The following is a 142,334-nucleotide window of genomic DNA, read 5'->3' as shown; positions in this document are numbered from 1 at the left end:
TAGGTTGCAGAGGTGCCTGGAGAATTTTTAAAGCCATGTTTTGGTTTCGTTCTGGTTTTTAAATTATTTTGCGGAGGTTTGGTCTATATAAATATTCAAAATGCAAAAAAAAAAAAAAAGACGTACATGCATAGCCGATCTCCTAATGTTCCCAGTTTACCCAGTTGATTGCCAGCTGATTGGTCCCTGTACAAGTCACATCTACTGATTTTATTTATGTATTAGATTTGTATTCCGCCTTTCTCCCTGAAGGGCACCCAAGGCGGCTACTGATGAGATTTCTCCCATTCTTTACCTCTATTATTCTTTTTGTTTGTTATGCCCCAAGACAGTGGCATCGCTAGAGGGGTGCGGGGGGCACAGGCCACACTGGGTGACACATACAGGCAGGTGACACCACTAGTGGCCAAATCGCAATTTGTAGGAATAATACCATCATGTTATATATCATTTGATGCATAATTTACAGCAGAGTGCAGTGAAACAAACTGCATTGGAATATCTATGTTCTATCAAAAGATACAGCCCAAAACCCAGAGGGCAGGACAATAGTACATCACCATGCCCGCCAACTGGAGCGCTGCCTGCCCACAGCATGGGAGGAGGTCCATAATACGGGTGACGCGTTGGCCTCCCGCACTGGGTGATGCAAAACCTGGTGACACTACTGCCCCAAGAGGCCCCAAGAGGAATAGCAGCTGGGTTGGCCTATCCAAGAGGCCAACTGAGGCAGCTGCCTTGGGCAACAGTTTGACCGTCTACCCACTGATTTTTACTGTTTCTGCTTCTCCTCCTCCCATGCTCTGATAAGAGCGGGGGAAGCATATGGTACACCACCCCACGCATCAGGAGGTATTGGACCAGCCCTGGGAAGATTTTCTGTAACACTTCCACGTGCGCTCTCTTCTTGTAACAGCCCTGTAAGATAGGTGCGTATATTAAACCATGTCTTCTCATGGCACACTGACCTCTATGGTTTGCATCTCTTGTGAGGTCACTTTCGCCTGCCAGGAGGCTCCTCTGGGTTCTGTGACTCTGTTTCTAGGGCAATTGTCTGTTGGAACCAGCAGTGGAAGAGAGACAGAAAATTTGTTGCTCTAGAAATAGTTGCTCTAGACTATTTAACTCTAGACTATTTGTAACTCTACTACAAATAGTTGCTCTAGAAAGAAAGCCACAGAACTGAGTTTTTCAGCAATTTTCAACCACCACGCTCCACAGCTCCACCGCACAGCTGTGGACGTTTTGAGGCAGTGCCAAAAGGCCACGGCACGCTGGTGCCTCTCTGCGAAAGGCTAAAGGGACTCAAATCTGACATCAGAAACCGCAACATCGACAAACAGCGGGAGAACTTCTTCAAAGCTGCCAGAACACTCTGCCGCAGACCTTCAAGTCACCATTTGCCAAGATCAAATATTTCAAAGGGAGAGAAGAGAACCAGGTGAATTGGAATTTATGATGAGGCTTGACACCATCGCCACAGGACCCAATCTAGATAAGGGATTTTTAGCAAATCACAGGGTTAATTAAAGCCCTACTGGGGTGTTCATCTCCCCAAGTGTTTCTGAAGAATGCACCTGATGATTAGGAATTGCCAGTACCCTCCCCCTGATCAGTGTTTTGTCTGCAGCTTCTCCCCAAGGCTGCCACACTGGAACGCCATGAGGACATGGGTGGGGTTGGTGTACATGCAACACGGATGGGGGTGCAGCAAAACATAGGATGCAGTCCTAACCCCTTATGTCAGTGCTTTCCAGCACTGGCATAGCGGTGCCAACGGGGCATGTGCTGCATCCTGCAGTTGGGTGTCACTCACAGAGGCCTCCTTAAAGTAAGGGATTGCTTGTTCTCTTACCTTGGAGCTTCATTGCCCTTATGTCAGTGCTGGAAAGCACAGACATAAGGGGTTAGGATTGTGCCCTCACTGTGCTCTGGAGAAGCCCCGATGTGTTCATTCTGATGGGAAGGCAAATGCTTGAATAGGGCGAGCTTAGTGTTGCTAAGAGGCCATTGCCACCAATGGTGAATTGTCACCATGGTTCTCTTGTATACCTGTCAGCTTGTTGGGAGATTAGGACTGCAATCCTATATGCACTTTCTAGTGAGTAGATCTCATTGACATTAATGGGCCTTACTTCTGGGTGGACCTGCCTAGGACTGCATGTGTGCGTTCTTACTGAGGATTTCAACATGCGTTCAAGGGGCTGCTGTCCATCGAAACCGACACGACAATAAATACATTGCGTCTTTAAGGAGTTGTGAGGCTCTTGGTTGTTTTCCAGAACCATTACATGACTCCGTATGGGAAATCTCATCACAACTTGAGTACTCATAGTCATGTATAATGTAGGGAGCCCAGACTGGATCAGGATTCCATGACAAATATCTGTCATTAGAAGATGCAGGTTTGTGTCCCACATTTTGGGTGTTCTCACCAGTGTCTCCATAGCAGTCGTGTCTATTAAATCACCTCCTAGTTCTGTTTCCCTGTTTCCAATGAAGCTTGAGAATGTGGACATGAAATAATGTTCCTCCACCATGTACCCTGGCACCACACTCCTCCTCTTCAGTGGTCATCTCCTTGGCACCTGTATCTAGATTGTGAATGCCTTGGGCAGAGATCTGCCTTGTGTTGTAAAGCAACATGCGCGAGGTTGTCGCAGTCTTAACAAGATGGGTCCCATGATGAAATGTTACCATGTGCAGATCTTCCTGTAGGTTCCACTGGATTCAATAGGAACTTACTTTAGAGCAGTGGTTCCCAACCTGCGGTCCGTGGACCACAGGTGGTTTGTGAAACCCTAAGAAGTGATCTATGAGGTCTTAGGAAAAAAAAAGATGATGTCTTTCGAGCACTTGCAGCACCTTGCCAAGCAAGCACGTCCCCACGGACCACTGAAATTTTGGCCATGACAGTGGGCGGTCCTCTGCCCTCTCTGGTAGTCCATGGGGAGTGCTTGCTCAGAAGATGCTTCTCCACAGACCATCAGAGAGGGTGGAGAACAGACCGCCCATAACTGCACCTGGCACTTCCAGTGCTCCTCCATGGACTACCAAATTTAGAGCACAATCCTAACCAGTTCTACTCAGAAGTAAATCCTATTTTGTTCAATGGGGTTTACTCTCAGGAAAGTGTGATTAGGATTACAGCCTTAGTTGTATTTTTAATGTGCAGCAGGTGGGGTTGGGGTTGCATATGGTCCACAATGATTCCAGTTTTTGCCTCAGTGGTCTGTGAGCTCCAACAGGTTGGGAACACTGCTTTAGAGAAAGAATAGTTAGGTTGTTGGGGGTTGATTTGAGTCTTCAGTATAGAGCAGGAAGACATTCTTTCTATTTCATATATTCTTCCCATTTCCTTCCCCCCCCCCCGCCCAGTCTACACCCTGCTTCCATCCTGCTTTACAAAATTAGTCCTAAAACAGCTGAGATCCAGGGTGGTGCAGTGGTTCTAGTGTTGGACTTAGATGTGGAAGATACAGGTTCAAATCCCAGCACAGCCATGAAGCTTGCTGGGTGACCTTGGGCCAGACCCCATCACATGATCTACCTCATAGGGTTGTTGTAAGGACAAAAGAACAATGTACACCATCCTTGCTTCTTGGAGGAAGGGAAGAATTCCTTTCTCTTAGAACTAAGAATGTCTGCCTCTTTGGAGACCTTTCGGAGGGGCTTCAAGACATTTCTACTGAGGATGGCTTTCAATGATTGACAGGCATCTCAATTATGTATTTTTTTATTTATTAATGATTTGCTGTGATTTACTAATGATTTGCTGGGTTTCTCTGTTATTATTGTGCTTTATTGTTTTAAATGTTTAATTGATTTATTTAAATGTTGGAAGCCACCTTGAGTGCCCTCACTGGGAGAATGGTGGGAGAAAAATTGAATAAACCGTAAAAAAAATGTGAAAAATATAGTACATTCCTAATTTGGGTAAAGGCTTAAAAACGAAACTGTCCTCCCCACCCAGGAGAACAATGCTGCCCCTCTAGGAATCCAAATACTCCCTCATATTAACCCTTAGCCTCCCCTGGAAGCAAAGCATTTCAGGGCATTCTTGGCTCCTTCTGGCTGTCTTTAAAAAAATAAATAAATTCTTTTTTTGTAAGTTTTGAACCTCTGGAGTTCAGTGCATCCCCAGAGATGTTCTTCTTTGTGGGTGGCCCGTTTCTGTTGGTGCTGGGGTGGGAACTCAAAAATACCCAGAGAGATCATCAAGTAGGAATTTGCCCTAGATGAGAAGAGAATAAGATGATATTAAGCAAGAGCCCTGTTGCACCATTCCCATATCTATAGCCAGTCAAATGAGCCCAACATCGATGCCTTGTCTTTGTGGCTCTGGAAAAAAAAAGAAAACAGTTCACTGCCCCTCTGACCTTTCCTAGATAAAAGGTTGACTGATGCATGGGGAACGAAACCCAGTGAGGAAGGCCGAGGTACTAAGCTTACAAAGCCCAAAGCAGCACGAGCCTTTTCTCCATCACTAACCCTCTCCCCGTTAATGATTGCCAGCCTTGGCAGCCAGTTCCGGGCTGCTGCCCCTCAAGAAAAAGCAATTAATTCAAGACTAACAGCATTTCAGATTCACAGCAGCCTGGGGAGACTCTTTCAGAGAGGCAGGGGGTAGTCAAATCTTTATTTGGGGGGGGGGGTGAGATTTGAAATTCCAGGTGGCTTACACAACAACAAGGAGGCAGGGAGTCAGTGTCACGCCACCCAACAGCTATGCCAGCCTGCCTTCTCACACTTCCATCCGTGGTGCCAACAAAGAGAGCTCTGTGGAGTTGCTGAGCAAGCCTTTGCTTTGAACGGAAAAGAAAAAAAAAATCATGATGCCCCTTACTCAAAAAGGGGGGAAAAAATTATTCACATAGGCCAAAATTAACCTGTGGAACTCACCGCCACAAGATGTGGGGGTGGCCACTAGCTTTGAGGGCTTTAAAAGGGCATTTGACAAATGCATGGAGAACAAGCCTCTAGAAGCTTCAGGTTCAGAAACCACAGCACATCGAAACCATATACGAAGGGGTGGCCAAACTGGTTCATGAGCCACAAGTAGCTCTTCGACATATATTGTGCAGCTCACAAATAATATATGTTGGCTAAGCTCCATTTTGCATCACAATGACTACAAAAAGTTAATAAGAAATTTTCAAGCTTTATAATTATTTACCAGGTATAAACTGAGAGTCCACTGAGTCAAAATGTAAGTTTGTTGTTCAAGGTGAGTAAATATACATAAGTGTCAAAATGCTTCTGAAATACTGTGGCTCTCAAACATCTGAAGTTTATCGCATGTGGCTCTTATTTTAGGCAAGTTTAGCCACACTTGCCACACAGTAGTGTAGCCAGAGGGGGGGCGACACGGTAACTTACTGTGCCATGCAAATGACCCCTCCCACTCAACATTGAAGCCATTCCAGGCGTAGACGGCAACACATAGGTGCACCTGCACATTGCTCTCTATCCCCGGAATGGCTTTGTCTGCAAGTCTGGGGGGGGGGCAGCTTATATGACGCTGTGTCCTCAGTACTTACCGTGCTGCCCCCTCTGGCAACGCTACTGCTGCCATATACAATCAAAATATTTCAAAACCAGTTTCCTTGGCACTGATTCCTTGAAATGAGGTCTGAGAAATATAGTCTTGGCAGGACAGTGGAATCATTAGGGGTGTGCAGAGGGTGCGGGTCACACCAGGTGATGCGCCCACGGGGGAGGGGGTGACACTACTACCGGCCAAAATTTTAAATCTCTTGCTACTTTTGAATAATACCATCATGCTATATATCATTTGATGTGTAATTTCATGTAGAATGCAATGAAAGAAACCATATTGAAATACCTCTAGTCTATCAAACATTATAGCCAAAAAACCATCAGGGTAGGGTAATGGTGCATCTCCACACCCACCACTCAGGGCACTGCTCTGCCCACTGCATGGTAGTAGGTCCATCACGTGCTGGCCTCCCATACCAGGTGATGCAGAGCCTAGTGAGGCCACTGAGGCAGGGTCTTGATGAAATATCCTGCTGCTAACAGCTCCTGGGCTGTTGAGTTGAGGGAAGAGTGGAGGTCATCTTTATTCAACAGGCTCAAGGCCCCATTGCCAGAGAAGGCAACATGGCCATCAGCAGGAGGCAGGCATCAGGAGGAGACATGATGCAGTGGGCCCTCAGTATCCACAAGGGATCAGTTCCAAGGACCCACCACAAATACCAAAATCCATGTGTGCTTGAATTCATGGGGTCCAGGAATACTGTGCCACTATGACCTACCTAAAGATCATGCCGGACCCTCCAGAGCTTGAACCTGCCTCCATGCTTCCTCAGAAGGTCTCCTGGATGCCTCAGATGGGGCCTCCCCACACTTCAGAATACCTTCCAGATGCGACGAGAAGTTGTGGATGTGAACCAGAAGTCACTTACTGGTCATGTCTGGGAGGACTTTGGAGATGTGGGGAGGCCCTATTGGCCTCCCTGCACCTCAGAACACCTCCCAGATACAACTGGAAGCAACTTCTAGTCACATCCCGGAAGACCTCTGGAGCGCAAGCTCAGCATCCAAGATGGCTTAAGAGTCCACAGATAAGGATGGCCCTCTGTACTTTCTTAACTTTTAAATGATTTCTTTTTAAAAGAAAAAAAAAGTGTTGGATAAGGTAGTGAGAGAACACCTTGCCCATCACAAAAATGTAAGCCACCATGTCAATTCATATCAGCACGGCATCCTTCCAAGGCTACTGGAGCCTCCCCTGTGAGCCCTTTGGGGAGAGGGAGTCCCATTCTACCTGCCCTTCCTTACAAGCCTTCCCTGTGTGAAAAGTCTACATGCAGCCCAGTTTGCATCCTGGTTCGCTTACCGCCTCCCAAGACCCATCCATCAAGCCTCATAGGCCTTCCCTCCCCTCCCCCAGTTCTGAATGGGAGCCCTCCATTCATCCATAAACCTCTCACTCTTCTTCGGTGCCCTTGGCAAAGGACGGGGAGAGCCGTTCCTCCACCCTGGCACCCTGCCGTCTCAAAGGACTTCTTGAATTGCCCAGACACTCCATCATTTTCCCAACTCAGCTGAAGGGGTCTCTGCTCTTTTGTGTGCCCCTGGCTTGGCCATTCTTCACGGCAGGTCTAAGACGCCTCGTGGGAGATTGTTTGTGTGAAGGATCCTTTCCAAGACAAAGCAAGATATTGTCTTGGGTCTGAAATCATCCGAGGGTGTTTTTCTTTCCTTGTTGTTCCGTGGCTTTCAGAAAGAAAGAATGAATGATAAGAGTCCCCCAGCAGGGAGAGAGGGCTGATTTTGCAGTGTCCCGCTGAAGCTATTGATGTTTCATGGAGGTTGCTAAACAAGGGGATAGAAGATGAAGGGGAGGCCAGCGGGGCAATGATGTCACATAACACAATCCTCTCCAAGCTTGTGTTTCTAAAACTCAGCACGCTCTCCCTTGCCACCCTCCAGCCTCCCCTGCATATTGTGCCATCAATGCGCGCAGCATTTTGACATAACCTAAAAATTCAAGTCCCTGCCCTCACAGGCTTCCAATCTCGATACTGAGATGAGCAAGCAGGGAAAAAAGGAAAGGGGGGATAGAGGAAAGAGTAAATGTTGGAAGTAGATGTAGTGGTTTCAGTTACACATATTTAAGCTTAGTTACAGTAGGGAATGGGGACTAAGGCATGGCGACAAAGGCATGGGGGGGAGTGGGTTTTCAGAAGGGATATGAAGAAAGTCAGCAAGGAAGCATCTTCAGAGCATTCCAGGAGACAGTTTCATGGTTAAGAGGCAGCGAGGGGGATCCTGATGTGGTGTGCAAGATACACCCCCAAACCTGAGTGCCTCTTAGAAGTTCACTACTTAAACGCATAACTCTCCGCCAGGGCAAGAACCAGGGGTCATTCAATGAGAGGAGAGACTAAGGACCAAATCACAAGTTATCCTAACTGTGTAACATGGCTGGTTGCGAGTGATTCTCAATTACAGTTTTGACTTTTTTCTCTTTGTTTAAAACATCATATAGTAGGGGGCTCAACTTGGAATGGAACTGTGGGGGACAGAAAACTCTGAAACCCTACCCATCCACTCCCAGTATGATTCTTCTTCCTGTGCCTGTCCCCATTACTATTTTTTGGGAGGGAAAAAAACACTGGGTTGTGTTATATTAAGCTTAAAAATGTGATACGGTCCCTTGGACAGATAAAAAAAAAGAGGTGCATAATTTATCTGTGGAATTCACTGCCACAAGGTGCAGGAAGGGTCACTAGCATAAACCGGTGTTTCACAACCAGTCATACAGACACCACCAGTGGTACTTGAGATGGTGTCTGGTGGTACTCGGTGGATCCCTGAACCTCTGCCACCTGGCAGCGAGACCGAGAACGCAACACAATGAACAGCAGTTGGAGACTTCACTTGGCAAGCAGAGCTCCAAGCTTTTCTGCTCTCAAAAAAGCTATCCACCCTGTGCCTTTTACTGGTGTTTGTTGCATTGCATCCGGCCTCCCAATCTAGAAATAACTTGCGATGGCACCATCATCATTATGGTGGTACTTCAAATAGGTGGACCATGTGAGGCGAAACACTGGCATAGACAACTTTAAAAGGGGATTAGAAAATGTCTTTTTCCAAAGGTGGAGCCGGAGCGAAGGGTGAGGAGACAGGGAAGCAGTTGAGGCTGTAGGGTCAGGCCAAGGGGGCAGAGAGGACCTGTGGAGATTCAAGGAGGTGGCTGTTGGAGGCAGCAGAGTAGCAGAAGTCATGTCCTATGGCTATTTGCCACCAGCTCACTACGTGAAACAGCCACTTCACGGAGCCTCATCTGTGAACCAGCCCTGTGTAGGCACTGCAACAAATCCAGCACCTTGTGTGAGGAAAATGTGTTTCACAAAAGAGACACAGGCCTGGTGCATGTGCTCTGATCAACCAGGGTTGGTTGGATGGTGAAAACCACTCCAAAGAGTTCCAAGCTTGCCTGTTCCCTTCCGCCCTTTCCCTCTTCTCCTTGCACGCCCGACTGCAAGGAAGGAATCTGTGTCGGTTACATCTCAGCGTGCCACACTATCCGCACCTGGGAGCTGTTGTTTAACTGGGATCAGGTCCCAGTTTCATATCCTGGTTTCTGAACCATAGTTAAACTACAGCTCCCAGTCTGGGAGACATGGGAACTGTGATGTCACTAATCCAAATTCCTCAGTTCCATTCCTGCACTAAAGATGAGGAGAAAGTGCATTTGTCTGGAGCTCCTCGGACCAGCAAAGTTTGATCTGAATCAGGCCACAGGGTCCACTCCATTGAAGGTGCATATGGATGCATTTCATCTCTTTGATGGTGCAAGTCAATGATGCTGATTGGTTGACAGGATGCTCTAGCAGCCAATGACAATCACCACCCACCCATGTGGTCTTGCCACAGAAATAGCAGGAAGACAGAAAGTTGTCTTCTGCTGAGTTGATTGGCTCAGTCCTGCTGAGTTGGTCTATTGAGTTGGGCTCCCATTGGTCCAGCTAGCTTTCAGTCACAACACGGACAGGCAATGGCTCTCTTTGAGGTTTCAGGCAGAGGTCTTTCTCACCCCTACCTGGAGATGCTACAAAAGTTTGAACCTGGGACACCCAGTAGCTTCTAATGGGCCTCACTGCAACCATGGATCCTTGCTGGTCCATTAGGAGTGCAGCCCATGGTGTGGTGATGTAGAAGACATCGCCATTGCCATGGTGCTGCCCCTACCATGCTCCTATTCCTGCCTTCCTCCTCCCGGGGAGGCTGCCATTTGAAATAGCAGAGCAGGTGGGGAACGGAGGGAAGAATTGAGAAGAGGCCGTTCTAAGCCTCCACACTCCTCTTACTTCTTCACTTCCTCTCTCTTTTCCCCGCCCTTTGCAAATAGCAGAAAGTGGCATGGAGAAGGACAGCAGTTTGAAGCAGAATTGGTAAGTGGGGCAATTCAAAGGCTGGCAAGGGCTGGGGGTGCCATCCATGGGCAGAAGGTGCAGGGCAACCCAAGGGCTGGTGGGGCAGGAGTGAAATGGTGCCATGCCAGGAACCAGAGAGACTCGGGACAAAAAAGCTCACAGAGCAGCCTCAAGAGAAGTGTTCGGTCACCAGCCAGCTAAAGGAGGATGCACAACTCTAACAGTGATACCTCTTGGAGTTCTCTGTCGAGTGGCCCGAGGCCAACCGACTGCCAGTTTGCTCTTTCACTGTAACAGGAAACATTTTTCCTCCGTCCTATTTATACAGCTTACCTCAGGAATAAACCAATTACTGGAGTGAAAAAAGAGCCCTTTTCCCCCATAAGGTCCAGCACACATCTGCAACCTCTGGAAAGGACATCCTCGCATTGCCCGCCAGCTGTGCTACTCCATTCGGATGGCCCAAACCCAAGTCGCTTTTCTGCTGGCCACGGCTGGGCTGAGTGAGCCTCGGCTGGATCAACTGTTTACCATGTCCATAAACAAACTGAGCGATACGAGTCTCCTTAAATAGGCTGGGTGAACACTGGGGAACCGGAGAAGAGGATAACCACCCGCTTTGCGGGCTCTACAGAGAAGGCCTGATCACGTGGCAATGCCGTTTGTGTGCTGAAGTGTTGTCAGGTCTTGGGATTTCAACAGTGGTGGCTGGGACAGGGCATCAAATGCACCTTATCTAGTGGCTTGTGCGCCACTGCTTCTGCCGCTTCTCCTCCCACACTCTCAATTCAAAAGTGAGATGCCCAGCATTCTCTTCTCCTCTACACTTCCTCTTCTGCTTGGTTCTCCACCTTCTTTGTGAATTCAGGGAGCAGGAGGAGGAGGAATGGGGAAGGAGGGGGGAAGATGAGTGCCCCCTGCCAATCTGCCATCTCAGTTGGCCCCACGGACAGGACAGTTTGAGGGTTTAACAACCCAATCCTGTGCAGGTCTATCCAGAAATCCCATTGTGCAACTGTTACCCTGCAGATGCCTGATCTCATCTGATCTCAGAAGCTAAGCAGGGTCAGGCCTGGTTAGTACTTGGATGGGAGACTGCCTGGGAATACCGGGGGCTGTAGGCTTATACCATAGTCTTTTGAGACTGAAGGTTGCCAACCATTTGATGAGGCCTGCTCCCTGGAAAGTAGGCTGCCTCCTACTTACCTCTTTCTCCTAGTAGGAAAGTAGAAATATAGGATTTCAACCTAAGTTTCAGGTCTCAGGGTCTCCAAGGAAAGGGTTAAAATCTCACTATGAGCAGCCCAGGACCAATGAGGGACAGGCAATGTTTTGGCTTGGCAAGGAAGTTTTTTTTTTTCTTATTCAGCCTGACCCCACATTAATCAGAATGCACCTGGGGAGAAAAGTCATCCATGAAGTGGAGAAGAGAGAGGTGAAAACACAATCAGAATAGTACTTTCCCACAATCCAAAAGGTCAGCCAAGAATCCAAAAAAGTTGAGAGAACTGTGAAGTTGGGAGACCCATCGTAAGAGCAATTGCATCGAGTCCTCCCAACAGAATGAATGGTCAGAAGGCAAGACACACACCAAATAAGAACTTCACCCAGGTGGCCATGTCTGGCCCAAGGCAAATCCGTGACTAAAATGGTGCCCATGTTGCTTGCCATCTTATTTCTAGGGAAGGGGGTGGTGGTGGTGTGTGCATCAGTGTGAGTTTGCCCTCCACACACAAACACACAAAACCATTGCTGCCTCTGCTTTTACCACCATCACCTCCTTGGCAGCCCATTGCTTTTTTTCAAAGCAGGCTGGGCAAGAGGATCCTAGAATCATAAAAACCTAGAATATTCAACTTGAAAAGATCTAGGAGCAGCATTCCCTGTGAGAATCCCCACTGCTTCTGCGGCTGCGTGGTGGTGGGGCAGGGCCTCCAGACGTTCGATGATGATGTCCTACATCATTGCTGAACTTCTGCGTAGCTGAAATCCAGGCTGTGTGGAGCTCGGCTGTGAGGTGAAGAGCTACATGGCTGCACACCTTAGAGTCCTGAGAGGTCATCTAGTCCAACCCCCTGCTCATACACTCCTTTCTTCAAGAGCTACAGAGAGTAAGTTTCCCCTCTTTTGTGCAATAGCTTGCAGATAGTTGAAAAAGGCTATCACATCTTCTCTTCTTCAGGCTTAATATACCTATAACAGGATCTTCTGAAGACCCTCAGACACCTCCTGCTCAGCTGTTCTGAAAAAGTATTGGACAGAGGAGGAGGCCCCAAAAAGTGTTGGAAATGGAGGAAATAGATCCCTGCTGCTCCTATCTTCTTCTCACTCACTCTCCTTAGAGTAGAACAAGTGAGAGGAGAATGGAGGGGCAGAAGGGCGAAGGGGCCAAGGCATGCCAGCCACTGAAGGGGGTAGGCAGGCATGGGGTTGACTCTGCCTTGTGGATGGGCTGGCCCTGCAAATCACTGATAGTGGGAGAAGCAAGGAGGAAGGAGAATGAGGATTTTGAACAGCAAACATCATTGGAATGCCAGGGAGATTAAAAAAAAAAAAAAAAGATGGTAGGAAATGTGATCCGTTCCACGGTGCCCATGCTCAGATTGTGTTGTGACATCCAAGGTGAGATTATCTTGACAGGCAGTTAATAATACTGGCAAGAAACAAAGATAGCATCAGAACAAAACCAAGAAGAAAAGCAACGGGGGGGGGGAAGACTATCGCTAGCACAAATGCAGCCATTCAGCCTCCGTTTATGTATTTATTTTGAGGCACACATTGAAATGCATCTATGCACAGTCTGTGGAACTCCTTGCCACAGGATGTGGTCATGGCATCTGGCGTAGATGCCTTTAAAAGAGGATTGGACTAATTTCTGGAGGAAAAAATTCATCACGGGTTACAAGCCATGACGTGTATGTGCAACCTCCTGATTTTAGAAATGGGCTACGTCAGATGCAAGGGAGGGCACCAGGATGCAGGTCTCTTGTTATCTGGTGTGCTCCCTGGGGCATTTGGTGGGCCACTGCGAGATGCAGGAAGCTGGACTAGATGGGCCTATGGCCTGATCCAGCGGGGTTCTTCTTATGTTCACAGATCTCACCTGATCTTGGAGCCTGTGCCATGCACAGAACCTAGGGCCAAAAGATGGCTTGGGCAGTCTCTTTGTTTGGAGAGAGAGTTAATTAGTCCTCTCTGCAGCTTGAATCTACCCCAAGCCAAATGGGCAAAGTGAATCTTCAGTTTGTGGAAGAACTGCAGAAGAGGGCAGGTGCATCTGCAACTCAGTGAAGACACTAAGGGTGCAATCCTAACCCCTTATGTCAGTGCTTTCCAGCACTGACATAAGGGCAATGAAACTCCGAGGTAAAGAAACAAACATTCTCTTACTTTGAGGAGGCCTCTGTGAGTGACACTCAACTGCAAGATGCAGCACATGTCCCATTGGTGCAAAACACTGACATAAGGGATTCGGATTGCGCCCTAACTGAGTTAATGCTGTTCATCGATTTTGATTGTTTTAATTGCTTTTGTAAAAGTTTTAATGGCGAATTGCCTGCTTTGGTTAGATAAAATAAATGAATAAACAGTGGCATGCAAATTCTCTTGTCAAAGCACTTCAGATTATCTACAGTCATGTTGCACTAACCCTAGCTGATTGGCTCAACCTTACCCAAAAGGTATTGTTCCTATTGGCTACAATGGCTGTCACTCAATGTGGGTGACAAGTGTCAGAACCAAACAGCGCTCAAGGAGGAAGTTTGAGAAGAGGTATTTCTAGCTTGTGTTGGTCGGGAAAATGGTTGTTTCAGTGAGGGGGTCTCTTAGTTCCTTACTTGTTTTGAACTCCTCTCCAAAGGGAACAAAAGATAGCATGGGATTCCAGCTGTATCAAGCTCATTCTCATCTGAAGGACGCTCCAGGACTTGGGGCCACGTGGATTGAAGCAGATTGACTCAAGATTTGAACACAGTTTGCTTTCAGGTGGAAGGAAAGTCCAGGCAGATTTCCTGGTCTCTCCAGACTTGGGGCCAGCATTCATGATCAAACATGGGATGGAGCATTCACCAGGGGTACAGCTCTGGCTATGCCAAAGAGACACATCAGGACTGTAGTTTGGAGCCAACCACATCTGGAAGCCTTCAACTTCTCAAGACCAGTGTTGGTCCATGCTCTGAATGCCAGGTGGACAGTCTATTGGGCTGGGCAGTAGGTGCCTCTCCAACATTCATTGATTGAGAAATTCAGCTCATTCTAGAAATGATGGTCTGGAGACTTTGACCTCCAGTGGCCCAGGGTCCAGATTCCAGACCAGATCTCCCCCACCCCCCACCCCCTTGATGGCATTCATCTTAAATTCTGTGTGGTCATGTCTCCCTCTAGTGGCTGCACCAAGAACAGCTGGAAGGCTCTCAAAGCCACAACCTACAATGACTGGTAGCGTCTCTCCTGGGTTTTACGCAAGAATTTTCACGTACCCTAAGTGAAGAGGCCGGGTATCATAATTGGGGCTTTCTGTGTATAAAGCAATTTCTCTCCCCATCTTCTTGCTTCGCCATGAAACTCACTGGAGAGCTTTGGACATCAAGATCTCTCAGTCTAACCAACTTCCTGGGGTTTTTGTAAGGATAAAATGTGATAACCCCAAATAAAAATAAATGTTTTTATTCATTTATCTGGGGATTTTTACCCACCTTCAAGGCAATTTAAAAATATTGATTATTTGATTAATTAAAAAAATTAATCAAAACAATGAAATAAACAGCAGTAAATAATAATAATAATAATAATAAAACTTTATTTTTATCCCGCCCTTCTCCCAAAAAGGGACCCAGGGCGGCTAACAACATATAAAACAAATTAAAAACATAATTTCACAGATAAAAACATATTAAAAACACATTAGCAGAACCCATAAAAACAGTAGTCAGAACAGTCAGAATAAAAGAGCATAAAACAGCAGTTCTTAGAGGAATCGGGCCTGTAGAAAAGCAACTAAAAGATATATAAAAGATGTTAAAAAGGCCAGAACATCAGAAGGCTTGGTTAAACAACAAGGTCTTCAGGCCTCGCCGAAAGGACTCAAGGACTAAATATAAAATAATAAAACCAGAACAATTCAAGCAATATTTAAATTGTAATCCAACTGAGGTTAAAATTCTGTTGAGAACCCAGAATACCATCACGTACAGGGGCATCAATTTTACTGAACTGCCTACCTAAACTAAAATGTTTTGGCTAGCTAATGACAGGCTGACAATGAGGGAGCCAGGTGGGCCTCAAGAGGGAGGGCATTCCTCTAACTAGGGCCTGTTGTGTGTGTAATGAGCAAAGAGATTCATGTGAGAAGAGACAGTCCCCCGGATATGCATTAAGGGCTTTGAAGATCACAACCAATATTTGGACCTGAAAACATACTGGTGAGTGGTTAGATTATTCACAGTGGGAGTTATATGCAGGGCTAGCCCAAGGTCTCTTGGCACCTGAGGTGGTGGGCCAAATGCTGCCCCTCCTAATCTGATGATGTGCCCGCCTCTCCTTGGCCCACTCCTTGAATTTGAAAGAGGAAGATGGAATGGAAGAGGAAGTGAGAAGGAGAGTGGTGGGCTAGAGTGTCTCCTAGAGCATTCTAGTCTCCTTTTGTCCATGCTTCTTCTTTGGCTTCATTCCCTTCTTCCTTTACCAATCTAGGCAAGGGAAAGAAGCACTGGAAGTACATGAGCAGATGGAGATGGGTGCCCTCCCCCACCAATCTGTGCTTATGTTTTTGACTTGGGGCCCAATCCTATTCAACTTTCCAGCTCTGGTGTAGTCACAGTGCAATCCCGTGGTAAGGGAATCCATGTTCCCATGCCTTGAGAAGGCCCCAGGGACTGCCCCTCCACCATAAAATGCAGTGCACACCTCACTGGCAAAACTGCACCAGCACTGGAAAATTGGATAGGATTGGGCCCCTAGCTACCTCTCAGCTCTACCGGGTTGCGGGACCCAATGCAAAATGTTTTTTATGGGCTCCCCACCCCTGTGGGTCCCTCTACTCACCAGGATGAGCAGTAGCGACAAGGCACCCAGCATCAGCATCACTGCCAACTGCTTGTGGGGGTGGGGAGGGGAGAAGGTTATTTCAAGCCAATAGAGCAGGGGGCAGGAGGGAGGGAGGGCTATCCAGTGGCAATACTCCACTCACTGTGCTCTCCTCGAAGTGCATCAGCTTGGAAGAAGCTGGAGCATCAGCTATAGAGCAAGGTGCCAGCTGCACTCACCGCTCCAGTGTGGGGCCCCTCTAGGTGTGGAGTCCAACTTAGCCAAATTGGATAAATTGCCCTAAGGCCAGCCCTGAGCTCTACTATTCAGTCTAACTGGGGCCACTCCCTTTTGACTACCAGACAACCTGAGAAAATTCAAGTTGAGGGAAAGGAAAATGACAGAGATGGGGGGGGGGGAGAGAGCAGGAAATTTCATTCATTCATTCATTCATTCATTCATTTATTTATTTATTGCCTTTTTATACTGCCCTTCCTCCAAGGAACTCAGGGTGGTGTACGTGGTTCTTCCCCTCCTTTTGTCCTCAAAACAATCCTGAGAGGTAGATTAACATGTTTATTATCATTATTATAGTTCACAAAGCAGCTTATTTTGAGAAGGGAAGATTAAGGGCCCAATCCTGAACAGTGCGTGCTGGCTCCCAGACGGTGCACACTGTCGCAAGCATGCCATAAGGCACGCTTGTGAGCCCTGGCTTGTGAGCCAGCACAAACGTGCTCTGGGCTAGCTCTGGCACTGGGCCCGCGTTCCACCACCCAGGGGTCACCTGGACCACCTGGCGGTGAAGAGGTGAGTGGGCGTGTGGAGGAAGGTGGGGAGGAGGTGGGAGAGGGTGGGGAGAGGGCAGGAGGGAGGCGTGGCAGAGAGAGGGAGCTGGGCGGGAGGAGGGCAGGACTGGTGGAGCTTGGCTCCACAGGATCCTGAGCCCCTTGTCAGGCCATGCGGCCCGACACGGGACTCCCCAATTCTGCGCCGGCTCAACAACTGCCGCAGAATCAAGTAACCCCATTGCAGGGCTAGTCCCCTTACTCATGGGAAGGGGGCAAAAGTCCTCTTCCCCCAAGGAACAGCCACGGGTTGCCCAGTTGCACGTTGCTGCAGTAACCATTTTGGCGCCGTGGCAGCTCTGCACTCCAGGCATCTCAGGATTGGGCTGTAAGATGTGCTATGATATTTATTTATTTATTATTTATTTATTACATTTTTATACCGCCCTTCCTCCAAAGAGCTCAGGGCGGTGTACACGACTGCTCCCCTCCTTTTGTCCTCACAACAACCCTGTGAGGTAGGTGAGGCTGAGAGAAAGTGACTGGCCCAAGGTCACCCAGGAAGCTTTGTGGCTGAGGGGGGATTTGAACCTGGATCTTCCAGGCCCGAGTCCGCCTCCCAAACCACTTCACATACGCACAAGCTGATTATTTTGTTTGGGACACTGATTTTTTTAAACAGTCCTTAATTTTATTCAGGACCTGAGGGGCACTTTCCTCTCTCTGAGCAAGGCCAGGTGGGGTGGAACGTAGGCACATGAGGTGGAACACAGCGATTCCTCCCCTGGATTTAAGCTGTATGCAAAAGTCAGGGATCCACAAGGGAGAGAAGACAGGTCAAGACCTGCCTGCTCTTCACTCCACACCAGTTCCTTGTTCTACTATACCTTGATGAGTGGCATTCTGCTTCTTTTGCATAATTTTATGATTCTGGGAAGGGCAAAGAGGTGACAGATGACAATGAGGGCCTGTTGGATATGCTGCTCAATTCCATCTTGCATTCAAGCCTCTGCCTCCATAAGAACTAGAAACTTGTTTCAAAGACTTTGGTTTGCTTGCTTGCTTAAGTATTCAATGAGGGTGCCGCACCCCTCACACCATGCGACACTCCCTTTCTCATGGGAAGCAGTGTACAGTGCATAGCCCCCAGAAGTGGTTTGGTGGTGATGCTATGGGCCCTCCCACCACCAAATGTGGCACAGGACTCTGCTTGGTTAGGGCTGAGGTGGCCACCTGTCATCCTGGGCAGACCACCTCCACCGCTCTAGATCTCTACCGCTCTAGCCCACTATTCTACTCCTCTATGCTTCCTCTTCCCCTCTCTGTTCCCCTCTTCCTTTGTGAATTTCAAGGAAAGGAAACCTGGAAGCTGCCCTACATCAACACATAAGGGTCACAATGGAGCAATTGGTGCCCCAGCTTCAGGTGCCAGATGTCCTGCACTTGGGTCAGTATCAGGGATCAGAACCCAAAACACGGGATGTAAATAAGTATACCAGCTGAAAATAAAATGCTGCTACATTTAGGATTGGAAAGGCTGCCTTTCTTAGTGGCAAGTAACCCTGTTTAGGAATGATCCAGAATGCCAATATTTTAGGCGTACTTACTCTCAAGTAAGCCCAGCTGAGTGCTGTACAGTGCCTGTTCATCCAAGTGTGAGTTGGGGGGGGGTTCCCTCTGGTGCTTACTCTCAAGGTTCAGAGGAGCAAGTTTACAGTGTGATCCTGCACTACAAGAACCTGTTTCTTTGTTCAGTCAATGGACACAGAGAGAAAGAAGCCTGCAGGGGTGTTCAGCGCAGCCAGATGTACAGCGCCACTGAACCAACCTAGGCTTACTTCTGAGTAAACATGCCCAGGAGGGCACTGTTAGAGCCCCAGCCCAAACTTGGGAGAAATGTTCAATCCTATGCATGCTTTACCTGGGAGGAAGTCCCACTGGATTCAATGAGACTTACTTCCGAGTAGACTTGCATAGGATTGGGCTGAAAGTCCGCTGTGTGCCCAGGAGACTCGGGAGAAACGGTCCGATCCAATGCATGCTTTACTTGGGATCAAGTCCATTGGCTTCAATGAGCCTTACTTCCGAGTAGACATGGACAGGATTGGGCTGACCGCTGGTGCCCAGTGGTGCCCAGGAGACTCGGGACAAAGGGCCCGATCCTCCTACGCATGCTTTACCTGGGAGCAAGTCCATTGGCTTCAATGCGGCTTACTTCCGAGTAGACATGCACCGCATTGGGCTGACAGTCCGCTCGTGCCCAGGAGACTCGGGAGAAAGGGTCCAATCCTATGCATGCTTTACTTGGGAGCAAGTCCATTGGATTCAATGAGAGTTACTTCCGAGTAGACATGCATAGGATTGGGCTGGCAGTCCGCTCGTGCCCAGGAGACTCGGGAGAAAGGGTCCGATCCTGTGCATGCTCTACTTGGGAGCCAGTCCCGCTGGACTCAGTGAGCCTTACTCCCGAGAAGACATGCCTCGGACGGGGCTGCGAGCCGTGCCCGGGATCGGGGCTGGCCAGGCTCCAGGCAGGCAGGCAGGCAGGCGCAGCCGGGGGGGAGCACCGGGCGAGGCGGCTCCAGGGCGCCGGGCGCTCCGCCTCGGGGGTGTCCCCGTCCCGCCCCGAGAGCCGCCTCCTGGGGCCGCGCCCCGCCCGCCCGCCGCTCCATCCCGGGAGCGCCCGGGCGAGCTGACAGTCCGGCTGAGCAGCTGCCGCCGGCGCATCGCCTGGGCTGCGCCCGCTGCTTGCCGTCGGAGGAGCGCCCACCCCGCGCGGCGGCGGCGGCGGCGGCACCTGAGCCGGGCGGGCGGCCCGGGCTGGGCTGGGACCGGAGCCCGTCCGCGCCCCCCGGAGGCTCCGTCCCTGCCCGGCCGGCCGCGCCGTCCAGGATGAGCCCGCGCTACTTCCTGCGCTCGCTGCTGCTGCTCATCCTCGCCGCCTTCTCGGCCAACGCCAGCAACTGGCTGTGAGTGTGCGGGGGGCGCGGGGGGCGGCAGCCGGGGGGAGTGGGGGCGGCCCAGCCCCAGCAGGTGCCGCCAGCAGCAGCCCCTCGCAGGCGCAGGAGCCGGCCAGGTCCTCTGCCCAGCGGGCTACCTGGCCAGGGAGGGGGGGGGGGCAGGCTCTGCCGCCCCCCACCAGGACCCAGCTCTTCCAGGGGGGTGGGGCTCTCGGGCAGCCTCTCCAACAGCCCAATCTCTTGCCTGTCTACTCAGAAGTAGGCCCCATAATAAATGGGCTTGTAAGTGGCTAGGATTGCAGCCTTACAGCCCAGTCCCATGCCTGTCTACTCAGAAGTAAGCCCCATTACAGTCAATGGGGCTTACTCCCTGGTAAGTGCGAATAGGGTTGCAGCCTTACAGCCCAAACTACTGAGAAGTCCCATTATAGTCAACGGGGCTTACTCCCTCTAAGTGTGGATAGGATTGCAGCCCAAGGCAGCAGAGGCCAAGTCTTCCCTGGAAAGGCCCCCCCCCCTTCCCTCTCTTCAAGGTCCTGTGGTTGAAGTCTGGGGAGGGGGGAAGGTTCCCCTGGGTTTCAATCAGCCTGGAGGGAGACACTGCACTTTCCAAGCCTGACTGTAGGGGATGCGGTGCTCTTTCAGAACTCTGCATATGCCTAGTGGTAGTGTCATAGCTAGAGGGGGTGCAAAGCACTAAGTTTTGCAGGGATCCCTACTGTTGCTTACAAGGGGCCGTCCCCCTGGGATCCATTTTGCTCCCCCCAGCCTGGAATGGCTCTGAAGGGGAGGGACTGCAGTGAGGTTTCCTGCAAAACTCGCTGCTTTGCACCCCTCTGGCTATGCCACTGCCTAGAGGTGCTTGTTGTCTTTGTGCTGCTATGGTTCCCTGGTACAGTCTGTGTCTGGGTTCTCTTGAGGGTATGCCCTGGAACCTGTTATCACCAATGGGGCTTGGAACACGCATGATGAAGTAGAATGTTGGCTCTTTGGGCCTGACCTACCTTATGGGGCTGTTGTGAGGTTTTGACAAAATAGCTTCGTGTGTGCTCTCTTGAATTCCTACAAAGAAGGGCTGGGTACAAATATGTGTGGTTTTGTCTTTGTTTTTTTTATATGGCAGTGCACTTTGTTTGTTGCTGAGTGCCAAACATATACAAGACAGTCTTGCAAGAAGTGAGAACACAGGGTCTCTGCCCCAAAGGCTTTGCAGTCTGAAAGCCTGTCTATAGAATCGGACTCGTTCCTAAATTAAGCCCTCCCGAGGCTAACGCTAGTATTGCTTCTTAAGAGTATGCACTGCCCTGTAGCGAGTGTTCTTTGAGCAGTTAATAAGATAAAATTATATTTTAGATCTCCATGAAGAAGGCGATGAAATCCATTGGTGGATACGGCAGGGGTTGAAAACCAGTCTTCCAGTTTGAATAGAAGTTTTCGAAAATGAGCATGCAAAGGGCCGGAATGGAGAAGGCCTGAGGAAGCCTCCCCTTTTCGGGAATGGCCCATAACCAAGAAGGCTCTAGATTGTATGGTTTGTCTCCAGCTTGTGTGGATAGCCCCCAAATGCAATTCCGACTTCATAACCTCTGTGCGACTTGCAACTGTGGACATGCTTCCCCCATTTTGTTTGATTTTTGCAAAGGTGAGGGGATCTCTGTGTGTTTCACATTTGTGGAAATCAGTAATGAGAGGGGTAGATAGTATCTTCTAGGTATGCTGGCTGCTTGTTGAACTGTGAGCCCAAAACGACATGACTAGCACAGAGCTGTAGCATCTGCGCGCTTAACTACTTTTACCTGGTATTTGTGTTTTGTGCAAGCGCAATGCCCATTTGCCACTGTCGCTTGGTCCAGTAGAGGGCAATAAATTCTACTGCAATTGGTGTTGGTGTGGCACACAGGTGTAGAGAGTCCAAAGAGGGCCCAGTAGGGCACCCCTCTCAATTGCACTGTTTCTCAATGTTTTTTGAAGGTATGACGCGCAAGAATGTGTAGGGAGAGGGAACTGGTAACCATAGAGGGCACTAGATGAGAATTCTACAGCTGAGGTCCAATCGATTCTTACTTGAGCATGGTGGGGTTGCTTCTGAGCAGCCGTGCCTAGGATTGGGCTATAAGGGCATTTATCAAGGGTCTTAGGGTCTTGTTTGCATGCTTGAACTTCATTCAAGTTGTTTTGATTCACTGGATGTAACTTTTTTTGCTGGGGGAGAAAGTCCTGCACCCAAACTTCAGAGCTTTTGCACTGTCAAGAAGCTGGACACAGCACCTGTGACTTGATCCAACTGTAATATAACAAATCTGGAAGGGGGCTGAGGCTCTCCCACCCAACCCCCTTTACTAACCTTCCTGTAGTGTTTGCCAGAAGATACTTAGAAATGAGATTCACTTTCTAGGAATGGGAGGGTTGCCCCTTGCGACCCATCTCTGGTGTTACCCAGAGGCCTCTCAGCAGAAATCTCCTTTCCTAGTTAGCTCTCTGCAACCCTCTCCTCTAGTGTGTGTGTTTGTGTTTCTGTGTTTCCAACGATCAGGTTTAAAAGCAGGCACTGGATGTTTTGTGGCTGCTTTTGGAAAGGGCCTTGCCCATTATGGTGATTATATTTTTAAGACCTTGTGCATATGCCATGATAGAGTCAGTGGGTGTATAATTCACTCTCCAGAAGAATCAACTTTGGTTTTTAAAAAAGAAGCAACCACCCCCTCTAAGTTTGTAGTCCTCATGAAGGCCTGTGTTGTTTGTAGAGGTAGGCTTCAGTGTCAGCAGTCCGTGGTGATGTCTCCGAAACTTCAACGGGTGCTGAATGTGATTTCCAGTCCTTAGCAGGCACTTGGAAAGCAGGTTGTCCTCTCAGCCAATATGCTGCTGTGGATGCCGCTGGGATCCGTGTGTCATTCGTGACATGCTTCCACTCTTGGCCATGGTTGGCAAATACGATTGTAGAGAAAGGGGATCAGTGCACATGTGCAGCTCCTGGATTCTCCCCAGTACTGGAAGAAGCAGATTAAATTATGCCAAGAAAGGCAGAGCGTGTGTAATCTACACATTTGATACAGGTTGCAAAATTCAGCTTTCCCAGGGTAAAGGTTTGAATGTTTTTCGTCTCAGAAGAGGCGCTTGGCTATGCTATGTAGTCCATACATACATGGCTTGCTCCAGTTGCAGACCTGCGACCAGTTTAGGCTGGAAGTTGACATTGCACGTGACATCAACAGTGATGAGGCTAAGGCAGTGGTTCCCAAAACACTGGGCTCCACTTTTTAAAATGACACTCTTTTGGGATCTACTTAGGTTTACCAGACTGTTAGATCTAGAAAGAAGTAACGTTTTATTTATAATTAATAATAACCAGAAAAAAGTCCCTCAAACATTTATCTCCCTATATTTACACATGCTTGCAGACTGCATGAGCTGAGTTCTTTGCCGGATAATTAGCAGCTACAGTCTCTGATTTTTGAGTAGCCTCAGGGCTTGAGGCTATTAGTTACCTAATCACCCTTTGGTGACCCACCAAAAATCAGGTTGCGACCCACTAGTGGGTCCCACCCATAGTTTGGGAACCACTGGTCTAGGGTGTTCAAGAAGAGACCTTAAACTCAGCAAAGTGTGTGGCTTAACCCTTTCCCCGCCTGCTTTGCCCTTCTAACTACTTTTCTCCCACCCCAATTCCAAACACATGACCCTTTCTAGACGCACACTTGAAACTGCAGGGGAAAGTTTCATGATTGGGGGTGTTTATTCTGTGCTTTTTTAGTCCACCCTCCCTTTATGAACACGGCTCCTTCCCCTTGTCTTATCCTCACAACAGCCCTGTGAAGTAGGTGAGTCTGGGAGAGAGCGCCTAGCCTAAGGTCACCCAGGAAGCTTTATAGCTGACTGGCAATTTGAACCTGGGTCTGTCTGAGATCCAACTCCAGAATTCTTCACACTATATTGGAAGGCTCTGGATTCAAAGGGAAATCTTAATCTCTAGATCTAGGGCCAAGAAGCAGCGGGCATGGCAGGGTTAAGCAGGCCTCACTGCAGAAGTGGCTTTTCCCTTAGGAAACATGTTCTGTATAATTGTTGTTTCAGTATTTTGTTCCTTTATATTTTTTTGCCTGCTTGTTGCATTATTCATTTGGTTGTACTGTTGTGTGTTTTGCTGTTCATTTGCTAGTCTCTTCTTGTTTGCACAACTCACATCCTCTCTCATTTGGAGCACATGCCTCTGTGTTGGCACAAGCAGATCCTATCTACAGGCACAGGTTGCCAGCTGCCATTTTTATGTCCCCAAATGCTCCAATGCAGCACCTTGGGGGAGGGGTTGGCAGCTGCCACAAACCCCATCCTCTACTATTGGCCGACAACTTTTCCCCCTGCAATGTCCCAGAATAAAGTTTACATCCAGGGCATTGCAGGCAGTGGCGTAGCTAGAGGGGGGTGCAAAGCACTAAGTTTTGCAGGGAGCCTCACCGCAGCGTGCAAGCGGCCCCTCCCCTTTGGAGCCATTGCAGGTGCGGGGGAGCAAAATGGAGGTGAATACCTCCTGGGAGCATTCCTGGGAGGCCTTCTGGGCATTTGCTTCTGTTTTATTCCCCAAAATGGCTCCAAAGGGGAGGGTTAGGGGCTGCAGTGAGGCTCCCTGCAAAACTTAGTGCTTTGCACCCCCTCTAGCTACACCACTGATTGCAGGACATACAGGTGCCCACAATGACCAGTGCCTGGATAGGAGAAAGTTTGTACCATCTTCTGCTTGCATTGAAATGGAGCACAATTGAACCAAATTAGCTCCATTCTGTGTATTAATTTTTTCTGAGAGACATTCCCCTAGTATCCGCAGCAAGAAAGTCAGTCTTACAACCCCTGGGGACTTTCTATGCCCAGAGCCGGCCCATTCATTAGGCAAACTGAAGCAGTTGCCTCAGGCAGCAGATGGGGGGGAGCGTCTATCTCTGTCCACCAAATTGCCTCTTTCCTTACCTTTCTGTCTCTTTCTTCCTTTTCAAATCCAGAGTGGAAATGGAAATGAGGAGGGGAGGAGAGTGCCAAGTAAGAATATTAGAGGGTGGGAGGAGCAGAGGCTGGCATAACTTCAGATAAGGGGGCACACCATCTGGCATGCCATGTCAGGAGGTCTTGGGCCAGCCCTGTTTGTGCTCTCATTAGGTTATCTTGCAGATCCTTCATGCATGCCAAGACCTGGGCATGGTGACTGGGCCTCCGTCCCTGCAGCAATGTTTCTGCCAATACCAGTGAAACCACTTAAGGAACTAATTAAATGGTAGGTTTCTCCCCGTGTGCATGTCTGTACATGGGAACATAATACTTAAGAGTTAGTATATGACTAAGCATGAGACGTGCTTTACTGATGATGCAGCCTTTGCAAGAAGTCTGTAAGGCAAGTCATGATCATGCCCCGTGCAGCAGATGGGGGAAGACTGAGGCTGTGAACAGAGTGGTTTGCCTAAGGCTACTGAGTGAGTTTGTGGCAGTGCAAGGCTTGAACCAGGGAAATCCTCATTTGTTGCTCAGGCCTTCAGCCACTGTGTTGCATTGCTTATCTGTGTGGTTCATGCTACACGTGACAGTGCTGAAGTGTGTTGTGGGCAAGGTAGATAGTGGCTTGAGCACTCTCTGATTTAAAGATTCAGAGGTAGCTCCAAAGACCTGGAAGCTGGATGTTCCGAATTAAACAGCTCCTGCCATTCACCACAACATCACCGTGGGCAAGCTTCCATGTGTGTGTTCATCGTTGAAGTGCCAAGTGATGACTTGCAGAGCTAAGTGTGAGAACGGACTGTTGCAGGGTAAAGAGAGCTGTTGTGACCATCTCAGGGAGTAATCCTAACCCACTTTCCAGCATTGACATAAGGGCAATGCAGCTCCGAGGTAAGGGAACAAACATTCCCTTACTCTGAGGTGGTCTCCGTGAGTGCCACCCCCCTGCAGGATGCAGCACATGTCCCATTGGTACCGCTATGCCTGTGCTGGAAAATTGGTTAGGATTTGGGCCTCAGTTGGGGTCCTTCACATGATCAGCTGGAACAAGGCGGTTCGGGCACGCGTGATCTCTCAGTGTCATTGATTACTCAGCACTTGGAGATGGGGTGTGTGAAAAGACTGCTGAAAGCATTGTTTGTAGTTTGATGTTGCAGCATGTCTGTTGTTAATTAGTGAGGGGCATGGACAGATGGACAGACCAAATGAGATCTTAATGTATTCACTTTCTTCAAACCCCTACTCAAGGTGCACCTTTTCCATGAAGCATTTGGTACTGTGTCTCATTCACGTTTCCTACTGTAATGAAGCAGAAGAATGTGTCCTTGTAACTGTCGTGCAGTCAGCATTTCTCAGTCTGTGGGCTGGGACCCACTTGGTGGGCTGCGAGCTAATTTCAGGTGGGTCACACAGCACCTAGCTCATCCACCATTGAAAATACAGAGCTGGAAATACAGGGTACTGAGCAGCTGGGCAGGGTGGTCTCCCGGTGGGAGAGAGGCCTGGTGCTTTGCCCTGAGTAGGTGGGAAAATGGGATGCTGGAAAGGGGGGAGAGCTGTGTGGTTGGAGAAGGATCCAAGCACATTAGATAGCTCTGTATAAATAGTCCAAATGCTTTGTGTTTCTGTCGAAGTTGCTGAAAGGCGGTATATAAGTATTCTTAAGATCTTGTTGGCATCCTTCAGTCTCGGAAGACTATGGTGTCACGCTCTGAATGGTGGTTCTGGAACAGAGTGTCCTCTCCAGTGCACGAAGCCTGGGTAAAGTAGATATGGAGGATAGACTGTTTCCCATGCAGCAAATCCCCCCTCTCCACGTCGCTGAAATGGTCCAATGGAAAGGCAGAGGCCAATATGGTTGGTTCCAGCGGCGTCGCAGGAGTTGCCAGAACGTGACTGTGTTGAGCCATGAGTTGCCTCAGGGACTCCGGCTCCGGATTTTGCCTCGAGGTTGACTCCTGAAGCCTCTTCCATAACTAGATGTAGCCACAAGGCAGTGGAGGTTTGGGATCAGAGTTTTCCTTCTCTCAGATGAGCTGCCTTCCCAGGCTGACGAGTCCCATCTGCCCGGTGGCTGTTTAGTCGCCTCTTACGACAAGTACAGCCAAACTGAGGGCCTATTCTTATCCCCCAGCCCCCAGGGGATTCTTAAGATAGTGAATGAATATTTGATCCATGATGGCTCTTTCATCACTTTCATAAGATAGTGAATGAATATTTGATCCATGATGGTTCTTTCATGGGTGTATTTTTGGTCATGGCAGCCACTGAATGATGAGCAGACCTGTGCGTTGCGTGTGGCAGGAAAGTGGGATTTTTTTTTTAATGTTCCTTTGTTGATGAAAGATTTGTATGAATGGACATTTGGAAACATACATCTAGATTTGGATGAGGCATTTAATTTTTAAAAACGCTGGTAGGACTTTAAAACATGAACAACATCTACCCCGCCATTCTCCTAAGATTCAGGGTGGCTTGCAATATAGACAATTGAAACATGAAAATCAAAATACCAAAAATCATAAACGGCGGCAATTTTTTTTAAAAGCTAAGAGATAGTAACATATAAAACAGTGCATCAAAACCTGGCAGCATCAGAGCACGTCAGCAAAGGATATAGTAGGCCCGGCTAGGCTCTCTTTTTACCCAAGTGGTCAAACTGTGTCTGGGCTGTGCCCTTCAGACTACAGAAACCTGATTGAATGCTCCTTTCTGCAAAAATATCCCATGTAGAAAACAATGATGTTGGAGAAGGAGCTAGGCTAGACCCTGTCTCCCTGCCACCAAGTTTTCTACAAGCAGGGAAAGTGTGAATAGACTTTCAGCAAGAACTAGGCCTGCAAAGTGACATCCTCCTAAGAATGTAAGAAAAGCCCTGCTGGATTGGTCTAATATCCACTTAACACTTGAGAGTTTCAAAGACAGAATATTTTGGAGTGGGGCTGCAAATGGCTTAAACCAAAGTGTTGGGTTGGTGTCGGGAGGGGGGGGGGGAGAGGAGGATAGGTCCCAATCTTTCTTTAGTTAAATGACGTCACCTTCTCTCTTCATCATCCGATGCTTTCACAATCATAGAAAACAGCACAGTCCTATGCATATTTACTCAGAAGTAAGCCCTCACTGTGATCAATGGGGTGTATTCCCCAGGAAAGTGTGCATAGGTTTGCAGCTGAAGAGTTGGAAGGGATCTTAGGGGTCATCTAGACCAGCCCCCTCCCCATCCAGTGCAGTTCCAATCAGTGCCACCTTTTCGGCTCACACTTGTGAGTGAAATGGGTGTTCTCTGTGGTGGTGGATAAAGAAACCAGGAATATGTGCTTCATTCCAGATTGGCTAGAGCAGGGGTGTCAAACATAAGGCCTGGTGGCCAGATACGGCCCACAGAAGCTTTTTATCTGGCCCTCGGGCTCTCAGCTGCTAAGCAATGCTGAGGTGACACTGCTGAAAGGGTGGCTGGCGTGATAATTGGGCTCTCTCATATCTTGAAACAGAATCAAGATTTCTGTATTTTCTCTCCTGTCATTTAGCAGCTAATGAGTTCCTACAGGAGAACAGAGTGTTTATTTCTGGTTTTGACCCATTTAATGACATCACTTCCTGTGTAATGACATCACCTCCGGCCCTCAGCAGGCATCATGAATGCTATTCGGCCCTCTGTATGAAATGAGTTTGACATCCCTGGGCTAGAATGTAAACGAAGGAGCTGGGGCAGCATGGTATTTAAAAGAGCAAGCTTGGATAGGGGAAGCCCAGTTTGAGTTGGCCATGAGTTCATTAAGTGTCCTCAAGCAACACCCTCTCATCCTTGGCTTGCCCATCTGCAACATGGGAATAATATTGATCTATCTTAGTATATGAACCACCTTAAGGCAGCTCAGACCATGGGTTTGTTCTTTCCTAACCCAACATCAGGGTTCAAGGTTTCAGTTTTTCCAAGTCCTTCATGGAGGCACTTCAGAATTCAAACTGAGCACCTTCAGCATGCAAAGCAAGGAGTCTGCCACTGAGCTCCCTTCCACAGCACAGGGAATGCTTTGGACGATCTAACACTGGCTATAAACTGTATGATTGTAATTAGGTTTGTCGCTAATGAAACCTTAGTGCCAGTTTTAATGTATCTGATTGAAGAGGTCTGCATTATCTCTTCAGAAGAGGGAACAAAAATGTTCAGTTGGTTGGTTGGTTGGCAACCTTCAGTCTCAAAAGACTATGGTATAAGCCAGGGGTGTCCAAACATTTTGACAGGAGGGCCACATCATCTCTCTGACACTATGTCGGGGGCCGGGAAATAAATAAATAATTTACATTTAAAATTTGAATAAATTTACATAAATGAATATATTAGAGATGGAACTTATACAACTGAATGAAGGTCTTGCAGTAGCTCAAGGCCTATAAAAGGCCTTGCACAAAGCAAGGCCAACCTTTCCTTCATTGCCACTGCTGCATCACAGACGTGAAACAGCAAGTAGTGGAGGGAGCCCTCGTCCCACAGCTCAGGTGAGAGGCTGAACAGTCATCCTTACGCTGAGAGTAGTTGCATCAGGCCAGCATGGGCTCTAGGAAATCTCTGGAGGGCCAGAGGCTCATTGGAGACTGGGGGCTCCCCATGGGCCAGATTGGGAGCCTCCGAGGGCCGCAAGTGGCCCCCGGGCCGGGGTTTGGGCACCCCTGGATAAGCCTACAGCACCTGGTATTCCCAAGCAGTCTCCCATCCAAGTACTAACAAGGCCTGACCCTGCTTAGCTTCTGAGATCAGACATGTTCTGAAGAAGAAAAGAAAGTATATTTCCTTTGTTTTATAGTGTTGGCAATGTATATGTCCTAGAAGACACATTAAGTAGAGGCATTCTGACCTGTGTGAAAGGAGAGGAAGGCCTCTTCTAAAAAGGTATGGAGGAATGCCTCTTTGTGATGGTGCCTCCCTCCACAAGGCCGTCAATCAGGGAGTCGAACCATTAAGGTCCATTAGTGTGTTCACCCTCTCTGATTCCGACATGCTTAAAAAACAGTTTGGTAAGCCTGAGATGTTTCAAGCTGGTTTAAATCCGTTTTAGGCAGCTCAGACTATCATGCTTACAATATCACTTTAAAAAACTGATTCAATGGGGAAAGTCAGCTACAGCTTATTTTTGAGAGTTTGGGGTGGGGGGAGTTTCCCTTTTCCAAACAAACTGCACACAGCAAGCTCAACACTGAGAGAAACAAGTTTAACATTTGCAAGCAGAGTGTTTGGTTAGTGGGTGGTTTATTTTGTCACCACTTGGGGGGGAGGTTAAGGATTTGGGTCCGATTTAGTTTGACTCCCTGTTGTCAACAGAGCTATCCTAATGACATACTATAGGGAATTGAACCGATTATCAGACTAAGGGCCCAATTCTATCCAACTTTCCAGCACCGGTTCAGCCGCAACGCAGCCCCGAGGTAAGGGGACAAATGTTCTCATACTTTGAGGAGGCCTCCACGACTGCTTCCCACTGCAGGATGCAGTGCATGCCCATTGGCATGGCTGCACTGGCACTGGAAAATTGGGTAGAATTTCGCCCTAAGGCTACGAACCTATGCACACTTTCTTGGGAGTAAGCGCCATTGAATCCAGTGAGACTTGCTTCTTAGTAAAGATGCATAGGATTGCACTGTAAACGATGTTGCCTTAAGTATTACAGTATTACTCATACAATCAACCTCTGGCAGCAGTGCTGAGCTTTGGTGTGCTGTCCCCACACATTTTGCGGCCATGGGCTTTCCAGCCCAGTTGTCCTTTGATGTCCTTCCGACAATGACCCCAAGTCGGGATTCCCTGAAGTGTGTGTGAGCTCACCAGGGCCAGGGCTTTGAGTTTGTCCTTCAGAGGGGCTGGGAATGGGGTGGAGAAGATGCTTATTTACCAGCATGGAGAAATTCCTGCTGAGCAAGAGAGTTCAGCCTATTCTTTTTATCCAGCCGGGAGTATGAGGCTACAGCTGTGTATGGAGGGAGGCTGGGGGGGGGGGGGAATCTTGTTTGCTGGAAAAGGGCTGGTGGTGGGGAAGAGACTTGAATGGGGGGGAAGTAGTGGTGGGGGAAGTAATTGAATGTAATGAATGAAAAGTGTATTAAGATGAGGCTCTTTTAAAGCGAAGCTAGGCCAAGTGGGTGGGATCCTATTAACTGAGTTGAATTTACATGGCAGTTAGACTGACAGTGCCTAACCTAGATCAATGCCAGCCCTGGGGCGGGGTGGAATGGGGGGGCACTGCATACCACATGCACTACTGGAGCCAAGTGTGTAACTGTTGCAACTTGTTCTCCAGTCCAAGCTGGAGGAAAAAGTGTTGAAGGCACCCCTGCCTTGGCTTTCTGTGTCTCGCCCCGATTCCTACAGGTCTGTGTGATGCTTCTTGGGAGTGCGGGTTTGCCTGTGTGCCCATTTGCATGTGTGCACTTGGGGGGGGGGGGGTAGAGTGGACTGCAAAATTCCTTTTTGCCGTCTAAGGGAGGACAAGTTACAGAGGTATCTGCTTCCTACTGACCCTTGGTCCATCCAGCTCAGCACTGTCAGCTTCGACTGGCAGCAGCTTCGGACAGTTCCCAGCCCTATTTGGTGATGCTACCAGGGAATGGACACCTGCATGCAAAAAGGATCCTCTAGCACTGAGCAAGGATACCATCCGTTGGGGGGGGGGGGAGATGAACTCTGATTTCCATGAAGTTCAACACTCTGACCACAATACTGCAGCAGCCCTGCTCAGTTTTAGTCTGCACATGACAACCACCATACTTGTGCAAACCGTACCTTCCCCAAAGAGCAGAAGCTGGGTATAAAAACCTAAATGGTTTAATACAAGATGGAGCAAGGATACGGCTCCTTGGTAGAGCCCTTTTCAACACAGGGTTCCAGACTGAATTTCCAACGGTTCCAGGTAGAAAGACCCTTGACAGGCAGCAGGGTGTGAGTCGGGGTTGGCATCGCTGAGACTGACGGAACAATAATCTGACTTGCTACAAGGCAGCTTCCTGCATTCCGCAAAGGGGCTCCCTGCTGCATCCACTGTGAGCAGCGCCTCAGAATCGTTTCAAGCTCCTAGTCCCTGTGGTGCTTTCTGCCCCTGAGTTTGAAGCTACGACGACCGTTGCGTGGGAAAGAGGTGCTGGATGCAAAATGGTGCATGGGATGGACAGAACGCGTAGAGAGGGAAGTTCTCTTTCCTCTCACACAACACCAGAAGCAGGCAACATCCACCCAAATTGACTGGCAGGAGGGTCTGAATAGACAAAAGGAGATATTTCTTTACCCAAAGAGTAATTAATCTGTGGAACTCCTTGCTGTGCGTCTGGCCTAGATACCTGGAAAAGGGGATGGGACAGATTAATGGAGGAAAAGTTCATCATAGGTGACAAGCCATGTTGACCACATGCAACCTCCAGGTTTGAAAGGTAGCCTTTCTCTGAATGCCATGTGCAAGGGGTGGCAAAAGAATACAGGTCTTGTGTGCTTCCTGAAGCATCTGATGAGCCACTGTAAGATACAAGAATCTGGAGCAGATGGGCCCTTGGCCTGATGCAGCAGAGCTCTTCTTATGTTCTTATATTCAAAAACTGCAGTGATGGAACTCCTGAAAAGCTGGAAGTCTTGCCCCAAAGTATTGTACCTGGAACAGGCTGTGAGTATTCACAGGCCATTCTGCACATGCTCCAGGATGCTCTTGTAATGTTCAGTCCTCTGTTCCTGACCACATGCATTTTGTAACTGTACAGCTGTTACAGCCAGATTGCAGCCAAGAGCCTGATAGTTCATATTGGGGGGGAGGCCAGATCAGAAAGAAAACACTTTAAGCTTGGATATGACTGTCTGGATAATAGACGTGGTCCTGGAGTTTTTAAAAGATGGCTGTCCACTTGCAAGGATAGGCCTGGTGACTGGAGCAGAGAAGAGACTGCCAGAGGGCAGTGAGCTTGATGACTTTTTTCAGGTGCAATCAAATTCTTGGGAGGCTTCGGCAAAGGAATGCGCCTTGTCCTCTCCTTCATTGCAAGGCTGGTTCTGCTCTGCCTCTCAATAGACCTGTGCACGTCACAAGGGTGACTGCAGCAGCAGTCTCTCTCTCTCTCTCTCTCTCTCTCTCTCTCTACATGCATGTGCATGCACACACCACACTTGGCCTTGCTCCTGCTTGCTGTGTGCCCAGGTGTGTGTGGCGTCCGTTGTTGCTTTAGGCCGGAGGGTAGGTGTTCATTTCTTGGTGGAGCTTTGCTTTTTCAGAAACCTGCCGGATTAGTGATTAAGCTCAGGGAGCGTTTCACAAGACAAGAGGGTGTTTTATGCTGGCTTTTTTTTTTTTCTTTCCCCCTTCTGAAAAAGCAATTTCTCAGCCTGTTGGAACTCGCATTCCCCAGCACTTCGGAGAAAGAGAACATGGAAGGGAACGTTCTGTCAAAACTCTGGGGCCAAACTACACGTTACACTTATTATCCCTGTGCTAACGTCTCCAATAATTTCCCCTCCTTTTCTAGACCAAACAGCTGAGCGCTCCAGATGAGGAAGGGTTATGGGGAGGGAGAGAGGGGTTACTTAACCCTTTCCCTACCAGCCATGTGTTTCTCTGAAAACTGTGCTCTCCCCTCTCTGAGTCCCTTTGGAACAGGGCACTCATTCCTTTTTTGATGTAAACCGCCTTTGCTTGCCCCTCCCCACACTCCACCTTTGCTTCAGTCTGATCCACATGACCCTTGAGCTTGTACACAGCTTCTTGGAGATTGCTTACTTTGCAAATTGCTGACTGCAATTTTGAGGTGAGCCCGCCATGCGACATCAAATGCGGTTGTGATATTTGTGTTTAAAAATCTGGGTTTTTTTTAGTTTCTCCCTCTCGCTGCATTAAAACTAAGGGTTATCTCAGGGCCCAAGACTTCTTGAGATGATGTGGCAAATGCTGTTCCCCTTACCAAATGATGTACCAGCTTCTGTTCCTCCCTCTCTCTAGTGTCCTAATTCAGCACTTCCCTCCCTCTGTGCTCCTCTTCCTTTTCCAATCCGAGAAGGAAGAGGGACAGTGGAGGCAAGAAGGTGGATGCTCCTCACCAAACTGCTGCCTGATGCAGTGCCTTCAGTTGGCCTCACGGATGGGCCGGCCCTGAGCTGTCCAATGAAATTGACGTGTGGGGAATTCAGGACAGACAGAAAGAAGAACTTCACACCAAGTGTAACTAAACTGTGGAGTTCACAGCCACAAGATGGCTTTTTAAAAGGAATGAGACACACTTGCAGAGGCCAAGTCTATTCTGTGGCCACTAATCATGATGGCTATGTCCTCCTTGCAGGCTCAGAGACTCTGGGTGCCAGTTTCTGGGGATCAACTGTGAGGAAGGGAGATGCCTTCATTCCTGCTTGGGTGTTCTTCAGTGGGTCTGGCTGGCCAGTGAAAAACAGAATGCTGGACAAGATGAGCCTTTGACCTGATCCAGCAAGACAGGTCTTATGCACTTGTAGGGTTTCTAATGGGTATGACCCAGGAGCAAGCTATGAAATGCATTCGCCTTGTGCTCAGGGATGCCCTTATTTATTGCTGTTTTGCACATTATGGGGCAGATGCTCTGCCAATTAAGCCTGGCTGTTCACACTTTTCATTCTCCTTAATTGTTTGTGCTTCGGGCCCTTTTTCACTTTGTTCTTTGCTTGAAAAACACACACACGCACAAATAAATCTCCTGGCAGACGAAATTTTAATTATGATGAGTTGCAGTTAATTATGCAAAGTATGGAACCCGTCAAGCACCTATGGCTATTTTTACTTTTATGGAGGTGAAATACTGAAAATATTTGTTATGAAAAACAGCAAGAATGAAAAAAAGAAAGTGCCTAAAACAGATGGAACAGCTCTTTAACTCCTGGTGCACTGCAGTAAAGGGAATTGGCTGTAAGCTGGGAAGATGCTAATTCAAATCTTATTATCAGTAGTATTTAGGACCACTAAATATTTCCCAGCCGCAGCCTGTTCCCCCATTTCCATAAGATGCTAACAATACTGCCTAAGAATATTGTGATATGTGTGAAACCTGAATAGGGGGTTGGACTAGATGACCTCCAAGATGCCTTCCAACCATACCATTCTGTGACATATTTCTGAGCACTGTGAGAAGGAAAGTTATAAAAAATACTAATTAACTTTTTTTTCCCAAAGTCATACAACTCAGAGCTGTAAGGGGGGAAAATTGCACATATTAGTATATTCTATGGATAATTTGCCAAAAATTAAAAAAGAAAATGACCATCTCGTTCATATTCTAAATCGGTTTGTCAAATCTCAATATCTGATCTACACTAACCTTTAATTCTTACTCACGTTCACCTTTAGTTCATACTACCTTCCCAGGTTGTTTGCAGTCCGGTGTGATCGCTCAAAATATTTCTAAGAAGTCTCTTTGAATGCTTAAAAAAATAAGTTTGTTACCTTGTGAGAGTTAGAACAGCAATCTTGGAAGGTAGACTAAGCATTCAGCAGCCAAAACTCTCCCCATTCTCTCTCCCCACAAGCCCTTTTGTGGGGAGGAGAAGAGAGAACAGCTGGAGCCTGTGCTTAGATTTGCAGCCAAGCCTGACATCTCCCCCCCACCCCCGCTAGTATAAATGTCATTTGCCAGGTTTGCTGGTGGTCTGTTATGGGGGGGGTGACTGGGGGTGGAGGGGAAAACCAGATGGCAGCCGATGGTCCTTTTTGCAAGCGTCTTTGGTTAGAGGAGCAGCTAGTTTGTGGTGGTGTTTCAGTTGCATGTTGTGTGGATCTGTGTAGCTCATTATTGTCAACTCTCTGACTGGCAGTATCCTCCTGGGTTTCGGGCAAGGTCTTTCCCAGCCTTACCAGGAGACGCTTCCAAGGATTTAAGATGGGACCTTCTGCAGATGCTCTACTGCTAATTGACACCCCTTCTCCTATTTGTTGTGAGTCTGCTTGGACACCCCTACAGGTTGTGTGATGGGATATACTTTTTTTAAAAAAAAAACTATATTTTGCCTATTTTGCGGATGTGGGGTGCAAGTTGTGACTTTCTTATGGCCATCAAATGACTTCGGGGTCATTAGAACTCTTTGATTTTTAGTTCAGCCTCTTAGCTGTTGCTCTGGTTTAAAGGATAATGCTGACCCAAAAATCCACACAGCCTTGAAGGTGATGTGGCAGCAAAACTCACTGGGATCAAACTGGAGGTTATTTCAAGGGGGGACAGCAAGAGAAATTCAGGCAGGCAGCTGTCCTCTTTGACTTTCTGTTGTCGTCGTCCCCCCCGTCCCGTCCCCCCCACTCCCTCTTTGCCAGTAGCAACAATGATGTCTTTGGCCACTGCCATGAATTTCATTCCCCTGTGATCAGGGCTGGCCCATCCATGAGGCCAACTGAGGTAGTTGCCTCAGGTAGCAGATTGGTGGGAGGTTAGGGAGGAGCCCACCTCTGTCTGCCTACTTGCCTCCACTGCTGCTCCTCCTCCCCCACCCCCCACTCCCTGTTCTGGAAAAGAGATGGAAAGAGGAGAAGAGGAACTGTGGAGGGCAGGAGAAGGCTGAGCTAGAAAACTGGAGAGTAGGAGCACAGGCTGGCACATTGTCGGGTAAGGGGGGCAGCATTTGGTATGGCACCTCAGGCATCAGGAGGTCTTGGGCCAGCCCTGCCTGTGATTGAGGCTGCATCATAGTGCCATAGGAGGAGGTTTTTTTTGGGGGGGGGGTGGAGTTGCCAATGGGCTGAAAAAAAATTTCAGTTTCTCAACGGTCTCAGAAAACAGCCCAACTTGCCACCCCCCTTTTTCTGCCTGAGTAGTGGAGAATATGGAGGGGACAGCTTGGAGGAGCCCTGAACAGACTTTGGTCACAGAAGAGCACAGTCAAAGACCTTGGTCTGAGTCCTGCCTCTCCAGAAGCCTGGAGTGGGTCTGTTTCGTTCACAGTTCAGCAGGTTTCTAGTCTCCGGGGGCACTGCAGGACGCTGTTCGTACGCTGACTGGTTCCCGCTGCTTCAGGCGGGATCAGGGTGTGTCACCAGCCACTCGTTTGCCTCTTATGTGCAAGGGTTGGGAGACCTGTGGTGCTGCCCTGAGGGTGAGGACAAAGAGGCAGGCTGCGCATGATCTTTGTTGCTAGGTGTATTGCATGTTTGCATGAATTGTTTTGGTGTTTTTTTTCTCCCCCACCCCAGCCTGAAGAGTTGGCTACCACATCTGAACATTTTTGGCCTGAAACAATTTCGTGTCTCCTCCAAAGACGGCTTTCTCTGACCTGGGTATCGGCCTCCTCTTGCTTGGCTAGAGGATAAAATTTGTTTCTTTGGTGGAATTGATTCAGGATGCAGAATTCAGCCTTTCTGGTTGCAGAATTCTTGGGTCTTTGTATTTAAACAAGGCGGTGCATGCTAGGGAACCCAAATGGGGTTGCAAAGTACTTTTGGACACTCCATGGCACATTTATCCTTCTAGCACCCATGCCCAAGCAAGTGGTGTTTTTTTTTCTTCTTCTCTACACCGGGGTCTCCAAATCCCGGCCCGGGGGCCAGATGCGGCCCACAGCAAGCCTCTGTCCAGCCTGCGGCCAGCCTCTTGTCCCTGAAAGCCTCTGACCCACTCAACTGAACATGACCATAGCTGTGCTCTGATTGCATCTGGAGGGTGTTTTGAGGGCCAGAGAGGCTGAGTGAATGAACCCACTCACTCATTTATTCATTCATCTTTCAACTCTAATTTATTTATTTAAATTTTATATTTAAATTTTTTCCAGCCCTCAGCACTGTGCCAGATGTGGCTCTCTGGCCAAAAAGTTTGGAGACCCTTGCTCTACACCAGTGGTTCTCACACATTTGGCACCAGGAGCCACTTTTTAGAATGAACCTGTCAGGATCCACCAGAAGTGACGTCATCAAGCAGGAACATTTTTAACAATCCTAGGCTGCAATCCTACCCACACTTACCCAGGAGTAAGTCCCATTGACTATCATTGTTAAAAGAATATACATAGCTTGTTAAAAGTACAGGTCTGTATCATTTCCCCAAATGCAGTCACATACCGGGATAGCATCAAGTCTAATATATTACAAATAATATATTGAAATGAATGGGGACCCACCTGAATTGGCTCGCGACCCACCTAGTGGATCCCGACCCACAGTTTGAGAAACACTGCTCTACACAAATAGCATATAATCAGTGTTATATGCTGAGGGGAAATGATCAGCAATGGGGAGAGGAAGATCTGCCTGCAGGGTGGGGGGGTAGTGGTGAAAGAAGAACATGCTCAAAGCTGCCACTTACTCTGCAGGAATTCTCCCCCCCCCCCCAATGATTCTTGCAAGCAGCTAATTTTAGTTTTGCAAGAAAAACAAGAGAGGCTTTAAGGGATCTTTTTTTCCTGCTAGCAGAAGCTCTGGGGCTTAGCTGCAGTGGGCAGGGCTGCTCTCTGTAGTTGGCAGAACGCTCGCTGGCCTGGCTCACAGCACCTCCAGGGGAGGGATCTTTATTGGTGATGGAAGGTGAGCTGGCGGACAGCAGTGCCGGTAAACAGCAGATCCACAGCCCGGACATCAGCGGCAGTCCAGGGACACTCATCGTTGAGTGTGCCTGACAGGTGTGGTGATGAAAGAGGTGGCCTTTTGTCTGGTTTTGCATTGAGTTTTAATATTTGTTATGGCTAAGGGCATTTTATATCTGCTTCTCAACTACTACCATCTTCCCCCCCCCCCCAAAAAAAAATAGTTCACTAGGCAGTTTACATAGTGAAAGAAATGAGAACTTGGTTCCCTGTTCCATGATCTAAAACAGGGGTGCTCAAACCCCGGCCCGGGGGCCACTTGAGGCCCTTGAAGACTTCCAATCAGGCCCTCAGGGAGCCCCGAGTCTCCAAAGAGCCTCTGGCCCTCCACAGACTTGCTGCAGCCCATGCTGGCCTGACGCAACTGCTCTCAGTGTGAGGGCAACTGTTCAACCTCTCGCCTGAGCTGTGGGACGAGGGCTCCCTCCACTGCTTGCTGTTTCACATCTGTGATGCAGCAGCGGCAGCAAAGGAAAGGCTGACCTTGCTTTGTGCAGGGCCTTTTGTAGTCCTCGAGCTATTGCAAGGCCTTCATTCATTCAAATAAGTTCAATCTCTAATATATTCATTTATGTAAATTTATTCAAATTTGAAATGTAAATTAATTCTTTTTCCCCCAGCCCCTGACACAGTGTCAGAGAGATGATGTGGCCCTCCTGCCAAAAAGTTTGGACACCCCTGATCTAAAAAGAAAAGTGAGGTGCTGATAGCCACTGGGCTTCATTGGGACCACCCTGCTAAGATAAAAGAGCCACAACTTTTAGAAAGTGCCCCTCTGCCCAGTGAGCAGGAGAACTTATGAATAGCCCCGTAGGATGAGAAAATACTGTTCCTAAATTATACCATTCCTAAAACTGCCTTTGGACAGGTCGCCCTCTTCACTTAGCCTATCTTACAGGGTTGTTGGGCTAAAACAAGGGGTGGGGGCGGGAGAACTGTGTAGGTCACCCTGAGTCGCTTGGAGAAAGGGTGAGATAAAAATGTTAAGAAGAAGAATGACTGTGAACATTGTGACTGTATTAATTTTAATTGTTGGCTTGGAGTTATTGTCTCCTCCCTTTTCCCCCATCCTTTTTTCCAGGAAAGTTAATTTCAGGGGGGTTTAGCATAACCATGTAAAATGCTACTGCTGTCTCCCAAGCGTTTTTTTGTTCAGCTAAATGAGACTGTGGATCTCTGAGGAGGTGGCAGCTCTCAGGGAGCTGCTCGGTAAGTCTGGTCGGATAATGGCTAACCCAAGCGTGTCAGGGTCTCTGTTCGAAAGAGTGGGGATTGAACAGTATCTCGGGATGGGTTTGCTTGAATAAATCTTCCACAGTGTACAAGGGCCCCAAGCTGTACCTGCTGCAGTGCAAAGGTATGACATGGTGTGGAGTAATGCCACACACTGCCAATCGATGCAGTGAGGCTTTGTACAGCTGTGCACCAAGTTAGCCAGCGCATGGTTGAATGCGAACATAAAAAGCTTTTCTGCTACCGACGTCCATCTAGCTTGGTATGGTCTGTACTGAGAGGCAGTGGCTTTCAGGCACAGGTCCTTCTCAGCCCTACTTGCCAGGGAACTTGGAATCATATGTGCAGTGGCAATCCTGGCCCCTGTGCCACCTGAGATCAGGACCACAAAATGCCCCTCCTAGGAAAATGCGCCCCTCCATCACTTGCATCTGAGGGCTTTCTGAGGTTTCCAGAAGGCCTTCTAATGAAATTTCCAGTTTTGTGATGCAAACCCTCTGGAGGCCTTAGAAGGCCTTCTGAGGGCTGAGGAGGTCATGCACAGTCTCCCTGGCCCCCTGAAGGCCTCCAAACAGGGAGACCAGTGGGCGCAGAAGGAGGGGGTGGCCCTGAATGGTGAAAGGGGGTCATGGATGGTGGCAGCGCCCCCACAGGCATGGGGCATTTGTCTTCCTTGACCTCCCCCCAGGTATGTCTGTACATGTGCATGCCGCTCAGGGATTCCACCACTGAGCTATGACTGTGACAGAATAACCAGGATCAGAATAACACAGATAACTCTGTCACAGATAACTCTGTGACAGAATAACCAGAGAACAGCCAACGAGGCCAGTGGCAGGGACTGAGTGAGCATGAAGGAAACCTGTTTGCGCTGAGTGACACCCGCTCTCTGTCGCCTACGCACCGAGATGGGCGCATGAGTGGCTCTTTTCTCAAGAGGGGAAAAATGATGCTTGCGTTCTTGGCATCCATGCCTGAAAAGCCAAAGAATTTTTTTTTTCTCATTCCTAAAGAATGGGAGGAGGATCTGTCAAGGCTGTCAGAAAAGGAAGGCTCAAGCTACATGTCCCTACTAGCCGTCTCTCCAAATTGCCTTGAACGAATTCAGCCTCGAGGGAAGCTAACAGACTTGGCTCTCAAAACAATGTTCAGCTGCAATTCATGTTATGTGTGTGTGCAACTTATTTATTTTTTGCTTTCCCCCTGCTATTACCTGCTTCTATCTGCACCATCACTAGTTCTAAACTAACTGGCAGAGGCCATGTTCCGTCTTCCCTGTAACTTTTGCTGCATAGCTCAAGGCCAATGACACATGCAAGTGTGTTCAACAGAGCCCCAGTGCTCTCCCTAACCCCCCCACATGCTTTGGGAGATGATTGAGATGTATAAAATTACACAGGGGATGGAAAGAGTGGATAAAGGGATGCTCTTTTCCCTTTCGCACAACACCAGAACCAGGGGACATCCACTAAAATTGAGTGTCAGGAGAGTTAGAACAGACAACAGAAAATATTTCTTTACCCAGTGGGTAAGTAACCTGTGGAATAGGATGTTGCCACAGGTACCTGGCCTGGATGCCTTTAAAAGGGGATTGGACATATTTCTAGAGGAGAAGTCCATCACAGTTTACAAGCCTTGATAGGCATCTCAACCTCCTGGTTTTAGAAGTAGCTTCTCTGATAGGGAAGATGCAAGGGAAGAAGCAATGGGATGCAGGTATCTTGTCTTGTGAGCTCTCTGAGGCACCTGGTGGGCCACTGTGGGATATAGGAAGCTGAACTAGATTGACCCTTGGCCTGATCCAGTGGGGCTATTCTTATGTTCTTCAGTAACAGGAAAAGAGTGCTTAACTCTCTGTCCACCTGACCCTCCTGATTCCATCTAGCTCCAGAACCAAATTGCACCTCTCCACAGGATTTCAAATGCATGTTTTATCAGAGCACAAACATCATTAATTGGGAGAGCGAGAAGTGGCTGGGAGAGATCCGGAGCAGAGCAGTAGTGGGTGGGGAAAGGGAGAAACATGTCCGCCATCTGCCCCCACTTCTGCATGCCAAACTGGCCCCTCCTAAAAGCTGCTGTTCATTTTTTAAGAAAATTCCTTTGGGACTCTCTTGTATGTATTTGAGTGTAACATATAGTTAGTCCCTTGCTCCACTGTGACGTTTTCTTGCTGTTGGGTTGAGAGGCCCCACAAGAGAAGTGGCTGTATCTCTGTGGTAGAGTCCCTGCTTTTTTCAGCCCCTGGCAGCATCTCCAGGTAGGGTTAGGAAAGAGCCCTGCCTAAAACCCTGGAGAACTGCTGCCAGTCAGCGCTGACAATACTGAGCTAGGTTGACCAATGGTCTGACTCACCAGGAGGTAGTTTCTTTCATTCCTAAATGCATAAACCTCACTTTCTCCCTGGCCTCCCAGCCTGCATCTGTTCTGGCAGCTGCAGCCGCAGTGGGCTCCGTTTCCTCCAACGAGGAAATATCGCAGGCTGTGCACTTGCTCACACACACAATAATAAATAATAATAATACAGGTATTTCTATCCCGCCTTTCTTGGTCCTCAGATTTCTCCTTTATTCAAGGCGGTTTACATAGGCAGGCAATTTAAATCCCTGTAGGGATTTGTACAATTTGAAAGAAGGTTTCTATCTTTCAAGAAACCACAACATTAAGATGTTTCTTTCTGATCTGGTCACACATTCTGGCCTCCATCCTCCCACGCTCAGAGCAGATGGAATAGCTGGGCTCAGCTTGTCAGCTGCTTCAAGGTCGCACGGTGCCGGTGGCCTCAAACTGGCGACCTTCGGATGTTATCTTCAGGCAAATGGAGGCTCAACCCTCTAGACCAGACCTCCTGCCCAATCACACACAATCAACATGCGTGCACATGGCAGTTAAATTAAAATATTTTTCACATTTTTAGACCATCCTTCTTCCAAGGAGCTCAGGGCAATGTATATAGTTCCTCCCATCCTCTTGTTCTCACAACAACCCTGTGAAGTAGGTAATGCTCAGAGAGAATGACTAGCCCCAGGTCACCCAGGAAGCTTCATACCTGAGCAGGAATTTGAACCCAGATCTTCCAGGTCTAAGTCCAACTCCTGAACCACAACACCACCCTGGCTCTTCTTGTGGCTCATGCCAGTTCTACGGAACAGACTGATCCTTTCCTTCAGGACACCCCACCTTGCAAACTCTCTAAATAGCTACACCGTGCAGTTATTCTTCCAGAGCTGTGTATCCTCTGCACCCCAATAGATCTGGGTTCAAAACCTTGCTCAGCCATGAAGCTTCCTGGGTGACCTTGGGCCAGTCGCTATCACTCAGCCTACTTACCTCACAGGGTTGTTGTGAAGACAAAAGGAGGCGAGGAACTGTGTGTGCCACCCTGAGCTCCTTGGAGGAAGGCTGGCATAAAAATGAGAAGATAATGAGGGACATCTGGCTGCTGTGATCCAGGACAGCCCTGCTCAATCATTGAAATAACACGTTTATCTTCATCCTGTCCTCTCAAACAGCAATGCGAATTTGTTTGGAAAGACACTTATCAGGAGCATCTGCTTGGGAATGGTTGAGAGAGTCCTGTTGGCCTCTTCATGTCATCCTTTGAGCTTCAGCTCAGCCACTGCCTGGAAAAAAATCTGGCAATATCTTTAGGTCTCTGAGCAACTGGCTTCCCCCATTGCCAGCTGGCCCTCCCCTGTGCTCTGAGGAGTGCTGGTCCCCTGGCACTGCCTTGGTAGGAGGTCTGCAGAGGCCATAGGAAGTATCTGCTGTTCCAAGGGCAGAAGGAGGAAGTTGTCGGGGCTCCGTGGCAGCACCCCTGCATTGCATTTAGAAGTACCTGGGTTCAAACTCTGACAGCCTCTCCAGGTCGGGCTGGCAAAAATTCTTGTCTGAAACTCTGCAGGGATGTTGCCAGTCAGTGTAGATCATTCTGGGCTACAGTGACTGAACAGCCTGACAGTTCAATCCTAAGCTTGCTCCTGCCTGTGAAAGGAGCAAGCCCTAAAGCACAGTGCAACCACAGTGCCAGTGCCATTGGCAGAGAGGTCTCCACTGGTGCTGGAGCTACGCCCACTGACTGGGATAAATGAACTGCTGGGGGGTGGGTGGAGGAAGGGTAGAATGGGGGTGGAGTATAACTGGGTGGGAAAAGGACGGTCCTTTCTGCTGGAGTGTAGTGGGGGGCCCCCTGCACCTGACCTTAGGGGATGGGCCAGTTCACCTGCAAGAAAGAAGTGGTTCCTCAAATATCTTGGTCTGAAGTTGTACAAGGTTGAAAAAAGGTCTTTAAAGGTTGAAACCGGTGCCTTGAATTGGGTCCAGAACAAAGCAGCAACCATTGTCCCTGCAGGAGTAGCGGTTTAGTTGGCTGTGATTAAATCTTGTTTTCAAGTCACTAAACTTTGGATAGAACCCACAAATGGGCTGGCTGTTCAGTGGTCTAAGCTGGGACAATCCTATGATACGAATGAACTTCTTTTCGAACAGGGAAGGGGTACACTTGGCTTGTAGGCACTTTTACCTAGCAGAGAAACTGCTGCATTGTAGTCCTGGAATCGAAGGAGCCCATGCATATTTAACTGCAGGAGAAGGCCGGTGGTTTTGGTACGTACAACTTCTTGAAGAGTTGGCGAAGGTAGCTTGGGGAGGAAGGCAGAGACGAGCTGGAGGAGAAAGGTGAAGATGGAAGCCAGGCCTGGTTCCCCTTGCAACAATTCTTGCCCTGGATTCTTGTCTGTCAACAAGAGGCTCGCAGCCCGGTCCAATAGCAGTGGCTTCTTGCAGCTGCAAGTGAAAGCGGTTCTTTGCTTGGCTGCTTCTGTTGGCTCGGCTTGGGAGAGAAGGGAGGGCGAGGCCTCGGGGACCCCAGAGGATATGTGCCGCTCTCATGTGGGCCTGTCTGCAAGAAGCTTCTGTCTCGGAGCCCCGCTGCAGTTCCAAGTGGTTGAAAGGCCTGACTCCGTGGAGCGAAGGAAGCCAGGAAAGCTCAGCTGTGGCCTTCAGGAGGGAAGTGGTTTTGAGGGAGCCTCTGGCGAGCAGAACACTGCCCGTGCTGAGGGAGCCTTGTGGCAGCCAGAGCTGGCAGCCGGTGCCCTTGTTCTGCTGACTTTGGCTGCCTCCAGACCACTCTGGCTTCTCCTAATAGCCTTTGAATACACTGGGACGCCTCAGGCCCAACAGGGCAAGTCCTATCCCCTTGCCGGGCTGGGGAAACAACAGACAGCTGTTGAGTTGGGAGAGTAACAGAGGCTCCCCGGCAGAGCTTTGGGGGGGGGGGCTCTCCTCCCAAACTGTACATCCGACCGTGCTCTTAAGCGGTACTGCTCAGGCTTGGAATATACAGTGTAAAGGAGTGAGATTATGCACTGCAAATAAATCATGCAAATGTGTGTATCTTGCACAATCCATTCCATTCTGCATATGGAAAGGCTACCTCCTGGAAAGGCTGGAAAGGTTACCTCCTGACTCCTGGAAGTCTTGCTTCAGGAGTCTTCTGGGTCCATGTCAGCTGAGACCAGGGACCTGCATGATATGAGGCTGGAATCCAGGTACAAGGCCGGGGCAAGAAGAAAGTGGACCAGGGATCTCTTAGAACTAAAATCTTCAATCTGCAGAAGAGCTGGGATGCATCTCACACCCTATGGGCCTGCCGTCAAGATTTAATGTACCCCTCAGCAAGACCCAGTGGTAAAGGGATGGCATCTGGCAGCGAAGGGGTAGAGCACCCAGAAAAAGTTAGTTTTGCCATCCATTTCATGTGCTTGCAAGTCTCTTGCCACCAACCATTGCATCGATATACATCACCAGGCCTCTTCCTTTTCCTTCCCACTGGCAGCCTATGTGGATATGTCCCTTTTTTTCCTTCCTGGGTCTAGAACTGGAAAAGGAGGGGCAGAAAATGGCAGGCCAAGAGGGCAGAAGAAGAGAGGCAGCAGGGCAAGGCAAAGCATTGCAGGAGGTGGGCAGTGGGAACCTGAGGAAGTCTGCTGACATTTGGGAGGCTTGGCCGAAGCACCTTTTCCCAAGCCAGAGTTCCTAGCAGGTTTTATCTTATTTTGGACCCCAACTCCTGACTACTGCTGAAAGTGTGCAGGGCTGAGGTGCATGATAAAATGGCGGTGGCAGCAACAGCATTGTTGCAGCTGTCCAAGATCTCACTTGGAATAGATCCTTCCTAAGCTCTAGGCTAGCCACTCCCTATCGGTCTTCCCCATCTCTAATATAAGAATGGTAATTAGTTATCTTTGCAGGGCTGTAAGGATTCCATCATGCAACGAGACATGCTCAAAATGCTGTTCAGATGCTTATGATGACATACTGTTGGGCACCTTGGGGTACCTTTGAGCCAAATATGGGTTATAAATTAAGTATAACCACTATGGAAATAAGAGCCCTGTTGAATCAGGCCGAGGGCTCACCTGGTCCAGCTTCCTTTATCCAGTGGCCCACTAGATACCTCTAGAAGCACACAAGACAATGATTGACCTGTATCCTGTTGCCACTCCTTTGCACCTGGAATTCAGAGATAAGCTACCTCTAAAACCCAGAGGCTGCATATAATCTTCATGGCTTGTAACCTGTGATGGACTTTTTCCTCCTCTTTCAAAGTCGTTTGGGCCAGGTGCCATTACCAGGTCCTGTGGCAAGGGGTTCCACAGATTGATTTGCACACCGAGTGTGTCTCCTTGCAATAAATGGAGGAGCTGCTGACTGGAAGTGAAGGTGAAGGACTTGCTACCTTCAAACTGACAAAAGTTTGTGCGTTTGTTGTGATTTGTTGTGTTTGTGTGATTCTTCCTAACAGGTATTTGGCAAAGCTGTCGTCGGTGGGGAGCATATCTGAGGAGGAGACCTGTGAGAAGCTGAAGGGTCTGATCCAGCGCCAAGTTCAGATGTGCAAGAGGAACCTGGAAGTCATGGACTCGGTGCGCCGGGGGGCGCAGCTGGCTATTGAGGAGTGCCAGTTTCAGTTCCGTAACAGACGCTGGAACTGCTCCACGCTGGACAGCCTCCCCGTTTTTGGCAAGGTGGTGACGCAAGGTGAGCGCTCGGGGGTGTTGTTGGTTCCTTTGGCTTAAGGAAAGATGCAGGCTTCTCATTCTGGTCTAGAGGATGGCAGAATTTGGGGAAAGGCATTGCGCTCTTCTGAATTCTTCAGCGCATGCCTCAGTTACAATAGGAACCTCAAATCACCTTCCCAAACATGGTGTGAATCTAGACTTGGATGAACAACTGAACATATCAAAATCCAGCCAAACAGGTAAATTTTTCCTGTTTCCCTGGCCTATAAAATGGCAATTTTATTTCTAGCCAGACTTTCTTGTGCTTATGGAGCACAAGGTGATGCATATGATGTTCCCAGGCAGTCGTTCAGCCAGGCACTGACCAGAGCCGGCCCTGCTTAAATTCAGCAAGGTGGCTGCATCTCGTGCTGTAGAGGGGTGGGTGGGTGAGCTGAACTATAGATCTGGACCATCAGGGAAGGCAAGAGCATGTGTGTATCCTCTTACTTGGGAACAAACATGCTACATGGATAGGGATATAAACCTCCCTTCTGGCTGCCACACTGCTTGGAAAGCCCAGAAATGGGATTTCCAGTCACTTCAGGCAGTGATGGGATGTTTGCTTGCTCAGCAAAGAGCAATATTAGCAAAAGTTGGATCTGGTGGCTACGGTTGCATGGGACTCCCATGATACGTGTCAAAAGTGTTATAGGCTGGTCATTTTATGGCAGCCGCCATGAGTGGAAGTGGTTATTTATTGGCTGTTTATGTAGCTTTGTTGGTGTGTGTGATGCTTTGCAGAATAAAGAAAGCAAATATAGGAAGATTCCTGTCCTGAGTTGCTTCTAGACTGAATTTCAGTGGTGGTGAAGCTAGAGAAGAGGGTAGAAAGAAGTAGTATGGGTGATAGGGGACAAGTCTGCACATGCAAAGGTTCCATGTGACCAAGGAACCTTTCCTTGATTATTGCAGCCTCCTCCTTGCCCATCTGCCATGGGCTCATCTAAGTCCTTTCACCTCCACTCAACACTCTGCTGCTGCTAAGATCACTGATTTCATTGCACCGGCCATGTCATCAGTTCTTAAATCAGTTCTCTGGCTGTTTCTGGTCCAGGATTCAGCACCAGGTCCTTGCCCTTACCTTCCAAGCCTGTGATGGCCTCACCTCTCCCTTCCTCTTGGCTCTCCTATCCCACTGCACTCCTGCCTGTAAACAGGAGGTCTGGTCTAGAGGGTAGAGCCTCCATTTGCCTGAAGATTAACATCCACAAGGTCGCCAGTTCGAGGCCACCAGCACCGTGCGACCTTGAAGCAGCTGGCAAGCTGCAGCTGAGCTGTTCCATCTGCTCGGAGCGTGGGAGGATGGAGGCCAGAATGTTAAACCAGATCGGAGTGTAACACCTTGAATGTAGTGGTTCTTGAAAGAAAGAACCTTCTTTCAATTTGTAAAAATCCCTGCGTGGATTTAATAAGCCTGCCTATGTAAACCGCCTTGAATAAAGTCTTGAATAAAGACCAAGAAAGGCGGTATATAAATACTGTATATTATTATATTATATTAAACTCCCAGCTCCCCAACCCTTAACCATCCAAAGGCCTCTTGCTCTCTCAAACAGCTCTGTCTTTTTGCCCTTGCTACCCTGTATACTTGGAACTGCCTCCAATGGGGTGTTTCTAGATTGTAAGCCCTTTGGGGCAGGGACCTGTCTTTTTTAACTCTGTGTAAAGCACCGTGTTCATTGATTACACTGTGTAAATCATCGTCATAACAATATATGTACTCAGGCTTTGTTTCGGCAGGACACATTACTGAAGGGTTACATTACAACCTGAATCAGGCCAAAGGCCCATCTAGTCCAGCTTCCTGAATCTCATAGTGGCCCACCAGATGCCTCAGGGAGCACACCAGACCACAAGAGACCAGTATCCTGTTCCTCCCCCCCCCCGCCCCCATATCTGGCATTCAGAGACAGGCAACCTTTAAAACCTGGAGGCTGCATCTGGTTCTCATGACTAGTAACCTGTGATGGACTATCCAATCCCCTTTTAAAGGCATCCAGGCCAGGTACCATAACAATATCCTGTGGCAGAGTACCACAGGTTCATTACATGCTGGGTAATGAATGATTTCCTTTAGTCTGTTCTGATTCTCCCACCAGTCAATCAGTTTGAGTGCATGTCCCCTGTTGTTCAAGAAGGTAAAGAACATCCCTCTAGCCATCCCATGCATAATGTTATATGTCTCAATCATGCCCCCCGCAGGCACCTTCTTTCTACGCAGTTAAGCCAAAGGCTTCACTGAAGATGTACATTTGAGCTGGTTTGAAGGGGACGAGATTGCTGACATCTTGCAGTCATCCTGGGAGTTCCAGGCAGAAGGGGCAGAAGGAGCAAAGGGGGCAGGAGGCTTGCAATTGTATATCCCTCCACCTGGCATTTTCTTCTATGTGCCTAACCCGCCAAGGGCTGCCTCTTTAGAGTCATTTTTGGAGGGCAAGATGCCTTTTACCAGACACTTTTTCCGCTTAAAAGATGTCCTTGCAACATTATGGTCCCTTAGGCTAGTGCCTAAGAAACTAAGCTAAGATCAGAAAGGAGAGTAGTACAGATTTCAAATTTGTTGCGAACTTGGTGACCTTGGGCAAGTCACTCTACCTCCGCTTCTCGCCTTTGTGAAGTATAGTGGTGACACCACTGGCCCACCTTACAAGGTTGTTGTAAGGATTTCACTTCAAGCACCAGGAAGGGCTTCATTAGTATGGTTTGTAGCCCAGTCCAATGGTGTCGCAAAGTACTCTAGGAACCTGTTGCCGCTCCCCAGCCTGCAAGCAAGGCTTTCTGCTGCCACACAGAACTAAAGCATGAGTGGATGATGCCCATGGAGAAGAAAGGAGTGGAAAGTTTGGAATTGGCTCTTACATCCCAAGCGGCTGAACAAGAGAGTGGACTGTGCCACTTCAGATTGCAGGTGTGAGGTTTATTTTGAACGTTCATTTGTTTAAAAGATTTGTATCCCGCCTTTCCTTTGCCAGAGCAAATGCCCAAGGCGGTTCAGAATTCAAGATTAAAAAGTACAGTATATTAATCATTTTTTTAATCATACTGTGCAGGGAAAGCGCCCTACGGGTAGACCACAGCTGCGCTACAAGGATTTCTGCAAGAGGGATCTGAAAGCCTTAGGAATGAACCTGAACAGATGGGAAACCTTGGCCTCTGAGCGGCCCGCTTGGAGGCAGGCTGTGCAGCATGGCCTTTCCCAGTTTGAAGAGACACTTTGCCAACAGACTGAGGCAAAGAAGGAAGGCCCATAGCCAGGGAGACAGACCAGGGACAGACTGCACTTGCTCCCAGTGTGGAAGGGATTGTCACTCCCGAATCGGCCTTTTCAGCCACACTAGATGCTGTGCCAGAACCACCATTCAGAGCGGGATACCATAGTCTTTCGAGACTGAAGGTTGCCAACAATGATACTGTGATTAAAAAAAAACAACAACCCTCAAAACACCCTGAAAGCAGAAAACTAGTGCATCAGGGGAGAGGTTCTCAGCCAATCTTCTTCTTGAGTGAGTTTTCAACTTTTCTAGTTTTGTTTCTCCATTTTGCTGTTCTTTGAATCCATTTGGCTGCTGGCTAGATTTTGCCTTTTGTTTTTTGGAATTATTTCAGTTGCTCTATCTTTTTTTTTTTAAATTCTGATTGATGTTGGTAAGCACCTGATATACTTGTAAGAATGGAAAAGGTGGAATATACTCTATCAAAATAAATAAATGAAACACTTGCAGGAAGTGTGTTGAGGTCTGAAGATAAGACTAAAGAGCAAACGTGAGAGCCATTTTCAAATATCTAAAGGGTAGTCATACAAGAAAAGGGGTGGACTTGCTCTCTGGCTCCTGAGACTAGAATCAAGGGGATTAAACAATAGGGAAACAGATTTAGGCTAGACTTGAGGAAGAATGTCCTTAACCTGCCTCATAATTGTGGGCTCTCCCTCCTTTGAGGTTTCCAAGCAGAGGCTGGACAGTCACCTGTCAGGGATGCCAGAGCAGTTGCTTGCTCTGAGCAAGAGGTTAGCCTAGATGACTTCCGTGGTATCTTCCAGAATCAGTCTCTGTGATGGTATGCCAGAGACGTTGACCTTGTGCATGCCAAGTAGTAGGGCCTCTGCCACTGAGCTATAGTCCTGCTTATGGCTTGCTATAACAAGCACCCACCCTCCTGGGAACAAGTGGTTAATTTGCCTTCTGTACAAGAAGCTATTGCAGCAGAAATGGCTGCTCAGACATGGCTGTACACAGCTAGCAGGGTTGTGGAGGGTGTCAGTTAGGAAGCTAAGTTGATGGTGGGGCAAGGCACCCCCTATTTTTACTTCCCAGAAGCTTGTGGTGGAAGGAAAAGAATTCAGACCCAAGGTCGTGGATCAGATACTTATATTGAGCTCAGTGTGGCCCGCACTGATAGGTAGCGTCTCTCCAGGGTCTCAGGCAGCCTTTACCAGGCCTACCTGAAGATGCTGCCAAGGACTGAACCCAGAGCTTCCTGCATGCACAGCAGGTTTCTCTACCACCAAGGTAGCCTACAGCCCCTTCCCTCCATCTAGTCCAGCATTCTGACCAGCCAGATGCAGGGCATGAAAGCAAGAGCCCTCTGCTGTCGCCAGCAGCAAGAAATAAGGTGTGGCATTTCTGTACATTAAGGTTTGCCACTGTGGCAAATAGAGAATGTGCTGTATTTCTGGGTCTCTGATCTGAAATAAGAAAGGGCCATGTGGCCTCTGGAAGACAGGCAGCCTTATGGCAGCAGAAGTACCTGCCTGAGCGTACTCGAGGTCCAAGGAGCCCATGCAACAAGAAGCAGGTTAGCTTTTAAGGTCCCGACACAGCCTTTGTTGTTTTTACAACATGCACCCCGTTTTACTTCCGTCATTTACTCCTACCTGCCTCCATCCCCTTTTTTTGTCTCCCTTTGTGTCAATATCTAGGTTGTAAAGCCCCCCATGCAGGGGGGGGCAGGGATCAGTCCTTTCACTCTGTGTCTGGTGCCGTGTACGTTGACAGTACTATAAAAATAAAAAAGAAGGCAGCCCTTCTAGTCGTTGTCATGTCAGAAGTGAAGAGTCTAGTACGAAGACCACTGGACTGGCTCTGCTGGTTTCTTTAGATCCTAGGTGCTACCCCTGCCTCCACAGCTGGAGGCATTTGCTGCCCGCTATGGGGCATCCCCATCTTGCTCCCCATCGGGTATCGGGCCTCGGTTTTCTCTGCCCCTGCGTGCCACAGCTGTGCCTCAGCTTCTTATTTAACTTTCCTCTGCTTGTCTTCAGGGGGGTGAAAATTTGTGCTTATGAAGGTTTAGGGCTGGAAATACCAGAAATACCAGAAACTGAGACAGTTTCTCTCTTTGGCGGCCACAGAGCAAACCAGCCAATGTTAGCCTGCTATTAACCTCGATTAACTCGGAGGTCATTCAGTTGCTTCCCTGGCCCGGCCGTGCACTGCTCTGACCACCACGGCAGTTTCTCTCTCTCCTTTCTCTGCTCCCTGAGCAGACCCTTGATCTATGACGGGGGCTCCGGGGTCAAGGGCATCTTGTGTTCCTCCCTGGCTGGCTCTCGGGTGCTGTGGGAACAGAGTGAACGGCCTCGCTCGGGCCTGTGCCAGGATCCTTCTAGACAGAAGAGTCTGTTACACTCTAACCACCCTTGGCAGGCGGGGAGCTTTGCCAGACTTAATTGATAACCACGAAACCAATATTCCTCTTTCGGTCTGTCCCTGCCAGCACTTGCACCCACCCACCCACGTGAGGAAACAGGGAAACAGACACAGCTACCTCTATCTTCACTTCTTCCCTAGAGAAGGGAAAACAGAGTAGCAATTCCCAATGCAGACTTGTAAGGAAAAGGTAAATTGGACGCTGAACCGTGGTAGCCGTTCTGAGTTTCTTCTGAAAAACAAAGCTCAAACTGCTGCAGTAGTAGCTATGTGGCTTGGCTGGGGGGGGGGGGGGGAAGAGGAAGCAAGTGACCAGAAAGTGCACTGAGGGCTATTCAGACTCTGCTGAATGAGGTTCTGAACAAAGACCTTCTCCTTGGATTTGAAAACAGGGAGGATGGAGCAGAAGAGGAAGGGTGCTGGAGAGGACAGTGACACTCTTGCCAACTGTTCTTCTCTCCTGCACACTTCTTTGTCAAAGCCAGGGGCTGGGCGGAGCAGTCAAGGTATGCAGGCACTCCCCATCCATCTGCTGCCTGAGGTGACTGCCTCAGTTGACCATAGGGTGGGGCCAGAGGCGTGGAACCAGGGTAGTGAAGGGAGGTTTGCTATGTGTCTTGTGATATATTTTAAGGTCTGGAAGGCACAGGTAAAAATATTTATATCACTTTTTTATACTGCCCAGATGAGAACCATTACAAATAAAACATCCACACAGTCTTTAAATTTAAAGAAAAATGTAAAGAATATAACACCTAATGACAGATACTTAATTATGATGTAAAATAAAAATGAGTGCATTTACACACAAACTGTATTCATTGACATTCACAAATTTGTTGTAGAACTTACATATTTGACAACACAGAAGCTGCTTCCTGCCGAGTCCAACCCTTGATCCATCTAGCTCAGTATTGTCAACACTGACTGGCAGCAGCTCTCCAGGGTTTCGGTCAAGGGCTTTTTCCAGCCCTACCTGGAGATGCTCCCAGGTAGCATACCTGGGACCTTCTACATGCAGAGCAAGTGCCTGGCCCTTGAGTTGTAGACCCAGGATTCAGACCAGGCAGCACAGTCTGATTCATACTGTTTCATCTGGAAACAAGAGGCCAGTCACTCCTTCAGCACAGACTGTTCCCAAAAAAACAGGTCAAGGGCTTCCAGCCTCTTTCTCCCTCCTATCGTCCTCTTTTTTTTTTGTTGGGAGAAGTTGGGAGCCCTTGTCAACCAGCTGGTTGCCTAAGCTAGCCCACTTTGGATCTGATTCCCATGGTCAGACAGGTAATGAAATTGAATTTCCTGCGGAGCTGAAACTCAATTAAGATTTGGGGAAGTGGTGTCTCCAAAGTTCCCAAAGGGCTTCTCTTCCATGTGCGTGACTAGATCTCAGCAGGATTTCTTGGAAAGCACTTCAAAGCTGTGGATGGGCCAGCCAGATAAGGAAGGGTGGAGTCTTCCCCAATTTGAAGGCTCTTCGCACTGGATACTCATACCTCAATGTCTCCAAACAAACACAAGGTGGGGTAAGGAATTCAAATCCACGTACCCAAGATCCAGTTAGAAAATCCAAGGGGTGGGAAGAGTAGAGACCACCACTTCACCGGGCAAGGAGGCAGGCAGGCCCTTGGCAGAGAACATGTTTTTGCATGCAGAAATTTCTAGGTTCAATTAATGGCATCTCCAGGTGGGGCTGCGAAAGATCTCTGTTTTCAAAACCCTCAAGAGTTGCTACCCAGTCAGTACACACAATACTGAGCTAACAGACCAAGGGTTTAACTCAGCAGAAAGCCACCTCCAACGTGTGGAACTCCTTGCATAGGAAGTAGTGATGGCATCTTGCCTAGATGCCTTGAAGAGGGGATTGGACAAATTTCTGGAGGAAAAGTTCATTATGGGCTACAAGCCATGGTAGGTATGTTCAAGTTCCTGGTTATAGAGGTAGGCTATCTCAGATTGCCAGGTGCAGGGGAGGGCACCAGGACGCAGGTTGTGTCTGTTGTCTTGTGTGTTCCCTGAAGCATTTGGTGGGCCAGTGTGAGACACAGGAAGCTGGACTAGATGGGCCTTTGGTCTGATCCACCGGGGCTCTTCTTATGTTCCTATGTGTTAGGCTGCTGCCTGTGTTTCTTTGCTTGTATTGTATTTTGTCCCATAATTAGGGCTTTTAACACTTGGTTAGCCGCTCTAAGTTTTTCATTTGATTACACAGGCCAACACACATTTTGCTTCCTTAAACGTTACACCAATTCCTGGGTATATTTGGGGTGCCGATTCCAAAAACGGCATCCGTTTTGCCCTATCACATCTAGTTTTGGAGCATCTTTAGTGAATGGTTCAAGCAGCTTCCTCATGAGGAAGCCTACTTACACAATGGCTGCCTCATGAGGAAGGTGCTTGAACCATTCACTAATGAGGCTATACTATATCTCCAAATCTAGACGTGATAGGGCAAAACGGATGCCATTTTTTAAATCAGCACCTCAAATTCATATCAAGCCACCATAAAGTTTGGGGAAAAACTTTTCTGACCCTCAATTCTGTAGGCCTGTGTTATCAATGATTTAATTATATTAGTCTTCTAATATTTAAAGACTATGGAGCCTCTCTCCATGTGGCTGTGGCGGCACTGGGATTGACCAGATCAAGTACTGACTGAAGGCCCATACTTTTTGGAGGGCCCACCAGGTCAAGACTTTTGTCATCACCGGAGGCAGTGATGGTGTCTCATGAGCCATCAGGGCTTGGGGGGGGGAGGCACCATGGGGATCTTGAAAGCACCAAACTGAAGATGAAAAACCCAAGCATGCATGTTCTGTTGAGAACCATATATGCATGTTGGAGGAATTTCTTCGTCTCCCTCTGAGCATCCCCAATGCATGCGGTCGGACACACTTGCTCAGATTCTGCTTTCCCCTGCCAGGTACGCGAGAGGCTGCCTTTGTGTACGCCATTTCCTCCGCTGGTGTTGCCTTCGCAGTGACAAGGGCTTGCAGTAGTGGGGAGCTCGACAAGTGTGGCTGTGACCGCACGGTGCACGGAGTCAGCCCCCAGGGTAAGTATGCCTGGGCAGGGGAGGGAGGATGAAATACCCTGCGGCCTAGATGTTGGTGGAGGAGTGTCCCTCTGACAGCCCAATCCTATGCATATCTGCTCAGAAGTAAGTCCCATTGTGTTCAGTGGGGCCTACTCCCAGGAAAGTATGGATAGAATTATAGCCTGAATTTGCTATGAACCAGCAGTAGGGGAGAAAAAGGAATCGATGGGAAGGAATAGATGGGATCTGGTTTGTCCCGTTGGCTTTGCTATGTCATCTTGGTTCGACTCAGAATTTGTGTCCCTCTTCCTTTCTCTGTGTGTGTGTGTGGGGGGGGAAGGGGTAGCTGACATTATCACCAGCCTCATGCATCATATATTGCTAGGCTTCACCACTTCAGCCTACATGTAAGAGACTGTTTGAATACGATGTAGTAAAACAAACAAACAGAGGGCATAGGAAGAACCTGTCTGCTGGATCGGACCACAAGCCCATCTAGTCCAGCACTCTGTTTCCCTCGGTGACTAACTCAATGCCTCTGGGAATCCCACAAGCAGCTGCCTCCCTGGTATGCTGCCCCTAAACGTGGAGGCTCCCTGTTAATTCTCATGGCGAATAGCTGTTCATAGAATGTGTTGAGGGAATTTATTCAGCCCTGTTCTTAGGCTTAGGTTCAAGCAGTTGGCCTGCTAACTGCATCTGGTGGTGGCAAATTCCATAAGTTAGTTGCGCTTTGCACAAAGAAGTAATTGTGCTAGCTGAAAGCCAAACCTAGACCACGAGACTAGCAATGTTGCCCAATGCTTCTGCTTGCCTCTGCTGCAACATCCCAACAAAGTTGCTTGCGTGCGTAAGAAGATCCCAGCCAGGCTCCATTGCTGGGCACCGGCAGTGCCAGCTTAAGTCATATTTCCTGCTAGGCCTCCCACAAACAAAGAGGCTGCGGCTTTTCTGGTTCTCCACTGAGATGCAGCCCCAAACCATTCTTCTTATCCTGCATTAGCATTGCCACTCTGTTGTGTTGTAGGTTTCCAGTGGTCTGGCTGTTCTGACAACATCGCCTACGGGGTGGCTTTCTCACAATCTTTCGTGGATGTAAGGGAGAGGAGCAAAGGTGCCTCCTCCAGCAGGGCGCTCATGAACCTTCACAACAATGAAGCCGGAAGGAAGGTAATGGCATGTGTAGTTTGTTTTTTTTCTTGCATGTCTGTGGGGTTGAAATATTCATGTCCTGTGTGTATTGGTTGTCTTCTTATTTGAAAGCAAATTTCTCACCCGTAACACTACAGAGAGAGGCTTGAAAACATGCAGACAATATCTGGTTGGCAACATTCAGTCTGGAAAGACTATGGTCTAAGCCTACAGCACCTGGTATTCCCAGGCGGTCTCCCATCCAAGTACTAACCAGGCCTGACCCTGCTTAGCTCCTGAGATCAGACAAGATCAGGCATGTGCAGGGTAACAGTTGCTGCCAATATCTGGTGAAAGGGCAAAAGCTGTTTGGGGACTGGGTTTTAATGCCCTCTGTACAATTCTTTGCCTCTCCGCTGCGATGCCCAGGGTCACCCGTGACCTTTTGTCTCGTGGAGCAGCATGCCAGCTCCCCCTTGTGCTGGTGACTCCTTCTATGGGTTTGAAAATTCCTTGGGTGCTGCCATTCAACAAAGAAGATAGCTGGACCAAGGGCCTCACTTGGTAGAAGATGGCTTTGTGAAACACAGGGACCCTTTTGTCTTTCCTATGAAAAGTTTGGGTTGGGGTGCATTTTGTAGACTATTTTTAGATCCTCTGCTGTGACTGGTTTGGGGAGGAGCTGAAGCTCAGTGGTATAGCCCCTATTTCGCATGAAGGCCCAACCTCAGACACCTCCAGAGCAGACAGGTTTCTGTCTGGAACCCTGGAGGGCTGCCGCCAGTCAGGGTTTAGCAATAGTGAGCTGGATGGTGCAATGGTTGGACTCAATACAAGGCAGCTTCTTGGGTTGCTATGATAGTAATGAACTGATTAAAGTGAAAAATGGGAGTCACCCCTGAGACTTAGGAGAATTCAACAGCTCTGCCACTTTCCTTCCAGGCCATCCTGAACAACATGCGTGTGGAGTGCAAGTGTCACGGGGTTTCAGGCTCGTGCGAGGTGAAGACCTGCTGGAAAGCCATGCCCCCCTTCCGCAAAGTGGGCAACGTGTTGAAGGAGAAGTTTGACGGGGCCACCGAGGTTGAGCAGAGGAAGATCGGCTCCACCAAGGTGCTAGTCCCCAAGAATTCTCAGTTTAAGCCACACACAGACGAGGACCTGGTCTACCTAGACTCCAGCCCCGATTTCTGCGACCATGACTTAAAGAACGGTGTCCTGGGCACCAGCGGCAGGCACTGCAACAAGACCTCCAAGGCCATTGATGGCTGTGAGCTCATGTGCTGTGGTCGTGGCTTCCACACGGACGAGGTGGAGGTGGTGGAGCGGTGCAGCTGCAAGTTTCACTGGTGCTGTTTTGTCAAATGTAAACAGTGCCATCGAGTGGTGGAGATGCACACCTGCCGGTGACATGGCAGAGGAGAGCCTCCATTTGGCCCCCAGAACTGAAGGAGGTGGGCCCAGAGACCGCGTGGAGGGGACCTTGGGTTACCCAGAGGAGAGATGCTGCAAGAGGAACCAGATTTCTTTTTTTTAAAGGAAAAAAAATATTTAAAGTTTCAATAGTGATTGTATGTGTATATATATATATATATATGTATATTTTTGTTTTTGTTCCTGGTCTTCTTTATTTATTGACAAAATCAGAGTCTCTGCTTCTGTGGGTATTTTTTACTCCACAGTGCCTCTGATGCTGCTGGAGAGTGGCTGGTCACAAGAGCCAGCTGCAGACCTGCTGTGGATGGGGAAAGGCCACTCCTGGCAGGAAATGATATTCCTGTTGGCAGATCTTTGAAATTAGGGCTGAACCAGGGGATTTTTTTTAAAGAAGTGTCTGTTGTATTCTATAGAGTCCTTTTGGGAAGGGATGGCTTTTCATCGCCAAGGCCGTGGGGGAACTGAGGTGCTTAAGCCAAAGGGTGGGTTTCTTTGCAAGAGACATGTGGGGGGCAGCCTAGCTGGGAACGCTCGTGGACAAGCCTTTTTGAAATGAATGAAGGTTGCAGTTCACTTCTAGGGGGTTTGTGCAAGAGAACATGCCCTGCACATTGGATTCGGCTCTACTCTGCTCCCTACAACGATCACTTTGCCCTTCCTCAAAATTCATGGTTTGGGCAAGACCCTGCTATTCCCAGGACTTAGTAAGGCCTCCCAGAAGCTATGGGGAAGGGGCTGCACTGCAGCACTTTGGCATAATATTTCATTCTGAAGGTCCTAGATTCACCCTGACAACTCTAGCGAGGGGTGGGAAAGACTCCTGCTTAAAATATTAGGGAGCTGCTGCTGGTTGGACCAATGGCTTGACGTAGGGTGGCAGCTCTCATGCGTTCAAGGCTTAACGAGTCAGGACACAAAGCCTGTGTTCAATACTATATGAAACTATAGAAATGATTGATAAGGGAAATGCAGTCTGCATGATCTCAGAGACATCGATGGTCACTATCACACAGCTTCCACCTACGTGTGCGTAAAGGCCCAAGGACCCTTGCTGCCAGGTGAAGTGCGTGTGCATCTCAAGAACTGAGCAGTTGCACCACCAAGGAGCAGAGAAATTGCCTGTTTACATTCATGTCTGCTTTAGAGTCAGATACACCAATTCTGACAATTGTGGAAATGGTTTAGTATCGTTGTGTTTGACTCCTGAAAAGGTCTGCTGCGTAAGTCCTTTCCTGCTGTAGTGTTTTTCACCATGGGAATGCCGCAAGACAGCACTTATGGCTTGCAATTATGCTTCTGTGAACTTTATTTGCAGACTGGCTTCTGCAAGCCATCAGGCAGAGCTGTGAAAGTGAAAGGAACTGCAGCATGAAGGGTGGGTGGGGGAAAGGAAGACCTGCCCTAGGCTGGAAGTGCTGGAACTGGGACAGCTCACCAGCACCCCCTGCATCCCTGATGCGGAATAGCAGCACACAACACCCAGTGGGAGAGTTCAGTGGGAGAGTCTTGCAGTCCCAACAAAGGACCAATATGCTATGACCAAATGCTGAAAAAAGATGGAGTGCAAATATATTAAGGGGTGGGGAGATGCCTATAGCTGTGTAGAACATGCACCAAAACAGCATATGACTACACTGCACATACACAGCAAGCTTCTAGCCTTAAGCGTGGAAGGCCAGCTTGGAGAAGTTGGAGCGAAATCCCAACAGGGCAGAAAGAGAGAGAGCCTAATCAGGCCTTCCTGTGGGCAAAGGTTAGGGGCTAGGAGAGGAGGAGAAGGGAAACTGGGCTAGAGAAAATGTGGTGAGGAGATGCTGGCTGGTGATCAGAGGAAAGGGGACCCAACAGCAGCAGGCTTCTAGCCTCTTTTCCATGTAGCTGGCCCTCTCCTCCTGCCAGCCGTATTCAGTTCGGACTGCACATTGTATTGAGGTCACCCTACTCCATCCACTTATAAGGGTGGCTGCCAGTTCACATTTCAGCAGATCAGTAAAGGGTGTTTCAGACAACAAAATGAGAGGGGCCACTGGGTTGTGCCTTTTGGCTCCCTTTCCACTACCTTCCATGACATGGTGTGGGGAAGGGGCCCTCTGGGAGTTTTACGGTCAAGGCAACCTCTGGCACAGACTTCAACATGCATGCAGTGGACAGTGCATTGCAATTCGCAGTTGCAACAGAAGACCATGTTTCCAGACTTCTGAATCCACAAACTGTAACACTCTTTCTGCTCCAGGCCCACAACAAATCTTTGGATGGCCTTTAGAGTGTCTTCTGTCCTCAGAACTTGCAGCTTCCTCCTCCAGCTACCGCCTGCCTTTGCTGAGTAAGCCTCCCCCTCTCATCTGGGGAGAAATCGGACAGCACACTCTGCCCTCTCAACCTTTCTTAGGTAGTGTATGCAGATAACGTCTCCCCTTAGCAGCTGCTCTTCCTCACACGAGGATTCAGCTCCAGACCCCGTTGTCCTTTTTGTATTCAGTTGGACCCAATTCCGGAATGTATTGAAAAAGGCTGCTACTGCTGCTGCTATCCTTGCAGTGACTGTTGGGAAGTAGCATAGCTGGAGGGGATTCAGGGCACCAGGTTTCAGGCTTTCAGGTCATATGAAGGGGTGCCAGTTATCCAGTGGTTCTCCGGTGTCTGGGTCTGAAAACTGGAAGTGCCTTGCTAAGGTCTCCAGGAGCCAATTTAATTTAAATCAAATTTAACACCCCCTGGCATCTGGGAGGTGTTAAACACACTGGTGTGTGTGTGTGTTAAATTTGATTTAACAAATGGGGGGTGTTAAAAAATTTTATGCCCCCAGGTCAGGGATGTATGGTGGATAGGGAGGCAGGTAAGGCAGGGCCTCTCCACCAAAGTCCTTCAAAAAGCACTGCCACTGTGAGGTGCCAACAAGGTGGGCTATGGGTGCTTGGACCATGAGGTGCCACGTGAGGTCCTGTGTGTGGAGTCAACAAGATGGGCTGTGGGTGCTTGGGCACCTCACATGGCAGCAGCGCTTTTGAAGGACTCCGGTGGAGAGGCCCTGCCTCCCCACCCACCGCACATCCCTGCCCCAGGTGCCAGAGGTCTTAACTACGCCACTGGGTTCTTTCAGTACAGGTAGAAGCTGTGGATGGGATCAACCAACTGCAGTTGCTTGTGTGCTGTCTCTGTTTTAGTATCTTTGCCCTTTTGTTCTAAAAGTCTTCTTGCCAAAAGTGGTTGGTGCAATCACCAGCCAATTTTACAGTCATTGCTTTCTTTCTGTGAGGCTCTTGTCCCAAACAGAAATCCTGATGACGATGACGAAGGGAGAACAGAAGGTGAGGACAGGAACTCTCTCACCAGGTTGGTGACCCATGCATAGAGGAATAAATTAGGGTCCACCTTGAGTGAGCAATTGTTCGAAAGCAGGAAATCTGCTCTTGCAGAGTCAACCAAGTCTTTGGGGCAGCCTGTGGTAAAAGGCCATGATGCCTCCCAGCTGTCTCAACTGATGTCAAATGGGGGGTCTGGCGTACTGTGTAGGAGAGGTTCTTGAGACTTGTTTGCCTGCCAGCCAAAGTCTATTCTGGATCATAAAGACTTGAACTCCTGCTGCTTGTTCCGGGATGCCTTTGGGGACCAGCTGAAGAGTTGAGCGCATCGGAGCTCTGACGGCCTCATGTTCTTGCTAACAGAGCAAGAGGGGAAAGGTTAGGGAGGGGGGATGCAGACATGCATTTGCGGCTGTCTCTGCTGTGGCAGTGATGGGACGGGGGAGGGCTGTGGTCACTGGAACAGGCTTCAGATGAGGTCCGGCTGGAACTTTTTGGCCGCTTGGTGACACGGCAGCAATATCTGCTGTGGGAACTGAGCCGTTTGCCCAGAATGGGCCCCTTTGTGCAGTCTGCCAGGAAGGAGCATGATTGAACCCAACATCCCACCCCATCTCCAGTCTTCCCTGCAACCTCTTGTCTTGCGACAACAGACTGCTCTCATTACTTCAGCATTGTTCTGTTTTTATTCTTAAACTTATCTTCCAAGCATAGGTTCCTTCAGATGATGTTTGTGCAGGACACACAGATTGCAGGAGCGTTTGAACCCAGTTTTGCCCAGCCCACAGGTGTACACATTTGATTCTTGTTGCGTATATGCAACATTGGGCAGAAATGGTTTAATTTTCAATTTGATGTGGCCAGTGGTGGCGGTGGACACATTTAATCCCCATGTCTATTCCTGTTTGGCTATACTGGATCCTGAAGTCTCTTAATTCTCTGCCATCCTGGGTTGGAGGGGAGGTTGACTGAAGGACCTGTGCAGACTGGTCGAACTTGCCTAGTTTGAGTCACATTGTCAATACAGGAGAGAAAGCTGAACTCGAAAGTTCGGGTGTGAAAGCAGGAGCCGGGCAAGATGGAGACTAGGGTGCTTTCTAAGAGTTAGATAAGTGGTCCATTTAGTCAGGGCCTAACCCATCTGTGAGGCTGACAAGTGGTTGTCTTAGACAGGAGACTGGCAGGGGGTAGCAGTTTGTTTTGAAAAAAGAAGTGGGAAAGGGTAGCAAAGACACTCTAGCCCATCATTCTCCTGTCTTCCAGACCTCTTCTTCCAGTCTGTTTCTCTGACACTTCAGCCCTCCTCATGTCCACACTTTTTCTCTTACTTTTCCTCCTTGAATCCAGGACTTGGGGTGGGTGACACTGATATACCAACTCAGGCACAGTGTTGTCTGCACAGACTGGCATGGGCTCTCCAAGGTTTCAGAGAGGGTTGTCTCTCAGCCCTACGGGGAGATGAGAGTGATTTCAAACAGAAGGTCCTAAGGCCAACACAGGGGCTCTAAGCACTGAGCTGTGGGGTCTCTCTACAGGCTACACCCTTGCCAGTATGCTGAGAAAGAAAGTCAGAACTGCCCACCCTCCAATCACCCTGCTGAAAAGTTTCCTGTCCCCTCTTGGTGTGATGACTCTTTTGGGCTGCTGACACTTCAAAATACCAGCTTCCTGCTTGAAGCCCTTGCTACCAGCCTCTGGCATGAGACGGCACCTCCTCAAACTAATGCCTTTCCAAAGCACTTTCTCCAGCTTTCAGGGTTGGACAGATGGAAGCCCCTGCCAGCAGGACACTAGTTATGCTTTCTGCTCATGTCCATCTAGGAATAGGGCCAAGACGACAACTGAGATCAGCGTGAAAGATAGAATTCCTGGACCCGTCACTTGAAAGCTGACCCTTGTAAATGTCAGCCTGATCCAGGATTGCTTCTCCCTCCCTTCAATTTATGTTGACTGTTTAAAGTTCCAAGCTAAATTAGCTTTGGGCTTTGTTTACCTGACATGAAACAGAATAAACGCTGTGCCTTCTGCTGATCATCCTTGCTTTCAGCCGCGTGTCAGATCAATGGCCCAGCAAGCTCAAGGGTGAATGGCAGGGGTTTGTAGTCATCTCAAGAGCACTTGATACAGTGATCTTCTATGGGCTTTCTTCTCCGCCAGTCTGAAAACTCATTACTCCAAAGGCATTTGTTTAACACAGATGTCACAGTAGCCTCTGAACTAGAAATCTGCACGGCGAATGGGATCTGTAGATTGCCACTACAGATTGTCCAGCTGGTTGTAATCTTTTATGTGCAGATGCAGTAGGTGCAATCCAAAGGACAAGACGCACGATATCGCAATGCCATTAAAGAAGGATGTTTAGGTTTCCATAGGGCAGAGGCCTTCTGAATTTCTAGCTTGTAGCTAAGATATGTGTAAGGGTCAGAGGCTAGATTAGAAAGAAAGTATCACAACCATAGCCTATTTGCAGATCTTCATGGCTGGCCATCATGATCCAGAGCTAGCCCAATGTATTGTGACTCCCAATGAAGGTGTTCTGAGGACTCTCACAGCCAGACTAGTGATGATGGACCTAGGAACTGCCTTATACAAAGTTGGATAATTGGCCCATCTAAGTTACTAGTATTTCCACGGCCTGACAGCAGTTTTTCAGGGTTGCAGGCAGTGAAAGGACGTCTCCTAACCCTACCCGGAGATAGTGCAAGGGACTGAAATGAGGACCTTCAGCATGCAAAGTTGGTTCCTCTACCAGTGAGCCATGGCCCCTTCCCAAACAGGACACCAGTCACTGGGAGGTTCCTGGGCCTACACTGGTAAATGAAACAACAGCTCTTATACAACAACTATTCACTCAGTGGGGCTCTGGCAGCAGGCTGTGTTAGTAGATTACACCCCCACTGGATCACATCTAGGTGATGCCCTTAATAGTGTTCATCTTCTGGCACTTGAGGTGGGTGACTCACCTTGGCTCATGGGTCTGAAGCAAAATAGCCAGTCTTGGGTTTTGCAATTGGATTTGAGGAAAAACCCAAGCAAGTATGTTGGAATCAGTTTTGACTCACTCCTTATCCTCAATCTATCACAATTAGAAGATTCACAATGAAAATTCAAGGTTCTCACATGGTTGAATTTGGTACTGGCCAGATTGGCATATTTGTGCAGCAGACTCACGGGCCAGAATCCCAGAAGTTAATTTGTGGATGTAATTATACATTATAAAACATTATAACATTATAAAAGGGCTGAAGGAATCAGTCTTCAGCCATCTACGGATTCTTTTCCCCCTTTGGTGCTTGGCAATAGAAAGCAGGATAGCAGACCAATTTATTGACCATAAGCCATTGAAGAAAGTAGACCTTAAAGGATAGATTTCATGCCCAACTATTGGTCCTGTTCTGTAAGGAGGAAGATAACCCCTCTTCCCTCCTCAGAGGGAACACCCCCCAAAAGAGCAAAACTGTAGCATCAGCACCATGATACAATAGAAAACAACTAGGCAGCACATACCCCTGTAGGCTCTGGCTAACAGAAAGGGATGCAAGGACAGGGCTGGCCCATCCATGAGGCCAACTGAAGCAGTTGCCTCAGGCAGCAGATTGGTGGGGGGGGGGGTGCTCATTACTCTCCAGGTATTTGTCTCCCCTCCCTGAACTACAAAAGGGGACAGGGAAGAAGAAGAAACATGGAGGGGAGGGGAGTAGAGTACTGAGCTAGGTCAATGGAGAGTGGGAAGAGCAGAGGCTTGGTGCATCATCAAGAAAGGCGGGGGGGGAGGGTTCAGCATGTGGCAGGCAGTCTTAGGGGCCAGCCTTATGCAAGGATATTGTATGGAACAAGGAGTGACAAGTTGGACTGGAATTTTTAAACTTCTGCTTCAGAGCAGGGCTGCCTGACTTGCCTGTTATGACATCGGTCACTAGATTCATCCTTTGTGGTGGCAGGACCTGCCCACCTTCATTGAAGCAATCATTGGCACTGGTCACAGGAGTTGCTATGCCACCCAGAGAAGAACTGTAATTCCTGGACTTCAGTGAAAACAAAGTCTTGTTTGCCGTTTCCATGGAGCATAGAAACGGTCAGGGATGGGTGAGGGACACACTCTGCGTTCGGACCAAAACACGGTCTGTTTTCTCCTACGCTGGGCACAGCAAGGATTCCAGATCAACAGAGCAAATACAGGAATCAAGCCAGCATTAACTAGTTATAGATTCATAAAGGTAACCAAGGTACCAACCAAGATTTCAGCAATGCATCAAGCTCAGTTTCGAGAGCCTTTTTCCAAAGGAGCTCCAATGTTTCTATAACACAATGCTACTGGCCACTCTGTACGTACTGCCTGCCGCTGTGGGTTCACTCTATAAGTCAATTCGGCACCAGTTGCACTCATTTAAAGCCAATTCGGCACCAGCTGCATTTGTTTGGGAAGACAAGCCCAAGCCCAGCCCCACCCACTCCTTCCCTCTCTCTTTTGCAGAATACCCCCACCCCAAAATAACCAACAATCTCGCAGAGATGCAGAAGTGGTGCACACTAAGTAGTTTCATGTATTCGCCTACAGATACGTCACTGCTTCCTTCAGAGTCAGACCACTGGTCCACCTAGTTGAGCACTGCTGGCTCTGACCTGCTGCACTTCTCTAGGTTTCCAGCCAGCAACTCTTTCCCTTGTCTGCAGATGCTGCCAGGGATTCAGCAGAAAGCCTTCTGCATGCAAAATTAGTGCTCGGCCACCCCCCAACATGCTCCTCCAGCACATGGATGCACACCCAACTACTAGTAATTTATATCTTACTGCTCTGCCTAGAAACTTCTCCAAAAGGGACTTGTTCACATGCTCAGCTTCCTCCTCAGTCTTTACTATTCATATGAGACTCATGCCTGCAGCTTCTGAGAGGCTCATTTGAAGCTTATCTTTATCAGAGGCTCATCTCTGAATGGAAACAGGCAACGGAGAGGCAACTGTTTGCCCTTCTGGTCCTTGCCTAAGGAGTTCCACTGAATGGAAGAAGCAACACTGAACTATTGCCACTACATAATTTTGGGCCTCTCTCTCACTGAATCCACTTTTGGCTGTCACAGCATTTAGCTCTCTACTGGCAGTTCAGGAGAGTAGCAGGCCAAGTTTGACCACTTCCCTCGTACAGTCCCCTGTGGCACAAGATTTTTGACTTGGAAACTGGATTGGTGCAGAAGTCTGGATGCTGCTATTTCAAACCACATGGTACTTTTGACTCTTGTTTTTGAACCTGGGTCCACTGTTTTCATACTGTACAACTGGCTGCAATGTTTCCATCATGTAGTCTGACTCACAGTTTTAGCGGCGTTTCCTATTAAGACAGAGATTATTTTCTGTAATTCTGGTAATTATGTGTTCCGCTCATTTAAGCCCGTCTTCTTTGCTAAATGTATAACTCATCTGCTCCTGGGCCAAGAAGGGAGAGGACAGGGGAGGTAATGCTCAGGAACGTTCCAGAATAGGCTTATGTAAGAAGAGTCTTGCTATATCAAGCCAGAGCCCCATTTAAGTCCAGTATCTTGTTTCCCCGCAGAGCTCTCACCAGTTGCCCCAGATGGCTCTGGCTAATAGAAAGGGCTGGAAGGACAGGGCCGGCCCATCCATGAGGCCAACTGATGCAGTTGACTCAGGCAGCAGATTGGTGTGGAGAGGGTGCTCATCGCCATCCACCTATTTGCCTCCACTCTGCTCCTCTACTCCCTGGACTGCATCGCCACAAGCAGGAGATGAAGGCATGCCTCTATGCCACCACTGCTCTTCTGAAACCGCTGTCTGCTGAGCTTGGAGGAAGTATAAAGCTCTTAAGATATATACAATATAAGACTTATAAGCATGAGCCTCAAGCCTGTCTAGAAAAAAAGAGAGAAAAGAGGAAACCCAGCTGGTGGAGGTGCAGCATATACACTGATGGCCAAAGGCAGACCTCCCATCTGTGCACTCTGAAGGGTTGTGAGACTGCATTGGCACAGCAGAAGAGCACACACACACCCGTGTCCAAATGCCATCAGCTTCTATTGATTAAGCTTGGATGGTTTCCCTGCAGCTGAGTAAGCAAAAGCGGTCTAGCCAGAGGCACAGGAAGCTTACTGACCGGTGCCATTGGATTCATCTCTACCAGCACAATAAATGGGGAGGTGCTGCAAAAAGGGCAAATGGGCAAAACTCCCTGCACCAGGACAGCAAAGGGCAGTGAAGGGTTGGAAGTGATGCTTGTGTACAAAGGCTTTGGTGTGTGGATTGCCCTTACTAAGGTTTTCATTACAGAAAAAGTCACAGCACAATCAGGCTTCCAGGAGAGAATCTGGCAGGACAAGCAAAGAGGACAGTAATAGTACAAGATAAAGCTGCTTGAGTGCTGAAGGGAAGGACAGGCAGCCTTCTCTCGGCCTCCACACTCTTCTCCTCAGCCTAGGACCAAGCAGATTTCTCTCTATGAAGTACCAAAGCCACATGGATCTCCAGCATGCTGTAAGAACCCAGGGAAAATAAGCCAAGAATGGCTGAACAAAAACATGCTGGGGTGGACGCAAAAGATTTCTCCCCAAGATAGACAAATCAAGACACGGGGCAAGGTGCATGACAAGCTCTTAGCCCAATTCAGGTAGAGATTTGTCAAATGCGGTGGTATCTCCCCCAGGTAGTCCAGTCTTTAAAGGCCCCAGTGGTTCCAGAGACCTGTGGCCAGCACTTGTTGGAATGTGGGACAACACAGATCTTTGGCCTGATGCAGCAAGGCAATAAGGTGTGTGCCTGCAACAGACATGCAAAGAAAAATATGCCGCTGCCCCCTGGTGGCTTGGCAAGGAGCATGTTCAACATCTCTTCATTGGACATCCCAACCATGTTTTGCAGCCTTCCAAGCATTTCTTCAATCCGCCTGGGGACAGCTTGGTGGAGGATCTTGGACACTCAGAAGAAAAATGTGAGTAGATGGCTTAGCCTCAGGCCATGCCATTTCTCAACTTGGTGGTTATTCCGGCAGCACATGAATTCAGGACTTTGGACAAGACAGAGAATGGAAAGTGGTAAAGGGGGGGAAGCATTTGTCTCCAATGCTTCCCCACCTCATAGAGACTTGCCTTATACTGAATCAAATTATTGGTCCATCCAGCTAGGTCGCTGACTGGCAGTGATTCTCCAGAGTTTCAGGCAGAAGTCTGCCCCCCCACCTCTCTATTTCGATATGCCAGGACCATTCACATGTAAACCAACTACTGATAGTTACTTCAATACCCACCCTTTGAACAGATTTGCTTCAAGAAGCAAGTGGCCAGTTCTAAGGAATCAAGTCTGCATGCACTTTTTGATTAAAAAAAAAATTAACAGTTAAGTGCTCAAGGTGTCCATGAACATTGGCCAAAGGACAAGACAGCCAGGTCTTTTTATAAGGGTACCCAATTGCAAGAAAATTATTTCTCCCAGAGAGGGGTTCAGACTGGCTGCTGGCTCACTTTCCCAGTGAATGTCGATTTTGTGAATGTTGATTAGGATGGGATGACTGCATTCCCAAGTAAACCCTACTCAGGACCAGCTCAGCACCAAACAGCTCTAGGACAGCTTTGCAGCAAGATACAGTACTCACATCAATGCTTCCTACTCTTTTCATCCAACTACTAACACAACAAAAGGCTTCTGCCTCATTTTGTGTTAATTAGTAGCAGGTCCCCCAAAAGCTAACCTGCTTCCTCCACACCATGTGCCTTGCCTCTATCATTTCTCTCCCTCCCTTCCCCATATTACCTTCCAATTCCATCTCTGATTCTTGGATAATTCTAACATATTGCATTGCTTCAAGAATGGCATTTTACCCCTTTCACCTGCCACTCTGCTTTTAGATAAACATGTCTCCAACTCCCTCTCTGGCATTTTAACCCTTTGTTTTTCAGACTGGTGAAGCATGGAAAGCCTTCTCTCCCCCCTCCCCTTGCTGGTGGCCTCAGATCATTTTACTTGAGGGCTGAGCTTAATAATTTCTCCATGCTAGGAGTATTATAATCACTCCAGCACTGGCTACGTACTGTGTGTAAAGTTATCTTAATCAGCAGAGCCTTGACAAGTGTGTATTGTTTCTCTAAGTCTTCCTTATTTCCTGCTTCGACTCCCTACCCCCCATCCCACTGCAACGATTATCCTCTTGTTCCTGCTAGGCCCCACAACCTAGTTGTGATTTGGGTAATATCAATGCATAGACATAGACACCTCCTTCAAAACATACAGGCCTGACTGGTTATGGATGGTCCATCAGTAAGAACAACTGAGGCAGCAGATGGGGGGCAACCACCATCAGCCTCCACTAGTCTGATCCTGCTGCTCCTCTTCCTCCTCCTAAGTTCACTGAATTGGACGAGGGGAAGGGGGCAGAAGAAGAGTGGAGGAGATAACGGTGGTGGGCTAGAGTCTCTCTGATCATGAGCCAGCAGCATGCTGAGGTTGCAAAAAACTAAACAAGCCAAGCTGGACTGTGTAAGCTAAGGCAACAGTGCACATGCCTGATCTCGTCTGATCTCGGAAGCTAAGCAGGGTCAGACCTGGTTAGTACTTGGATGGGAGACCGCCTGGGAATACTGGGTGCTATAGACTTATACCGCAGTCTTTCGAGACTGAAGGTTGTCAACCAACCAGATCATGTGAAGTAACAATTCCACTCTATTTTGCAATGGTCAAACCCCATGTAGAATACTATGTCCAGTTCGGGGCACCATGTTTTAAGGATACCAATAAGCTGGAATGAGTTCAGAGGAGAGCATCTAAGAATGGTTAGGAGTCTGGAAACCAAGTCCTATAAGAAATGGTTAAAAGGGCTTGGAGTGTTTAGTCTGGAGAAAATTATAGGGGGGCTAGGATATCTGCAGGACTGTCACATGGGAAAAGGAGCAGATTCACTGTAATCTCTGTAGCTCCCAAGGACAGGGTTAGAACCAATGGGTCGAAACTACAGGGAAGTGAACTTAGGCCTAGACACATGGCAGAATTTCCTCACTGGAAGAGCTGTCCAGCACTAGAACAGTTTGCCTTGTGCAGTTGCAGACTCTCTCTCCATTGGATAGTTACCTGTCAGGGGTGCTGTATCAGCTGCCTGCAATGAGCAGGGGGTTGGACTAGATGACCCCCAAGGTCCCTGAAACTCCAGTAAACTATAAAATTCACAAAAAAACTAAAGACTGCACCAGGAACAACTGAACTCAAAACATGGTTAGCTCATAAGATGCCAGGCCAGCTATGCTTTCAAACCTGTTGAGAGTATACAAGCAGGATTAAAGTTCAGGTCAGGCTGTAATGATTCCCCAGGAAGAAAACAGGATGGAGAGGGTCTGGAGTTCAGTGCCAATGCTCATACTTTGAGAAAAAGTCCTATGTTCAGCCCCAACATCTCTAAGAAGGACTGAAAAAGAGGCCTACATAAGACCCTGGAGACCTGCTATCAGGCAGTTGTCAATAATGAGCTAGATTAGGGGTGCCCAAACCCCGGCCCGGGGGCCACTTGCGGCCCTCGGGGACTCCCAATCCGGCCCTCAGGGAGCCCCCAGTCTCCAATGAGCTTCTGGCCCTCAAGAGACTTGCTGGAGCCCCCACTGACCCAACACAACTGCTCCCCACAGTGAACACACTGACCCAACACAAATTACCCCACAGTGTGAGGGTGATTGTTTAACCTCTCGTGTGAGCTGTGGGACGAGAGCTCCCTCCACTACTTGCTGTTTCATGTCTGTGATGCAGCAGTGGCAGCAAAGGAAAAGACCAGCCTTGTTTTGTGCAAGGCCTTTTAGAGGCCTTGAGCTACTGCAAGACCTTCATTCATTCATACAAGTTCCATCTCTAATATATTCATTTATGTAAATTTATTCAAATTTAAAATGTAAATTAATTCTTTTTTTCCCCAGCCCCCGACAGTGTCAGAGCGATGATGTGGCCCTCCTGCCAAGATGTTTAGACACCCCTGAGCTAGATAAACTTTGAATATTTATATAGTGCTTTTCAGCAAAATAGCTCTCAAAGCAATGGACACAGTTAAGCCCATGTGTAGAAGCGAGAGGGGCACCGCTTTGTGGCAGTTCAGTTCATACAATCTCCAGGTGAGACTGGCGAATGCCCCTACCTTGGAGAGCCACCGTCAGCCAGAAGTAGACAACACTGAGCTAGATAGGCCAATGGGCTGGATCCACATAAGTCAATATATTCATGAGGACACCAAACGCAATACAACACAGCAAGCAAGGGATTGGGCAAAGCTCCTTGGCTCAGGATTCAGCCCCGGAGGGGAAACACCAGCCACTGCACTCAAGCTTACTATTACTGAAGTGGCTCTCTCATCTTCTGTGGCTATTACCTGTTCACACAGTGCTTTGAAAGTGTTTGTGCTTCAGTTAGTATTAACCAGGATCCAGTTTTAGGGCCTGCTGCTTGAGACCACTGGGCATAGTCTTGACCTCAGAAGGGAAGCATCCTTGACTCTCCAGCCAGAACTGAGCTCTGCAACACCCACAAGAGCAAGATGGGTTTCCAGGCAGGCCTGATGTCTTTCTCCTCCACCCTCCAGGTACAGGGCAGTAAGAAGCCACCACAGTTGCTCGCTGGGAAAGAGGGCGACTCAGAGCCATCCTTTTAACCAGCAAGTCATTGGGCACATTTCACAGAGCCCTGCACTTCAGGAGCAATTAGCAGTGGAGTTGAACTAATTCCCTCTTCAGCAGCTCCAACACAAACAGCACGCACTGGCTCCTACTCTCCGTACACACTCACCTCTTAAGTCTGAAAAGGGCCAGGCCGACCCTGCCAAGAACAACACACATAACCCAGGGCTTCTTCAGGTTAAGAGGCAGCCTTGGAGGCTCAGAGCACCCTGGCCAGCAGTCGCACACTGGAGTCCACTCAGCAGCTGGCAGAAAGACCACTGTGTTCAAGGCCCTGGGGTCAAGAAAGAAGGGGGGAAGAGAAGCAGGCAACAAGGCCCTGTGTATACAGTGCCCCCCCTCCCCAAGCTGCAGCATGACTTAAGGTGGAAGGGAAGGACGGGCGCTGAAGTTCCAGGCTGCAGTTTCCAAACAGCTCCAGCTTTCGAAGAGCTCTGCCCGAGAGGATATAAATACTTAGCAAACAGCACCTGTGTGGCAAGAGACCCAAGCATGCCGGCCAACACCGTTTCGACTCCTACAGCTGAAACAACAACTAAGGGGAGGGAGCAAGCAAGTGCCGGGGTACTTGCAACCTCCAGACCTGGACAAAGCAGCAGAACATGGGGCCGTGGGGACCCAATGTCAGGAAGTGCTTTGGGAGTGAGAAACCACCAGCTTGCCCAGGCCAGTAAAAGATGTCCTGTGGCCAAAGGAGGGAGCAGCCAAGCAAAGGAGCATATCCTAAGCAGACACAGGGGTTGCTGAAACTAGTTTTGATGTGAAGAACCACCCTCTATCCCCTTTTTTGCATGACATTTGCAAGCTAGTAACATCTCTGAACTCATCTGCAAGGCCGACTTAATTGGAGCCCATGTGTCAGGATGTTCTTTTTTTAATTATCCAATTGTTGTTCAGGGAAGCCTCAAGTTGGGGGGAGGCCTTACAGGCCTTCTAATCCAACCCCTTGCCCAATTCAGGAAACCCAGAGCTAGACTATTCCCAACAGATGCCTGCCTGGACTCAGCTTGTTGACCTGTAGGAAGAGAGGACCTCTCTTCCTCTTCAAGTCCCACCATCAAACGTATCCTATTGAGCACTTTTTCCTAATGTTTAACGAGAATCTTCTGTCCTCCGACTGAAGCCCATCAGATCTAGTCCTGCTCTCTGGGGCGGTGGGAAACCAGTGTTGCCCTCATCTACACAAAAGCCATTCAGAGATTTGAAGGGTGGTCTCATGTCCCTATGCTGGAGGGGGGGGGAGGCAGGGAAAACCTGGTATCAAATCCCCACTCGGTCACCAAATCAGGTGGGTGAGCTTGGTCCAATCACCAGCTCTCAGTCTAATCTATGTGCTAGAGCTGCCGCAGAAAGAGGGTGGGGGGAAAGAGGGAAAGAACCAGGTGTGCTGGCCTGATCTCCTTAGAGAAAGACGGGGACAAAAATGCAATTAAAACTAGAAATATGGGAGATTGAGTTTACCCTGGAAGCCAGGAAGACCCTCCACTTTCTCCAGAACCCACAGACAAAAGTGATTCTTCACCATAAGGTACAATATTGCACAAGACACGGATGAGAGCCTGGGTTGGATGCATCAAGTGAAGGAATGACTTTTAAGAGATAAAAGAAATAGGATGGTGGGCAATAGATATCAGTTGCTAATAATCTTGCTAAGATTTAAGTCAATCGCTGTGGTCTCCAGGTATCTGATGGGGCCCATTCAGCTTCAAATGTTCAACCAAATGCTCTGGAAGGAAAAGTTACAAAACAGAGGCGTTAGATAATTGGTTTTCCAACCTCCTTTCCTCGCAGGCAGGGTGACCAGATGCAATGGAGGACAGTGTCTATGCCTTTAACCATTGTAGAGAAGAGAGGATTTGGGCAGGTACAGCTCAACATGGAAGCGTTTAAAAAGCTGCACCTACCAAAATCCCTTCTTCTCTACAATGGTTAAAGGTATAGGCACTTTGTTCTAAATTGCATCTAGATACCCTGCTCGCAGGTGACCATGGAGCAAGATAGTTTGAGCCCGAATTCACCACAGTCAAATTTGCAGTATGAACCATGTGACCAAGCATGACAAGTTCTAGGCAGAGATACAATGAACAGAAGGTAGACAATCCCAACAGATGAGGAAGTACCAACTGAGCAGGACAAGGAGTCTTGGAATTAATTTTAATTGCTTCCCTTACTCATTCCTAAACCTGAAGTTATGCTTGGCACAGAATCATAGTTTCTCCCTGATAGAAGAGCAGCCTTGATGGATCAGGCCATGAACCCATTTAGTCTGGTTGCCTGTACCTCACAATGACCCTGGGAGCACACAAGACACCTGCATCCTGTTACTGCTTCTTTGCACCAGGCAATCAGATATAGGCCACCTCCAAACATGGAGGCTGCATATGGTCATCATGACTTGTAACTCATGGTTTCAGGACAAGTTCGGAACTCTATGTCTCCGCATTGCTTCAATTTCATTCCCACATTCTACTCTTTGTCAGGACCTGGAAAATAAGCCCTGTGTGGAACGGTTGAAGGACCTGGGTGTGTTTAGCTTACAGAAGAGAGAACTGAGGGTGGAGAACATAATAGCACTTTCCGAAAAGCTGTCATGTAGAAAAGGGCAGAAACTGACTCACTGATACCCCTTAAGCCACAGGAGGAGAAACCAAAACGTTAAGAAGAAACTCCTTAATGGAAAAGATAGTTCAACAATGGAACTAATTACCAAGGGAGATGAGTAGGTTCACTCTTCCAGGAGCTCTTCAAGCAGAAGCAAGAGAGCCAGCTTCAGAGATCTAGTTCCAGATTTTCTGCATGGAACAAAAGGTTGGATAACCTACTCCAATTCTAGGATTCTACGAAATGTATCATTAGCGCACACCCCGTCCCCAGTTGTGTCAGCTTTGTACCAGAGTTCAGTGACGTTACTAGCTTGCAGAGTTTTTTGTCTTGGGCTTTTACTAGCCAACGTGCCCTTACAACCCAGGAGCAATTCTCTCACCACAGGCAGCCAGGAAAGTGATTCTTCCCAAACCTAGAATACACAAAAAAACTCAATTCCCTTTGAAAGCCAGGCTTACTTTTCCTCATTGCAAAACGTGAATTAGAGGAAGGGTGGATGAGAAGGAGTTTGTGTTATGCTAAGTCCAGCAACAGGAAGGATGAGGTGAAACTTGGAATGCTGGAAGTGCAGGAGGGCAGCTGTCCAGGGCACCTCTCCAGATACTCTCATTCTGACATAGGAGAGGGCACACAGACAACATCTTTGCAAGACAAGAGTCCCTGCCAGTCCCAGCAAGCACGGCTCTCCTTAAGGGTCTACAAAAACAGTAGGGCACTGCCAGGAGCTATGCCAAGCAAACTTCCCGGAGCAGAGAGTCCCCACGCACCTGGGTCCAGCTGCTGTGCTCCTCTAGTGCGTCTGTTGATCTCTTTGCCAAGCTGTTTACAAAATGTGCTCCAATTTGTTCACTCTACCCGGTATAGTGGTTACACAAAGATGCTGGAAATGTAAATGACTGCAAGCAAACTTCCAACTCCAGCCAGAGACTGCTGGACAAGCCACACCTCCCCTTCGCATCATACAATAGAAGCCTTCTCTCCGACAAACAAGAAAAACCAATGAACCACAGCTGGCAAAACTGTGACAGCCTCGCCATCTAGCAGCCTCTCTCAGAAGTGCAGATCAACTCCCAGCCCCACACAAAGAGAGAATGCCTTCTCAACCGCAGGTGTCCTTACCTCTGGTGTCACACAATACCAAGGTGTCACAGCAGGGGTGGCCAACTTATATCTACTAAGGGTGGCAAGGGGAAGCACAGGCTTCTCCAGAAACTGGTCCATGGCTTGAAAAACATCTCACAAGTCCTTCATCCAGTGGTGGGACTCAAAAATAAAATCAACACCTCTTAGCAATATGCACCAATAAGGCACCATGCACCAGGCTTGGGGCAGGGATATAGCTCTCCCTCACAACTTTTGAAAGGAATTCTCTTTTTGTCATAAATGAACCTGTGGGGCAGACACATTTGCTGCGCCTTTGCTCCAACATGGCAGGGCCACTTGGGAGTCACAGACTACTACAGTATTACTTCTTGAGTTATGAACTAACAACCATCTGCTAGTGAAGCCCATGCTTTTGACAGTGCTGATTTAGATAATGGCCACAAACCAAGGCATACCACAAACATACAAGTGTAACTTGCTTTCAGATGCTTCGCTCACATGGCACTTTTCAATTATATTCAGGTTTATTATCAAGGTGCTTGCCTTGAGGGTTTTTTTGACAGTGGCATGCACTTCAGCCGACTCTGAGCTGAATCTAGCGAGTCAACCAGTAATCCCCAGGAGATGCTAAGGGAGACATAGGGGCTGGCATGCACATACCACCCCCAGGAGGCTGCTGCAGGAACTGGTAAGTGCATGTCAACCCCTGAGCCCACCTTAACAACACGATCCTGGGGATCGCATCTCTGCCTTCCCCACTCCTCCACCCATACTTACAGTGAAGCTAGTTTTTCCCCTGTATTGCAAGACCGAAGTTGAGAGAACAACTTGCCTAAGGACCCCAAACAAGCACATGGCAGAGGAAAGGCCCAATTCACAGCCCACGCTCCAAACCACCATTGCCCTCCTCACCAAAGGCCATTGATTTTGTTGGGGTTCAGAAGGCACTTAAAGATACATTGAGTTGTGGCCTCTGCTTTAAGTGCTTCATCATGTGGTGCTTTCTGCATGTGTCTACATGGACACATGTTTCTTTCTGCTTTCTGCATGTGTCTTCTTCCTGTTCCCCTGCTGAGAGAAGAATCAATTCAGCAAAAAAAAGTTCAAAGCGTCATGCAGTCTTCTGCTCTCCTAACACGCACATATAGCTCAGGCTAACACCTATATACACACTATGGACAGAGGTTTTCTAGCAACACAGAGTTGCTTGGGCCTCTAGGTCCATACTAGAATTCTGGTTCCAGGGTTCCATGTGCCCCTTTTTACTAAGAAGCTGCTTCCCATTCACCTCAAGCTTGGTCACAGTATAGAAAGCAGACTATTCAGCTCCCCAGCAGAGACCGCCTTCTGACATGAGAGGACCTCCAACCACCATGATTACAACATTGGACTGCTTTCATCCATCATCCCAACAGGTACTGGGAGAAGGATGTTCTAGAAAACAGCACATCTGCCACACTAGGGAGTCCTATGTAGGTGTCTGGGGGTTGGACATTTTTCATACTTACAGCACCAATACGCAAGCTCAAAACACAGAAGAGTCTGTGTAAGATATCTAGACAAAGATCCAGTACTACTCCCAATCTGTTATGCCTAACCCCCCCCCTTTCACACACCATATGCACACCTATCACATGCTTTAAATTCCAGAAAAAGTATGGCTCTTGGAAAGTCATCTATGCCATCTACAATACAAAGGTTGTATTGTACAGAGTGCGTATTCCTCAGTGCAGGTTACAGTCTTGCTACATATGGAACAGAGCATCCACTAGAGGTTCCTGCAAGTGGAAAGGGGACTATGTGATACAAGGTTAGCTCATAGGCTGTTGCATGTTAGGCATCAGTGCCTGGTCAGACTGCAACACACACTGGTGTACAGACAGCCTTTTGCCAGGGCTCAAAGTAAAGTAGAGATAGAAACCAAGAACAAAAAAATCACACTATTTGAGACTCTTTCCTGAGGCACTTTTGTTCTATGAGTTTTATAAACATTTTAGTTAGGCTTGAAAAAGTACATTTAAATAGTTTAAGTACAAGTCTAGAGTGAAAGACGTTGTTAGTGGGAATTCCAAAAGGATGGATGTGTGTATCTCCTGAAATCTAAACCACAAGCACAAATTAATGATTTTTTTCCCTTAGGAGAAGGTATTCTGGAATGCACAAAATCCCTAAAGTTATCCTTCTGAGGCAAAAAAACAAAAAACAGGTATCTAGTGACTTGGAATACTGAATTAAGAGATTTGGGTACTGTGGTGACTTTCTTAAGCACAAAATAAAGAGGCCAAGAAGGCTTCAAGCAGCAAGAAAAGGAGCACCCCCCCCCCCAAAAAAAAATGGTGGTTAGAAGAAGACCATTTTTTATACATGAAGATGCAAGTTCGAAGAGGACAAAATGTGCATATTCTTAAAAGACATGAAAATTTAAGGGACAAGTCAGTCAGGTAAAATAAATTATTCTCAGCCAGGCTTGTGAAGATACTTTATGTTTAATACATCTGAAAAAAATGCATATACAAAGAACTTAGACATGGAAAAAGCATCAGTTCAACACTAATGAATCTACAAGAATTAGAGTCTGGGAAGAATTGAGAAGTATTAAGCCGGAGTATAGTTCTGTTAAGATCCCCATTAACACTGGAGTCAAAGACCCTCACATGATCTGTTATACTGAGCAACAACCTGGGAGTCCAGAGCCGCTGACACACAATGCACATTAAGGGCACTTCCTCTACTTGTCCCCAAGGTGCCATATTGAACATCTTTCCCCTCCATTTTTTCCCCTGATGAGGCATGTCTCATCCCCCTCTCTTCCAAGGTAATGGCGAACCGTTTTGTGGCACAGTCAGCTGGTTAGCTTCAAGCCTCCATTACGCCATGCAAAGGCCCTGTGGGTGGGCTTCAAGATATCGCTCCTGTTGCTGGTAATCAGAAGTCTGTGCTTGCCAAGAGAGGGGCTGATTAAGTCAATTCTGTCCACTGGGTTTGCTTAAAAAGATGCAGATCTCCCCTTTTCAATTAATGCCTAATGATGTCAAGTTTGGAAAACTAAAGTACAAAAAAGAATTAGGAATTGGCAAAGTTGGATGTTTGCGCGTGTGTTTTTTGTTGTTAAAACAAGGAAAAGAGCTTTTGGCTGAATCCACAAACAAAGGGTTCATTTACATTTCATCTCTTAAAGGGCAAGATAGAAACTTCTGACCCACTCGGAGGAAAGAAAGGGAAACAGATCCAAGGCAACTTCAGAGATGCAGTTTAGAAGAAGGTGCTACACCCCTCTTTTCAAAGGAGCACCAGTTTGGGACACTGTTTCTAGAACCAGTTTCTAGACCAAAACCTGTTCACTCCCAGGCTGCCAGCTTGCCACAGAAGAACAAAATACCTAAGTTGTGGCAGCCTAGCATCAAGGGAGAAGGCCAGAGCCTAAAATTAGTCCGTTACAGAGAAAAATCACCACAAGCATGCCTGAATTTTTAAAAACCAAAAATTTAAACAGTAAACAAAAACAAAAAAGTCTAGTACTGATCCGTGTTTGTTGAAATACAACACTATTTTTAAAAAAAATTAGTCTAACTGAAGGGCACTGGAGAAAAGCACTAACATTTGCATCTCACACAGGAGCGTACGGGAAGAGGGCGCACGGCATTTGTCATTATTGCAAAAAACAAAATTGGAAAATCTGAATCTTTAGTTTGATTTCAACATTGCTTTTAGTATGACATCAACACCAGCTTTGCAGAAGGGGCCGTGAAGGGACGTTCATAGCAGCACACACCTGCGACTCTTCTTCGGCTCCGGTGGTTCCAGGGCGGCCAATATCGCCTCGTCAAATACATTCTTTAGGCCTTTCTGAAAAGGGGCAAAGAGAAAGGGGCGGTCTCATTTTCTGGGTTATTCAAAGCAATCTGTGTTTTTAAAAAATCCACACAGGTAGAACTAAAACCTAGAAGTGTTGAATAGGATTCTGTAGTGAAGTCACATTCCCTTTGAGAGCTCTGGGTGTTTAGATTGCCTGAACCATGTTGTTGCGTTTTATCAGTTTAAAAAAGTGCTGAGCACCTGATATATAAAGCTTTAAAACAACCTCCCAGAAGGCTTTCTGGCAGGCCCGTATATTTCAAGAGAACGTGTGTGCTGAAACAGTTCCAACACTCACTGAACACATGTGCACATTTGCGTGTTAGTCTGAGGTTAAATTTCACATGCTAATGGCAACACAGGATATCCCGTGTTCAGAAAGAAAGAAGAAATTATTTCAGGACAGGGGACATGTGACACCCAAGTGAGATCAGCAAGCAAGCACGGACGGAGAACCCTCTGCCACAGTTCAAGCTCGGACCACATGTTACTGAAGCAGCAAAAGTAGGACTCAAAAGCAGAGGATTGTACTAAAGTCCAATAATGAGAAAATGCACAAGTCAAGTACTATAAGGTGTATAGAAACGTTAAATTGAAGCAAAATGAATGCAAACAGGAATAATGCTTCATCAGGCATTTATACAAACAACTAATTTTAATTCTGAAATGCAAGAAATACAATTGTATGTCTTTCTCTTCCTTCAGACAACAGAAGTCAAAAGATATGACTTTTTAAAAAAGAAAGTTTTACATTGTACAATTGCAAGCTCTGAGAATGAATAAAAATGAGTGCTACTATGTCACTGAGAACAGAAGTTTGACACCTGTCTAGCAGGTACACCAAGTTTCCTTTCCCCCCAGAGGACCAACAAATACTCCACTACAGCACAAACAGCCAAAGCAACAGCAAGCCCCACTGCACAGAGGAAAACCAGAGAATCCTTCACCATTTCGGCATCACTTGCAGGTTACCATGTTAGGTACAATCATCATGCAGATACAGTTCACAGAGCCACAGGAGGAAAAGAGAAAATTGCACATTACTTTTCATTTGGATATCGAAAAATCTTACCAGGTCTTCACTTATTCCTTTCCAAGTTTAATTGTCTCAATGACCATCCTCTTAACCCCTTAACTAAATAACCTAAACCATAAAGCAACCCAAGAATCAAAAAGGTTTAAGCGAGTCCAGTTCATATTCCATAGCCATAAAGAATTCTATAAGCAGTTTCCAATCCAAAAAGCTAATACAGAGTTTGCTCTAAGACATTAAGTAACGACACAGCTTCTTTCAATCAGGATGGTTTTATTTGTTTTTCAACCAAGTTTCTACAGCAGCAGGACAGAGGAAGCAGCAACAAGAAAGGAAAAAGAGGAAACTGTTTAGAATATACAGCATTTCCGTTTGGGTTGAGTTTCCGGAGGCTCGAGTGCAGCTAGGATAGCCTCATCAAATACATTCTTCAGACCTCTCTATGAGACATAGGGGAGGAGAAAAAAATAGTAGCCAGGTTAGAGGATTAGACAGTGAGAGAAAGAGGAAAAAAAGAGACACAAGCACATACAAAAAAGAACATTCAGGATAAAGGTGGTCAGCAAAGCAGATTTACTTTGTTAAAAGTAGATCATGGGAGGAAAAGAGGAAACAGACAAGCACAGCAGAAAGTTAGCAAAAAGACTACCTGAATAAAGCCTCTTGAGCCCCATGAGTCTATAGTTAGGGATGAGCTGAGATGGAATTTGCCCTTTCATTTTAGTAAGTAGCCTCAAAACTATTATGCCCTACTCTAAAACAGTGTTCTTTAACCTGTGCATTGTGACCCCAATGGGGTTGTGAAGCCACACTGGCAAGGTAGGGGTGGGCAACCTTTCAAAGCCTGTGCAAGAGAGGACTTGGATCCAATCCAATAATGGTGTTGACTTATCAAAAGTGAGTTCCTGATATAAACCTGCACAGCCTCTTCTCACTGTGTTGCCCCATAGTCCCTAAGGCCACCACTGCTCAGAGTGTTACCTCCCAAGGTTGTGGTGAAGACACAGCAGGGAGCGGGAAATGGGGCAGGCAGGAGCAGCTAGATCGGTCCCAGAAGGGGAACAGGATCGGCAGTGGGTCCCCAGTCTCATTAGTTGTTTACTGAGGTTGTGGAATGAAAAAGGTTGAATACCACTGCTCTAGAAGACGGAGAGCCCATGGGAGGATTATTCCTATCACTGCAGCAGACAAGCAACAGGGCAGATCCTTAATTTTCTGACAGCATTGCATATATGCCACAGGGACCAGATGTGTACACCTGTGGGCCAGGCAAAAATGGGTTAACAAAGGCCACAACACCATGGCAATTCAATGCAGCCGCTTCTATTTTATACCCTAACAGCACTGCCATTGGGTGCCATAAGCTACCGAAAGTTTGTGGGAATAATTTCAGGAGCAAGCTATGCCCATGAAGCACTGAGCTCTGCTATTTCACAACATACTATGGGGAAGAACAGGATGGGCTAGAGCCAGATCAACACAGTGTAGCCTGGTCGAAGCGTTAAGCCTTCCCTTTACTCACCAATTCAATTCAACTCTGCTACTCAGGGGATGAAAGCTTTTATTTCCCACCCCATGGTTTGCTAACATATTGCTGCCCCAGAAAGATTGTGGCTGATTCTCTCAACAGCCCCCAAATCCACTACCCTTCTTTCTCTCAGGTTGCCATGAAAGAAAGCTAACACTGGTCTCAGCACAGGAAATAGTATATTCCAGTTATGTCAGTCACAGCCATCAAAGCTGCTGATGTTGCAAAAGAGGAATGCAACTGTAAGTAGAAGCTCTACAGACTACACACTAGACACCAAGCAAACAAGTGCTTCAGTCTGAAAGTCACATCAGCACACAAAGCACTGATCTGCAGCAACAGAAGGACTTCTAAGAAAAGAAACAAACTCTGTAACAGATTGCCACTGCTACACATTGACAGATAAATATTTGCAACTGAAACTGAAGACAGGAGACTGGACTCGCCTAAATCTGTGCTATACGCAGCCGTCTTGACTGAGAGAGATTTAAAGGCACAGATTCTGAAAGTGTGCACCTTACCTGCAAACACTACCACAGACATCTTCTGTCCATTTTAAAATTATCCAACTTTGAAAGGGGTTTCAGGGAAATGTTTTAAGTTGCACACATGGAAATACATCATTAGGTCAAAAAATAAGTATTTGAAACTAATCAACTTTTCCCTGCTTTCCTAGCAAGCTGAATCAACTTAAAAGAACCTTAAGATCACCAGAAGAAAAAGACCTGTTGAAAGTCAAGTTTCTCATTTTTTTAGATGACATGCATGCATGCCAAGAAATAAAATGGCTTGTTATCGTCAAATCACCATTTTAACAGCATTTCCACTAAAGGGAACATTTTCACTCTTCTCTTAATTTTAATAGTATTTTGACCATTTCAGAACATGGGATGGGATGCTACCATATGATTTTACAAATCAAGTAAGCACAACACACAGCAATGGAAATAAACAATATGCTCTTTGGTATAAAGAGCTAAATATTTCATTTGACAACCGAGCAAATTGCAGAATGGCGGGTTGTTTGACAGCATGACATAGGTCTAAGAGATCAACCAGGGGGGTGGACACAACTGATTATCCTGGTCAGTTTTCCTGCCACCAGGACTGGATCTCAGTGCCAGCTGCAGTGTTGGCTACTTCTGGGACAAAAGCATTAAGTCTATGAACTTTTTTTCCACAAATACGTATCTTGCCCTTCAATATAAATATTTTTCCCAAATACAAATGTAGTATATGATCCATTATGACAGCCCCCTCCCCAGTATCTTTATACAGAAGAGCACTGTATTTGATCCCCGAGTGCAAATGCAGTTGGGTTGAGGAGAATTCTATTCTAAGGTCAGCTTTGGCTTTAACATGCTCTATTAAAGTCATACTTCATTTTAAATCAGGCTTTTTTAAGAAAAATGACTAAAGGTGAAATTTTAAAAATCCATTTTAAGTAAAAGCAATTTAAAGTTTAAACTTTTTAAAAAGTGCTTTCCAACATCACAACTGTGAATGGACCAACATTTTTACATTGCAGCTTACTCCAAGACTGTGCAGTATACTGCTTACTCCAAGACTGTGCAGTATACTGTATGGTCATGTCAGACATCACAATGAATGTGGGCAAGGTAATCATCAATGAATATTTTGATGCTTTCCTTCCTAATCCAATATTGAAGAATACGATAACAATGGTATGTTCAGAATCTTGACTGCAATACAGTCTTTTACCCATCATTTCACATTTCAGAGCGCTCAAAATCCCAATTTGTTGCATTCATTAATATAGTCTTTTCTGTTGCATTTGATTACTGTTATTTTAATTTTATTAATAACTTGCTAGCCACTTATGTTGAAGAGGGATAAACAAGAACATGCACACCTTAAGTGACAAAGAAGATTCCTTACTTAACCAATTATGCACTAAGCTCTGTATCACCCATGAACACTCCAAGGAAGGATTCTTCACAAGCGAATGCTTTATCCAGTGACAGATGGGAGCACCTGGTGGTCACAGCTCAAATTACAATATGCATCACCACCAAGTGAGGACAAAAACTAGTGTTAAAGCCCTAACCCAATTCTGTTCACGAATTAGCTCTATTCTTAGGAACCTCAAACTTCAATCTCAAAACAAAATTCTACAAGACAAGTTATTCAGTCCTGCAGTCACATTTCAGGCTGCACATTACTGCTGCACTCTGCTCCTCAGGAATGGAAAGAAAAGCTATCTGCCCCTCACAGAGAGGCCACATTAATTAGCCACAAAAGTATCTGGAAGTGCCTGTTTTCTTAAGGCATTCCATTTTGGTGTTCAACACTCTGGTTATTGGTGGTTTGCCATCATGCCTCATATATACCCATAATCCATTCTTATTAATACTATCGCAGTCCCACATTTTACAGCCAAAAAAGTCATCCCTTTCCTTTCAAGATCCTTCTTCGCACGATTTGCTCAGCAATAAACCCATGTTCAGACTCAGTCCAAGTTTGTTTGTTCCCAACAGGACTCACCTTCCAAATGCAGGATGTTTAGCCACTTCCCACTGCTGAGGAAAGATGCATCAAGAAAAGTATCAAGAAAAGCATCAAGACGCAGACTTACCTGTGTAAGCGCAGAGCATTCCACATATTTGACAGCCTTCAAGTCCCGTGCCAGCTTTTCAGCAGTCTCAGGAGTGATGGGCTTCTGCTTATTCTTCGCAAGTTTCTCAATTGTTGAGGGGTCATCTCGCAGGTCAATTTGGGTCCCAACAAGCAAAAAAGGAGTCTTTGGACAATGGTGAGTGATTTCAGGTACCCACTGAAAAGGGAAACATAACCCAAGTTCAGGAGATCAAGTCATACAGGATACTTCACAGAAAGTCAGAGGTCAGAACACACTCACCTTTTCTTTCACATTTTCAAATGAAGATGGTGAGACCACTGAGAAACAGACCAAAAAAACATCTGTCTGCGGATAGCTGAGAGGCCGTAATCTGTCATAATCTTCCTGTCCTATAAGGAAAAAACCAGGATCAGGAGCCAGTTTAGGGAGAAGGGTCCTTCTAGATAAGCAATCTGAAAAAATGTCCTATACTTTAGGTTTTGTGAATACCCATGTTAAGCAGGAAGGCAGAGTAAAAACGTAACAAATACTTGTTCTATAATTTAAAAAAACTTAACATTTAAGCACCTCTGCTGTGTAAGAGATCTTATAGGAAAATACACCACTAAAGACAGCTAATGTATCCCCTCCCCCACCATGAGAGTTATTTTACTTCCTGGCTCAGATTATCATAAGCAGGCAAGAGGAAACAGGTTCTTTCCACGCAGGACACTAAGTTCAGCCTGAAGACCAGAGCAGGAAGGAACCCCATCCAGCCTCACTGCAAGGCAGAAAAACCACAGCTGTTCCAGTACCATGAGTATGACTTGCTCCAATATCAGGCAGACAAGGAATTAAGTGGGAAACTGCCGTTCCAGAGACTATGCAGCCTCTAATTGCAAAAACAAAAGGCACCATGCAAAGTGCCAGGCAGCAACTGTCTTTACCAAGCAGAACATGTCAAAACCACCATCCAACAAGGAAGCTGTTGCCTTTCTGTCAGCCTGTCACAGCAGATTCTCAAAAGTGCTATCATACGTGCTACCAGGTGTTAGACCTGACTGTTTATAACAGACCAGCAGCAGACGTTGCTCAGAAAAACTGTGAATACACATGGGTGGTTATTGCCCCACTGCCTATGAAATGCCTATGAAATTCATGGGTGGCTATTTCCCCCATGCCAAGTGAAATGCCATGTTGGAAACAGGAATATGGGAGCATAGCATCTCAAATGTTACAAGTTGGACAAGCCTCCTCTGCTTAGTATTTTAAAGGTGCGATCAAATACTGTATAGAATACACAATCCAACAACGTGTGTAGATTATGCCACTCCCTCCCTACAGATATGGTTTCTCCGCACTCTAGGACAGGGGTGCCCAAATCCTGGAGCCACTTGCGGCCCTCAAGGACTCTCAATGCGGCCCTCAGAGAGCCCCCAGTCTCTAATGAGCCTCTGGCCCTCCAGACACTTGCTGGAGCCCGCAATGGCCTGATGCAACTGCTCTCAGCGTGAGGGCAACTATTTGACCTCTCACATGAGCTGTGGGATGAGGGCTCCATAAGAACATAAGAACAGCCCCACTGGATCAGGCCATAGGCCCATCTAGTCCAGCTTCCTGTATCTCACAGCGGCCCACCAAATGCCCCAGGGAGCACACCAGATAACAAGACACCTCATCCTGGTGCCCTCCCCTACATCTGGCATTCTGACTTAACCCATTCCTAAAATCAGGAGGTTGCGCATACACATCATGGCTTGTACCCCATAATGGATTTTTCCTCCAGAAACTCGTCCAATCCCTTTTTAAAGGCGTCTAGGCTAGACGCCAGCACCACATCCTGTGGCAAGGAGTTCCACAGACCGACCACGCGCTGAGTAAAGAAATATTTTCTTTTGTCTGTCCTAACCCGCCCAACACTCAATTTTAGTGGATGTCCCCTGGTTCTGGTATTATGTGAGAGTGTAAAGAGCATCTCCCTATCCACTCTGTCCATCCCCTGCATAATTTTGTATGTCTCAATCATGTCCCCCCTCAAGCGTCTCTTTTCTAGGCTGAAGAGGCCCAAACGCCGTAGCCTTTCCTCATAAGAAAGGTGCCCCAGCCCCGTAATCATCTTAGTCGCTCTCTTTTGCACCTTTTCCATTTCCACTATGTCTTTTTTGAGATGCGGCGACCAGAACTGGACACAATACTCCAGGTGTGGCCTTACCATCGATTTGTACAACGGCATTATAATACTAACCGTTTTGTTCTCAATACCCTTCCTAATGATCCCAAGCATAGAATTGGCCTTCTTCACTGCCGCCGCACATTGGGTCGACACTTTCATCAACCTGTCCACCACCACCCCAAGATCTCTCTCCTGATCTGTCACAGACAGCTCAGAACCCATCAGCCTATATCTAAAGTTTTGATTTTTTGCCCCAATGTGCATGACTTTACACTTACTGACATTGAAGCGCATCTGCCATTTTGCTGCCCATTCTGCCAGTCTGGAGAGATCCTTCTGGAGCTCCTCACAATCACTTCTGGTCTTTACCACTCGGAAAAGTTTGGTGTTGTCTGCAAACTTAGCCACTTCACTGCTCAAACCTGTCTCCAGGTCATTTATGAAGAGGTTGAAAAGCACCGGCTCCCTCCACTATTTGCTGTTTCATGTCTGTGATGCAGCAGTGACAGCGAAGGAAAGGCCAGCCTTGCTTTGTTCAAGGCCTTTTATAGGCCTTGAGCTATTGCAAGACGTTCATTCATTCATATAAGTTCATCTTTAATATATTCATTTATGTAAACTTGTTCAAATTTATATGTAAATTAATTATTTTCTTCCCTGGCCCCCGACACAGTGTCAGAGAGATGATGTGGCCCTCCTGCCAAAAACTTTGGGCACCCCTGCTCTAGGATTACGTTGCTGCTTCACCCAATACAGGGCATGGGTCTCTCTCCTGTATAATTACCTTCTCATAGCCCAACAACATTATCTGGACTCAAAGTACCGAAACAGACCCAAGAGATGTAGGATAACTAGAAATTCAAATACTGAGAGTCACAAATGGAAAACACAATTGTCCTAGAGCAAGTGTCAGTTTAGCACAGTGACGTTCAGAGCTCTTTGCAGGTTCAACTGTCAAAAGTTGCTTAAACATTGAAAAAGAAACACACTGGCCTAGTTCGGATGGTTGTGAGTGAGCCCCAACAAGCCTCTGGCTTGTGTGCTCCTCACTCTCGTTTCTGAGAGTGATAATGTTTGCTTTCATTTTAAGAACCAACCACAGCCTCCAAATATGCAGAAGCTTGAGAAACTGCAGTTTGTCAGAGTAAGAACAAAATGTACGATCAAAGTACAATCAAAATGATCAAAGTACAATCAAACCTCAATTTCCTGGTTTATTCCAACTCTAACAGTTAAAAACTATTGTTCCCCATGTTTGTTCATAACAGGAAACCATGGTCTGCTTTTCAAGCAAAAGCAAAGCTTTTGTTTGCCTCCTCTTAGAGAAAGGAGGGATGAACACAAGCCTGAGGCTCACTACAGCATGACCATGTAACAAGGTCACCGCCTCAGTGTCTTGGTATTTCAGACAGATATCTAGGAATCACTTGGTTTTTCCAAGGCTTAGCATTAGAATAAACCCCAAATGTACCTGCTGTATCAAACAGGCCTAAGGTATATGGCTCTCCACCGATCATCACTGTTACAGCATAGTTATCGAACACCTAGGGAGCAGAAAGCAAGATAAAATCTTTAGAGAGGAAAAATCACCTTCTAAATACAAGCCACACCTGGCCAACAAGGTCAATATACAAACATGAACCTGTGTTCAGAACTGAATCATAAATGTGCCCATTCTTGCTGGATGCAGTGATATTAAAGCTTGTACCCCAATCAAAGAAGGAAAACTTGTGAAAGGTCTCCTCTCAAAGTTCAGCTGCCAAGAATCACTAATAAGGTCTACAAGAAGTTAAACTGAGAAAAAATATTCAGTGGAATGATATCAGATAGTGCACTACCCATTAACTTTCTATTTGTAAGGTTAACATCACATTGAAAATGAAAGAAGCATACTGTATTGGTATTTAAAAACAAAAGTACAAGTGCTGATGGCATTATAAATCAGCATATACATCTTAATTTGTGTTCTACAGGTAAAAACCCTAAACGGTCTGTACTGCAATGCTATATTAAACTTTTGCATTTTAGTTAAGACTATGGAATCAGCCTTTATCATTGGACCTCTTATAAAATTATTCTCCAAAACAAATGATAGACAAATGAAAAACACCCAAGAACAGAAGATGATCAGATGTCAGATAACACAGTACCAGATGCATTTGGCATTTATAGCTCCTGAAGTCAACCCATAAAGCGGGTATGGGAAGATAAAATACATCCCTAAAGATTAAACTTTTCCGGCATTACCAATATGTAAACATAACAATGACCAAACCAGTTATGAAAATCTATGCCAAAAGCTGTTTAGAGCCTTTCCATTCAATCCCACTCAGATTTACATAATGTCTCTTCAGACATTTTACATAATATTTACATAATGTCTCTTCAGACATTTCCCTCCATGTGTTTCTTCTGCATGTACTGGGGAGGAACAGTGCTCTGTTTAGCACCACCTCTGCCAATGACATAATTATGAAACCCCACTCTCACCATGATCAACATTTGTCTGTAGCAACAATTTGAACATGGGAAGGACCACACCCCGTGATCTTTTATTTTATATGTTCACAGGAAGGGCTAAGTTTAATCATGAAGCCAACGCCAGGGACAAGCGCTAAGCAGTGTACTCCCCCCCCCCGCCATGCATTCCTGTACATGTATGTTGGAAACACATATCTGTGGAGTGCTAGATATGGCCCTACAAAGTCATCTGGGATCAGACTACAATGACATGTTATGGGAGAGAACAGGACAAACCTAATAAACTTTGTATTCTGCAGGACAAGCAGCAACACAGAATCAAGTTTGGCCATCGATGAACAATAGTGGAGATGGAAGAGAAGCTAATGTCCAATCATTGTTAGTCTTCTTTACTCAGTATTCAAACAGCAACTTGCAGTGTAGAGATGATTAAACTTCAAGTTGGCCCACCTTCAACTACAGTATTACATTTGCATGCCAAGTGAGCAGGAGCTTAAAGTGGTATACAATGAGTTCCCAAACATTTTAGGTAGGCTTGACAAATTTTGCCCTTGGGCAAATCATTCAGTTTCACAGCTGAGCTGGGATTTGGACCCAACTTCAATGGTCTAAATCAGGGGTGCCCAAACCCCGGCCCTGGGGCCACTTGCGGCCCTCAAGGCCTCTCAATGCGGCCCTCAGGGAGCCCCCAGTCTCCAATGAGCCTCTGGCCCTCTGGAGATTTGTTTGAGCCCACACTAGCTCAATGCAACTGCTCTCAGCGTGAGGGCGACTGTTTGACCTCTCCTTTGAGCTGTGGGATGAGGGCTCCCTCCACAGCTTGTTGTTTCACGTCTGTGACACAACAGTGGCAGCAAAAGAAAGGCTGGCCTTGCTCTGTGCAAGGCCTTTTATAGGCCTTGAGCTGTTGCAAGAATTTCATTCATTCATATAAGTTCATCTTTAATATATTCATTTATGTAAACTTATGTAAATTTATTCAAATTTTAAATGTAAATTAATTCTTTTTCTCCCTGGCCCCCAACACAGTGTCAAAGAGACGATATGGCCCTCCTGCCAAAAACTTTGGACACCCCTGGTCTAAATCCAGCACTATCCACAAGCATACATGCTTCATGGGTTTTACAGGCTACACAAAAATGACTAAACAGAATATCTCAAACATTAGTGAGCACATTCAAGGCTTAGCATGCTTTAAAGCAGCATTTTAGCCTTCACTTTCCATTTCCTTGCAAGGCATTTCAGCAATAGCCATTATCTTCCAGACGATAATCAAAACAGAGATTTGTAATTTGTATTGCAATGTATGGGGTGGAAGGGCTCATGGGAAGTCCATCTGCAGATCCCAAGTTGCATCTCAAACCTCGCTCCACTCAAGTGGGTTGAAAGAAGGTGGTGCTGTGACCTAAGAGCTCAACTGTGTATTTGCTAATTCAGCAACCAAAGCAAATGAGGTACATTTCCAGAAAGGATGCCATTGCCATCTTGAAAAAAACTGCAATTCATACTAACTTGAGAGTTAGCTGCTCCCAACCACAGGAACCTTCTTTTAACAGAAAGCCTTAGCCTGTTTCATTGTCAGTGGTGGACGTGGACATGGGGGGTCCAGAGTGCAAATGTGCCGGGAGCCGCCCCTCAGGGGGCAGCACCACCAGCCTCCCCCCCCCCGTGTCCGTTTATCTTTTTTTAAAGTAAAAGAAGCCGGCAGCTCTGCCAGCTTCTTCTGCTTAAAAAAAAAAAAATCCCCTCCTTCCAACAGAGGGGGCAGCCCAGAATTTTGAGCTGCTGCCTATCTGGCCACAATTCAGCGCTAGATTGGGCCGCCTTCCCCCCCCCCCCAGAGGAGGTGGAGGCCCAGTCCAGCTGCGAATCACAACCAGAGAGGCAGCAATTCTCAGCCTCTCCAGCTGTGATTTGGGGCCACATCTTTCATCTCCTTGGAAGAGACAGAAGATGCTGCCCAGAGCAGCAGCATGAAGGGACTCACAACTCCCGGCACACTGCTGCCCAAGGCCTCTCCTTTCATCTCCTCCTATAAAGGAGAAAGGTGCCTCTTTGCCCAGTTAGCACGGGTTAATGCTTAAGCAGGGTGACAAATGCCCTCTTTTTCTAGGACATGTCCTCTTTTTCAACCTCATGTCCTAGAAAGGAACTTAAATGTCCTCCTTTTCCCTGTAAGCAGGCCCCTGCAGGCAGCACGTTGCCTTCTTGTAATAAATAAATTATATGTAACATAATTTTAAATTTAATGTAATATACTGTTTAAATTAACCACATGGAATCAATATACAAATCTTTTTAGTTTTTATTTTGTCATGTCCTGCATGTTGGGGTGCTGTGTCTTCTTTTGCGGTTATGACATCTGGTCACCCTGTGCTTAAGGGACATAATATGGGTTTCATATGACTAACCACCAACAGTTATGATACTATGTGTCACTCTACAGAATAGTGCAATGTTTAATTCAATAACCATATTTAATGAGTTCTTAATGATGCAATCTAGTAGGCCAGAGGTTGACACTAGTCTGCTTGCTTTTCCCAGAGTTTGAGGTCACTTGAAAGTTTGCTTGTGGTGTTGCCCAGGACAACCAGGTGTTGCAGATTTTGCAGTGCCTGCAAAACCACGGTGCTGTAACTAGAGGTGTTAGTTTACACTAAGTCTTACTAAACACAATGGGCTTACTTCTGAGTAAGATAAACACCATTTTCAAACACCTCTAGTTATAACACATCTATAACCCTTTCTGGTAGATTTGTGTATTGACTCTGGACAGTGCTGGCGGCATAGATGGGAGACTATTTCTAAGCCAAGATACTGAAGAAATCCTGTTTATTACCACATAAAGGAGCTTTTATAAAAAAACTGAACTCCCATCCCCTGTCATTTTCCCAACTGACAAAACTAAGCACTTAAGGACAAAGACCTCTCTTTCATCCCTAACACCAAGTATATTTGTAACTGGATTGAACTAAGGCATCGAGAGCAGAATTTTATGCATACTTAGTTGGGAGTAAGTGCTACTGAACAAAATTGGACTTGCTTCTGAGCAGACATGCTCAGACAGCACTATTAAACTCTTAAATTTCATAACAGTAAAAGTGTCTGTTTTTAAAACAGGAAAGCTTAAAGTGTGTATACATTTCAATTATGCATGTATATTCATTTCACCACCCACCCACCCCGCCAGATCTCAAGAAAGGTGAAGATTCCCAAGACTTGATTAAGCGTCAAGTGGAGCACTGTCCCTTTAAGGGCACAATCCTAACTGGGTCTACTCAGAAGTAAGTACTTTTGTGTTCAATGGGACTTACTCCCAGGAAAGTGAGGTTAGGATTGCAGCCTAACACAGTTAAGACAGAAAAGAGTGCTGCTAAATCAACGCAATGATTATGATAAACACCAGTATACAGTTTACACAAACAAGGTCACAATCAGGAAAAACGTATTAAGTTTTCACAGTTACTCACCGTGGGTACATATTCCGATGGGAATTTGTTTGTGGTGTAGGAAATTAGAAGACATGTTTTACCCACAGCACCATCTCCCACAACTACACACTTAATTGTCTGCATAGCTGAAGCCTACTACTGTGTCCAGTCAAAGGCGAATCTAAAAGAGAAACAAAAAGCATTAGGTTTGCATTAAGACAGTGGAAAATGCTTTCTTCCTTGATTTACCTGCTAAGAAAACTAGTGAATTACAGAGGATTGTGGAACATGCTCTGATAACGTTTCCCCATTCCTTGAGACTCAAAGAGGTTTCCAGGGAATACAAAGAGCCTCCTTGGTAGAGGACACAATAAGGCACTAGCATGAGATTCACAAATATTCGTAACTGAAAGTTCTTCTTTTTCAACTAGTACATGCATGCACCATGTTTTCATTTCATCTGTAATGTTTATCTAAACAAGAATCCTGAGTTTATAATGAGATCTAACAGTCTTCTGCCTGCAGAGTTTGGAACCTTCTACCTACATATCCTGTACCACAGCTGGAGTCTGACTTTTAACCACAGGCCCCTTCCTTCCTGTTTTGCAAGTAGGCACTCAGAAGTAACAATCACATCAGGGTTGGGGGGGGGGAATCCACCAATTAGTTGTACAAGTTAACTACGGTTTTTCAAATGTGAAACACTCTCTACCATGTGAATAAAGAAGCTGCCTTTTGCAGAGCTTCTTTTTGTCTGTTAAGATGTTGAAGTTTTGGATCCATTAAATATTCTACCATTCCCAAAACACAGTTTAAAGTCTAACATTTAATTCTACTCCAAGTGGCTCTTAATCAGTTTCCAATTATGAAATACAACAGAAGCCAGATGCAGCCCTTCTGGCCATTTTTGTGGTGAAAGATTAATAAAGATTAACTCTTTCTTGAAATTGAAACATTTTGACAAGTTGCATTTTGACAAGCATATGCATTTCTCACCTCCAGCCTCCATCTTCTTAAACTGCCCTGAGTTTAACATTTGGCCATTTCCCTTATTTAAATGCACTGCTTACTTTTGCCAGCACATACATTCACCATTTGATGAGGTCACAGTCCTCTCCTACAGCTGGGGTGTGTTCACACTGTGAGTCATTGTACTTTGCCTTGCTTCTCTGTCCTCTATGCTTTCCACTAAGTTCTGCAAACCCAGAACAAGGAAGTAGGGCTGTCAAAGTATAAGATGAGATGGCATCTCTTTAGTTTACCTGTTAGCAGTTCGACACTAAAAAGCCTCAAGCATACTTACCACCCTCTCAGGAAAGCATACCCTCATAGGATCCCATACAATTTCGTCAGCAGACACTGAAGTTGGGAAGAACTGCAAACCCATTACACAGGGTCTTCTCAAATAGCCCACTTATTCTGAGCACAAGCCACACCCCCACTGTGTGATGTAATCTCAGAGTTCTCCTGAGCTTCCTTTCCTCACACCAGTCACACATTTCACCTGATTTGTAAGAAAATGTTTCTGCACAAGTTCTTTCCTCAAACCCTATATTATCTCTCCATACCCAGTACCGAGGAAAAATTATTAGGGATAATATATATAACCTTTGCTATCACAGCAAACTAAAAGGTATACCCATTAGCACATTATAAAATGTTATGGCGGTTTTAAAATCAATTTTCCACTTTGTAATGCTTAAACATTTTAGATTTTTCCGAAGGTGTGATCTGCTGTTCTCTCTACACACTGTTCCTGGTGATCTCATTACATCCCACCCTTTCACTACCTACTGTAATCTGATGAGATCCACTCTACCTTAACTTCATTCATCCAATTCTGTATCTCCAGCTGTCTGACATTTCTGCCTAGATACTTCATATCCAAATCATTCAATATCTGAAAGGACTAAGTATCTTTCCTCCCAAGCCCTGCTGTCCCCATATGCTCTCCCTCTCCATTGACAATGTAACTATCCCCTATGTTGAACAGCCTCAATCTCTTGGTTTTATCTTTGACTTTCTCTCTCTCATTACTATCTAGTTTGTCAACACTGCAAAACTATGACCCTTCCTCTCAGTCCCCCAGGCAAAAGATTTAGTCATTTCCCACTCTGACAGCCAATCTTCTCCTTTCTGATCTTTCATTCTCTCATTTCAGCCCCTTCAACATTGTTGCCAAAACCATTCACTTCTATCATCACATCATGTTTCTCTGCAAATCCCTCCAATGACTTCCTGTTCCTCCAAGCTCTCAGCTTGCTGCGCTTCTATCTTTTAACTCCACCACCCTCAGCTGCCCAAAGACCTCCAGCTCCCTCAAACTTACACCTTTTCTCCCTTGTTGCCCTTTATGCGTGGAGCTCCCTCCAACATCACCTGTGTAATGTCCTCTTTCTGAACTTCAAATTCATCCTCATTCCATCTTTTCCACGAAAGCTGTGTCACAATTCTCTAGCCCATATAACCTACTGCAAAAGAATCTTAGAACATGTTCCCCCCATTAAACCAGTCACTGCACACCCACCCATTGTCTTCTTTGATTTTCTAAGTTACCAGCCCTTTGACCTCTCATCTCATCTATGAAGCAGCACCATATATAGTTGTAAAGCATCATATAAATGGCAGTATATAAATCTAATCAATATATGTGATGAGATCAATATCGATATAATCAACAACTTACTAGACCAGCACTATAACCAAACATAACTTTAAGTTTTTGTGCTGAAGATCTTTACTAACGAAGTCCACATGTCTTCTGCGTGGCAGTCTATTTAGAGACAATCATCAAAGGATTTCAGTTTGCCATATTTGCATACTTGTGAAAGTTGGATGGAAGATCATTTACTAAATACAAAATTGTAGAAATTTCCAGAAACCAGGTCTAGCAGAGTCACAAAAATAAACTGAGGATTAGCATGTTTACAAAACTCAATGAAAGGGAGCATAAAACAGTGGTGTTATTCAGGTCAACTCAGTGGTGATTTCTGCAGGGAGCAGAATGGCATGTCATGCAACCAGGGGCTTGATTCAAACGCAAGTAATAGTCCCCAAGATCATAATATCAAGTGCACAAAACTCATGACCCATTGTTCCATACTGACTTCAGAAGGCAGACATTTTCCATGGCCCCCATTACAGGAAAGCTACCTTAGTGCATCACAGATGATCACAGATTCATCTTCACAAAATATTAAATTCTGATTTTGTTTTAAACCTGATAATTTGGACAGCCAAATGGTTCTATTTTAAAAGGAAAAAAATCAAGAAATGTTTTCTAAAGAATTAACTCTGATTCTTGCTTTCCCAATTCAAAACTAGCAGAAACTATTAAGAGCCAGTGTGGTGGTTCTGGCATTGGACTTAGACCTGGAAGCCAGGTTCAAATCCTTGCTCAGTCATGAAGCTTTCCAGGTGTTCTTAGGCCAGTCACTATCTCTCAGACTAACCTACCTCATAGGGTTGGTAGTGGGACAAACGGAGGAAAGAAACTATTTACCCAACCCTGAGCAACTTGGAGGAAGAGCGGTATAAGTGTGAAATTAAAAAACCCATTTTCCACAAAAATGGAAATCCACATACTTTGCTGCTCTGTGTTCTAATGAACAAGGCAGTGGATAGTATTTGTTTTCCAAGGTTTTGCTTCACAGAAGCTCCTAGTGACCTAGTAACACACTTAATTGGTCCCTGGATTGCAAACCAAGATTAAGAGATCTCTAGGACCCTGAAAACCAGTACTTTCACTAATGCCCATGAAACAACCTGAAATTCCACCAAAAAAGATATGCTATTCTTTCCCTGAAATCAACAGTCTTGACACCCAAGTGGTACTGTTATATCTTAAGTTTAACATGACCAATATGATAATTGTAGAGTCAACGCAATCAATTCTATGAATCCAGGAGAGGCTTACATCAGCCTACAAAGCCAAAGCAGGGTTAGCTGGGTGCAAATGACACTAGGATTTCCCTTGTGCCCAGGATTGCAATCTTAGGCCAAATACTTGGATCAAGGACCTATTGAAATCAAAGCAACTTACCTTATCTTTGCATAATGGCACTGACATAAATAATGATGCAAGATATTAATTTTAATTTAACCATTTAAAATAAAATTTGAAGATATATTGGAAGTGGTGAATTATTTTAAACTATTAACTTGAATAAAATGGGTACTAATGCCAGACGCTAATTTCAGTGGGTCACAATAATCTGATAAAACAGTAATATTAGAAATGCTATATATCTATATTTCATTTGATTCAATTGCAATACAAGAGATGACAGAAATTAACAAGTATTTAAAAAATATTTACCTCAACTGCAAAATGCAAAATACTCTTATCTGGGCATACAATATACTGCTTGAAGAAACAAATTGTTTTATTTATCATTTTTCAGACTTTACACTAGTTTAAGTGGCATAAAGTCAAATAATTATTAGAAAAGCAGCAGAAGTAGAATTCTTGAAAGCACCATTACAAAAAGAAAGGCATAATTACAAATTTCATATACTTGTATCACTTCACTGCTACCCTACAGATATAAACTAACTGTTTACACAACACACACAACAAGCAGAAAGAGGGAGAGGGACTCTGGATCAGAAAACACAGAAAAGGCCTGCTTCTTGATCTTTACATAAGCAATCTGGCCAACAAATGCATTCTCATAGATGCAGTTCACAAGGAAGTAGTATTACTGTATTTTGCATGCATAACCCACCTTTCACACCACAATCCTACATACCCTAACATGCACATAAATCCTACTGAACGTAGTGGAACTTACTTTCTGACATACCATCAAGAAGCTCTGTCCTGTAAATGGAACAGAAATCTCCCTTTACACTGAGGTGTGCGTCCAAACTCTCTAGAGACTTGCAAACCACTAAAAGTCTTCCAATGGATGCCCTACTGCAATCAACATCCAAGTGCTCTATGAAAACACAGCTTGTATTTCCCTCCTCTCAATACCTTCTGCATGCATATATGCACAACAACTACTACAATAAATACTAGGTTAATTTCTCCAGGCAGACACATTGGGAAATCTGATTTATGACTGACAGACAGAAAACGAACCTTCAAGGTCAGAATACATGCATTAGCTCCTGGTCAAGGAAGAAGTCCACACAGAGAGCCATTACAGCAAAACAGAACTTAGACATCCTACACATTGGAAAATTATGGCAATGGAAAGTACCCAAAGTAACACCACCACCAAAAAAGAAACCACCACATTTCAATATATGCTAGGTGTTGCACAACATTTATGCTAAATGGTAACTCCTAACATACAAACAAGCCCAACAAGAAAAGTCAAGAAAGACAAATCATTAGTACCCTATAGGCTGTATATGTAAACGGGGACCTTGATCTCCACGATGGGAATTCAAAACTGTTTGTCACACTGCATTCACACGAGCTTGAACAAAACCCTAAGTGCTTTCTATCATAAGCCTTCTGCAAAAATCTCATCCTGTCCACACAGTGTTTCACAATAGGAGGTTTTCTTCTAAACACCTAAATAGCATCAACTGTGTACATTTCGTGAAGCTGATTGGGGATCTATAATTGTACATAACACACTGGGCTGACACTGGCGATAAGCCAATATGCTAGTCCTCCAGTCACCAATACAAAGCAGTGGCTGTTGGAAAAGAATAATTAGCCCACTTCACCAAAACACTGCATACACAAGGCCTCACAAAATACTTGTGCTAAAAGCTATGTATTATACTATGTTCAAGCCTGACTGGTCACTAGACCCACCCATGAACGGAAGAGGGTAGCTGTGATGGGAGAAGAGAAGGCATATTCAGCATGCTCATAAGCACTCATCCCTTCAAGCACTCACAGACTGGAATGCTGGCAGGCAGCTGCAGTGTAGCAGCCAGCTGTCCCCAATCTCCTCACCCAGAATGTGTAACCATCCTGGTTTGGTAAATGCCCTGAAACTACTGTATAAATGCCGTATATAGTATTTGGAGCACATTAACTTTTTACTAAAAAACCTAAAAGGTAGGCCAGCACTATCTCCATATTGGGGGGGGGGGGCTGAACAATTATCTAGCATCCCTCCCATGAGAGTTCATGGCAAATATGACATTGAGCTATAGACCAATTAATAGCGCAGCCACTAAGCTACACCAATTCAAAATGGACTAAGATGTGACTAAAGCAGCCTCATATGCAAATTCACTGTAACATCTGAGCTCCCAGGAAGTTCCACTCATTGTGAAATGCTTTTAAGATTCATATTTCACTATGAAAGACCCAAATAGTATGAAGTTCTTAATTTAAGAGCTGTATTGTGTACCTTAATTCATCCTAAGGTGGTAAACTCACAATCAGTTGTCACTACATAAAGTCTCTACATCAGCCATTGTTAACCACTGTGAGGTGACACCCTCGTGTGCCACAAATGGTCTGCAGGTGTGCCAAGGGAGTTTGGGGAGGGTCACTTATTAGTAGGGACATTGGGGGATGTGAGCCCCACAACAACAGCATGGCGTGTCTTGTCAGTTGTCAAAAAACTCAGTACATTGTCAGTGTGACGTGACACAAAAAAGGTTGAAAATCACTGCTCTACACAAAGCAATCCATAGACACTTAACTTTATACCAGACAATGCACTTTGTATCAATTATTAACAGTATTTATATACCGCTTTTCAGCTAAAAGTTTACAAAGCGGTTTACAGAGAAAAATAACTAATGGCTCCCTGTCCCAAAAGGGCTCACAATCTAAAAAGATGCAAAAGAACACCAGCAGACAGCCACTAGAACAGAGACTGCTGGGGTGAGGTGGGTCAGTTACTCTCCCCCTGCTAAAAAAGGAGCACCCACTTGAAAAAGTGCCTCTTACCCAATTAGCAGGAGTTTACCCAATTAGTGCCTCTTACCCAATTAGCAGGCAATTAGTAATCCTTACATGAATATGAAACTATTACTATCCTATACTACTATCCTATACTGCTTTGTTCCTCAAGCTTTCAGCACTGGGACCCACTTTTTAGAATAAGAATCAGTCAGGACCCACTGGAAGTGATGTCATGATCAGGAGTGACATCATCAAGCAGAAAATTTTTTAACAGTCCTAGGCTGCAATCCTACCCACACTTACCCAGGAGTGACTATCATTGTTAAAAGCATATACATGGTAGCCTGTTAAAAGTACAGATCTGTAACATTTCCACAAATGCAGTCACAAACCAGTCTAATATATTAAAAATAAAATAATGAAATGAATGCAGACCCACCTGAAATTGGCTCGCAACCCACCTAGTGGGTCCCAACCCACTGTTTGAGAAACACTGCTATACTGCAAATGAAAAGCTAAGGCTAAAAGAGAGCAGCTTGTTTAAGACCACCTAGTGAGGCCACGGCAAGATTGAAACATGAGGCTTCCTGATGCTGGGTTCAGTCTGTGCTGCACTACACTAGAACTCAAAAGTTGACCAGACTGCTAACATGTGCAAAACATTCAACACACTACCTTGTGTCACTCTGAGGAATGCAGCAACCAGACCAAAACTATCTCACCAATCTCTTCACAGGTAGGAGAACCTACCAAGTCCAAGGTTACCTATTCGAGTACTTGGAAGTGCCTTTTGTTTGAGAAACACAGTAAGTTGCTGTATTCCTTACAATGACCCTGTAAAGTAGGCCAAAAGAATTTTCTATTTTGCCCAGCCCACAAGTGTACACATTTGGTCCCTGTTGTGTACAACATTGGGCAGAAATGGCATAATATCTTCAGAGGCAGGAGTTGCCTCATCCAGGATTGTCTGTACTCAAGCGTCTGGCAGATAACAAAGGGGTTGAAACCAAGTACAGAAACTTGCTGCACTCCTCAGGGTGACACAGCCACCCTGCAAGGTAAATCAGTACTACTTCCCATCAATCTCTTCACAGGCAGTAGAGCCCTCACATGTAAAGCTACCTATCTGAGCACCTGGCAGCTCCCACAAGTTGCTGAATTCCTCACAACAACCCTGCAAAGCAGGCCAGTACCATTCCCCACCAGTATCTTCAGGAGCAGCAACACCCCATGTCCAAGATTACTTATTTAAGTGCCTGGCAGATAAAAAAACACACTGCATTCCTTACAGTGACATAATCATTCTATATGGCAAACCAGTACTAAAGCTCTTTCAAGGCAGCTGCACTCTATGTCTAAGGCCTATTCTCCCTCCACTGTGAAAGGAGATAGAAGGGAAATGTGGTGGAACCTGGCAGCTTTCAGAATGTGACACGCACACACATACACACACACTCTCACTCTCCCCCACCCCTGCAAGTTCCTGCATTCTTTACAATGACCTTGTAAAGCAGGCCAATCCCATTCTCTACCAACCTCTTCACAGGTAGCTAAGGCCACTTGTATTTGAGTGGCTAGCCATAAAGATAAAACCCAGGAAGGGATGAGACAAAAAAAAGGGGGAAGAAGAAAAATTATTAATATTTGATATATATTTACATGGTAACATATACAGTATATATAAAATCTAATCCTTAGACACACATATATAGCAATGTTAATAAGAACAAAAATCACAAAAAGCAGTTTACACAGCAATATGCTGTATATAAAATGGCTCCCACTCCCCAGAAGGGTTCCCAATCTTTACAAAGCAAGGAAAAAAGAGATGTAGAATATATATACACACACTCTCTCTCTCTCTGCACACACACATATATATTTATACACACATCCATGCATATACACACATGATGTGAATGTATGTGTGTGTGTGTATGTATTCTGCAACTCTTTACATTATAAATACATATATAATGTATATTATAAACACACACATATATATGTTATGTATACACAATACAACACACACAAATATATACATACATAAACATAACAAATGTTTTATTATATATTCACTATGTATATAATATAATCACACACAAACACAATACATATATATATACACACCTATAATACATATTGTATCTATGTACCCGCATATATAACACACACACACACATACATATATATACACACAGAGATATAAGAGCTTCCTGACTGGCCTCTCGAGCCCCCCAGCACAGCGCAGGCAGCGCCAGGAGCTCCCCCAACTCAGCCCAGGTGGGGACCCCTCCACCTGACAGCCCCCCCGCGGGAAAGCGCGAGGGGAGCGGAGGGGAGGGGCGTCGCCTAGCAACCGAGGAGGAAGTCGGCGGCCAGGCCCCGAACCGCGGCGGCCCCTCCCCCAACCGCCGTGCCCGTCCATCCCCCAGAGGGAGGCGAGGCGCCCTCCTTCCCGTCGGCGCTTCCGGCCAAGGAGCCGCCCCTCCCCCACCGCAGCTGTCCCGGCCCGGCCCTCAGGAAACTGCCTTCCCCGCTGAGGGAGAGGGCCGCTCACGGCTCCCCCTCCGCCCGCTGCTCGCTCACCGGCCCCGCTCGGCCCTCGCCGCCCCCGTCCGTCCGTCACTCACTCAGTCAGGCAGCAGCCTTACCTCACAGGGCTCCGCCGGGCGTTGGCAGCTCGCTGCGGGGTCTCCTCGCCTGGGCAGCAAGGGCGGGCGCACGCGCTACGTCACCGCGTTGCCTGCAGTGGGCGGAGCCTAAGGGGAGGAGGGGAAAGACTAGCGGAAGATCTGCGCATGCGCGGCGGAGCTTCTTCTTCCTCCCCTCCCTCGCTGGAGAAAGAGAAGGGGTGAATGGTGCTCTGGGGAGTCGTTACCGGAACAGCCGCGCGTGCGCAGGCGACGTTGTCCTGCCTGCAGAAAGAGAATGGGATGAATGTTGATGCCGGGAGTGGGAGTGTGAGCGGAACAGCCGCGCTTGCGCAATCGAGGCTGTACCTCCTGCGGAAAGAGGATGTTGCTTTGTGAAGCGGGAGGGGGCGCAGAAAACGGAACAGCCGCGCCTGCGCAGTTGAGGTGCTTCCACCAGTGCGAGAGGCCGATCCGTCTTCCCTCCGCTGCGAAAGGAGAGGCGGCTCTCTGAAAGAGGCGGGAGGAGAGACTAGGTCACGAGACAGCCGCCCACTGTGGGCGCCTGCGCTCTGCAACCGGCTGTTCTCCTCCACGCCCTCCGCTGCGAAGTGGCGCGTTCTCCCTGAGGGGGGCCTCTGGCTGGTCCCAATCTGGAGCCATCCGCTCCGTAGCGCCACAAACCCCTGCCAGGCTGCGTCTCCCTTTCCTCAGAAGAGGGCGCCTGACTGGGAAAGACCAATATTAATTAGTAAATCATTAAATTTAATACATAAAATAGTGATAATTTAACATTAAGTTTAATAGCATCCACTCAAACACAGCGTTGGGAGACTCGGGGCAGGCAAAAGGAAGCATTTCTTTACCCAGGGTATGGTTACGGTGGCGTAGCTGGAGGGGGGCAGAGCACCCATGGCAGGGAGCCTCAGCGCAGCGGGCAAGCAGCCCCTCCCTTACGGCTCCATTCCCCCCCCCCACTGGGAATGGCTCCGAAGGGAGGGGTCACTTGCCTGCTGTGCTGAGGCTCCCTGCCATGGGTGCTGTGCCCCCCTCCAACTACGCCACTGTGTGGTTAGCCTGTGGAACTCCTTGCCACAGGATGAGGTAATGGTGTTAGAGAGATGCTCTAGATGAGTGTTGGGAGAGTCAGGGCACACAAAAGGAAAATGTTTCTTTCCCCAGCATTTGATTAGCCTGTGGAACTCCCTGCCACAGGATGAGGTGGTGGTGGTGCATAGAGAGATGCTCTTGATTAGCCTGTGGAACTCATTGCCACAGGATGAAGTGATGGTGATGGACAGAGTGGATGGAGAGATGCTCTTTTCCCCCCTCACACAATGCCAGAACCAAGAGACATCTGCTCAAATTGAATGTTGGGAGAGTCAAGGCAGACAGAAGAAAATATTTCTTTACATGCTACATAATTAGACTGTGGAACGCCTTGCCACTGGATGTGCTGATGACGCCTGGCCCGGATGCCTTGGAATTGGACAGATTTCTGGCAGAATAGTCCATCCTGGGTTACAAGCTGGAGCTGGAATGCTGGTGATTTATGAAACGTCACCTAACAAATTCACGGTCGAGGCAAGATTTGAACACAAGGTCTCTTGGCTGCAGTTTTAGTAACGTATTCAGAATTTAATATTGAAATCAACCATCATTATTAAGTTCACTCACTCGCAGGAGGAGTGAGTGGAAACATCCATCACAGGTTACAAGCCATGATGACTATATGCAAACTCCAGACTTTAGAGGTAGCCTAACTCTGAATGCCAGATTAGGGGAGTGGCAACAGCATGCAGGTATCTTGCTGTCTTCTGTGCTGCCAGAGGCATCTGGTGGGCCACTGTGAGATATCAGAAGCTGGACTAGATGGGCCTTTGGCCTGATCCAGCAAGGCACTTCCTATGTTCTCTCGAGGCTGCCTAAAGTAGGGACACAGGGCCCAATCCTATCCAATTTTCCAGTGTGGGTGCAGCCATGCCAGTGGGGTGTGCACTGCATTGTGTGGTGCAGGGGCAGTCACTGGGGTCTTCTCAAGGTATGGGAACATATGTTCCCTTACCACAGGGCTGCACTGTGGCTACTAAAAAGTTGGATAGGATTGGGCCCAAAGTCTCCTCAGGTGGCCCTTTTGTAGGTGGCAACATAGACTGTGTGTAGGTTGTGTCTACACTCTACAACATAGAGTGTAGACACATAGTCTACAACATAGTGTGTAGTCAGCCAACAATTAGAGAAGTAACCATAAGCACAAGTGTGACGGTGATTGAAAGTGGATGTTTGATAATTGGGAAAAAAAACCCAGCTTTCCAGACAGATGTTTGAGATAACCAAGAGTCAAAGGAGTTTCCATTGCAGTTCTGTCAGTTCTCTTAACAGGATCCGAGTTGTGTGTGTTTTATCCCCAAGTTGGGAAAAGGTTCTCTCTTGTCCTCCTCAACCAGACTGCTTCTTCACTGAGTGAGGCCCTGGAAGTTGGGTTCACTGCATGGAGGCAGTGCAGCCTGTTGGTTCAGCAGCTTCTCAAGGATGTTCAGTTCAGCATCCCGTTTCTCTACATCATCCGAAGGGGTCCAGGACATGTCATGCTGCAGTTTGTAGGCCCCGAGGAACTTACTGGGGCAGCTGGCACCCCATTCCTGTGCAGGGAGGAAGACAAAAAACACAAATGCACTCAGATCAAGGTCCTGAGGTGCTCACAGAGAACATTCGCTCTGCAATAAAAGGCCCAATCCTATCCAACTTTACAGCATCAGTGCAGCTGCAATGCAGCCCCGAGGCGAGGCAAGGCAACAAGCATTCCCTTACCTTATGGAGGCCTCCATAACTACCCTCCCACCACAGGTTGCAGCACATACCCCATTGGCACAGCTACACCAGTGCTGCAAATTTGGATAGGATTTGGCCCTAAGACACTAAACCCATCAAAATTGGCCTTTCACCAACTGGAAAATAGGATGCTGCCTTCCAAGTCAGACTCTTGGTCCAGCTAGCTTGGTTCTCTCTGCACTGACTAGCAGCAACTCTTCAGCAGCAGCTTTCCCAGACCTTCCTGGATATCCAGTCAAGCACTCAGCCTAGGAACCTGTGCAGATTGCACTATCAACAGGGGTTGACCTACAACCCCTTCCTAGTAGCTGATGTCAACTGAAGTTGAAAACTGTTTTCTATTTTTAATTTTCCAAAGCTTTAATTCTGAATGGCTTTCATCAGCTGAATTATCACAAATGCAGGGTCATCAATATAGATGGGTGATTTACAAATGGTGACAGGATAGATCCCCGTTGCAAGAGGTTCACAGTCTAGATATGGACAGAAGGGAGGCAGCAGAGACCATGTGGGGTGGCAGGGTAAAAATATAAATAAAGCAGATGGTGACAAATAGCAAAGCTCAGTGCTAAATTCACTGTTGTAACGAGGGAAAAATTCTTTCCTCCAGCTTGAGCACAGGTGGCTTGACCCTCACATACAGGGTCCAGCAGTGGCATGCATCAGACTCCTTCCAATGAACAAGCAACCACACAGGGCTGGCCCCATCCATGAGGTCAACTAAGACTGTTGCCTCAGGCATCAGACCCATCACTGTCTGATGTGATACCCATCACTCAGTGCCCATCACTGTCCGTCCAGTCACATCCTCCCACTCCCTGGACTCAAAAAGGAGGGGGACAGAGCAGAAGAGGAAGTGTAAAGGAGACTTCCTCTTCGTCCTTTTCCTTTTCAGTCCAGGATGGTGGGCTGGAACATCAACAGAAAAACGGCAGGTGGGGAGTAAGGAATTTGGTAAGCTGGCTCTGCCCTTTTAATTTTCTCATTCATTCATTTCTCATTCTTAAGAGTGATGAGCATTTGTCAAACAGTCCAAGCATAGATCACAATCTCTGTTCCAGGACTGTCTTTCCATTTGGCTCCTTTTCCAGAGAGAATGGATCAATACCTTGGGTGAAAGTATGGAGAAATAGCGCTGGCCACTTTCCCGTCGGTACAGGTAATAGATATTTCCAGGCCTCTTCACAAAGTTGCAGGCCACGTGGTGCAGGTTTGCATCTCGGTTAGCTTCCTCCAAAACCTAAACACCCGAAAGAGAGAAAGAGTTAAATTTAGTGCCCTGCTGCACCTCTAGGTGGGGGAAAAAAATATACAACACCATCTACCCAAGTTGGAACCTATGAGTACAGGTAAAACTGACTGGCAGGAGAGTTAGAGCAGACATAAAAAAAATACTTCTTTACCCAGCTTGAAGTAGTGGGAGAAGCCAGTCAGTGGCTTTTATTTGTTTTGTTTTTGGTAAGCCACCTTGAAGTCTTTTTTAAAAAGTCAAAAGGCAGGATTAGAATAATGTAAAATAGATAAATAACTGATAAGTACCATAAAGCATACTAACTAGAAAACTCAGTAGTTTGGTTTTTATTCTTTTTCCATTGGGCTATTTATAGATGAACCTGATCTAATGTTATGTGGAGGATTAGATTTGGAAGGTCAAATTTGGATGGGGTAGACCTGGATTCAAAACCCACTCAGCCACATGGCTTGCTGGGGCAATTACCTTGGGGTAATTACAGGCTCTCAACCTGATTTATCCTCTTCTCCCCCCCCCCCCAGTCTGTTGGGAAGATAAAAAGGGGGCAAAACCCAAATCTGGACTTCCCAGCCAACAGGGCTTATTCATCTTGCTCCCCCACCCCTGCCCAACCACAGCACTCACAACTTCCTATCAAAGCTGTGATTAAAGCAAACAGTATAGAGCAGTGTTTCTGAAACTGTGGGTCATATCGCAAACTTAGGGGGGTATGAAACAACTTGGTAAAAGAGATTTTAGTTTATTAAGTACATAAGGTACATAAGTACACTAAGTACATTAAGTACATAAGGCAACAAATGCTAGAGGCATAAACATCTAGGAAATATCAGCAATAAAATAATAAAGCTAGTTGGCTATCTCTATTAATACCTCTCTCTCACCTGGGTCAGTTACTCTTGTAGTTCTCTTAGCTCCAGGCTACCTGTGAGGCCAGATGCCCATGGTGGACAATGGAGCTCACAGCATGCAGGATGTTGCACCCAAAAACTCTGCCCAAGAAGAACCGGATACACCCCTTGGGGCACTCATTATTACATTTCTTATGCTAATAGTACTGAGGTGACTTCATACTTATTTAGACTGTCCAATCAGAAACTTTTGAGGACAGAACCTTCTCAGAGTGGGTCTGGTTGCTAGCCCTCCTAGTTATTATTATTATTATTATTATTATTATTAACAGTATTTATATAGTTCTTACCCCTCCCAACTGGAGATCCATAGCTGCATTCCATCCCGCTTGATCAGGTGCCCCTCAGTCTACTGAGGTGTTAAACATTCCAATGGATTGTAATTCAATCTTGTTGTCTGTCCTTTCTGGCCAGCAAAGGAGAGACAACAAGTTTTTTGTTTGTTTACTCACATTCTTGCAGTTAGGAACTGCTGGCCACTTCTCTGTTACTGACTTAGTTTGGTTCAGGCTTCACATGCCTAATATGGCCTAATATGTACATATTCACGACACAACTTCCTATCAAAGCTGTGATTAAAGCAAACAGTATAAAGCAGTGTTTCTCAAACTGTGGGTCGGTACCCACTAGGTGGGTTGCGAGCCCATTTCAGGTGGGTCCCATTCATTTCAATATTTTATTTTTAATATACGAGACTTGATGCTACCATGGTATGTGACTGCATTTGGGGAAATGTTACAGACCTGTACTTTTAACAAACTAGTATGTATTTTCTTTTAACAATGAAAGTAAATGGGACTTACTCCTGGCTAAGTGTGGGTAGGATTAGAGCCTAGGATTGTTAAAAAATTTTCCTGCTTGATGATGTCAGTTCTTGCCATGACATCATTGCCGGTGGGTTCTGACAGATTCTCATTCTAAAAAGTGGGTCCCAATGCTAAGTGTGTGACAACCACTGGTATAGAGAATAGCTAGCAGACACCCTGTGTTTTCTTGGCCATCACTTCCTCCTGGCAAACCGAACCGTCTTGATAAATAAGTTTATACCATCCTCTCTTGGGAAAGGTTCTCTCTGTAGGTGCTTGCATGTGTGTCATTTCATAATTACACAATACACCATCCTTGATAATTATGCATTTTTTAAAAATTTCTTTAATTACCTTCCTGGCTTGTTCTTGCAGGTACCGGATTTGTTCTGCGATGATGGTCAATCTGTTGCAGGCGTTGGCTCGGACAAAATCATCTGCCTGCAGGAGAGAAGGGAATTGGCTTGGGCCATCAAATAAATATGCTAAGCCTCTAAAAGAATTGCAATGGCTGAATTCTCCCCAACCTGTCTTTGGACTGCATCATTTCAGACAACAGGTGAGGCAAATCACATGCTGATATTAGACTGCATATTATTAAAAAATGTAATAATCAAGTATTTACAAAAATCCCTGCACATAGAAGGAAGAGGCTAGGTTAGAATCCTCCTGCCCTGGCATTTTTTTTTTTTTAATGGAGAAGATTTCAAACATGTGACCTCCCCTGAAGTTGATACAGCCCAAATAAATTGTGGTGGGATAGACATGGAGTGGCCACAGTTCCTCACTTATATTACTGTACCATACTCTACACAGGGCTATGCCCTCAAAGGTATTTATAGAAGCTGCAGGTGACCAAAATGCTGCAGACAGGATACTGCCAGGTGGTACCCCAGGGATCATGCCACTCCCTTACATTTCCAGCTTCAGGGGCTCATTTATAGATGCTGGTTATCACATAAGAACATAAGAACAGCCCCACTGGATCAGGCCATAGGCCCATCTAGTCCAGCTTCCTGTATCTCACAGCGGCCCACCAAATGCCCCAGGGAGCACACAAGACAACAAGAGACGTGCACCCTGGTGCCCTCCGCTGCATCTGGCATTCTGACATAGCCCATTTCTAAAATCAGGAGGTTGCGCATACACATCATGGCTTGTACCCCGTAATGGATTTTTCCTCCAGAAACTTGTCCAATCCCCTTTTAAAGGCGTCCAGGCCAGACGCCATCACCACATCCTGTGGCAAGGAGTTCCACAGACCAACCACACGCTGAGTAAAGAAATATTTTCTTTTGTCTGTTCTAACTCTCCCTGCACTTTGAAAGCCCTGCAAATTTGGGGGTCAGTTTGGGGTTAAGGGTTGCCTCTGTATATGCAGGATTCACTACTATCATGACTAAGACGAATGAAAGAAGAACCTTTCTTGGTATAGTTCAGGTCTATCTAGCCCCAAATCCTGTTTCCCACAGTGAGTGCGAATGCACATGTACACACACACCAATGAAAAATGCATTCATTTTTCATTCATTCAGATGTGGTTTCTTCTTGGTTGGAGAAATCTTGCTTTTCAGGAGGCAATTACAAGAAAGCCATTGAGTGTGCCAAGACCTACTTGCTCTTCTTCCCCAATGCTAATGTAATGAACCAGAACCTGGCCTATTACACAGCAGTGCTCAGGGAGAACCTGTTCCATTCAACCCAGAGAGGTGAGTGTCTTATCTTGCCAGCGTTTTAAAGGAAGAGAGTCTGAAGGAAGGCTGCTGGGAATACACCCATATCTTCCTGATTTTAGAGTTGGTTCTTTCAGTTTTAAGGGTGCCTTTGGATAAAAGAAAATATTCTTTATCCAGTGTGTAATTAGTCTGTGGAACTCCTTGCCACAGGATGCGGGGGAGGCATCTGGCATAAGAGGATTTAAAATCCTTTTCAATCCTTTAAAAGAGGATTGGACGTATTTCTGGAAGAAAAGTCGATCACAGGTTACAAGCTGTACGGGTATGTGCAAACTCCTGATTTTAGAAATAGGGTGCCTCAGAATGTCAGGTGCAAGGTAGCAGCAGCAGGATGAAGGCATTTTTTTAAATCTTGTGCACTGCTAAAGGCATCAGGTAGGCCACTGTGAGATATGGGAAACTGGACTAGAGGGGCCTTTGGCCTGATCCAGTATGTCTTATGTTCTCAGCACAAATGCTCAGAATCACAGTAAGAAGGCGTAAGTATCTCTCACTGCTGAACTTCTGTGCTTCCTTGAAGGAAAGGCCCTTTCCTATACACTCAATATTTTTTCTTTGCGATAATTAAATTCCATTGCTAGTCACTAGCCAGAACAGAGCAAGCACAAAAATAAACATGCCAAAGCCACTACAAGTGACTCATAAACCGGACATCAAAGCCCAGCCTCAGTCTCCAATATGCTGACTCCACATTTGTTGAGAACATCAGAATGAGGAGGCAAAGGAGTTTTAGGATTAGAAGGAAGTATGTTTCATTCATATGAAATATAGTATACTTTTATAATTTCTCTTTCAGATACCCAACAGACCAGTGGTTTTCAAACTTTTTCGCAGCGGGACCCACTTTTTAGAAAGACCATCAGTTGGGACCCACCAGCAGTGATGTCATTAACCTGAAAGTGATGTCATGGCCAGAACTGATGTCAAGCAGGAAACTTTTTAACACCCCCATATGACAAATCAAATCAAATAAGTCAGTGTTTCTCAAACTATGGGTCAGGACCCACTAGGTGGGTCATGAGCCAATTTCAGGTGGGTCCCCATTCATTTCAATATCTTATTTTTAATATATTAGACTTGATGCTACCATGGTATGCGACTGCATTTGGGGAAATGTTACAGACCTGTATTTTTAACAAGCTACTATGTATATTCTTTTAACAACGATAATCAATGGGACTTACTCCTGGGTGAGTGTGGGTAGGATTGCAACCTGGGATTGGGAAAAATTTCCTGCTTGACGTTGTCACTTCCAGTCATGACATCACTTCCAGTGGGTCCTGACACATTCTCATTCTAAAAAGTGGGTCCCAGTGCTAAATGTGTGAGAACCACTGAAATAAGTATAACTTAAAACATTTATTTTAAAGTAAGGAACATTCCTAACCCTCCCTAAGCCAGTTGCTGATCTGTTTTTAAAAAGTTCCCCAAACACCCCAAACACCCACTGCAATATAATCCTTTTGCCGGGGAGTAAGCCCCACTGACTATCATTTCTGAAAGTACAGATACATTGTAGCCTATTCAAATTACAGATCTGTGACACTTTCCCAAATGCACTCACAGACGAAGGTAGCATCAGGGCTAATATAGTCAAAATAAACTGCACATTGAAATGAATGGGGACCCACCTGAAGCTGGCTCACGACCCATCTAATGGGTCCCAACCCACAATTTGAGAAGCACTGGCTTAGACTAACCCCTGAGGCTCACCCACTCCCAGGGGCACTTTGTCCCTTCTGCACGGCTCCCCCTCAACTCTTTTTATTCCCAGGCAAGCACTCTGCATATGCCCAGAGGCACTCTCACCCACCTTCTCCACCTGTTCGGCCAGAGCCACCAGGTCCGACGGTCGCGCCTTCCGCGCGGCGGGAGTCAGCTGGAGCTCTGCAGAGCTGCCCGGCTCGACCACCGACACCTGCTGAGAAACCCCGGCGGCGGCAGCCTCGCAGCGCGCCTCTCCCCCGGCCTCCATTCTCTCAACAGCCTTCGCCCCGCCCCTCGGCACCCGATTGGATCACTGAGCTCGTGCGTCAGAGAACGGGGCGTGGCCAGAGAGGGATTCCAGCCAGAGAACGGAGTGGGCGTGGTCTGTGGTGGAGCGGGCGTGGTCTGGGGCGGGAACTCCAGGGTTTTTTCTACCTGCTCCTGGAACAAGCCTGCCAATGTAAGGAGGCGTGGCCTAGACCCGAGGTTATTTATATATTATTTATTATATTATATTTATTTAGATTATTTATTTAGATTATTTATATTCTTATTTATATATTATATTATTTATTATTAATATTAATAATTAATAATTAATAATAACTAATTAATATTATTTATTATTAATGTATTATTATCCATGATTAATGATTGATATCATTAGTACCTGTTGATACTACTTAATGCTGATGTTTTATTATAAATAATTGATCACTTTTAATTGTAGAATAATTATTTATTATTTTTATATATTTATAATAATATATAATGTGTATTAGTATATTATCTATATTATAACTATTTCTATTTAATTATTACAAGAATGATCTTTATTTATTAATAATATGTTACATAAATATAAATAATCATTCTTCATTATTAATCATGATTATAATCAAAACTATTATATTATTATAATCATTGTTTTCAATAATCATTATTAATCATATTATGGTCATAATTATGATTGTAGGTTCCATGTGAATTATTAATGCAAATGGCATTCCCTCCCAGGGGAATCAAGAACTACTGGCTCTCTCATGGCTTTTCAACCAAGGCTCAAAACATACCTGCTTCCCCTGGCATTTGGTGGATAGGTGGCTGTTTGCTGACTGTGGGCCCAATCCTATCCAATTTTCCAGTGCCTGTGCAACTATGCCAATGAGGCATGTGCTGTGTCCCGTCATGGGCAGGCAGACAGAGGGCTCCACAAGGCATAGGAACTTTTGTTCCCTTACCCTGCATTGTGGCTGCACTAGTACTGGAAAGTTGGACCAGATTGGGCCCTGTGTTTCTATAATAGTGCTGTGGCTTAACTGCTTCCCTGACAAATTTGTGTTCCCACCCCAATGGTTCAACAATGTGTGTTGGGTTTTTGCTCTGTTTCACAGCCCAATCCTATCCACACTCTCCTGGGAGTAAACCCCATTGACTCAAATGGGACTTACTTCTGAGTAGACATGCATAGGATTGGGCTGTCAGTGTTTTCTTTTTCAATGTTTTAGTGTTTAACTATTAAAATTAATGTTTTAATGGTTTCTTACGATGTTTTTCTTCCTCTTCTTTCACTCTCTAATTGTTTTGTTGCACTGTATATTTATTATGGAACTCTGTAAGCCACCTTGGGCAATTGCTTTGTCAGGAGGAGGAGGAGGAGGAGGAGAAGAAGAAGAAGAACTGGCAATCAATATAGATCAGTGTTTCTCAACATTTGTCCTCCGCTGTACCACTTTACATGGTCTACCTATTTGAAGTACCCAGTGGAAGTGACTGGAGATGACATTGGGCCCAATCCTATCCAATTTTCCAGTGCCGGTTGTTGGCATCCTTCAGTCTCGGAAAACTATGGTATCACGCTCTGAATGGTGGTTCTGGAACAGAGTGTCCTCTCCAGTGCACGAAGCCTGGGTAAAGTAGGTATGGAGGATAGACTGTTTCCCATGCAGCAAATCCCCCCTCTCCACATCGCTGAAATGGTCCAATGGAAAGGCAGAGGCCAATATGGTTGGTTCCAGCAACATCGCAGGAGTTGCCAGAAAGTGACTGTCTTCAGCCATGAGTTGCCTCAGGGACTGCCTCTGGATTTTGCCTTGAGGCTGACTCCTGAAGCCTTTTCCATAACTGGATGTAGCCACAAGGCAGTGGAGGTTTGGGATCAGAGTTTTCCTTCTCTCAAATGAGCTGCCTTCCCAGGCTGATGAGTCCCACCTACCTGGTGGCTGTTTAGTCGCCTCTTACGACAAGTGCAGCCAAACTGAAGGCCTATTCTTATCCCCCAGTCCCAGTGCCGGTACCGCTGTGCCAATAGAGTATGCACCCATTCCTGTGATGGAGAGGCATTCACAGAGGCCTCCTCAAGGTATGGGAACATTTGTTCCCTTGCCTCAGGGCTGCACTGAGGTTGCACTGGTGCTGGAAAGTTGGATAGGATTGGGCCCATCATTGCCAGTTACTTCTGGATTGAGAGGCCAGATGCAATGTAGGATGCTCAGGGCAGATTGGGGGGGGGGGGCTTTTTTTAGTCCAAAGCATGCTTTGGAGCTGAGCCTCTTCTTGCTGTTGTTGTGTCATGTCCCTAGCCTTGCAGCCAAGCGGCAGGTGCCCAGACATCCTGCAAGTACCACTGGACACCACCTCAAGTACACTGGTGGTACCCATACCACTGGTTGAGAGGCACCAATAGTAGATTGATAGTAATGAAGAAGAAGCCTTGACCATGAAACGGGCTCAATGGAAAGTTTTACAGACTGTGGATATAAAATGAGGGTTCGCGACCCACCTGATGGGTCCCGACCCACAGTTGGAGAAACAGAACAGTAGAGCCAACAACACTCAGAGTGGGTGGAGCCTCTGTGGCGTCATGCGGGTGACGTCATGCGAGGGGGCCGGGCTCTGTGCCTGGGAGGGGGAGGGGGCAGGGGCTTGGCTCAGCTGGCAGCCGGACCGTCCGCCCCTCGCAGCCCGGTGAGCCACGATGGCGCCCCGACGGCTCCTGCTGTGGCTGCTGCTGCTCCTCCCGCGGCCGTCTGGCGCCGCCGCCGCCGACTGGGACGCGCTGCGGCTATCCGCGGACGCGCTGCTGGCGGCGGGCGTGGAGGCGTACTCGCGGGGGGACTGGGGCGCCGTCGTCCTGCAGATGGAGCGGGCGCTGCGGGCGCGGGACGCGCACCGGGCGCGCCTCGTCCACTGCCGCCTGCGCTGCTCCGCAGACAACCGCACTGGAGACCCGTCCGCGGACCCGCAGCCCCTGCGCGACCTCCGCTTCTTCGGGCAGCTCCTCCGCCGCGCCGGCTGCCTCCGCGGCTGCCTCCCCGACGGGCCCTCCCGGTACCTGCTGGGCGAGGAAACCGAGCTGGAGTTCGCCAAGCGCAGCCCCTACAACTACCTCCAAGTGGCTTACTTCAAGGTGCGAGCGGAGAAAGCACGGGGCCCCTGGGTCGGGACCCACTGGATCGGGGCCCTCGGTGGGGCAAGGGAGAAGTGGCCAAGGACAGGGTGGCAACCTTGGGTCGGTGGCGTAGCTAGAGGGGGTGCAAAGCGCTAAGACTGCAATTCCACCCGCCCTTACCTGGGAGTAAGGTCCATTGGTTATAGTGGAAGTTTCTTCTGAGTAGACATGCATAGGATTGGGCTCTAAGTTTTGCAGGCAACCTCACCACAGCGTGCAAGGGGCCCCTCCCCTTCAGAGCCATTCCGAGTGGAGGAGCAAAATAGAGGGGAATGCTGCTTGCAAAACTTAGTTCTTTGCCCCCCTCCAGCTACACCGCTAGGTCCCAGGGCTGCTCACATCTGGAATGGCTCCTAAGGGGAGGGGCCCCTTGTATGCCATGGTGAGGCTCCCTGCAGAACTTAGTGCTCCCCCCTCCAGGTATACCAATGCTTTGGATAGAATATGTGCAAAGTGCCTTCTACAGACCCTTGGTCCAGCATTCTTCAGCTTTTTTCATTCAATGACCCCAATAAATAAATGCAGTATGAGACTGGGGACCCATTGTCAATCTGCTCCCCCCTCCCAGGACCCTATCCCATCCTGTTCCCTTAATGCTCTCCCAGCATTGTTCACTATAACCAAGTATTCTAATTAGAGAAGGCAGAAAAAAAAATTACCAGGAAGCCTGGCACTAATGAAAGCTGTTTTAGCACAATTACTAAGAGCCTAAGCAGGACAGGAACACCTTCTCCTGCTACCTGGAGGGTTACTCAAGATGCCTCCCTCTTGACCTGATGGTACCCTAGTCTAGTGGTCTTCAACCTTTTTCATTCCCAGAAGTTGCCGTGACCCCATGACTGAGGCTTTGTGTCCCCATTGGTGTCCCAACTCCAAGGTTGAAGAGCACTGCCCTAGTCCAGCTATCTCAGTATTGTCAGCACAGCAGGGTTTCAGCAGGATTCTTACCCAGACCTACCTCAAGATGCTGCCAGGGATTGAACCTGGGGTCTTCTGAGTGCCAAAACTTTCATGCTACCAACCAGAGCTGGCCCATCCATGAGGCCAACTTGGACGCCTCAGGCTGCAGGTTGTCAGGAGCTCCCACCCTTCTGCTCCTCTCTCCTATCACTCCCTGGACTAGAAAAAGGAAAAGAGGAACAAAGCAGAAGAAGAGTCTAGTACATCACTTGGTAAAAGGGAGGTACGCCACCTTCATGAACCAATCTTTGCCACAAGCTCTGCTGTGCAGACTGCAGGGGTTTGGCCTGCTCTGCAATAACTATGTTTTGGGTTTTGGGTACTTGGAAGATTACAAATGTGCTGGAAGTTTTCACAGAGCATTGTCTACTGCCAATGGCTGAAGTGCTATCTTGTATTAGCATAGGGGATCCGTGACAAAACCTGGGGTTTAACAGTGGGACCAGGTGGGATTCATGAGAATTATCTGTGAAGCATACAAGAGGATCAATCAGTACAGTGACCATTCCCAACTACTGTAATAGCAAGGACACAGTTGGTTTTGCCGTTTTGAGTTTTCGTGGGAGAGGAAACCATTGTCTCAATTCAAGCCAAAACAACTAGAATCAACCTTTGCAAGCAGTTCTAATTCAACCAACTCTGTGGTTCCTTTAAAGGGGTTCTCTGTTTACAAGCCTGTTTCCTTAATTTCCAGTAATTCAGGATGCTTTACTTCTCCCAACTTGCTTGACAAATATTATGGAGAGGAAATGACATTTGTCCCATAGCCAAGGCCTGCAAACAGGTGCAGGGTGGTCTTCATGCCATGTTTGTTGTTTGTTTTTAATGAAAGTCTAAGCGATATTAGGAGAGTCATTGGAGAGAAATTATTTTCTCCCAAGGCTGCAGGGTCCTGGGAAATGACAACAAGCTTAGGAGAAACAAAATTTAAATGCACATTTGTGAATTGTAACTGCAGAAATAGGACTTCCAGGGTTCAGCGCAGTCTATTTTATTCTCGTGATGGAGATAACTGGGGAGGGTATGTATTGCCATTGTGTGCCAATACATACAACTGACCACTGGTACAGGCAGAGTATTCATTTAAGTGGACATTATCTGATCCGTCAAGGTGACATTTGCAGAATGCAGCCTAAAAGGTGCAAAGTGTACATGCATCAAGGAGAAAGAGCCATCACTGAATGGCAGACTGTTGGCATGCAGAAGTTATCCAGACTGGAGTGAGAAAGACCCCTGTCTGAAATCCCAGGGAACTGCTGCCAGTAAGTGCCATCCATCATGAGCGAATGGATCACTGTTCTGACTCTGTATGAAGCAACTACGTAACTTCAGAAAGGACAAACTTACGCAGAGCATTGATTTGATGCTTGGGTCCAAAATGCAACTCTTAGAGATGACGGTGTCATTAGCCATCCCTAAGTCTGGATACATGACTATGTGGGGTAAGTCCTATTGAGCTCAATAGAGTTTGCTTCTGAGTTAGACCTGTTTGAACCTACACTTGTCCCATAGCTCTTCTGATGGGGAAGGAATTTGTCCAACTTTGCACAAGAGCTCTACCTGTGTATCAGGTCTGGATTGCTACTATCCAACGTGCCCTTATGTGAAAGAGAAGATCTAGCAGCCTTGGGTTACAGGACATACGGTGAGGTGATCAATAGCTGAAATGTACTTTCAGGGCAGAGCTCCTTGTTATGGTCATGACTGTGAGTTTTTGGCACCAAATACTGATCTCGAAGTAGTTTAACGGAAATGGCTTGAGTCTATCACGCTGGCGTAGCCTGGTGACATCATCTCAGTGTACATTATTGGACAAATTTCTGGAGGAGAAGTTCATTACGGGTTACAAGTCATAGTAGGTATGTACAGGCTCTTGGTTTTAGAGGCAGGCTGCCTCTGATTGCCAGATGCAGGGGAGGGCACCAGGACGCAAGTTGTGCCTGTTGTCTTGTGTGCTCTCTGGGGCATTTGGTGGGCCACTGTGAGATAGCTGGACTAGATGGGCCTTTGGCCTGATTCAACAGGGCTCTTCTTATGTTCTTGCATTGGTGTTCCCATGGTCACATGGTCATTACTGTGCACAGAATCCCTTTTTTGTGGGTGCCACCGTGACATTCCCTACAGAGATCACCAAGACTGAGCCACGTGTGTGGACCAGACACACACATGACCCAGAGAAGCTTGCCAGTTCCATTATTCCTCCATCCGCTCCTCCATGGGGCAACGAAGACAGTGTCCCTCATGCTGCAGGCAACGCAAGTCTAGAGTGAAAAATATCTTGAAGTTTCTCTGGATCTAGCCAGGATTTGTAGGACCCCTCCTCCCCCCTATGTGTAGGAAAAGACTGCTCCAGAACACCAAAACTGGTGTGGGGGGGGGGTAGAACAAAGGTGAGGATGCGTTTGTGCAGTGAAAATCAGGACCCATCTTTGTGCATGCTTGGCCTGTACGGTGCTTTTCTGCCTTGTGGTTCAGCTTTCCCGGCTGCTCTCATGCTCCAAGGCTTTTCTTTTTTGGTTGATGCTGCCACATGTTCATTCCAGCCGCAAAATGTCTCTTTCCCCCCTCCTCCCCCATGCTACTGCAAGCCCAGCCCCTCTGCTCCTCTGACTCCTTCCTTCCTTAGGAGGAGCGAGGTGCCACGTCGTTCAGAGGGGGGCTGCTCCAATCTGGGGGAAGAAGCAGGAAGAGAAGCTCCACTCTGGCCTGAAGTTGCAGAGCCGATTTTAAAACTTAAATTGAGAATCCACATGTTGAGATTCTCTCTCTTCCCCCCCCTTCCTCCCTTGCTTCTCTGAAATGTTGACTGCTGATTTTCCATTGCAGCTCTTTCTTCAGAGCTGCCCTATGCCAGACGGGTTGCTTCCTGTATCTGTGTTCCCCCCCCCCCCATTGGTTGTCAACTACTCAGAGATGGTAGACCATAAGGCTTGGTAGACACGTTGGATGCCATTAGGCTGATGGCAGTGTTTGCTAGCGGTCAGTGCTTACTCTGGTGGTGGGATAATCTTGTGTTCCCCCCTTTTAGTTTGTGTGTTTGGGGTATTAGAATGTGCAGCGGAGATAGGAGGGGAGAGTTGGGAAAGTTCTCCCTGTGCATGTGTTTTTTTCTTCTGTTGACCTGTATATCGCACCATTCTTTCATCGTGAAGTTCAAGGTGGCACATATGGAGTTCCCAGGTGTTTGCTTCTCGAAGCACCAACCACATCCAGACTTGCTTAGGGGCCCAATCCTGTCCAACTTTCCAGCACTGATGCCGCTGTACCAATGGGGTGCGTGCCACATCCTGCGGCGGTGGGAAGGAGGGAAAGTCACAAGTCCTCTTTATGGTAAGGGAATGTTTGTTCCCTGACTTCAGGGCTACATTGTGGCTGCGCCAGCACTGGGAAGTTGGATAGAATTGGGCCCTAGGTGTGCTGTCTCTGAACCATGGGCTCTCTCCCTGGTATTGTCCCAAGTCATAAAGTTGGAAGGGACCTAAAAGATCATCAAGTCCTCCTCCTGCCAATGCAGGCTCACCACAACTGCATCTCCAGCTATCCAGCCACTGCTTAAAAACTTCCAATGATGGAGAGTCTACCACCTTCTGAGATAGATCATTCCACTGCAATTCTACCTCTATTCATTCCATCAGGAAGCTCTTCCTAACATTTAATCAAAATCTCCCTTGTTATAATTTAAACCCTTTCGTCCTGGGCCTACCCTTCAGGGCAACTGAGAACAAATCTGCTCCCTCTTCCCCATGACAGCCCCTCACATATTTGTAGGTAGTGATCATGTCCCCACTTAACTGGCTCTTCTCCAAAGTAAACACGCCTACAACCTGTCCTCCTAGGACATGGTCTCCAGCCCAGTCACCCTCCTCTGTACTTGCTCCAGTTTGTCATTACCCCTCTTGCAGGGTCATGGTTTTAGCTTGAGGGTTTGAAAAATCTATCACAGAATCACAGCAAAGGTCTTAAATGTTCCTGTTTGGTGCCTGCTAGTGTACAACACAATCCTAGGAAGTTTTACTCAAAAGTAAATCCCACTGTATTGGATTAGTGTTGCTGCGAGGAGAGTGTGCATCGGACTGGAGCAAGTGTGGTGATAGAAGTATCGAAGGTGAATCAGGAAATCTGGACACAAAGATCCACTCAGAGACAAAGGTCACTGGGTGAACTTGGACCATCCATCTCTCAACTGAGGCTACTTCATAGGGCTGTTGTGAGGATAAAATAGGCAGAAGGAGAGCCATGTACACTGTCCTGATATCTTTGGGACAGAAGGTGGGATGCAAATATAAACAGTAAGCAATAGCTTGAAAAGGAGGATTTGATAGATTCAAAGGAATGGTCTATCGCTGGCTTTTAGCTATGACAGCAATAAGTGGAACCTCCAGGTTCAGTGACAGTCTACCTCTAAATACCAGTTGTTGGGGAGGGCTGTTTTTTTTTTAATCTACTGCTTGCAACTTTCTCCAAGGCATCTGGTCGATCATTGTTGGAAAACAGTTCCTTTTGGGTAGATGGTTATTTGTACATTTTTATGCTATCGCTTCTCCACCCACTCACTCACCCTGCCATATGCTCTCTTTGCTCAGATCAACAAGCTTGACAAGGCAGTGGCTGCTGCCAACACCTTCTTTGTGGCCAATCCCGACCACATGGAGATGAGACAGAACCTGGACTATTACCAGATGATGGCCGGGGTCAAAGACTCGGACTTTGTTGACTTGGAGGCTAAGCCACACATGGTGAGAACGCAATCCTTCTTTGCCCTTCAGTGCTGCATACAATCTTAATATGTATTGCTTGTGTCTTTGTTGCTTCTGCGGTGCTTTCCTGTCTGCACTGGAACCATTGCAGCAGCTATAATTTTGATTGCCCCGTAGTTGTGATTGCCCCACAATCCTGGGCGGAGCCCAGCCTCCTAAGAGCAGAACCACACCTGACTCAGAGTTGGAGTACTACTGGCGCTTTCTATGGTGCTTTCTCATCGGGGCCATCACAGCAGTTATTATTTTGATTGCCACATAATTGTGATTGCCCGACAATCCTGGGCAGAACCCAGTCTCCTAAGGGCAGAACCACACCTGGCCCTGTGTACTTCCTGTGGTGCTTTCTCACACACTTTGGGGATAACACATCAGCTATAATTTTGATTGCCCCATAGTTGTGATTGCAGTTCCAGACAGAAGCAGTGGCAAGGGACAAATTCTTACTGTTGTTGCCTTGAAATATGCAAGCAAAGTGTGACAGTTCCTTTACTTTTTAAAAAATGTTTATTTTTTATTTTTTGCAGCAAGAGTTCCGCCTGGGCGTGAGTTACTACACAGAGGAGAAGCCTCTGGAGGCAATTTTCCACCTAGAAAAAGCTCTAGAAGAATACTGGGTGGCGGACACCGCGTGCCGTGCCCTCTGTGAGGGACCGTATGACTACGAAGGCTACAACTACATGGAATACAACGCAGACCTTTTCCAAGCCATCGTTGGTGAGTTCTGTGCAATGTTAGCAGGAGGGTGCTGTTGCTTAGAAATAAGGCACCTCCATTGTGTGCAGGTAGTGCAGGGTTCAATCCTGGGTACATATCCATGTAGGACTGGGAAAACTCCTAGAGAGCTGCTGCCAGTCAAGGCGGGCAATGCTGAACTGGAGGGACCAAGTGCTTCACTCAGTTGGCAGCAGCTTTATCTGTTCAGGTTTTTACCAGCCCAGATGGCAGACTACGTGTTTTGCATGGAGAAAGTCCCAGCTTCAGTACCTGGTATCTCCAGATGTAGGCTGAGAAATGTCCCTACCCTCTTAAGAGCTTCTGCTTGCAAACAGTAGCTCCACCAGTGAGCTGTACAATGGGCCTTCATATCAGGACCCATATCCAGGATTCATTACAGGACCTTCCAATGACACTGTCATTGAAATCCATGGATACCTGAATCTGCAGATACTGGAAGCTAACCGGGGGAGGGGGGGAACAGCACCGCAATTACTCACCTGGAGACTGCACCTGGTTGTGCCATCCTCCCAGCCTCCTCAGAAGGCCTCCTGGAGGCAACCAGAAGCTGCTTCCAGTTGCATCAGGGAGGCCTTCTGAGGCACAGGGAGGCCATGCTCCTCAGAACATCTTCCAAACATGACCAGAAGCTGCTGGCACAAACCAGCAGTGCCTTCCAGTCTCATCTAGGAGGCCTTCTGCAACATGGGCTCAGCACCTTCAGAGGCTCAAATCCACAGACTCTGAGCCTAAAGATAAGGATAAGGTATAGTCTTTTTTCCCAGTGGCAGGAAGACACTGTGACCTTCTTAGAGAAGCAACCATGCACAAGATCTTCCCTGACTTGCTGGGTTTTGCCTGCAGTCTGACTAATTCAGCCTTGGTTTTTATACCCCCCCCCCTTTCACCAGATCATTACATGCAAGTGTTAAGCTGCAAGCAGGGCTGTGCTACAGAACTTGCTTCTCAACCTGGCCGGGACAAGCCCATTGAGGACTTCCTTCCTTCTCATTTCAACTACCTACAATTTGCCTACTATAACAGTAAGTTGGAGGGAGGGGGTTCTCTCCTCCCCTTTTTGCTACAGTAAGTGGTTGTCGTTCCATACACAAAAGAACCATAACAGAAGCTTTGTGTGTTTCTCAACTTCTTGGAGAATAAAGAAAGGGGGGGGGAACAATACTGAAAGTATCAAATTTGGTATTTTATCCTGTGCTTCTCCAGTTATTTTAAAAGCAAGTCTGTCCCCTGTTTGCACTGTTGCCCAGTAGGTGGCGGTCTTCTTCCACACTGCACGTGTCTGAAATTCAAAGGACTTTTCACAGCTCTTGGGAAAATTGGTTGTACTTCTTGAGATCTGTCCTGATCCAACGGGGTGATGCTTGCATTTACATGAGCTATAACAGCTAAGGACAAAACCTGCATGTTCCGCAGCAGCACACCTGTGGGTATGAGATGCTGGGGGCAAATAGCGAAACATCTGCTTGATGCCATTCTGAGTACCTGAACATCAGTGTGAAGGCACCGTTCTCTCCCCCTAGTCTCTCCCCCAAACCCTTTTTTTTTTGCTTTTGTGTATCCTCTCAGTACTTATCCCAGCTTGGAATGAAATGAAAGGGAGAGGCTCTAGCTCTGTGGCAGAGCTTGTGCCTTGCATGCAGGCATCTAGGGTTCAGTGCCTGGCAGCATCTCCAGATTTGGTTGTAAAAGACTGCTGTCTGAAAACCTGGAGAGCTACTGCACATTCCTGATCTCATCTGATCTTGGAAGCTAAGCAGGGTCAGGCCTGGTTAGTACTTGGATGGGAGACCGCTTGGGAATACCAGGTACTGTAGGCTTATACCATAGTCTTTCGAGACTGAAGGTTGCCAACCACTGCGGGTCAGTGCTTGACAATGCTGAGCTAAATGGACCAAGGGGCTGACTTCCTGCATAACTGTGACGTTCTTGCTTTTCAGGTGGCAACTATGAGAAAGCCATTGAGTGTGCCAAGACGTACTTGCTCTTCTTTCCCAATGCTGACGTGATGAACCAGAACCTGGCCTATTACACAGCAGTGCTTGGGGAGAACCTGTCCAGTCCCATTCAGCCCAGAGAAGTGAGTGTCTTTGTCTTGCCAGTGCTTTAAAGGAAGAGGGTCTGAAGGAAGACTGCTGAGAATAAACCCATCCCTCCTGGATTCTTGAGTTGGTTCTTTCAGTTCGGAGAGTGCCTTTGGATAAAAGAAAATATTTATTTACCCAGTGTGTAATTAGTCTGTAGAACTCCTTGCCACAGGATGTGCAGATGGTATCTGGCCCAGATGTCTTTAAAAAGGGGCAGATTTATAGAGGGGAAAGTCCATCACAGGTTACAGGCTGTGGTGGGAATGTGCAACCTCCTGGTTTTAGAAATAGGCTACCTCCGAATGCCAGGTGCAAGGGACTAGCAAGAGGATGCAGGTCTCTTGTTGTCTTGTGTGCAGCCAGAGGCATCAGGTGGGCCACTGTGAGATACAGGAAGCTGGACTAGCTGGGCCTTTGGCCTGATTCAGCAGCTCTCTTCTGATGTCCTTATGGATGGGTGATTTCTGCTGCTGTGGCTTACTGTATGTGCAGCACTTCATTTCATGTGCTTTATATTGTGCTTTCAAAGCAGTGATCTTAGGGTCAAAACAAATGTGATTGTACTTATGTGTCTACTTGTGGGGAGGGGTGCGCCTTGAGTGAATAACCATCTGAATCTTCTGTCACATGTGTCTCTACTGCCATGTGTGATGTGTCTGTTCCTGTGTACCCTGCCAATTGACTTAAATGATCATACCTTCACTTTCTGAAAAATTGTATCCTCAAACATCTCAAGATCCATTAATAGTCTCTGTGGTTCAGGATTAATTAACTGACTGCAGAGAAATGATCCACGTCTGGAGGGTCAGCTGGGAACCTGGTATGGAATGCATTGTGGCAGAAGCATCCTGCACCTGATGAAAAGAAAGGGTTAAAAAAAAGCTTGTGATGAAAACAGAACCTTAGCATTTCAAACAGCATTCAGTTGCTGAAAGAGGAGGGAGGCTCTGTGCCGAAAGCCACACCTTGGAGGGTGGGAAGTGCTAGAGAGTTTCATCTCAGCTTGGGCTACGCTGATGCTTTTTAAGCCTTTTGGGACAATTCTTGAGGGAGTAAATAGCTTTTCCTGGGAATAATCCAAAAAGATTTGAAAGATCCAGGGTGGGGGAGCTTCTCTGTCATCACTCTTTCTTGTGGCAGTGAATTCCACAGGCTTCGTGTGCACTGTATGAGGAAGTACTATTTTTTTCATCTGTCCTAAATCTCACGTTGGTTTAACTCTCCCCCGCTCTCTCTCCACACTGTGCATAGTTCTAGAAGTCCCAATCATACTCCCCAACCCATTGCCCTTTTTCTGTACGCAAAAGCCTCCCAACGTTGCCACCTTTCTTCATAAGGAAGATACTCCAACCCTCTGGTCATTTTGATGCCCCCTCTTTGGCACCTTTTCCAGCACCATGATATCCCTTTCCAGATGTGCTGACCAGAACCATGCACGGTATTCCAGATGGGGCTGCGTGACAGTATTGTGTAAGCGCATTATGAGTTTGATATTATGACAACTGCTGTGTTTGATGTTTCTGCACATTGGGTAGAACAATCGATAGGGACTGGATGGGGTGTAATTTGACTGCTCTGGCTTCTCCATTTTGTCCTCTCAGAACGTCCAGACCTACCGGCGGCGCAGCCTGCTGGAGAAGGAGCTCCTCTTTTTCAGCTATGATGTTTTTGGAATTCCTTTTGTGGACCCGGTAAGTGGAGACTCCTGCCGTCAGTGCTGGAAATGTCCCTTGAGAAATCAGCTCAAGAAGGGCAAAACTGACAGCTGGGGATGCCACTGATACAATAATTTGGGATGTTTTGTTTCTTAAGAAGAATCAAAATGGTACGAATTATTATAGCAGGTGCCATTTTGCAATATGGACTGACTCTCTCTCTCTCTCTCATTCATTCATTCATTCTCTCTCTCTCTCTCTCTCTCTCTCTCTCTCTCTCTCTCACACACACACACACACACACACACACACACACACACAGAGTTCACTTTTATTTGTGACTTTCTGTATCCATGGGAGGGCAGGAACTCATCCCCCACAGATATGGGGGGTGCTTGTCTACGTAAACAGGCATCCCTTCCATATCTGGGGGGGGGGGTGCATTCCTTCCCCCTCCCCCACAGATGCAGGAAGCAACAGATAAAAAAAACCCTATATCCACGGTCCTTCCTCGCTGACCCCCTCGCCCATTACCTTCATCTTGTTTACAGCGTGCAAAGAAATCAGTATCTTGCTTTTACAGGACACTATAAGCAGAAAGCTTATAGACAGGTAGGCAGGCAGGTGGGATGCTAGAAGGGACGACTCAGCTTCCTGATGCCAAATCTGTAGATACTGGAAGATGCCTGTATAGTGTGTTTGCTTACATGCACAATCCTTAGTAGTGCATGCAACTCAGTGTTCCAAATGAGGCTGGGTTGAAATTGGAATCTGAGTTCTCAGGAGTGAGACATAATGCACAAAAAATATTCAGACCATCACGGAGGGAGTAAGTGGCAACCAAAGCTTCGGTGGTGACTTTAGATCAGTGTTGAAGCTACTGAAAACTCTCAAATATTGTTTGCCTGTCCTTGTCTTACCTCCCTTCCTTTTCTCCACCCCACCCCTTGTTTTTAAGGACACGTGGACTCCAGAGGCGGTGATACCAAAGAGACTGCGGGAGAAGCAGAAGTGAGAGCTTATTTGAACCCTGTTTCTTTGCTTAAGTCTTCCTCTCTCTGTCCCTCCTTGTTGCCTTTGTGCTTTCACTGATGAAGCATTCAGCTGTATGTGTGTAGAAAGGTGTGTTTCCCAAGATAGTTCTCCAGGGGACTGATGCAGCTTGGAGAGGGAATGGTAGGGTCAAGATGGAAACGGCCATTGTCTGGATGAGATCCAGCTATTCACTCTGACATTCTCCCTTACTCTAATTTAGGGGTCTCCAAACCCTGGCCCGGGGGCCAGATGCGGCCCGTGGCAAGCCTCTATCCGGCCCGCAGCCAGCCCCTTATCCCCTGAAAGCCCCTGGCCCACTTTGCCGAACATGACTGGAACTATGCTCTGGTTGCATCTGGAGGGTGTTCTAAGGGCCAGAGAGGTTGAATGAATGAGCCCATTCATTCATTTATTCACACATCTAAATTAGATGTGGAATTAGAGAAGTTCCATCTCTAATTTATTTATATAAATTTTATATTTAAATTTTTTACGGCCCTCAAAACCATGCCAGACATTTGATGTGGCCCTCTAGCCAAAATGTTTGGAGACCCCTGCTCTAATTCTACAACCCAAATGAGGGATGGGTTAGGCCACACTTGTCTGCATTTTTGGAGAGTGTTCATAAGACCTATTGGCCTATTACTTCTCAGTTTTGTGAACATTTTTCCCTAAGTCTTTAAACTGGCTTTTGAACATTTTGAATATACATCAGTTTCAAGCTTCTAGTCCTCTAGGTGTCTGTCTCCCTGCCCTTGAGTGTGTGTGGTTGTGCTCCTTAAACTAGCTTTTGATCATGCATAGTTTCAAGCTTGTCCATCTATGTTTGTGGGCACGCATGCAAATACACAGACACAGATTAATGAAGTGTCCCATGTGGTGTGTTGGCAACCTTCAGTCTCAAAAGACTCTGGTATCGCGCTCTGAATGGTGGTTCTGGAACAGCGTCTAGTGTGGCTGAAAAGGCCAATCCGGGAGTGACAATCCCTTCCACACCGGGAGCAAGTGTAGTCTGTCCCTGGTCTGTCTCCCTGGCTATGGGCCTTCCTTCTTTGCCTCTTAGCCTCAGACTGTTGGCAAAGTGTCTCTTCAAACTGGGAAAGGCCATGCTGTACAGCCTGCCTCCAAGCAGGCTGCTCAGAGGCCAGGGTTTCCCACTTGTTGAGGTCCATCCCTAAGGCCTTCAGATCCCTCTTGCAGATGTCCTTGTATCGCAGCTGTGGTCTACCTGTAGGGCGCTTTCCTTGCACGAGTTCTCCATAGAGGAGATCCTTTGGGATCCGGCCATCATCCATTCTCACGACATGACCAAGCCAACGCAGGCGTCTCTGTTTCAGCAGTGCATACATGCTAGGGATTCCAGCATGTTCCAGGACTGTGTTGTTTGGAACTGTGTTTTTTGTCCCGTGCGGAATACATCACATACCACAGACATCATCATCTTAAGATTCAATGCACAGGTCACTTGGGTGGTCAGGAGACAGTTATTAGCTCTATTCAGACATTCAGTATCTGTGGATGGCAAATGTGGGGGGGCGGGCAAACAGGAGCTAGCTACCCCCCATAGCAATGTACTTTGTGCTCTACTCCCCCCCACACATCCTTGCATTCAGCACTTCTCTGTAGAGGGTAGCACCAAATGTGGAGAGAGTTTCTTTGTGCAGTCCAGGATCCTGGGGGAGCTTTGAATTTTGAATTCTACTCCAGCAAAAGATCTACTCTGTTAATTACCTGGCAACTTCAGAATGACTCCCCCCAAACTTGACTGAACAGAGATTTGGATCTGCGCCTGTGCTCCCAAAAGTTGTCTGCTGTCCCAAAGTTCAGGATTTTGCCCTCCACCATACTTTGCCAGGCTTGACTCTGTGACATTTTGCCTCCCAGGGTAGAGCGTGAGACGGCAGCGCGGATTTCTGAAGAGATCGGGAATCTCATGAAGGAGATAGAGACTCTGGTGGAAGAGAAAACCAAAGAGTCCACAGACATGAGCAAGTTTGTACGGGAAGGTGAGAAGCCAGTACAGGTGCTCTTGTTAGCTAGTGGGGGGAGGTGTCTTCTATAGGAAATCCTACCCACACCTGGTGTGCTTTTCTTCCTATTTATATAGGAGGTCCCTGTCCCAAGATGCTCATAATCTAGACACAAGGGAGACAACAAGGGAAGGGGTGTGGTGGCTGGATAAATGGGACGACTATATGACTATTTCATGTACAGGAAACGGAAGTTAACTGCTTCCTGTTTAGCATTGGGTCTAATTTTGTCAGGCATTCAGGCGATTGGCAGCCTGAGCTCTTCATACTACAAGCTTGAATGCTTATAGAGCCCTGTTTAAAGCAAGAAACACTTATTAGTAAGCCATTTAAAGAACATTAATGGGCGAGTGGGGAGAGTGTGCAGGATGGCTCCTTCATCCACAGATAATTGAACCCATGGATACCTGATCCACAGATACGGGTGCCCACCTGTACTTGTGATTGTGATCTATTCTGGTCTAGTACGGGAACTAGGGATCCACATCACATAAAAGGGGAAAGAGTGGAAGAGTTTGAGGAGCCAGAGATCTTCCAGTAGCAAAGGGTAGTGGGGCCAGAGGCCTGAAAACCACAGGCTGGAACATAAGAGCATGGAGTTGGGAATATGTGAGGGTCTGGAGCATGTGCTGAATTCTGGAGCAGGCGGGAAGTCAGGGCCAGGAATTCAGGAGGAGGGTGTAAAGTGAGGTGGATAGTTCTGGTGGCAGAGGGCTGGATAGCAGTAGGGGCTGAGGTCAGATAAGAGCAGGTCAGAAAGAAAGGTTTGCAGGAGTCAAGGTGAGAGGTGGTGATGGACTTGAGGGCCAGGGGTTTTGCAGGGCGGGGGGGCAGATAGGAAGGCGTGTGCTTTTGCAGTCTTGGTTGGCAACCTTCAGTCTCGAAAGACTATGGTATAAGCCTACAGCACCCAGTATTCCCAGGCGGTCTCCCATCCAAGTACTAACCAGGTCTGACCCTGCTTAGCTTCCGAGATCAGATGAGATTGGGCACGTGCAGGGTAACAGTTGCAGTCTCGGAGAAGTAATATGATGTACAACTTGTAAGGAAAAACTTAACCCTTGAAAGTCTGGGCTGCAGATTTAAAATCAATATAAGGAACCCGAAATAGAGAATTGGCTCTCAAGGATTTTAAGCTGGGATCTTTTGAGAAGCTAAGTTGCCTGAGTAACTAAAGATGCTTAGAGCCCAATTCAATGTGTTTCTACTCAGAAATAAATCCCATTATAGTCAATGGGGCTTACTCCCAGGTGAGTGTGTATAAGATTGCTGCCTTAGAGCCAAATCCTATCCAATTTCCCAGCACCAGTGCAGCCATGCCAACAGGGCATGCGCTGCATCCTGCAGTGAGGGTGCAATCATGGAGGACTCCTCCAGGTAAGGGAGCATTTGTTCCCTTTCTTCAAGGCTGCATTGCGGCTGCACCGGCACTGGAAAGCTGGATAGGATTGGGCCCTTAGAGAGATATAGCTGTGCCTTTAATTTGTATGATGCTGGTGGTAAATAGGATCTCATACGGGTACAGAGCATTTTACACAGAGCAAGAGGACCTGCCTTGAGGAGCTTACAATCAAGATACTGACACAAAGAAGACAGTAAAGGAAGGGAAGGCAAATGACACTGTCACCCTGGAACTGCCTGCTTTGTGAAGTTGTAGGCGCTCTCTCTAATTAGTGGTTCTCAAGCAGAGACTGGACGGTCACCTATCAAGGATGTTGTAGCCTGGGACTTCCGGTTAGGGAGGCATGGCGGGCTGACAGCTGCAGGAAGCTGCTTATCAGCAGATACGTCTGTGGATTTAATTTAAACACCCCTGGATTGAAAGGGGTCTTGGCGTGAGATTAACCATAATTAACTCCAGAACGTTCCTGTTTTGTCTTCCTGGGGCGAAGGCTCTGGGTGTAAAACAGTTTCAGAGCGAAGGAGTTGGAGACTATCGAGCTCAGCCACGGACGTAAATGTAAGCCTGACCCCCCTTCCTACAGCTTTATTTTTCTGGGGCACGTAGAGGAGAACAGAGTTGGGAAAGAGCAAGAAATATTTGGACTTGAAAGATAAAGAAGGACCAACATTAACAAGATAAGAAGTATTAAAGGACTAAGAATTAAATGCCCAGTCAGGTGGATTTTCAAGCTGGGATCGAGACTGTCGAGAAGAGAAGAGTCTTTATAAAACCCTTTTGGAGTTTATTACTTTGGAGGTTTTTTTCTTTCTTATAAAACTCTACTGTGTGTGGGACAGAAGAAAGACAGTCTCGTTTTTTGTTGTGTTGAAAAAGTTTTTTTCTCCTCTCCCTGAGCATATCAGTTGTGTTTACCATCTCTTCTGGGAAGTGAGAAGTTTGTTATGGTTACAATACTTTGTTTAAGTTACCAACATTAATAATAGAATTAAACTAAAAGGCTGCTTGTTGAGCTTTTTGCATAAAGGAGTATACAGATATCTGGTGGCAAATTAAGATAACTATTTGTGAAGTGTTACAGATTGGAACACCTGTGGAAATTTAAGATCATTAGCTGAGGATTGTGAAAGACTGAGATTTTTAAAGGGAAAATGTCCACCAGGAGATGTAATACGTTGGAACAGATACATAAAGAGAAATCCCCACCAAGATAATCAGGGAAAGAGTTGAATCTGGAAGCTATTCAAGACTTACTAATGAAGATGGAAAATCATTTGCAGAAAAAAATAGAAGGGATGGATGGGAGATTCGAAACATTACATCAAAAAATGCAGGAGATGAATTTACAGATGCAAACAAACATGTCACGTTGGGATAAAATGTGGGAAGAAACAGAGATAAAGATAAAAGGGATAAATGATACAATGAAAGTTCATGAGACAAAATTTGAGGATTTAGAACTCAGAGATGATAGGAATCAGGATATGTTGGCCTTGATGGAACAGGCGCAAAAAGAAAATATTTTAAGATTCAGAGCTATACCAGAAAAAGGAAGGAGAGGAGATAAGAGCCAGGATGAGAGAAATCTTGGCAATTTGCTTGAAAAGTGATCCTAATGAGATGGAGTTGGAGATAGATAGAGTCTACAGAGTAAATACAAGGATTGCAAGGTTGAGAAAGAGAGAGATATATTAGTGCATTCCAATATAGAGATATATTAGTGCATTTAGTGCATTTAGATATATTAGTGCAATAAAGAGATATATTAGTGCATTTCATAAGAAAAAGGACAAGAGATAGGGTTTTACAGCAACATGCAAAGATGAAGCTTACAGTAGAAGGAGTACAGATTATTGTGATGAAGGAGGTTCCACTTAGAATTCTAAAGAAAAGGAAAGAATATGGCTTTCTGGTAGATGTTTTGAAACAGAAGAAAATTATCTTTAGATGGTGTGAATTGGAAGGAGTTATCTTTAGATTTCAGAGTAGAATGTATAGAATAGATACAGTTCAGAAACAAGAACAATAACTTGAATATGAGTAATTTAAGTGTACATCCAATAATTGCCTTAAAAAATCTCCTCTTTCTTGATTTGGAGCATACAAACCCAAAAGTAAAGTTCTTACTCCCAAAATTATAACTTCCACAGCCAACCACCTGCCTTTTTCATCTGCAAACACAAGTTTTTGTTTTAAATAATCTTTAACATACATAACCACTCCATTTTTCTTCTTTGAATTTGTTGAAAAAAATTCTTGTCCTAACTTTCTCTGTATTAAGTAGTTTGTATGACCTTTTTTAATATGCGTCTCTAAAAGGCAAATCACATCTTTTTTAAGTTTCTTCAAATAATATTTTTTTCCTCTTATTTGGAGTATTAGCTCCATTAATGTTCCAAGATGAAAACTTATACTCCATAGCTAATCTTCTGAACTAATTATTTGAAAGTCTATTTGGGTTTGTTGCATATCCTTTAGATTTTCCTGTTCTCTTCTTTCTCCTCCTCCTTCGAATTCCTTCATAAAATCTTTAGACAGAATTTGATGGATATAAAAAATTACAGACCTATTTCCTTGTTGAATAATGATTGTAAAATATTTACAGCAATTTTAGCAAACAGAATGAAGAAGATATTATAAAATCTTATACATGAAGATCAATGTGGTTTTTTACCGAAAAGACACATGAGTGATAATATTAGAATAGTATTGGATTTGCTGGAATATTATGATAAAAGGATAGAGAAACAATTAGCATTGATTTTTTTTGGACTTTGAGAAGGCGTTTGACAATTTGAGTTGGACTTTCTTGATTGCTGTCTTAGAGAAGATGAACTTTGGAGAGAACTTTATTCAATGGATAAAGTCAATTTATACATCACAAACTGTGCAGGTAGTGGTAAATGGAGAATTATCAACAATGTTTGAGATTCAAAAGAGAACACGACAAGGATGTCCATTGTCGCCACTTTTATTTATACTTGCCTTAGAAGTGTTATGTAGAGATATTAGACAAGATTAAAGACTACATGGTGCAAAGATTAAAAATGAATGTTTTAAATTAAGAGGATTTGCAGATGATATGGTTTTGATCTTAGAAAAACCTTTAAAAGACATAGAGTAGTTGATGGTTAAGTTGAAGAAGTTTGAATCATTAGCAGGATTTAAGATAAATAAACAGAAAACTAAAATTTTATCTAAAAATATGAACAAACAAGACCAATCGAAGTTGATGAATAAGACTGGGTTCAAAGTGGAGAAGAAGATTAAGTATTTAGGTATTATTTTGACAAACACGAATTGTATGTTATTTCAAAATAATTATGTTAAAGTTTGGGGTGAAATCAAAAAAGATTTTGCAAGATAGGAAAGGTTGAAATGATCTTTTTTGGGAAGAATATCTGTAATTAAAATGAATGTACTACCAAAAATGCTTTTTCTTTTCCAGAATATACCAATATTACTTTCTGATAAACCTTTTAAAGAGTGGCAGAAAGATGTGACAGGTTTTATATGGCAAGGGAAAAAACCAAGAGTGAAATTTAAGATTTTGCAAGATGCAAAAGAAAGAGGAGGTTTAGGACTGCCTGATCTGAAGACTTATTATGCATCATGTTGTTTTCTGTGGCTTAAAGAATGGATATTGTTGCAAAACAAAAAATTGTTGAAGTTAGAAGGATATGATTTAAGATTTGGTTGACATGGATATCTTTGGTATGATAAGTTGAAAGTGAATATGGAATTCAAGAATCATTATGTTAGACATGCACTGTGGAAGATATGGAATCGTTATAAGAAAAGGTTTTACAGCAAAATTCCACTCTTAGCTTCACCACAAGAAGCACATTTTGGTTTGGGAACTGTACCAGGAGATAAATGGTTATTGTATAAGAACTTATTGAAATGTAATCAAGGTCAATGTATTTTGAAGTCTAGAGAGGAATTGATTGTAGAGGGTTTTGACTGCCAATGGTTTATGTATTTACAATTATTAGAAAGATTTAAAATTGATAAAAAATTATATGGTTTTGAAGAGGGAGAGACAATATTGGAGAAACAATTAAGATCAGATGAGCAGGTAATATCTAAAATATATAAATTGCTTTTGAAGTTTGAAACAGAAGATGAACAGGTTAAGGAATGCATGATCCAGTGGGCAAAAAATGTGGGCTATGAACTTTCAATAGACAAATGGGAGAAATTATGGATAAAACAGACAAAATTTACTTTGAATGTTAACATTAAGGAAAATATATATAAGATGATTTATCGTTGGTATGTGACACCAAATAAATTAGCCAAAATGTATGAAACTATGTCCAATAGTTGTTGGAAATGTAAGAAACAAGAGGGAACATTTTACCACATGTGGTGGACATGTTCAAAAGTTAAAAAATATTGGTCACAAATTCACGCACAGATACAGTTGATCTTAAAAACAAATATACAATTGAAGCCAGAAGTATTTTTATTAGGTATGACAGATGAGTATGTGGAAAGAAAAAATGAAGTTTTATTTTTGTATATGATAAGCGCTGCCAGAATACTTTATGCTCAAAATTGGAAGACTATGATTATACCTTCGGTGGAGGAATGGTGGATAAGACTTATGGATTATGCGGAGATGGATAAATTAACAATTTTGCTTAGGGAGAATTCAACAGAAAACTTTTTGAAGAGTCCAGTTATTGATTTTTTGAATCCGAGAGAGGATGGGGATTTGAGGTATTTTGGATTTGAAGATTGATTTTGAAGTATTAGTGGTATAGATTAATATTTGTTAATGTTTGGACTGTATGTATTTGGATTATAAGTATGGGAATGTTTTGGCTTCGCTCGTGCTGCTTTATTGGAATTTTGTTTATGTATGTATTTTTCTATTTTATGTTTAATATAGTTAAATAAATAAATAAACGGGGGGGAAAGGATGTTGTAGCCTGCACTGGGGGGGTTGGACTAGATGACCTCAAGAGGACTTGTTACTCTGACATTTTATGATGCTACAATAGGGGCAGAAATGCAAGGTGAAGAAGGCCAAGAAGGAAAGATGAGTTTCTGTGCTTCCACCTCTGGAGTCTTGCATGGGCAAGCAACCCCCAGCTCCTTTCTCCTCTTGCTTCTCTACCAGGAGGCCCCTTGGTGTATGATGGGCTCAGCGTTGTCATGAATTCCAAGCTCCTGAATGGCTCACAGAGAGTGGTGGTGGACGGACTCATCTCTGACGAGGAATGCCGGGTCCTGCAGAGGCTAACGAATGTGAGTGACCGCTTGATGTCCATTCTAGCAGGGGAGTGTTGGCTGGAGCCGCTAGCTACTCACTACTTCCAACCCTGCTACCTTCGGTTTGTGTATTTTGTTTTTGCACATTTATTAACTTTTGAAATTTTTATACCTCCTTTTCTCCCTCCCTTCCTCCTTTTATACCTCCCTACCTCCGATCAGCTCAAGATATAATGTACATAGTTCCTTCTCTCCTTTTTGTACTTGCAGCAACTCTATGAGTTAGGTGGGGCTGAGTGATAGTGACTGATCCTTGGAAGCCAGGAAGCTTCATGGCTGAGCTGGGATTTGAACTTGGATCTTCCAGGTCTAAGTCCAACTCCTGAACCACTACACCATCCTGACTTACAAATAAAGGAAAGGGGGGAAAAATGTCTTTTTACTGTACAGACTTCTGCATACGAAGGGAATCCCCCAAAGATGCCCTTAGTTCTGAGTGGACCAGTCCTTCATGCCCTTAGTTCTGAGTGGACCAATTCTGTGTCTCATCAGAGAGTCAGTCACCCACCTGCAATAGCTCTTGTAAGAAAAAGAAATGAATTTGGTTCTGTTTTTCCAGGCAGCTTCCTCGGCTGGGGACGGCTATCGTGGCAAAACCTCACCTCACACACCCAGCGAGACTTTTTATGGAGTGACGGTCTACAAAGCCCTCAAGGTAGGTCCTTTTAAAGAAGTAAAAAGATAGGTCAGGCTTGTGGGAGACTGGGTAATCCAAGATGCAAGGCAGGAAGAAAAAAGCTGTGGCGTGTTGGGGGGGGAAAGGGGGACAAATGCACTGGGTGCCAGCCTTGGGGGGGTGGCGCCATGGCACCTCCCCCCTGTAGCACTTAGTCAGCCAGCATGCTGATCTGAGGGCTACCCCCTGACAGCCTTCATCCACAGTTATGCTGAGGGCCGGGAAGCAGCGTGCTGCCTCCTCAACCCTCTGAAGGCCTTGTAAAGCTCTCAGAGGGTCAATAGACATCACTTCTGGTTTCATGGAGAGAATCAGAAGTGATGTTTTTATGTCCTTAGAAGGCCTTCTGAGGGTCGGGAAAGCTGTACGCAGCCTCCCCAGGCTTCTGAAAGGGGGGTTGGCAGCCTGGCCAGTGTGGGGGGGGGGCAGCAGCTTGTGGTCGTGGCCCTGGGCAGTACCAGGGCCAGGATCACTACTGGAAAGAAGTAACCATCTTTTTCTACTGTGGCTTTGCATGGGATGCTGACGCTAACGGGGGTTGGAGAAGACATAGAGTGCTTACCTCTGATCTAGACTAGAGATAGTCAACAGGAGGGTTGAGACCCCAAATTGAGTTGTGACTTGACCTTGGGAGAGCATGACACTGCTGCCCCCCCTGCCATTTTGTTTTGAGGCTCTGGCCTGCAAGTCTGAACTATGGGCAGGATGAGAGGTCCTAAATGAGATAAATCCCGCTGGAGACTTTGGCTTTAGAGGGTTGCTTTGAACATCTCTTCCCCAGTTTTCAGTGGGCACCTCAGTCTCGCTTCCTCTTTCCCTCCCTCTGCCTCTCAAAGTTGAGCACACGCCCTTTGCCACACACCTTTGTCTGCTCCCCTCTCTTTCCAACTGGCCTTGGAGGAAGAAAGGGGCAGAATTAGATGGCCAACCAGCATGTGCTGCCACTGCTAGTGGACGGGAAATGAAGAGGAGCTGCTTGCTCACCCATCCCTCTTGCCTGCTGGGCTCTTGAAGGTGGGTCCCATGTTGGGGTTTGGTGGGTCTCGGCTCTGGGAGCATGGGTTTAGGAGCGTAATCCTTCTTCATCCTCCCATCTCTGTAGCTAGGACAAGAGGGCAAGGTACCTATTAATGGCGCATACCTCTATTACAACGTGACCGAGAAGGTCCGCCGGGTGATGGAGTCCTACTTCCGCCTGGACACACCACTCTATTTCTCCTACTCACACCTCGTATGCCGCACCGCTGTAGAAGGTGAGCAAGACTTCTGCCTAGAGCAGCAACTTTCAAATTTTTTTTTTTTTTAAATCTCATAGCACATTGACAAGGCACTAAGATTGTCGGGGCACACCATCAGTTTTATAAGGATAAGTTTTACCGTTTAAAAAATGAGTATTAAGATAAACAAAGAACAAATAAAATGCATTCGTGCAAACTCACATGGAAAAACACACCCAATTCATACAGCTGACCAAAGAATGACACAGGTTCTGCCTTCCCTCAAGCTCCCCCAATGGTCCTGCTCATAAATGACCCCCCCCCCCAACTCTGTGGCACATCTGTGGATCATTTGCGGAACACCAATGTGCCATGCAGGGGCAGATTTATGGGGGGGGCCTCCCAAACTGTTGTGCCAGCGGGAAGGGTGCCAGCAGGGATGGGGAACAGCCCAAGCATGGCCAGGCGCCCAGGTCTACCGAGCAGATAGATCTGGGTTCCAAGTCCAGGTGAGAACTCAGCAAACTTTGGCCATGGAGGCCTGTAGATCTGGGCTCCAGGTCTGGGTGGGGCCCAAGTCTACCTGCTCAGTGAACCTTAGCCACAGAGGCCAAAGTTCAGCCGGGAGCCCAGGTCTACCTGCTTGGTTGACCTGGGCTCTGGATTTAAGATAGTACTCGTGGCTCCCTCTCCCACCCCAAAACATTGGATCTGCCCCTGTTGCCACAGCACTGCAGTTGAAAATCTCTGGCCTAGACCCTTTACCCTTTCAGTGAAAGGAAGGATTGAGAAATCAACCATAAAAGGGAATTGGAAGAAGGGAAGAGCTCCTTAGCCAGTACCGCAGATGTACCTCTTGATCCTGGACCACATTTGGCTCTGAGCTGGTTTGGAACATGTATGTCTGGGGCCTGTTCTAACTATGTTTAGAGAACCCAAGCCTAGCAGCCCCAAAACGTGAGCTCTGTTAACACCCATTTCTAATCTTCTAATTTGAAGTTTGCTTATTCCATCAGGTCTGATCGAAACCTTATGGAATAATGCTGGGGAAAATGGAGGTTGCATCTGTTTTGAATGAATGTCAAGTTTCCTAACAGGTGACTTTAAATGCAACCAGGGAGTCAAACCATCGCAAACCTGGATTCGTTTCCAAGTCATCAGTACCTTTTTGACTTGTTAGATTAGGCACTCGTGTTAACAAGCAGTTTGGAAACTATAGTAGTTCAGTGCATTTGCATGCGGTAAAATATCAAACCTGTTTCGTTTGCAGGGTCACTCCATGAAAAGTATGTAATGACAGCAATATTAATAATAATAATAATAACTGGTATTTGTATACCACCTTTCTTGGTCTTTGGATTACTCCTTTGACTTTAATCCAAGCTGGTTCACATAGGCAGGCTTTCTCTAAACCCCTGAGGGGTTTTTTACAATAACAAAGAAATTCTGATCTTTTAAAAAGAACATTCCAGATGGATCTTACACAGTCTGGTATCAACCCTGGCCGCGGTTTTCTGCCACACTGACTGACAAACAGCTCCTTCTCTCTCACCGAAGAGCAGTTGGAATAGCTGAGCTTGTCAGTTGCTTCTCGAGGTATTGCCACTCATGGAAGCTTCCGGTGATCTCAAACTGGCAATCTTTGGATGTTATCTTTGGGCTTAACAGCTCTAGATCAGACCTCCTGCCCAAGTGAACTGTTTTTTTAATTGAAGTATTTTGTAGATTATTGATTAGGTCATCAGAGAAGGCCTTTTTACAAGTGCCGCCGCCTAGGGAGGTATGTGGGGCAGCGGCAAGAAATAGGGCCTTCTCAGTAGTGGCACCAACGCTATGGAATTCCCTTCCCATTGACTTAAGAACTGCTCCCTCTCTCTTGAAACTTTTCCGTGGAGCCTGAAGACCCTTCTGTTTAGACAAGCCTTCTGAGTTTCCGGCCTTTTTAAATATCTTTTCAACATCTTTTCAAATCTTTTTAAATATCTGGTTACAGGCCTGATTCTTTTATGATTTGCTGCTCTATGCTCTTTTTACCTGACTACTTTTTTATCTGACTACTGTTTTTATGATATGTTGTTAATATGCTTTTACCTGTTTTAAATTATGTTTTTTTAATTTGTTTTAACCTTGTTGTAAGTCGCCTTGAGTCCCTCCGAGGAGAAAGGCAGGGTAGAAATAAAGTTAATAATAATAATATTTTGTTAGTGTTTAAACTGGTTGGTTGGGTTTTTTGACAGGTTTATTTGGGGTTTGACATGTTTGTTAGGATGCAGGCTGGCTGTAGCCTTGCCAAGTCTGATGTAACTGTGTCCTCAATGCAGATAAACAGGAGGACCGCACAGACCCCAGTCATCCTGTACACGTAGACAATTGCATCCTTAACGCAGAGGCCCTGGTGTGTGTCAAAGAGCCACCGGCGTACACCTTTCGTGACTACAGGTAATCCCAGAAGGGAAAGAGGAAAGGCATCTCTTTCCCCATAGCCACTGGTCGGGAAGTAGCAGTAGCAATCTTGTGGGACTTTCTGGTTCCTAGGCCACCCAGCCCTTCTTGGGAGTTACTGCCCCCCCCCCCATGGAGTGAAGACAGGTGTCCTTCCTTTCAGGACCAGGTGTGGTTTTTGTGACTGTATTTGCTGATCCCCATGCTTGCTTCTTAAGAGGTAGTGGCTTTGTGGTCAAAATGGGGCCAGCCAATTAGTGCTTTGCGCAATTGGATGGGCAGGTGAAAGGGGGACAACCTTGTGATTGTCACAAGGGCCAGCCAATCAGCACCTTACGCAGCCAGCTTTTCCTGTGAGCAGGCAGAAATTGGTTGCCCCTGAGCCTGATTAAATTTGAAAGTCTGTACATCTGTTCCAAAAAATGTAGCTTCATAGCAGGCTCACTGCCTCAGCCATTTTTGCCCAACGTTGCAAATATGCAACAGGGATCAAATGTATATACCTGTGGACTGGGTAAAAATGGGTCTGTCTTTCTCTTAAGAGTCAGTCTGGCTTCTGAGAGACAATCCAATAGGCAGGTAATCATCGCCAGTGAGGTCTTGGCCATCAGGTGGCAGAAGTGGGCTTTCTTACAAAGTCCAAGTCATGTGTAAGGTTGGGCAGGTGGGAGCCAAGGTTGAAACCCAAAGAAGAGTGAGCAAGGAAGTATGGAAGCGAAGTGGATACATCAGATACGTTTCACTTAGTCTACCCTAAGTCTGTGCTGAGTGGAAGGCCCTGGAGAGGTTTTTCGAGTGTTGCCTTCCACAATGAGGACTAGAATCCTGTTTTTGTTTTTAATGGAAAGTAAAGATGTTCAAGGTGCAAATTCCATCTACTAAAACCAGTTCTGCAGGGATTCACCTTATATGCTGCCTGGTAATCTGAACCAGAACCATCTCCTTTTGGGGTACTGACCAACCGAGAAAGCTGGAGGCTGGTTCTCAGATTCCTGTGATCCACCAGGCTGCAGAAGGTTTGAGAGCCATTGTCTTTTTCTTCTCCTTTCCCCCTCTAGTGCCATTCTCTATTTAAATGGGGATTTTGAAGGTGGAGCCTTTTACTTCACTGAGCTGGATGCCAAGACAGTGACGGTGAGTAGGCTGCTCATGCCCAGAGTTTAATGGACTCCATGCTTCCAGAAGACAACGCAACACAAAATTTCTCTGCCACAATCTATTTGGCATTTTCTTTTCTCCTGTGCTTTGTCTCCAGGCTGAAGTGCAGCCACAATGTGGCCGGGCTGTGGGCTTCTCCTCAGGCTCAGAAAACCCACATGGGGTCAAAGCTGTCACCAAGGGTCAACGGTGTGCCATTGCCTTGTGGTTCACCTTGGACCCTCGCCACAGTGAACGGGTAAGTAACTCCTGCCTTTTGCTGCTCTTCTCCATGGTCCCAGACTCCTCTTCCTCTTTCCCTGTCATTGGTGTGGTGTATTGGAATCGCAGAAGATCTGGCAAGGAGGTAGATGTGGTATCAGCAGTGACCCCTTTAAGGGTAAGGCTGGGGCATTCAGCAGAGTGTGTGCTGCACAGCTGCAGCCACTTGAAGGCAATAAGGCCCTCAGGCATAAGAGCACCTGACAAAGGGAGAGTTTGGCATGGGTAGCAGAAGGAGAAAAGCTTGAGGAACTGGAGACTGGATTAATGGACTGCTGGAACTGCTGATGGACTGATTGGTGAATGGACTTTGAAAGCTGCTGGAGCAGAAACTACTGGAGACACTAAGACTGGTGTTTGGCTGTTGTGCCCAAGACCTGCTGAGGACCAAGGGACTGCTGTAGTGGTGGGAGGCTGCTGGCAGGAAGGAGGACCTCTGTAGGTTAAACAGGTGAGCTACCCTGGTGGTGGGGTCCAGCAGTACTGCAAAGCAGAACCAGGGTCATTCTTGGGTTAAAAAAAGGGGGTGCTAATTAGCTAAATGTGGGCATAATTCTCCAGGCAGAGCTTGGATTGGGATTTGGCAGAACATGTGGTAGGCAAAATTCTTTGTGGTGTTTTGCCAAATGGACTCTCTTGCCATCTCCACAGGAGCGGGTACAGGCTGATGACCTGGTGCGGATGCTGTTCAACACAGAGGAGGTGGAGATCCCTCCGGAGCAGGCACCTGTGATGGAAGAGCCCACGCTGGGACCAATGGATGCAACCGCCCAAGACGCCACCACGGGGAAGGATGAGCTGTAGCTTGGCTCTGTGTGCCAGGCTTTGGCAACGCCTGCTTGGGCTCCGTCTGAACAGCAAGAGCATTTGGGGGCAGCCAATGAGCAAAAATGAGAACTTGTGGTGTGGGGCCCTCATCCAGCAGGCAAACAAAACAAACCACAGCCTGTTTCTCCAGCACCTGGTTCATAGCATTCCTCAGGCACAGCTGTTCAAGCCTAGCAGGACTCGTGGAAGAAAGGGGGGCACTTTCTGCCTGCTCCTCCTGTCTTTGATCTTGCCAACGCCCTTCTTTTTCTCGGCAAGCTGCTCCATTTTGACTACAGCTTTTAATCCAGTATTTTCACTGCTGGGAAAATGTCTGGCTCTTGTCTTTGAAGAGTTGCAGTTCAGCTTGAGACTGAGGGACGCAGAGAGAGTTTGCAGGGTAGCAGAAACAGCATGGTCGTTGGACCAGGGGAATCCTGTGTTCGAATCTTGCCTTGATTCTCCAGTTCTCTTCAGTAACCATAGTTTCCTTCTCATAGCCCCTAAGCTCCCTCACAGGGCTGTTGTGAGAATAAATAGAAGATACCTCAATGCTTAGGAGGAAGGCAGGATTCAAATGTATCAAATAAGATAAGGTACAACAATACCTTGCACTTTCGTCTGGTTAGGAGTCAGAACATGGATGAAAGTAAAAAATGAAAGCAGAGCCTGATTTGGCTTTATTTTGATTTGGCTGATTTGGCAATTTATTTTGACCAGTGAAAAACATACATAACTATATATAACATATGCAACTGCCTTCAGAACAGAAATAAAACAAAAACTTAAGAACTTTGACAAATGTTATGGAAGGTTGGATGAAATCAGACAAAAGAGGAAAGCACATGGACAAAATTTGAAGTGTGGTTTTCATTGAAGAGCAAAGCGATTAAAAGTCAAGGTATTGCTGTAAATCTTATTCTCCTAAGAATCTCCTGCCTCACCCCACACCAACTTCCCCACAAGGCAGATGCTGAATAAAACCTTTTCCTTTTTTAAAAATAAACGAGTATTACTTTTTTCCATGCTAATATGTAAACTGAGGAATCGCAAAAGTATGACTGTACTTCTGGCAAGCAGGCACATCAGCGGAGCTCTCCCTTGAATTCCCCTAGTGCTGCCAACCCATCAAGAAGGCTGATCGAGGCGATCACTTGGGGTGTTGAATTGGTGAGAGAAGCATGTCTACTGCT

General features: G+C 46.6%; 4 protein-coding genes and 3 pseudogenes across 6 annotated transcripts; 3 read left to right on the top strand and 4 right to left on the bottom strand.

Annotated features, from left to right (window-relative positions):
• Window positions 1–10,915: 10,915 nt before the first annotated feature.
• Window positions 10,916–11,032, top strand: LOC136660892 (5S ribosomal RNA; annotated as a pseudogene).
• An 8,580-nt stretch (window positions 11,033–19,612) lies between these two features.
• WNT4 (Wnt family member 4) lies at window positions 19,613–57,849 on the top strand. Its single transcript, XM_066638007.1, has 5 exons — window positions 19,613–19,689; window positions 46,245–46,480; window positions 55,072–55,203; window positions 56,213–56,355; window positions 57,259–57,849. Exons 1-5 carry the CDS (start codon window positions 19,613–19,615, stop codon window positions 57,724–57,726), a joined length of 1,056 nt encoding a protein of 351 aa, XP_066494104.1. The 3' UTR covers window positions 57,727–57,849.
• On the bottom strand, window positions 56,542–56,658 carry LOC136660816 (5S ribosomal RNA; annotated as a pseudogene).
• Window positions 57,850–77,876: 20,027 nt separating the features above from the next.
• CDC42 (cell division cycle 42) lies at window positions 77,877–102,100 on the bottom strand. 3 transcript variants are annotated; one of them, XM_066636835.1, is made up of 6 exons: window positions 101,969–102,077; window positions 92,528–92,669; window positions 88,048–88,120; window positions 84,704–84,813; window positions 84,422–84,619; window positions 77,877–79,255 (listed from the first exon to the last, which is right to left on the bottom strand). In XM_066636835.1, the coding sequence occupies exons 2-6, from the start codon at window positions 92,630–92,632 to the stop codon at window positions 79,166–79,168; spliced, it is 576 nt and encodes a 191-aa protein (XP_066492932.1). In that variant the 5' UTR covers window positions 92,633–92,669; window positions 101,969–102,077; the 3' UTR covers window positions 77,877–79,165. The 3 variants fall into 3 exon arrangements, with proteins under 3 accessions (XP_066492932.1, XP_066492933.1, XP_066492934.1); XM_066636836.1 differs by having other exon boundaries at window positions 101,904–101,978; XM_066636837.1 differs by lacking the exon at window positions 77,877–79,255 and adding an exon at window positions 80,551–80,737 and having other exon boundaries at window positions 101,969–102,100.
• A 944-nt stretch (window positions 102,101–103,044) lies between these two features.
• C9H1orf50 (chromosome 9 C1orf50 homolog) lies at window positions 103,045–111,465 on the bottom strand. The gene is made up of 4 exons (XM_066637284.1): window positions 111,295–111,465; window positions 108,100–108,186; window positions 105,888–106,019; window positions 103,045–104,589 (listed from the first exon to the last, which is right to left on the bottom strand). Exons 1-4 carry the CDS (start codon window positions 111,454–111,456, stop codon window positions 104,404–104,406), a joined length of 567 nt encoding a protein of 188 aa, XP_066493381.1. The 5' UTR covers window positions 111,457–111,465; the 3' UTR covers window positions 103,045–104,403.
• Window positions 111,466–114,232: 2,767 nt separating this feature from the next.
• On the top strand, window positions 114,233–142,119 carry P3H1 (prolyl 3-hydroxylase 1). The gene is made up of 15 exons (XM_066637283.1): window positions 114,233–114,597; window positions 120,183–120,335; window positions 120,884–121,073; window positions 121,985–122,116; window positions 123,032–123,171; window positions 124,780–124,869; window positions 125,792–125,844; window positions 127,753–127,874; window positions 134,429–134,556; window positions 135,140–135,235; window positions 136,359–136,509; window positions 138,795–138,912; window positions 139,974–140,049; window positions 140,171–140,311; window positions 140,986–142,119. The coding sequence occupies exons 1-15, from the start codon at window positions 114,328–114,330 to the stop codon at window positions 141,136–141,138; spliced, it is 2,013 nt and encodes a 670-aa protein (XP_066493380.1). The 5' UTR covers window positions 114,233–114,327; the 3' UTR covers window positions 141,139–142,119.
• LOC136660769 (5S ribosomal RNA) lies at window positions 128,797–128,913 on the bottom strand (annotated as a pseudogene).
• Window positions 142,120–142,334: the final 215 nt, after the last annotated feature.

This window comes from Tiliqua scincoides, chromosome 9 (assembly GCF_035046505.1).
Source record: "Tiliqua scincoides isolate rTilSci1 chromosome 9, rTilSci1.hap2, whole genome shotgun sequence".
Classification (NCBI taxonomy): domain Eukaryota; kingdom Metazoa; phylum Chordata; class Lepidosauria; order Squamata; family Scincidae; genus Tiliqua; species Tiliqua scincoides.
The sequence above is the reverse complement of the archived record's forward strand: the minus strand, read 5'-3'. Positions and strand labels throughout refer to the sequence as shown.

Excerpts from the sequence above, each read along its gene's own strand:
- WNT4 (XM_066638007.1), top strand. The coding sequence starts at position 19,613 with ATGAGCCCGCGCTACTTCCTGCGCTCGCTGCTGCTGCTCATCCTCGCC. Across the intron at positions 46,481-55,071 it reads TGGCAAGGTGGTGACGCAAG|GTACGCGAGAGGCTGCCTTT; the intron begins GTGAGCGCTCGG and ends TTCCCCTGCCAG. Across the intron at positions 55,204-56,212 it reads GCACGGAGTCAGCCCCCAGG|GTTTCCAGTGGTCTGGCTGT; the intron begins GTAAGTATGCCT and ends GTTGTGTTGTAG.
- CDC42 (XM_066636837.1), bottom strand. The coding sequence starts at position 92,632 with ATGCAGACAATTAAGTGTGTAGTTGTGGGAGATGGTGCTGTGGGTAAA. Across the intron at positions 88,121-92,527 it reads CATCGGAATATGTACCCACG|GTGTTCGATAACTATGCTGT; the intron begins GTGAGTAACTGT and ends TCTGCTCCCTAG. Across the intron at positions 84,814-88,047 it reads AGGCCTGTTTGATACAGCAG|GACAGGAAGATTATGACAGA; the intron begins GTACATTTGGGG and ends TTTTCCTTATAG.
- C9H1orf50 (XM_066637284.1), bottom strand. The coding sequence starts at position 111,456 with ATGGAGGCCGGGGGAGAGGCGCGCTGCGAGGCTGCCGCCGCCGGGGTT. Across the intron at positions 106,020-108,099 it reads TGCAAGAACAAGCCAGGAAG|GTTTTGGAGGAAGCTAACCG; the intron begins GTAATTAAAGAA and ends TCGGGTGTTTAG. Across the intron at positions 104,590-105,887 it reads TCTCCATACTTTCACCCAAG|GAATGGGGTGCCAGCTGCCC; the intron begins GTATTGATCCAT and ends CTCCCTGCACAG.
- P3H1 (XM_066637283.1), top strand. The coding sequence starts at position 114,328 with ATGGAGCGGGCGCTGCGGGCGCGGGACGCGCACCGGGCGCGCCTCGTC. Across the intron at positions 125,845-127,752 it reads AGACTGCGGGAGAAGCAGAA|GGTAGAGCGTGAGACGGCAG; the intron begins GTGAGAGCTTAT and ends TTTGCCTCCCAG. Across the intron at positions 127,875-134,428 it reads GAGCAAGTTTGTACGGGAAG|GAGGCCCCTTGGTGTATGAT; the intron begins GTGAGAAGCCAG and ends CTTCTCTACCAG.